The sequence below is a fragment of the Mesoplodon densirostris genome, chromosome 11 (genome assembly GCF_025265405.1).
Source record: "Mesoplodon densirostris isolate mMesDen1 chromosome 11, mMesDen1 primary haplotype, whole genome shotgun sequence".
Taxonomy (NCBI): domain Eukaryota; kingdom Metazoa; phylum Chordata; class Mammalia; order Artiodactyla; family Ziphiidae; genus Mesoplodon; species Mesoplodon densirostris.
In genome coordinates, this window is record NC_082671.1 from 11,428,084 (window position 1) to 11,572,262 (window position 144,179).

Here is a 144,179-nt window from a genome sequence, read left to right on the forward strand (position 1 = left end):
CAGTAATATTCACCTTTACAGCCCATGGGAGAGGGAAGAGAGAAGCAGAAGGGAAGGAGTCATGTGATAGGTTTTATGCACTAGGCCTGAAAGACACATATCACTTTTGCTTACATTCTGTTGGAAAACACCTAGCAGCAGGCCACATCCAACTGTAAAGGAGGCTGGGAAATTCAGAGTAGCTGGGCAGCTGTATGCCCAGTTACAATTTTGATACTGAGGAAGAAGGTGAGAATGGAATTTGGTGGACAACTAGCATTCTCTATTACATCATCTCTCTGTGTTACTTCTCTTAATTAATGGCATTATTCTCTCAAATACCCAAGCGTGAGTCCTTAAAGCCATCCTCCATTTCTCCATCTTTCTCCAGCCCCCGTATCTGTTCTGACTACCTAAGCAAGCACACATTCATTCCTAGTTTTCCATTCCCTCCTCTGCAGTAGTACAGCTTAAGGCCATTGTATCTCTTGCTTGAGCAACTGCAGTCAGCCTGCAAAGTCACCTTCCCGTGTCAGCCCCTCCAGGCTCATCACACCCATCCTCTACTCTGCTGTCAGATGCCACTACCGAACACAAACATCTGATTGTCCAAGACGGCGTGGGCTTCTTAACAGTTGCCTCCGCTTCCCGTCAAGGCTGTGCGCACCACATACAAAGCATGTGCAGCTGTGCCTTCGTAGCTCAGTGGCTCACACAAGACAGCCTCCTATTCTCTGTTCCAAACCCTCTTATTGTGGTCTCATGGCTTGTGCTTCTCCCCTCTTGCCTCACACCCGTACTCTGTCCAACAACCAGCTCCCTTTAGATTAAGACCATAATGGGACAGTCCACCCAGCTTTCATTCGGCTCTGTGCCTAGACACTGTCTCTCAGGGCCCAGGCTTGCTCCGGGTCAGGAGACAAGTTTGGACAGTGATCACGATATTCTTTTCACCAAACGCTCCATTGCTTACTGAATAAAACATTTTTTTTTTAGCATGTCATCCATATACCTGCCACTGTCTGATCCCATCCGCCAATTAACACCCCTGCCAATACATCTTTATAATCTTCTGGACATTTTCTCATTCTTCAAGACCTGACTCATATCACCTCCTTGAAGGCTTCCTCTTTCTCCCTCCTTTGTAGTCTATCTTTGGACCGCATTCTTCCAGGTTTTGCTTTCTGTCTCTGGAGTTTTTGTGCACATGGTGGTCTCCCCATCTAGGAGGTATACTCCCCAAAGGCAGGGACTGTGACTTCGTCATCCTTAGGCTGTTGAGAATACCGCCTAGGGGAATACCTTACCCATGGTAAGAGCGCATCATTCCACTGCTTAGAACCTCCTAATGCTTCAGTGGCTTCCCCTATCACTCAGTCATTGATAAAAACCCTCCAGAGGCCTGCATGGCCTTGTATGAGCAGATGTTCCGGCTGCTACTCTCCCCTTGCTCCTCAAAGTTCCTTGAACACATCACAGAAGACCACACTTCAGAGCTTTTGTGTTTGCTGTTCCCTTTATCGGACACTCTCCCCAGGTGTCTGCATGGCTGCTCTCTCTTGAGTCCTCGGGGCATCTCTCCAAGGCCACTTCCTCAATGAAGCCTTCCCTGACCACCACTCCAGTCCCACTGGGACCTCACGACACTCCTTCCCCCTCCCCTGCTTGTTGTTTCTCCATAGCATGTATCACTTCCTTACACAGTGTATATATTTCACTCATGTATTATTGTGTATCATCTGTCTCCTCTCCCCCTACTAGAGTGTAAACTTCATCCTAGTTTAAATCTGTTTACTTCTGTATCCCCAGGGCCTCGAATATCAAAGGCACTCAACAATTATTTGTTGAAAGAAAGAATAAGCAAATTAATAGAAGATGCTCAATAAATATTTATTAAATTGAATGAAAAGTGTCAGAAACAGACGAATGTGACATTTCCAAACTCTAAAAATATGTCGGTTTAGAAGAAAAGTGAAATTGAGTTAACGTTGCCTCACCATAAACATCCTGGAGGAAGGATTAACATTGTGTGCTTGTGGTGGGAGGGGCAACAGAGCAAAGAAACCTGCGCCTTCGCAGAAATTTGGGGCTGCCTGACTTCCCCCCTGAAAGGACCACACCTGGGAGGCGAGCTTGACCTGCCGCCCCGCCGGGACACTTGGCTACCACACAGGTGTTTTCTTTTAAGTTATTTTGGTCTTCCTCTCTCTCCTCAGCTGGTGAAGGACACGCAATCTTGGGTGGCTTATGGGACACTTCTCAGCTCTAAGGAGAAAACTACCAGGAGTGAAAATGACAGCTAAAACATCACCCAGGACTAGATTCTGGGTCTTGGGCCAGCAGAGCCCTTTTTAGAGCAGTGCCAGTGGAACTTTCTGTCTTCCCCCCAGGCTCCGCCTTTACGCTGTTTATTGGAAATTCTTCTCCCCCGCTCAGTCTTTTAAAGCCGCCGCCTACTTTCCGCAGGAGGATGGCGCTCTGAGCTCCCAGTTCCCTCTTCCCCCGGGGACTCCATAGTATTTTTTCACGCTTCGTCGCTACTACAGCAGACGCCTGCCTTCTCATTATTTGCTGTGCAGATCTCCGGTGCCTTGACTGTAAACAAACCACTTTAGATCATAGCAAGGTCGGAGTAAGCACAGCCTTTCTGCTGGCAGCCAGACGTCTTAAGGTGGCGTGACTGTGACTCGTTTACTTTTCAAGATTAACAAAGCGACAAAATGGTGGTCCTACATATTAGTTGAAGAAATATTCAGGGTGTGGAGGGGATAGAAGTATTCATTTTTAACTTTTCTGTAAGATATTAATTCCACGAATAAAATCAAACATCTGTGGCAAGGTGCAATACTCTAGAATATCTCCATTTACATATATGTGGTAGTTTGTGTATTCACGCATCTGAATTGATGCTTATATATAATATAGAATTCCGGTGTAGTCTAGCAATTGTGTAAAAATTTCAACAACAATGATCTAATTTCAGGAATAGGGTATAAATTATGGTATTGAGACCTACCCTAATTTTCCTGTCCCTCTCCCCCTCTTCTCCAACTCAGCAAACTAAGTGAGGCATTCAATGTAAAAAAATAAAGAAGATGAGACCTTTTACTTTGATCCCAGGTGAAATATTTTCTGTCAGTCAGGTAGGAAGTCCCGACCTTGAAACAACTTTTGGGCACTACCTCCCTCACTGCTCTCTGGGTCTCACCCTGCCCTTTTGGCATCTGCATTTTAGTCAAATTAGTGCCAAGGTCATACCAAAGGCCAGTGACAGCTGTATTAAAATATCAGGGACCACAGGCCACGTCAAGGAAACATCTGCAGGCAGCGCAGGTCATGAGAAGGAGCCATTTTGAATCATTTGTAGGAGAGGGACATAGGCGAATCCGGACGAAAACCCAAACCAGTTGGGGTCATCAGGAGGGAAAGGAACAGAAAATGAACCAGCTTTAGAGTCAGGAGACCTGCCTCTAGTCTGCTACCAACTGGTTATGTGTCCCTATACAGGAATCCTCTCGGTCTCTATTTCCTCAGTGGTAAAAAAAGAGAGGGTTGAACCACAGGGTTCCCAAGGTCCCTCCCAGCTCTTACATTCTGGAGTGTATGAAGCAAGGCAGGGACACAAAGTGGACGAATAATACGTGGTTAAGAAAACAAGTTAAAAGTCAAACTCATTTGTAGCATAGAGGCCCAAGAAAACTGTTGTGTACAATTGCCATTGTGTACTGTTAGAACTGGACATTAGTTTCCAGTAAAATGTGTAACTTTGACCCAGACCAAGATCATATACGGGGCTGGGGGGAGGCAGTTAAAGACTCTGAGCTCTGTTTCAGATATGACATCCCTGTCCATCCTGTTTTAACGTCCATCACCTTGCTCAAGATCATATTGCTTAGGTAAATTTCAAGTTGCAAAGGGGAGCAGAGAAATGCCCAAGTAATCGTATCAGACGTGAGAACACGGTGGTGGTGGTTTTATACATCACTTCACAATCCGGACTTTCCGGTTACTTTCACTCTTCGACGACCTGCAGCCCTCTGAAGGCGTCACTTGCATCTGAATGGTGTTCTGGGTGGGTTCCGAGAAGTGAGTCTGGTGGGAGAGAAAGGTGGAGGAAGGAAGGAACTGTTGTATTTGGCGACGGGACTCAGGGTGAGGAAACTGCTACAACCCGGCAAAGAATTGAAAAATACAAAGAGGAGACGAGTTCCCACACGCAGTCCGTGTCAGTGGCCTTAACTGTGACTGGGAAGCAAGAACCTGGGCCAGGGGTGTAATCTCGCTTTTTTTTAACTAAATGTGTCTGAGACAGTTAACAAAGCTTACTGGGGACTTGGGAGACCAGTCGACTTTTTGATCTGGAAATCCTTTCTTATTTTTTACTGAGGGAGAGCCTGGGTTCAGAATACATTATAAGTGTTGCGTCTCTTCCAGGCTAATTTATAGAAAGCCGTTCGCTGTGGCTTCTCCCCTAAGCCCCATGCCCGCCCCCAGACTAGCACAGACTTCTAGGTTAAGGGTGAGCTAACCACTGCTCACCCCCACCTAAGTAAGGCACCCAGGCCGAGGAGCTCCCCGCCTCCCCCGCTGTGCGAGCGGCTGGGGCCCCGGGGGAGAGCTCAGCTGGGGGCCGAGCTCCCACTGTCCGCCTCCGCCCCCCAGCTGCCCGCCCCCGCCCCCGCCCCCATCCCTCGCTGGGCGAGTGCTGGGAAAACAAGATCGCCGGCGAGGCGCACAACCAGCTGCCGGCAACCTTCGAGCTCCCCAGCTTTCCCGGGCGAGGAGCGGGAGGTCGGGGTTCCGGAGTAGCCGCGCGCCGGCCCGCGCAGCGCCGGGACCAGAACCCGCCGCCCCGCCGGCCCCGCTGCACAGGCCCCTCCCCGGCTCCCCGGCCGTTTGGCGAGCTTGTTTGTCTTATTTTTAATTTCTCCGAGGCCAGCCGGAGCAGGTTTGCTGGCAGCCGTGCGCCTCCAGCAGTCACGCGACCAGCCCATCTCCGGGGCGCGCGCTCGGCGGCGGCGCGCTCGGGAGGCGGGGAGGCGCCGCGGCCGCCCCGGGGCCACCTTAAGGCCGCGCTCGCCAGCCTCGGCGGGGCGGCTCCCGGCGCCGCGACCAATGATCTCCTCCTCTGTTTAAATAGACTTGCGGTGTCAATCATCTTCTTCTTCGTCAGCCTCCCTTCCACCGCCATATTGGGCAACTAAAAAAAGGGGGCTCGTCTTTTCGGGGTGTTTTTCTCCCCCTCCCCTGTCCCCACTCTCTCGCCGCTCCGCGACTCCGACGCCGGCAAGGTTTGGAGAGCCGCTCGGTCGGCGGGACCCGCGGGCTCGCAGCTGCCCGGACTCGGACTGGCTCTGCCCCCTCCTCTCTCCGCGGCGCTCCTCTCCCCTCCCCTCCCCGCCTCCCGCTCGCCAGTCCACTTGATCGGCGGGGACTCGGGGCTGCCTGGCCGGGGCTGCCCCTCGCCCCCTCCCCCAGCCCCGCGCGCTCCTGACGCTCGGGCACTTACTCGTCCGTGTTTGTTTCTCTTGGCTCGGAGGGCAGTCGCAGGGCTTATAAGAGGGGCTCGGGCTGGGTCGGGGCGTTTTGTTTTGTTCGTTTTGTTTTGCGAGAGCGCAAGAGAGGCGGTCGCCGAGCCCGGGGAGGAAGATGTCAAACGTGCGAGTGTCTAACGGGAGCCCGAGCCTGGAGCGGATGGACGCCAGACAGGCGGAGTACCCCAAGCCCTCGGCCTGCAGAAACCTCTTTGGCCCGGTCAATCACGAAGAGTTAACCCGGGACTTGGAGAAGCACTGTAGAGACATGGAAGAGGCCAGCCAGCGCAAGTGGAATTTTGATTTTCAGAATCACAAGCCCTTGGAGGGCAAATACGAGTGGCAAGAGGTGGAAAAGGGCAACTTGCCCGAGTTCTACTACAGACCCCCGCGGCCACCCAAAGGCGCCTGCAAGGTGCCGGCGCAGGAGGGCCAGGATGTCAGCGGGACCCGCCAGGCGGTGCCTTTAATTGGGTCTCAGGCAAACTCAGAGGACACGCATTTGGTAGACCAGAAGACTGATGCACCGGACAGCCAGACGGGGTTAGCGGAGCAGTGCACTGGGATAAGGAAGCGACCTGCCACAGACGGTAATGACCCTTTCAAATGAGTGAAATGTCTTTCTGTGTGTCTGTGTTAGCGGCACTGCTTTGCCTGCCTGAGGGTCTTTAAACTCAGCTTTGTTTTCAGCGCATTCTGATTTAGCTTTGGAGGCGCACACTTTCTTAATCTTAGGTTTTAAATGCTGTTTATTTAGCTGACTGCTTGTCTGTTTATGACTTTTAAGTCAGAAGCCTGAGACTGTGTTATCTGGTAATTTTTCTAACTGAAAACATCGCGGCTCCTCCCCGCTCGCCAGCGGTAGGTATGTGACAACGTTGGGATGTTTATCAGCGGCCTCCCTCTTCGCTTTGGAGAGAGAGCTTTGGGGGCGTAGAATATACTTTCTGTTATGTGAAAACAACCTCATTTTGTGCCCTTAAAGGCCACTGGGAATGACGGATCCAGGATTGTGGGTGTAGATGGTGGGTTTTTCGTCTCCTGATTCTTGGGTCCACTTCTGTCAGCCATTGTTTTTTCTAATAAAGATTGTTTGTGTGTGTTCTTTTTCAAATTCCCTCCTGCCTTTAGATTCCTCTCCTCAAAACAAAAGAGCAAACAGAACAGAAGAAAATGTTTCAGACGGTTCCCCGAACGCGGGTTCAGTGGAGCAGACGCCCAAGAAACCCGGCCTCAGAAGGCGTCAAACGTAAAGTACTCGGTAGGTTGATTACTGCGAGCAAAGAAGTGACCCCCGAATTGGGCTGCAGGAACTCGTGGGCTTTCAAGCCCCGGGATAACCCGATCTCAGTGGTGGCTGGCAGATTAGAGCTTGTGGGTTTTTTTGGTTTATATTTTGGAGGTCAAAAAAAGTGGGAATGGGGAAGACTGAGAATTAGCGTGGAGGTACTGTGATTCTTCCCAGTTTCTACGTCCTGAGATCATTTTCCTTTGAAGTACCAAATGATTAGAGCAAGGGTCCCAGGCAAGTACTTGTAACCAAGGTCCTGTGGGGAGGAAGGTCAGTACTCTGAGAGTTCCATCAGAACATGTTGGGAACAATAGGTTCTTTTTCCATCTGAACAAGAGCGGGGGTCTGCCTCCATCCCACTTCATGAGAATTCATCTTCCGGAAGACCAGGTTGACTCAGATTTTGAGCCATACGTGGAAGAATGATTTAATTCAAATAAATGATTTAATTCAAACTTTGAGGGAAAAGTGAGGCACAAATGGCTCATAGCTGGTTGTTCAAATGGTTAGAAACGTGACAAGAGAGGCATGTGGCTTCCTTTGGTTTTTATCATTTTCACAAACTCTCACTTTCCCTGTCTTCTGATAAGTTTGGGGGATGGAGAAGGAACGTGTGTATTTAAAAAAACCCAAATGGAAGGCTCAAAAATCCTAAGGTTCCGACGGAATTTCTGATAACGCTGAAGTTGCAAAGCAAAAGTTAAAGTAACTGCCAGAGTAAGCAGTCCAGGAACACGTCAGCATGTGTATGCCAGTCGTGCTATAACAGGGGAATTTAGATACTTGTAGGGGAAATGGATAGTAGATATCAGGGCTGACAGGGGTAGGTGTACCCCAAACAAGGGAAGTGGAGATTTTTGCCATCTACTAAAATGTGATCAACATGAAAAGCTAATTTGAATAATTCAGCCCCCAGCTTTACGTGGATTGGTCTCCATAATGATCAAACTACATGTATTAATAGTTTGTAAACTTCTTACAGACAACGACCGTGTCCTCTTTCTTTTTTTCCAAAACACCCTCATAGCCTAGCATATAAAGAGATCCTAAGAGATGTTGATATTAACTTTTAAAATCCTCATCTATAAAAATTAAAAATTAAAAGAAAAAGGGATGAAGGTGTGGGGTTCAAGTTGTTGTATTTTTAAATCAGTGTCATATATAGGGTTTCATTACATACATATTTTTCAGAGCTTATACAAAACGGCGCTATTGAACTTCTCCATCACAGCTTATGTATGAAGTAAATTGGTTGAAAAAATTTTCTGAAGCAACCTTACCACCTGAAGCTCTTGTTGGTTTGTGACTTGTGGCCTAGCTCATCAGATGAGCCACAGCAAATCAGACCTACTGGATTTTCATCTGGCCCCATTCTGACATACAGAGAAGCATTTGTTAGTAAATATTGCCAGTTCAGAGAATACAGGAAATAGTAGTAAGGACCTATTCATAAACATTCGTGTGTATATTCTACATATGACTAAGACTAAAATATTTTGAGAAAAAAAAAGTGAATAGAATTTTCTTTGGATAGTCTTTTTAAGTGTGATTTCCAGTTATTTTTCAAACTTAGAAAATTTGGCTACTCTTAAGTGTTATACTTTCTGAATTTTCCTGTGTCTGTCCTTTCTCACTATCTTTGACCCCCGATTCTCTAGACCAGGGTTTCTCAACCTCTGTACTGTTGACATTTGGGGCCGAATAATTCTTTGTCGTGGGAGGCGGTCCTGCGCATTGTAGAATGTTTTGGCAGCATCCCTGACCCCTCCCAGCAGATGACAGTAGCACCCCCTCCCCACCCAGTGTGACAACCAAAAATGTCTCCAAACATTGCCAAATGTCCCCCGGGGGTGGAGGGGGAGGCAGAATTACCCACTGTTGAGAACCACTGCTCTAGACAAAAGTCCACAGCGCAGGGGAGAGTAAAAATCCAGTGAAGGAAATGTTGGATGGAGATGACTCTCAGCACCAACTTTTAGTACGTTCTTTCTTTGCTATTGCTCAGGTATTTCCCAACAAAGACTGTAACAAAATAATTCCCGTAATATATTGGCAATGTTGTTCTCAGTGCTTTTCTCCTAATTCTTTCTTCTTGTTTCTTTTGCAGAATTGAGAGTATGTTTCCTTGTTTATCCGATACATCACTGCTTGATGAAGCAAGGAAGATATAAATTAAAAATTTTGAATACATATCGCTGACTCCACGGAGTGGACATCCCTTATAAGCACTGAACAGCAACAACCCAATAACACTAAAGTTTTAGGCACTCTTAAATCATCTGCCTCTAAAAGCATTGGATGTAGCATCGTGCAATTAGGTTTTTCCTTATTTGCTTCATTGTACTACCTGTGTATATAGTTTTTACTTTTTATGTAGCACATAAACTTTGGGGAAGGGAGGGCAGGGTGGGGCTGAGGAATTGGCATGGGGGGGTGGTATGAAGAGCTTGCTTTGATTTAGAGCAAGGAGAAAAATATTTGACTTGCACTAAGAGAAGCAGTTTGGGGGAAGGTTTTGTTTTCTTTAAAGATGTAATGTCCCTTTCAGTGAGAACTGATACTTCATTTAAAAAATCATCCAAATTTGAACACTGGCTGCAGATAATTGATACTTATTTTTACATGAAGTTTTTCTCATCTAGGAGCTCTGATGATTCCGTTATGTAGCAGCAAATGGCTTTTTTTTTTTTTTTAAATAAAACTCTACTCAGTGCTCCCTGGCTTCCCCAGTCTCCCTTAAAATTGGAATTTACCAGTTAAAGTATTCAGCTGCTTGGTAATCACTCCAGGTACCTCTGGAAAAAATCATGGCATGTATGGGGGTAGTTCTGAATGCTCAGAATTGACCATTTAATTTTTATCAGACTTGTTGAGAAAATTTCTTAATTTTCTTTTCACTTCAGGGTGTGTAGACACAGTCAAAATAATTCTAAATCCTTGGATATTTATAAAGATCTGTAAGTAACTTGACATAAAAAATAATGAAATAATGTTTAATTTACAGCTTCTCATTGTATTTGTTAATTTGCCCAAAGGAAAGTGGTGTTATTAAAGGAAAGTGCCTATAGAGAAAAGTACCCGTGGATAGGTGAAATGGATACTACATCTTTAAACAGTATTTTTACACGGCCTGTGTATGTGTATGAAACAAAACCATTTGAAGTGTACCTGTGTACATAACTCTGTAAAGACACTGAAAATTATACTAACTTATTTATGTTAAAAAGAGATTTTTTTTTTAATCTAGACAATATACAAGCCAAAGCGGCATGTTTTGTGCATTTGTAAATGCTGTATTGTGTAGACTAGGTTTTCCCCCTTCTTCTTTTAAATAATATGGCTGTGCTTAAAAGGTTGCATACTGAGCCAGGTATAATTTTTTGTAATGTGTGAAAAAGACGGCAATTATTGTTACACATCAAGTAGTCAATAAAGAAAACTTCCATAGCTATTTGTTGACTTGAACTGTATGTAATGTACCTTATTAGTAAGCTTGAGGTATTTGACCTAGCTTTGTAGTCATATTTCCACAAATATAACATGAAGTGGCAAACACCTAGATAATTCAGGCCCACCACTCAGATGATGTTTATGAAGGTCCGAATGTAGTAGTCACTCTTTTCCACTTAGTTCTGTATGGGTGGACAAAGCTTTACAAGTGGAAAGTAGGCAAGCCACATTTTCATATTAATAAGATGGTCAAAGTCTCCATTAGTTCAAATATTTATGTCTCTAGGATATGAATGTGTCAGAACCAAAAATTGTTACATAAGTGTAGACCGATCACACGTTCGCAGGATTGAAAATGAAACTAACATGGTGATTTCTCTAAATTCTGTATTTACACATGCAGTATTGTGAGGAATTAGAGCGATTTTTTCAGACTATCTAATCTACACCTCTCATCCAAAATATTCAGATATATAGGTCCTTTAGAAATGGGTGTGCATTCCACACTAATTTATGTAGAACAGGTATTCAAATTGAACTGGTCATCACACATGAACTCCTCAATTTCTAAATTTCCTGGTTATAATCTACACAACCTAACACTGGTTAATCTGAATACCGGATCTGAGAGTTTGAGGATCCCATATCCACAGAGCAAAGATATTTTTTATTTAAATAAGAAAAAAAATTAAACACGGCATTTTAAAGTCAGATTTATTAGGATAATCCCTGCAATTTGAAATTCTCATAAAATGTGGTTAAGGTGTAAGATTAAATTATTTTTTCTGGGAATCTGCAAATGGTTAAATGCAAAAATCTGGATTTGGGTTGAATTGTTTCTCTCAAATACTTGCATTTAATTTATTGCACCCCAAAAGGGGCTCTAAACAAGATAATTTCAGCTTATTTTGACCCGAAATTGTTTATCAAAAAAAAAAAAAAAAAAAAAACAGGGTTGAGTCTCTTCGACTGCCAGGAAGGGAAAAGTAGGTCCTTTGGTGGCTGGGCCACATCTTCCAAGTTGGTATTATTTTAATTAAAGACTAAAGGTGTTTTTGTGATTCTATTCAAAACACGAAGGCAGGGTGTTTTTCAGGAAGAGACTGAGAAAGCAAGAAAAACAATTCAAAATGGGGAGGAAGGAGTGGAGAATCAGGAAATAATGAAATAAATTCTCACTGAGCCAAAAAGGATACTTTAAAAAGCGTCTCTAACAGATAGGGGGGAAAGTCCTCTTCTAATTGCTGCTTTTATAACCCCTGTTTCTTTCCCAAAGAGCCATCTTTAACGTGAATTTTTAGAGATTGCGTTTTAGGAGTGCTGGGCCAGGAAGAAGTGGATGCTCGCCGCGCCAGGCACGTTCACAGGAACGCAGCCCCTAAAGTCACCGTGTCGGTCCTTCACGCGTTCTATGTCAAGTCTCCAAACGTGTCCCCGGGATTCGGAGCGTCCTCTCCCCGATCCCGGACTGCAAGGTCCGCCGCGGGCGTCCCTCCGAGGGGATGCGGCCGCCGGCGCCAGCCACCCCCTACCCCGCTACCCGGGCCACTGCGCCGTCGTCTCTCCACCCTGCCCCGCAGCCCCGCGCCGGCCCGCCGCGGCAGTTGCGGGGTCAGGCTGGCTGGAGCCAAGGGACGAAAAGGCTATCAAGTCTAGCTCCTCGTCTGCAACTGGCGACTCCCGCACCGCCCGGATCGCTGCGCGCAGTTCCCGCGCCCCGGGCGCCCGCAGGCCATGGAGGGCGGCTGCGCCTCGGCCCCCGCAGCTGGGCTGGGCGGTTTCTCCGAAACTTGCCTCCCTCATCATCTCTCCTCTGGGCTAAGAAAGAAGCGAAAACCCCCATTCCTCTCCACAATCAGACCCTGCACATCAGTACCCCGCCAACTCCAGGGCGCTGGGGAGATTTGAGCGGAGGGGAGAACCTTTCCGAGTTCGTGGACCCTCCAGGGCAGCAGCCCGCTCCCACCCCCACCCCAGGCTCCAATGATCCGCAGCCCCGCGCATTTCGAAAGGCTTTTCGGCTCGCCGGCGGCCCAGGAGGGCCGCAGCCGTGCGCAGGAGGGGCCGCGCGCCACTGCCGCTCGCGGGGGTCGCTTCCTCCCTTACACCCGCTCTGCCAAGTCCCCCGGTTGCATCCCCACTGCCCAGTGCGGGGAGCCAGGGCAGGGAAGAACTAGGAAACTGTGGGTCCAGAGGCATAACTGGGGACAGAGAGGACCGTGGAAATCAACAGGAGGGGAGCGGGGCGGGCGGCCTTTCAGGCCACGGTGTGCCCACCGGCCGCGCGCCGGGACCTTTCCGGGCTGCCGAGGAACGCTGCCTTCGCCATTTCATCTTCACCCTCGTTAGTGTAGACACTTGCTCTTCCGAAGCTTTTTTGAATTGAAAGAAAGGTGTTTTAGAAGCTCGTCTAGGATCTGCGATCTGTTTTTCAGAGTACGGATTTCTTTTTTTTTTTAAGTTTGCCATCTTTCACCTGGGCCACACCCTACGTTCGCTCCCCTCCCTCACGGCCAAAATTAAGGTAAAAATCCTGCGAGCAGAGCTGGGCGGGGGGCTGGGTCAGGGGGTCCACGGTCACGCTAGACCCTCTCCTCCGCCGGGGAAGTGGGGGTTGGTGGCACCCCCTGGATCTCGGCGCGCGGGCGGGGTAGGGCGGGGTGGGTCAGTGCCAGCCAGACCCCGCAGAACCGAAAGTGTAGCATTTACACGTACACTCAAGCCCCCGTGCGGCCATCCGCGTCCCGGGCCTGTCTCGCGTGGGGACACACACAGAGGAGGCAGGAATCCCCAAGTGAAAAATACAAAAAGGAATCGAGGCGTGCTGGGAGCCAAACGTCGACGCGCCTCAAAACGAACGTGAAGAAAAGACAGGGAGAAGGGCGCGCAGCCGGGACGCGGGGCCGGGGGATTGCATCATTGCAGCTCCCCCTCCAGAAAATGGGCTCCGAACCGCGGTCAACATCATGGCGCTCGGGCCGGGCCGCGCTTCCCGTGCGCCTTCCCCGAGCGCTCTGGCCACGGGCACCGAGCCTCGAGCGAGAGTTCTGCAAACATGTCCCCCTTCTCTCTCGAACGCCTGTCCCCCACCCCCTCCTTCCTTTTGTGTGCTTGTGGACGTGTGTGTATGCGTGCGTTCGTGTGAGTGTGTGCGCGGACCAGAGAACTTGAAGATTTCTTTTTTTTTCCTCTCTTTTTTCCCTCCCGTGCTGGTGGTTGTAAACTTGATTGGCATTGGCTGCACCCACTGACCCCTGCGCCGAGTCCACTGAAGATTTAAGGTGGATCCGAGAAGCTGCAGCTTCAGGCGGAGTCTGGAGCTTTAGCTAGTTTTGGAGGAAAAAAAAAAAAAAAAAAAACCCTAAACCATGCGCCCGCCGCGTTTTTACGAATCCCCTGCGGTACCAGCCCCCGCGCCCGCCCAGCCCGTCGCGCGCTGGCTCCGCCCCCTCCCGCTTCTTCCCCATTGGCCCGCGAGAGCAGTTTGAATTTTTTTTTTTTTTTCCTTTGGATGCTTGTTTTCTCGTAAAAAAAGACGGTGCCCCAGCTCGTGTGGCGAAACCTACTTCGGCGGCCCGAGGTGCGGTGTTGTAGCTGGTTTTGTGAAGGCAGGAGGGAGGAGGGTGGGCGGGGCTTCCGTTCCCAAATTTTATCCCGAAGAGCGGTAGACAGTGTGCGGGCTTGTTGGGGGGCCTGGGGCCTCGGTGTACAATCTGGAGAAGCTCCGGCGGGGCCAGAGTGTAGTATAAAACGTTACTGGACGTCCAGGGCGCGTCGCTTCACCGGCTGCTGGCCAGAGGTACTAGGAGTCGCTGGCAGGAGCCCTGGCGAGGATGCACCTTTCCCCTGCCTTGGAAAGGTAGAACTGGGCAGGGCGGGAGGGTGAAGGTAGCCCGGAAAAGAACATTTTCTCATTTCCAAGGGAAAAAAGAAACAGAAGAAATACAATTATAGCAACAATGTATTATTTCAAAGGTCACCCAGTCAGAATCCTTCAAAATTCAGGCAGTCAGTATCATTTTTACTGAATTAAAAAAAAAAGTTTTCTGTCTCTGATTTCCAGGGTGTTTTTGAGTAAGGAGCATGTTAAAATAAAATCGAGATAAGGATTAAGACTTTGAAATTGCCTCTGATTTCTGGGTCTGAAATTAATTCTTTTGGTAAAGTACTTTACCATTTAGGATAATGTTATTTGTAATACAGGTCTTATACAAGTGATAGCCTTCCTTAATTTATAACCCAGTTATGTTTTACTTTACTGTGAAAATTTTTAAAGTTTATGGTAATTCGAATAATTCTCCAAATCACTGAATCTCCAGATTAGTGAAATTAGCATATGTACAGTTGTTTTGGGTCCGTTACTCTTGTTGCAGTGTGGCTGACGATTTTAACCAGATGTCCAGACCCAGCCTTCAGTCTAACGGTTCCTATCCTGTCCAACCTACAGTCAGTTTTTTAGTACTAAACTCCCCCAATACTTCCTAACCCAACTAACCCCTTAAGGTTAGCCCAGACCAACCAGGCTCCTCAGACCACCATAAACCAACCTGCTTGTGCCCTTACCAAGGACTTTTGGGAGTTAAGATTGTCCCCCAATGGACTGGCTAGCTTCAGGAAGCAGTGATCTCCTCATTCCTGGAAATGCCAGTCAAGCACTAGTCTGGATGACCCCTTAATAGGGACATTGTAGAAAAGATTCAAATATCAAGTGAATATTAGGACTAGTGATTTTGAAAGTCTGTTCCAGACCCTTGAGATACTGTATTTCCAAACTTGGAGTTTCTGGATATCTACTAAATCAAGCCATTTGCCTTGCTCATTACCATTTTCTAGAGTTGTGCTATCCAATATGGTAGCCTGAAGCCATATGTGGCTGTCGAGCACTTGAATGGGACTAGTCCAAATTGAGATGTGCTATGTGTGAAATATACTCAGGGTTTCCAAGAATTAGTATGAAAAAGTATTAAATATCTCATTAATAATTTTTATATTGATTACATGTTGAAATAATCATATTTTTGGTTATTGGGTTAAAAATAGTAAATTTAATTTCATCTGTTTCTTTTTAACTTTTTTTTAGTGTGGTTACTAGACAATTAAAAAAAACAAACAAACATGATTTTATTTTTTAAATTTTTTGGCCCTGCCTTCCAGCATGTGAGATCTTAGTTCCCCAAGCAGGGATTGAACCCATGCCCCCTGCAGTGGAAGCTCAGAGTCTTAACCACTGAACCTCCAGGGAAGTCCCTAGACAGTTTTAATTTATAGATGTGACTCGCATTATATATTTCTATTTGGACGTTGCTGTCCTAGACCAACACCCATGGTAACTCGAAGCCCCATCTTTGAGATTGGTGGCTGATAATACTGAGGAGTAGCTGATAACTTCTAGTTGCCGTCTTAAGTTCTCAAGTTAAATCAAGGCCCAAACTCAGCCTCAGGAACCCTTAAAGAATTCTACCAACACCTAACACCTACGGTTTAATCTATAACACACAGTACTTGTTTTGAGCCCAGCCCATGGAAATATGGTACAGCTCTGTCTGATTAAATCAGACTTGATCACAGCTTTCCACATTTATGTAGAGAACCTGGCAGAGTCAATATGTTAGGAATGACTCTGGAAAAAAAATGTAGATCCCAAACAAAGTCTCCATGAGTAACTTTTCACTAGCACTTGTCAGCAGAGAGGTAGGTGGTGGGGGGAGATGGAGCAGTGTTCTCATTCTATGATTGCGCCTCTATCAGAAGATTGGAACGAATGAAACGGTGTGCCATGTTTTTGGATAGGTATACGCAAAATGATAAAAATGGCAATAAATTTATACCTTTTAAGTTAAATTTGTACCTTTGCACTAAATTCTAAGTCTGATCATCCTATTTCGTTCCATTGTTCAATCAGTTTAAACACTGAGGACCATTTACTTTAATTACTGTAAGTTTAGAATAGTCATAATTATTCATAGCACTAATCCTCCACACCCCAACCAGTACCTTTACTCTTCTCTTTTTCAGAATTTTCCTGGCTTCTTTGCTTGCCTCCCCTCCCCCCTCACCCCCCCACCCCCCCACCCCCCGACCCCGATGGATTTAAAATGAATTTTGTCTAGTTGCAAATTCCTGTTGTGTTAAAATAAATAAATAAAGTGGGATCCTTATCTCCCACTTCATACCAGATAAATTCCTCAAGAATTAAAGAGTGAAATTAAAAAAAAAAGGCATAGACATACGAGAAGAGATCTCACTTATTTATAAATTTATTTATTTATTTATTTTGGCTGTGTTGGGTCTTCATTTCTGTGCGAGGACTTTCTCTAGTTGCGGCGAGCGGGGCCACTCTTCATCGCGGTGCGCGGGCCTCTCACTGTTGCGGCCTCTCTTGTTGCGGAGCACAGGCTCCAGATGCGCAGGCTCAGTAACTGTGGCTCACGGGGCCCATTTGCTCTGCGGCATGTGGGATCTTCCCAGACCAGGCTCGAACCCGTGTGCCCTGCATTGGCAGGCAGATTCTCAACCACTGCGCCACCAGGGAAGCCCTCAGAGAAATTTTAAAGATATAATCTCAGAGTGAGGAAGGTCTTTCTAAGTATGACACAACACATAAAATCCATAATCTGAGTCTCTCCAAAATCATTACCTTATTCTGGCTTTCCCGTCATATTCATAAATTCAATGACATAAAAATATTCTGCATGGAAAACCCGCCATAGAAAGTCAAAAGACAGTGACATGGTGGTGAGAGTTGCACAACAATGTGAATGTACTTAATGCCACTGAACTGTACATTTAAAAACGGTTAAAATGGGAAATTTTATGTTATGTTGTAATTAACTATAATAGTAAATAAATAAATATGCAGCTACAGTGGTCCCCCCTTACAGTGGATGTCTGAAACTGAGGATAATACCGAAACCTATATATACCGTGTTTTATCCTAAACTAAGGAGCAGGTAGCATATACAGGATGGATATGCTGGACAAAGGGATGAGTTTTGTCCTGGGCGGGAAGGAGCCAGACTATTGAGAGATTTCATCATGCTACTCAGAAGGTCCTGCAATTTAAAACCTATGAATTGTTTAATTCTGGAATTTTCCTTGTAATATATCTGGATGCCGGTTAACGGCGGGTAACTGAAACAGAAAATCGAAAACTCGGATAAGGAGAAACTACTGTACTGGAAGAATTTTAAAGTTCATCCATGTTCCATCTAAAAGAAACTCACAGGATTCTGGATCCCATCCTTTTTGAGGCTCTGGAATGAGACTGCTTGGGGTAGAGTCCTATTTACCTAACTTATTGCTTGTGAGACCCTTTTGCAAGTTACTTCACCTTTTATAGTTTCTATTTCTTTAGCTATATAATGAGGATGCTTATAGCTCTCTCAGAGGGTTATTAATACTGTTTGGTGGATAATGTGTGTGCAGTACTTAGCACAGTACCTGGTATATAATAAATAATAACCATTATATACATAATTAATAGGGACATCCAGGTTTTTTTTTGGCCATGCCACGCAGCATGCAGGATCTTAGTTCCCTGACCAAGGATCGACCCTGTGCCCCCTGCAGTGGAAGCTCGGAGTCCTAAGCACTGGACCTCCAGGGAATTCCCCGAGACATCCAGTTCTTATTTTGGATTCTCAAGTAACCACAACCAGCACTATACTAACCTTGTAAACATATTTTCTCATTTTTAATTACTGCTATTGTTACCCTTAAGAAGAACAAATAATTTTGGAGGCGGGTGGTAATTTAATAAACAGAATGAATATACTGCAAAAACTGGTCGAAACGGTAAGTTTAATGTATATTTTACCACAATTTTTTTTTATTGTTTTTTTTTTTTTTTTTTTTTTTTTTTTTTTTTTTTTTTTTTTTTTTTTTTGCATTACGGAGGCCTGTCACTGTTGTAGCCCCTCCCGCTGCGGAACACAGGCTCCAGACGCGCAGGCTCAGCGGCCATGGCTCACGGGCCCAGCCGCTCTGCGGCATGTGGGATCTTCCCGAACCGGGGCATGAACCCGTGTCCCCTGCATCGGCAGGCGGACTCTCAACCACTGCGCCACCAGGGAAGCCCCACAATTTTTTTTTAAAGTTTAAAAAATAGGGCATTTGTGGGAGTTCCCTGGTGGCCTAGTGGTTAGAATTCCAAGCTTTCACTGCTGTGGCCTGGGTTCAATCCCTGGTCAAGTAACTGAGATTCCACAAGCCACATGGTGTTGTCAAAAAAAAAAAAAAAAAAAAAAAAAAAAAAAAAAAAAAAAAAAAGCTTTTGTTGACTCTAGGGCCATATCTAATTATCTTAGAAAGGATCTGGTATAGATTTGTTTGTGGTACTAAATCAATAACACTCACACCCATACACAAAGACGATGGCAAACTGGAAAAAATGTTGGCAACACATATATCAAAGGGCTAATTTCCCTGATAAATAAAGAGTTTCTACAAATCAATGAGTAAAAGCAAACAAAACAGTAGAAAAATAAGCAAAGGTTGTGACCACAATTTTCAGAAAAGGAAACACAAAAGGCTCTTAAAATGTGAGAACATGCTCAGTTGTAATGTGAGACTATGGGATAAAAGTTATATACGGAATATATAAGTTTAGGTAGAGTTACAGTTAGCCTCACTCTGATACAAAGTTGGCCATTATCTTTTCTTGATAGTGTAACATTTGCTTCACTCCCTTCTATCCAAAGCTGAGTGATTTTTTCTAGCGTCAATGATGACCAGAGAAGCAAGGAGTTTGCATATGTGGAAGCCATGACCACCTTTCAAGTTCAGTGTGAAATCCCTCTCATCCAAACTGTCTAATTTTTGGCTTATTGGCATCACCTTACTTTGCCCATAGAAACCCCCAGAATCAGCCTCTTAAAACAAGTACAACGACCTTTCTCAATACATCTCATCCATTCCTGCTTTTAATGCCTGTATATCGTTGGATAACCTGAGTTTCTACAAAATCATTGCCTTATTCTGGCTTTCCCTTCAGATTCTCTATTCTTTTAAAAGGCTTCAAGCAGAATTTATTGTATGATAAACATGAAATGTCAAATCAGTAGAGAGAGACAATATTATGGAATAATTGGCGTTAGGTTATAGCTTATCATGTGGGAAAAATGTTAAATCCCTCCTACACACACATATACACACAGATTGTATTTTATGTTATGTACTGTGGGTTTAGTCTTTCATTTAGCAGTTCTACAAATTTCGGAAAATAATCACATATATGACTAAATATATATTTACCAGAATGATCCCTGTTTGTTTAAAAGGAAACAAACAAGTAAATGACCAAACAACCTCCCCTTTGCTATAGGATTTACAGGATTGATTATTTGATTGAACCAACTGTAGAATATACAAGAATGACACAGATCGCAGCTATTAAAACACCCCAGATAGCTTTATATGTATGAATAGGAAAAGTCCATAATATTAAGCCAGGCACAGAACAATATTTATGGTATGATCCCATTTTTGTAAAAAAAAAAATTTTAATTCATATATATGCATGGTCCTGGCCTGAAAGGTTACCTCTCCAATTTCTGAGAGGGGGAGTATGAAGAGACTTTAACTTTATACATTTCATTATTGGTTGTATTTTTTTTAATATATATATATATTTTTTGCGGTACGCGGGCCTCTCACTGCCGTGGCCTCTCCCGTTGCGGAGCACAGGCTCCGGACGCGCAGGCCCAGCGGCCATGGCTCACGGGCCTTGCCGCTCCGTGGCATGTGGGATCTTCCTGGACCGAGGCACGAACCCGTGTCCCCTGCATCGTCAGGCGGACTCTCAACCACTGCGCCACCAGGGAAGCCCCTTTAATATTTATTTTTTTAAATTTATGTATTTTTTTCTTTAATTTTTTGGCTGCATCGGGTCTTAGTTGTGGCACGTGGGCTCTCATTGCGGTGCGTGGGCTTCTCTCTAGTTGTGGTGTGCGGGTTTTTTTTTTCCTCTCTCTAGTTGTGGTGCGTGGGCTCCAGGGCGCATGGGCTCTGTAGTTTGCAGCTCGCGGGCTCTCTAGATGAGGCACGCGAGCTCAGTAGTTGTGGCGCACGGGCTTAGTTGCGCCGCGGCATGTGGAGTCTTAGTTCTGTGACCGGGGATGGAACCCGCATCCCCTGCATTGGAAGGCAGATTCTTTACCACTGGACCACCAGGGAAGTCCTTGTTGTATTTTTTATAATGGATTTTAACAAGAAAAAAACCATAAAGATATTTCAAATTTGAAACATAATTATCCTGATAACTCTTGAACACAGAGTAAGTTTCTCTTTGTGTCTCATACAGTCTCTTTTCAGACATTAGCAAAGAACAAGGCATTTCTAGAATTCATTTCCTCTCCATTTTTCTATTTAGTTTCAGATATCGTTAAATGCATATATGAGTTCTGAGGAGTGTGTGTGTTTGGGTATACAGTTTTGCTTCCAGGGCACATAAGAGAGGTGTAAATATCATCCCCACTAACTCAGGGATATCTTAACAAACCATGGAAAATTGAGCCTGTTCCATCTTTTTTGCCACATGGGATCCCATTGGTAATATTATCCCGAACCTCACATTCCTTGATCTTTGGCATTTGGCATCAACTCCCTGCCATAGTTTAGTTACTTAGGACCTAGCGCTGGGGAGATCGTTTTAAATTTCAAGTTAGTAGGCCAGTCTTGAGCTGTCACGCTCCATGGGACTGACCTGGGGCAAAACTTAGAAACCTCACAGTACCCGGAATGGGAGATCACTGCATCCAGTCTTCATTTGACAGGTGAGAAAATTCGAATCCATGATTTCCTGTAATGTGGATAAGTTAAATAAGATGATTTATAGGTTCCTTCTGGCTTACAATTCTGGGATTCCTGTTTCCTAGTCTAGATCACACATTCCATCCCTGTGGATCAGGTTATTTTCCAGGGAAGCTAGATTGCTGATTTTTGGCCACAAACCACATATTCACAGGAGTCGAAGGAAGATGATAGTACAAGAGTATAGGCTGAACCGTTAACATGTATTATCTTACCAGAAAAAGGCATTTGAAGGTATAACTTCATGGTTGCTCAGCGGTGCCAAACACTGCTTCACTGTTGCCTGAATATCATGGAGCCCCTTCTAGGGGCCAAGCTCTGTGTCTTCAACATGGCAGACAGGAGCACTGCCCTCATGAAGCCACAGGCCATTGGAGGAGACAGACAAGAAATCGTAATTGATTGCTAATGATTGCTAATGAGCGTTCTGAACGATGAGTGCTATGAAGGAACCTCGGAGCTTCTGCTTTGTGCTCCAACAGTTTGGGCCCTACACAAAGGTGTCCAGCTGAGGTATCAGGCAGGGGCTGAAGTCCGAACGGCAACCCCAGGCCAGCCTGTGTTCACCAAAAAGAAACAAGCCTTTAAAAAAATCCATCCCTCAAAAAAAAAATTAAATAAATAAATAATAAAATAAAATAAAAATCCATCCCTCTCTGTGGTGCCTTCTGCAGTCCCCCATGTTGTAGTGGCTGCCCTGCAGGATGCTGCAAGAATTTGGGACACAGGGTCTCACCTAGCGGTGGGGACCAGTTGGAAGAAGAGTGATCGAGGCAGAGCCCTGCCCAAGGCCCCAAGTCTGAGAAGGCCTTTGAGGAAGTGAAAGAAGGTGCTTGTGGCTGGGATGCAGCAAACGGGGCTAAGCAGGGCTGATCAGGGCTCCGACTGGAGCGGCAAGTCCATACAACGATGGGCTTTTAAAACCACGTAAGGAATGTTGGACTCTACGTCAAGGTGCAATGGGAAACCATTGGATAACTGAAGAGAGTGACTTCAATTAAGCTTAAATTAAATTCTCTCATTTCCTCCTTTTGTCTAATTCTTTTCAAAACCCTTAGTCTCATATTGGGATCATTCCAATAGGGTGTGGGAAAGAAAGTCCAGGCACACACCTTTGAGATGCTGCTCAACATACACAATATAAAAAGCATTTTAAAACTCTGGCCTCAGTGAGTGAAGGAGACGTGAGGTCCTTGGACCATCAGAGCAGATGCCAGTCACAGCTGATGTATTTCAGGTTTTGAAGGAGGACCCAAGCAAGTCCCATGGCCTGGTGTTGGTCTGCTGAATCGGCCAACTGATTGACTTCCGCTCCTTCTGCTACGGATTCAGCTTGCATTCTCTTCATTGTCACAATGAGCTGGCTGCTTGTGTCATTTTATGGACCAGTCCACATTTTGTCCTTTGCCGGTACAGTTGGTGTGAAGCTTCTAAGCTAGTGAACAGCTTAGGGGTGAATATGGAATCATTTTCTTCAAAGAAGCTCAGCATTTTAGTCTTTCATCTTGACTGAGCAATTGGATTCAGGGTTCACGAATACTTTGGCCAAATGATTCATTATTTACATGTTTGGTTTTGGAAAGTGACTTCAAAAGAGGAATAATAAAAATGGACAACCCACGGGGATTTTTGTTGCTGTTTGGTTTTTTTCAATTGAAGATTAGTAAAAGAGAGACCTCTGCTGGCTAAACTGTTATAGTGACCTAGCATTGGTCCATGGCCGTTAAGCTTTCACAGGTGGTGTTGGCAAATTGATTGCTCACAGTTTGTTCATTATCTCTGCTATCAACTCAGCTTCTTTTGGAGCTGGTCTAAGTGACCCGTAATTCCCAGCTCCAATCACAGTTGTTTCTGCTTCAGTCTTTGGTGTTAGGCTTTCAAATTTCTAAAAAATAATAGCCCTACCTGTCAGCCGCAGCCAAAACCCAGACCTGAAATACCTCCTGTATCTTATCTTCTCTGTTTCCTTTCACTCTTCTGCCCTCCATCTCCCTTCCTCCTCTCTTGCCAGTAAAATAAAATAAAACACGTCTTCACTCAAAAGAGACAACTGCTGATGGAAAGTGAGAAGGAGGGAACAAAACCCTTATCTCTAGCATATCCTCACCTGGCTCTGGAGGCCTGGGGCCCAGGGTTGGAGTTATATACCTGAGAAGAGCTGTGAGGATGGATTTGTGTGACCGTGGGAATGTGAGATTTGGTGAATGGGAGACCGAGGACACTGCAGAATGTAGAGGGTGGTTACATGCGAGGAGAAAGGGGAATGTCTTCATGAGACCTTTTGTTTGTCAACAATAAAAACAATGATCGGGGGCTTCCCTGGTGGTGCAGTGGTTAAGAATCCACCTGCCAATGCAGGGGACACGGGTTCGAGCCCTGGTCCGGGAAGATCCCCCATGCCGCGGAGCAACTAAGCCCGTGCACCACAAGTGCTGAGCCTGTGCTCTAGAGCCCATGAGCCACAACTACTGGGCCTGTGCTTTAGAGACCGTGCTCTGCAACAAGAGAAGCCACCGCAACGAGAAGCCCGCCCACCGCAATGAAGAGTAACCCCCGCTCGCCGCAACTAGAGAAAGTCCACATGCAGCAACGGAGACCCAATGCAGCCAAAAATAAATGAATAAATTTATATTTTAAAAAAAGATACTATTAGAAAACAAAAGATCTGTGCCTACTGTGTGCGAAGCCCTGAGCCAAGCCTGTGACGCACCTTAATTCTGTTTCTTGCTTTTTCTCTCTATTGACAATCCTAAGAACACTTTTCTATGGAAAAAAAATAGTATTTGGGAAGAACTTCGAACAAGGCCTGCATAGAAATAATAATTATGTGTGTATTTGCTATTTTATCATTATATTTTTACTCTGGAATATGCCACCACCCCTGCACACGAGCAGTGGCCTTTCTGTGCTGCTAGAGTAGGTCCTAAGCTCACGGCTAGAATAGCATCTCCGGCCCTCTGGAGCAGAGATGCCTCTGGTTTGGCACGTTGCTTCCACACAATGGCCTGCATTTCCTGTCTTCCCAGACCTAACCCACTCTCACTCCTTTATTTATTCTCATACATTTTTTTGGCCACGCAGCCTGGCATGCATGCCGACCAGGGATCTAACCCACGCCCCCTGCAGTGCAAGCACCGGAGTCTAACCACTGGACGGCCAGAGAAGTCCCTTCATTCTCATACTTTTCAGCAACCTCTTCCGGATTGACTGACGCATGAGGGTCAGTATCAAGTTATATTATTATCCTGTTATATACTAATGTTAATGTATCAAGTGATAATCATTTTAATGCTCATTAACGCTAAGCTCATCTCGCCCAAACCACTCCTCTGAGAAAACTGAGGTCCAGAGAGGTTGTCAGTGGCTCAAGGTGACCCAACCAGCGGGTGGCTGGGCAGGGCTGGAACCCAGATCTCCCGGATTTGGCCTTCCCTGTATGACACCTGCACTCTCCTTGTTCTGCATTGGGCAAGAGACACTTTTTACTTGTACCTTCTGCTCCCCTTCTCAGGTTGCCTGTCGTCCCGTTTTCTAAGGCCCTCACTCCTCCCTGCTGCACACAGGGCACCCAGGTCTATCAGCACAGCCACTAGGCAGCTTCTCTGACCAGCCCGGGACAGCCCTTCCTCCTTCTCCTCAACTTATTTATTCTGTTCGGGCCTTGGCAGGGCACTGACACATCCCTTGACTCACACATTTACCAAAAGATGTTTGTAGACTTTTATCCTTCTCTGAAATGCCTCCTGATCTTGGCATTTCTATGCTGCTTGATAGTGTTGAGTATTTTTTTCGTGTGGAGGCTATAAGTTTCCATATGTTAGAAGTTGCCTTATACGTATTTGAACTCTCCCTGCTCCCTCAGCATATTTCCTTTTACTGCAAATATAGTCTCTTAACAGAATAACTCTCTATAAATTAGGCATTTGGGATTAACATAGACACGCTACGATATACAAAGATAGGTAAACAACAAGGACCTACTGTTTAGCCAAAGGCACTGTATTCAATACCTTGTAATAACCTATAAGAGAAAAGAATCTGAAAAAGTACATATATATATATATTTATATATATATATATCTGAATCATTTTGCTGTCCACTTGAAACTAACACAACATTGTACATTAACTATACTTCAAATAAAAAAATAAAGAAAACAACCCAGAATAAATCTCTAACTCTGGGAATTTCAGGTACTGTGGCAAGCGAATTATAGAGATATTTTAAAGCAGGGTGTCAGTTTAAGAGTCGCAATTTACACCTTATAGTTTCTAATATGAGGCCCTGGGTGTACTGTTAAAATCTGCTAAAGTTTTGTAAATGATACATCGCCCTGCTTCAGTACTGCTGCCAAATTAATTCATTTGTGGATCTAGCAGTTATTAAAGAGGGTTCATGAAGTATGCTGGACTGTGTTAGGCCCCGAAGGCGTTTGAAACGAAGTTTGACATCTGCCTGTCTGTCTCCTTCTGGCTGCCTAGAAGGTGGATAAGATGGATGCAACTTGAGGAGGTATCCTTTGTTCCTGAGCATAGAAGGTGCATTGTGGAGCAGAAAGATACAGGAACTCTAGGCGATGCCGTACCAGCTCTGCATTGCTTATCTCCAGAATTCCTTTAAAAGAAAAGAAAAATAAACTTTTATCTTGTTTAAGCCACTATTATTTCTGGGCTCTGTTACTAGCTGCCAAATGCAAATCTTAACTGATACAGAAGTCCTTGAGGATTTTTGAGCAAGGGACTATTCTGATTGGTAGCTATGCAAGAGACTTGATTCGGGGAGGGGGGTGTTCCAGGGCATACAAAGAGATAAAGTTGGCTTGGCAGGTGGGACAGATAGTGGGGGGAGACTTTGAATGAGGAGAATACACATCTTGCACAAGGTCATTGATTTTGTTTTTCTTTTCCCCAGAACACCTCTGCTCAGCTCCAATTATACGGTGGTTACTTAAATATGTAGTTACTGAGTAATTTGCATTCTGTTCTTGTCCAGTGGCCTGAAAGCTCTGGAGACTGAGAAGATGGGTACTCTTTGTATCTTAAAAAGAAGCAGGCAAAAGCTGGAACAGGAAAAGAGTATCAGTGTTACAGTAAAGTGAAGTTATTATGTTTTCAGAACTCCTGCAGGCATTTTCAAGGATAGGAACTTTTGTTACATGTGATTGTCTAATCAAGATACATTTGAAATGTATCCACTAGTGCATAGCAACTGTAAATAATACTTTAAAAATATATCTTGGAGTACTTTTCAGAGTAAAGATAATTTTATGTGCTAAAACTTTCTAAAAGGGGAAAATTTTATTTTATTAACTTACTCTAGGACTTCCCTTGCGGTCCAGTGGTTAAGATGCTGTGCTTCCAGTGCAGGGGGCGTGGGTTCGAACCCTGGTGGGGGAACTAAGATCCCCCATGGCGTGTAGCCAAAAAAAGAAAAAAAACTTACTCTAAGCTTCATGTAATCACACTGAGTAGCAGCTGTCTCTTCATAGTAAACTTTTCATCTTGAGGTTGGGTAGGTAATTTCATACCTCTTAGGTTAGAAGACATTTTACTATTATTTAAATGGCTTATAAAAACGTGATGATGTAGCTATAATATAACATAACTTCCCTCTGAACTAGATGTACTAACTTAATATCGCAATCTCTGTTTCCTTAAAAATGGGTTGGCAGTTCCAGAGTTCCTTCTAAATCTGGCTTGAACAGGGAATTAGAAGTCTTAATGCAACTACAAATGTCAAGGTCCCTTAGGGCAGTGGCCTTCAGCCTTTCTCCCCACTCCACACGTGGAAGGGCAGATGTGCCCGGTATTACCTGGAAATTCTTGCTCATTAATTATGTCCTACCACCATTTCCCCTCATTTGGAAAAAATACAACTAGAATGCAAGTAACTGAATAGATATTAGGTTGTAGCCTGGACCATCTGTTGCAAACTTCTATACTTTTTCTACCAACTCAGTTTTAATAGTCACATAGGATTATTTCCAGTTTATAGTGAGAAGAAATATAAAAAATGATTCCAAATGTTAGGTTTTGAGTTACACCTCCCTGAAGTGCCTGGGTTGCATTTCGCTACAGTCTGCACACAGGAAAAAAACCCCAATAGTCTGATAAGCAGATGTTTTCTCTCTACAGTTAAATAAATTATAACAGTGGCCAACATTTATGGAACACACAGTGTGTGCTGAGGCATTTATCTACGTTATTTCTTTTAATCCTGATGAAATTCTGAGAAGTAGCTGTATCGATGAGGAAACGGAGCCTGGGAGCTATTGCTCGAGGTCACGTTAAGCCGCTGCAAAAGGGCTCAAATTTAGGTCCTGCTGACTCTCAGGCCGCCTTTAGAGACTGTCCTGTTATTCTTGTAAATAATCTCAGTGAGAACACAGCCAACTGGCTCAGGGTGACACGCGATCCCCAATCATTCTCTTTCACTTTCTGCCAGATTGGAAGACGGTCTTGTGATTAAATATTTCTGGCCAGCAATGTCTTGCCATCGACGGAAAACTGATATTCCCAAATCTTTAATAATTGTTTCATTAGACATAAAAACAAAGCTCCTCGGAATGACTACAGGAATACCTCTGTATTTCTCTGTTACCTGTCTCTCCTCAGGCAAGATGGAAGAACAGTATCAGTTTCCAAAGTTGCTCTGGGAAGAAGACAAACAGGGGATACTACTTCATTATGATTCGTAGACACTTTTGGGGGCAGGCTACACCAACCACTGGACATTTTAAGGTTTGGAAGCCCCTTAAGGGATGAAGGCCATTTTATGGTAGGAGAACCAGAGAAGGCCCAAGGAAGGCGATTGGTTGACTGCTTGATTGGTTGATTGACTAACTTGAGATAGGAAGGACCTTTACTATGAGCCGGCCTCTGAACCTCTTGTTTTTTAGCTCCAAATAGATTCAGGTGTTTCTCAAAGGCCGCCACCTTCTAAAGTAGGTAAGGAGCCGATCAAAAGCTTTATCTTTGCTAAACTTGTTTGGGTAGGTTTCTTCCCTCCTGCATCATTTGCCTGGGAGGGGGTGTCCAGCTTCCTTTGGGGGAGGTGTCGGTAGATAACAGTAGCCAAGTGATGTTGGCTCATTTGTTTATTTAGTGAGGGGTCTCATTAAAAAGTCATTTCCTCTGGGTGATTAAAGAGCCCCTAGGGAAATTTTCTCATCATCTGCTTTTCAGTTCCTGTTTTGGAGGGGATTCTATAAAGAATAATTAAGCCCTAGGTCTAAATTTCAGCCTGTCATTTGGGCCCCCAGGGTTTAAGCCCTGGAAAGGCCAACTGCTTTTCAGATGGGATATACCCAGCGCTGGGCATGGGGAGTGGGGGCCGGTTGGAGGTGGATCTGATTAGTTGGCAGGCCTTCTCAGTGGCGTGACCAACTTGTAAGCTGGATCATTATTTGTGTGTAGGATGCCTAGCCTACCGTCTCTAAGCTTACGAGGGAAACTAATAACTTCTCTTCATGCGGTGGTTGTCATGATCAACTGAAATAATGCATCTGAAAGTGCTTTGAAAATCTCTTATTATAATGTGTGAAAATGGTGGCTAATGGCTGTGCTACGAAATGTCAGCCAAAGCTACCAGGAAGGCAAGTTAATATTATGCCTATAAGGTTCTGGGACCAACTTGGATGTGTGGTGTGGGGCAGTGGTTCCCACACCTCCAAGTGGTCTGTGACACCAGTTGGGTGTCCTAGAGTTCTACTCAGTTCTGGCTCTGTCTACCCGGAGACGGCATCAGATTCCACGGCTTAAGGGCTCCGTCCCACAAGACTGCTCCGCCACCCCCCATCCTAACTTCAGACGCCAGTCACACTGTTATTACCTGTGCTTCTAACCGACTGGCTACAGATTGGAGGTTCCAGTGACCCCATCTTGGGTTCTACTGATTTGCTAGAGTGGCTCACAGAACTCAGGGAAACCTTTTACTTACTACATTGCCTATTTATTATAAAAAGATATAACTCAGGTGCAGCCAGATGGAAGAGGTGCAGAGGGCAAGGTCTGAGGAAAGGGGGCGGAGCTTCCATGCCCTCTCCCACTGTGCTACTCTCCCCAAATCTCCAGAGGTTCACCAACCTGGAAGCTCTTTGAACCCCATCCTTTTGGCTTTTTTTTTTTTTTTTTTTTTTTCTTTTTGCGGTATGCGGGCCTCTCACTGCTGTGGTCTCTCCCGTTGCGGAGCACAGGCTCCAGACGCGCAGGCCCAGCGGCCACGGCTCACGGGCCCAGCCGCTCCGCGGCATATGGGATCCTCCCAGACCGGGGCACGAACCCGTATCCCCTGCATCGGCAGGCGGACTCTTAACCACTTGCGCCACCAGGGAGGCCCCCTTTTGGCTTTTTATGGAGACTTCATTACCTGGGCATGATTGATTAAATCATTGGCCATTGGCGATTGATTCAGCCTGGGGTGGGGGTGTGTGTGAATAGAGGGGAGCCTCTCCTCTCCCCATAGGATGGGGTGGGACTGAAAGTTCCAACTCTCTCATCACAGGGTTGGTTCCTCTGGCAACCAACCCCACCCCTTAGATGCTTTCCAAGAGTCACCTCATTAACATAAAATAAGACACCTTGATCACTCATTATCTAGGAAATTTTAAGGGTTTTAAGAGTTCTGTGCCAGAAAAGGAGATGAAGACCAAATATATATTTCTTATGATATATCACAATATCACACCCCTAATGGGAGGAAGCTGATTTATTCACACATGTGGCACCTTTTCAAAATACATCCTTCCCTTACCTGTTCACTGATATTCCTCAGCATCTATTCCCATCACTCCTTGCTGTCTCTCAGTTTGCACAGTATATTCATAGAAGTCCATTCTTCCGTTCAGTTTTAGCATCTGGAGCATTGTATTTGTTTTCCTCGGTTGTTCTGTTCTGAGTGGACACTACACATTATTCTTTACTTGGGGAACACTGAGAACAATTCAAAACTAAGGGCATGTTGGAACGCTACTTAATAATCTGATGTAACATGGCCCATGCTTGGGATAATAAGCATGTTTTCTTCGTGGCTGGTGTGCTAGACCTGCTTCCTAGGGCCAGTGCCTCATTCCTCAGCACAATATATCTTAATTAACCAAATGAGAACCAGTCCGTGCTGGTATGATGTAACTGCATTAGTGCTTGGCATAATCTATTCTGTGGTCATCTGGCCGAGTCATTAAAAGAGCTAAAATAACGTATGCCCGTGGTGCTCATACGCACTGCAAGGAGGCCCATTTGCACAAAGTTCAGGCAAATATCTATCAGGGAAGGAATCTGTATCAATCAGTTTTCTTTTTTCCTTTCCTTTTTCCTCCCAATAAAAATGTATTGAGCACCTACTGTATGCTAAGCATTAGGTATAAAAAACATTATTCAAGCCCTCAAGCCCTCAAGGAGCTCCAAGGGGTGTGTGTGTGTAGTGTGTGTATGTGTGTGTGTGTGTGTATGTGTGTGTGTGAAATCATAGTATAATGAGTTAGAAACAATAAAATAGATTTGAACAAACTGCTGGGAGGGTACACATGGACAAAGGCATCTCTGGGAAAGTTTTGCTGAGGAAATGTGATTTTAAGTATTGAAGAATTGGTAGGAATTTGCCTACCGATCAAAAATCAACAAACAAAAAAGTAGAACTGTCCATGAGGCTGAACATAATCTATGAAATCATGTAGGCACATGATTGGGAAATATGATGTATAGGCTGGTGTTACTATGCTTGGGGTATATATTCTAAAGTGAGTAAGAAGAGTTGTTCTGTAAAAGAAGGAGATGCTGACCCTGGAAGAAAGGAGGAGAGTTGGACAAACAAAACAGGCAACATCCACCACAATCCCGCCCCCCCCATGCCTTGTCTAGTCAGTTCCTATAATGGCTGTTTCACAGAGGTCCTATGAATATCCTCTTTTTACAGTTGAGAAAACTGAAGTTAAGAGAAGTTATGTAACTTGCTCAAGATGACATATTTTGAGTGATGGAGATTTTTGGATTAAAAAAATATATTTACCTATTCACCAAAGCTATAGTAATCAAGACAGTGGTGTTTGTTGAAAGGATAGATACAAAGATCAATGGGACAGTATACAGAGTCCAGAAATAGATCCACCCATGTATTGTCAGTCTGTTTTTGACAAAAAAACAAAACCAATTTTATGCAGGAAGGATAGTCTTTGCAATAAATGCTGTTGAACAAATAACAACCATATGCAAAAAAAAAAAAAAGAAAAGAAAACAAAGCAGAGGAAGGGGAAGGAGGAAGAGGAGGAAGAGGAAAAGAATCTCAACCCATACCTTTTGTCTTATGCAAAAATCACCTCAAAATGGATCATATATCTAAATGCAAAATGTAAAACTATAAAGCTTCTGGAAGAAAACACAGGAGAAAATCGTGACCTTGGATTAAGGAAAGGATTCTTAAATATGACGCTGAAAGCATGATCCATGAAAGAAAAAAATTCGTAAATTGGACTTCATCAAAATTAAAAACTTTTCATGTGTGAAATACACCATTAAGAGAAAGAAGAGACAAGTCACAGACTAGGAGAAATATTTTAAAATCACATACCTGACAAAAGACTTACATGCAGAATATATGAGAACTTTCAAGACTTACCAATAAGAGAACAAACAACCCAATTAACATTGGCAAAAGATTTTGAACAGATACTTCATGAATGGGGAATAAGCACATGAAAATATGCTCAACATCATTAGTAATTAGGGAAATTAAAACCACAGTGAGATAATACCACACATATTAGAATGGATAAAAACCCAACCCAACCCAAACCAAACTGAAACAAAACAAAAAACTGACAATACTAAATGCTGGCAAGGATGTAGAGCAACTGGAACTCTCATACATTCCTGGTAGGAGTGCAAAATGGTACAGCCACTTTGGGAGAGAGCTTCGCAGTTTCTTATAAAGATAAACATACATTTACCATATGACCCAGTAATCCTAGATGTTTACCCAAGAGAAATGAACACTTAAGTTCACACCAAAAAATTGTACATGAATGTTTATTGCAGCTTTATTCATAATCACCAAAACTGGAAACCCACATGTCTGTCTACAATTGAATGGATAAACAAACTGTGGCACATCCATACAATGGAATGCTACTCAGCAATAAAAATGGAAGAACTATTGGTACATGCAACAACATGGGTGAATATCAAATGCATTTTGCTCAGTGAAAGGAGCCAGACCCAAAAGACTGCAGATCATATGATTCCATTTATGTAACATTCTCAGAAAGGCAAAAGCAAAGAGATGGAGACTGGATCAGTGATTGCTGCGGGCTTGGGGTGAGAAGGTGTGCTGGATACACAGCGGCAGCACCAGGGGATTATTTGGGCTGATGTAACTCTTTTGTACCTTGGTGGTGATGGAGGCATCACACTGCTGCTTCACTTCTGAGTCAAGAGAAAATATGCACACATTTTTCCAGTCTAGGGAGCTCATAGTGAGAAATCTTAATTTCTGCTTTTTGACGAAATTGAAATATCATACCTACCAGTTAAATTCTCTCCAAAGGCTTTTGACCTTTTTGAGTACAAGTTGGAAATTCAGAGTCATCAACAAGCCTAGACACCTAGAAAATTCCATCATAGGTAAGATGTGGCATGTAGAATAATGGTTCCCCAAATATGTCCACATCCTAATCCCTGGAACCTGTGAATATGTTACCTTAAATGACAAAAGGGTCTTAATGATTAATGTTAAGGACCTTGAGATGGGGAGAAGATCTCGGATTATCCAGGTCGGCTCAATCTAATCAAATGAATCCTTAAGGGCTTCCCTGGTGGCGCAGTGGTTGAGAGTCTGCCTGCCAATGCAGGGGACGCGGGTTTGTGCCCCGGTCCAGGAGGATTCCACATGCCGCGGAGCGGCTGGGCCCGTGAGCCATGGCCACTGAGCCTGCGCGTCCGGAGCCTGTGCTCCGCAATGGGAGAGGCCACAACAGTGAGAGGCCCGTGTACCACAAAACAAAACAAAACAAAACAAAAACAAAAACAAGAATCCTTAAAAACAAAACCAGAGAACCTTTCCAGCTGTGGTCAGAGGGCAGCACAACTATGGAAGAGTGGTCCCTCCCTCTTTCCCATCCTTGCTCTGTTTTTCTCCACAGTACTTATCACCATGTTGTAGGTAGAATAATGGCTCCCCAAAGATGCACACATCCTAATCCCCAGATTCTGTGCTTATGTTTTATCACATGGCAAAGGGGAGTTCAGGTTGCAGACAGAATTAAGTTTGCTAATTTGCTGACCTTCGAGTAGGAAGATTATTTTGTGTAATCCAAGTGGACCCAATGTAATCACATGGATCCTGAAAAGTGGAAGAGGAAGGCAGAAGAGATCAGAGTGAAGTGATGAGAGGACTCAATTTGCCCTCGTTGGCTGTGAAAATGATGGAAGGGCCCACGAGCCAAGGAAGGCAGCAGCCTCTGGAAGATGGAAAAGGCAGGGAAAAGGATTCTCCCCTGTCAACACCTGGATGTCAGCCCAGTGAGACACGTGTCAGACTCCTAGCCCATGGCACTGCAAGAGACTGTTTGTGTTGTTTCAAGCCACCAAGTTTGTGGTAATATTTTTTAAAGATTTCTTTTTTTTTAAATGTGGACCATTTTTAAAGTCTTGATTGAATTTGTTACAATATTGCTTCTGTTTTATGTTTTGGTCTTTTAGCCGTGAGGCATGTGGGATCTTAGCTCCTCAACTAGGGATCGAACCCGCACCCCCTGCACTGGAAGGCGATGTCCTAGCCATTGGACCTCCAGGGAAGTCCCTGTGATAATGTGTTAACAGCATCAATAGAAAATGTGTTATTCTTAAGCATGAGGAGAAAATATTAAGAGTAGGAAACGACTTGGTTTCCTGGTCCTTCAACCCTCGACTCTAGGCAGGAGATCTATTTGTCCACTTTCCGAATCAGTCTCCTTGCCCCGGGAATCTGTTCTGATCCTGGCGGCAAACTTACAGGATGTTTATTGAGTATAAGATTTACTGAGTATTAAACTGAACTATGCCTGTTCCCAGTATGACTGAAAATCCTTTCCCAGCTCCTGGCCTCCCCTTCACAGGTGATGTGGCCTCATTTGAACCCAGTTTTAGGTCATGTCTGCCCCTGCCTCAAGATTCACGTTCCTGATCTGGATCTTTCCCTCCACCAGACATCACTACAAACTTGTACCTACCTAGACCCATGCTTGCTTCACCCTGACATAACTTTTTCTTCCCTCCACTTCTTGCCAGCTTGGAATTTTGCTTTATGCCTGTGTGACATGGGGAACACATATTAAAAGCATGTCCTGGCAATACCTCCCTTCTTGTCTACAAGGAAGAATGAATGCTTTGTGCATTCGGCTCACTAGAGGGCCTTTGTTGAAATAAGCAGGGTGATTGGCAGTGAGGAAAATTAAAATGCTGAGAGGAGACAGAATTATTCTACCCACCACAGAATGAGGAAGAAAATTTTATTAGAATCTTGAAGAGAAGAGGAAGTAGAGTTGGGTGAGCTCTAAGCTGTGGAACTTTTGAGGAAAGAAACTCAAAGATATTTCAAAGGAAGGTTTCCTATGTAATATGTAAAGCAATCTTCTCTTTGCTTCCCTAAGAAATACTGAGTAAGCGCTGGATTTGTGGCAGACAGGATACATGAAGCCCTGAGTTTGGCTTTTGGGCAAGGGCAAGATGACCCTAAATAACCCGAGTGGTTTCAGGTGGTAAGAGTTAGGAAAAAGGGAAGAGAGGGTGCAAAGTAGTCTTTGAATAGCAGGTCTTTCATTAGGTGTATTTGCTCAGGACTCAGGAATTCTTCAGAAAGGTTTCAGGAAGAAGCTACACCTCAGAGGAGTCCAAGAAAAAGAGCAAGAAGAGGGCATCTATCTGCCTGCTTCCTCCTGCTTCCCTTTCCCTTGGCCACAGTTCACCCTGTGCGGAGCTAAGTCCTCTGAACTCCCAGGTGGCATCATCTGGCCACTCTGTGACCATTTGGGAAATTAATTTCACACCTCGTGGTGTGGCAATTTCATTCAAGTCTGGAAGTGAGGAGTGAGTCACATGGTGGGGATGAAAAGAAAGAACAGAAGGGGTAATGGAAGGAAGCTGAGAAGGCCAAAAACATTTGTCTCTGTAATTGAGAAAAACTTGTATATAAATCTTGCTGCAAACTGTAAATGTTTTTAAGTACATCGCTAATAAATGTATGAACTAAAGTGTTTTCATAAAGACATATGGAAAACTATTTGAAAGAGTAGGAAATCATTTCCTAATGCTAATTGATAATGCCGGAGAAATCTAAGCTTTAGACTTTCAGATTATAACCTTGGCACCTCAGTCCCACCAGGTAGCGGCTTCTACCAGCACTTCTTTTTTTTTTTTTTTTTAATCAAGTTATTCCATTGTATACAGAGTGAAGTAAGTCAGAAAAAGAAAAACAAATATCGTATATTAACGCATATATGTGGAATCTAGAAAAACGGTATAGGTGAACCTATTTGCAAAGCAGAAATAGAGACATAGATGTAGAGAACAAACGTATGGATACCAAGAGGGGAAAGGGGGGGTGGGATGAACTGGGAGATTGGGAGTGACATATATACACTATGTCATTGATACTATGTATAAAATAGATAACTAATGAGAACCTACCGTATAGCACAGGGAACTCTACTCAATGCTCTGTGGTGACCTAAATGGGAAGGATATCCAAAAATGAGGGGATACATGTATACGTATAACTGATTCACTTTGCTGTACAGCTGAAACTAACACAACATTGTAAAGCAACTATACTCCAATAAAAAATTTTTTAAAATCCATTTATCTAATTACCCAAGTCATACATACATATATTTTACTAGTAAAAGAAATTCAAACACTGCCTTTCAGGGGAAGGGAGTTGCATTAGTGTGACACCTGGCTTTTTTTGTCCCTTTCTTAACTTTGCCCTGAACTGAAGCAGGGCATGATTTAATTGGCAAATTTGGGGGAAGTAAAGTGGGCTTGCTTAGCTCATTCCTGCCCACTTCCTCTTTGGCACCCAGCTAGCATGAGGTCCGCTCTAGGAGCAGCTGCCGCTCCCACCCTCAGTGAGGCAGGTCTACTTTGGATCAGAGTTGCTGGATCTTATTCTGGGGCCTCGTGTCAGGAAGTTCTTGTCTCATAGTAAACCGAATCCTGCAACCCAGCTTTATTAGGAATTAAGTAATCATTTGGTTTTCTTTTTCCATTCCGTTATCTTATTTCTTAATGTGTTTTGAACTCAGAAAAGGAGGAAGGGTGCCTTCGATTGGATACTCACTTTTGATGCATTGGCCAGAAAATTGGTATGTGAGGAATAAGGAGAACAGTCAGGGAGAAGCAAACGAGTACATGTAGAGTGATCAAGGCTTCTAGAGTGGCAAAGGATTGGCATTGGCCCTGGGGTCTTGTTCTTGAGTGTGTGTGCAGGACATTTTGATCTTTTTTTTTTTTTAATTGAAGTATAGTTGATTTACAGTTTTGTGTTAATTACTGCTGTACAGTGAAGTGATTCAGTTATACATACATATACATTCTTTTGTGAAATATTCATTATGGTTTATTACAGGATGTTGAATATAGTTCCCTGTGCTATATATACACTAGGACCTTGTTGTTTATCCATTCTATATATAAAAGCTTCCATCTGCTAACCTCAGCCTCCCACCTCATCCCTTCCCCAGCCCTCTCCCTCTTGGCAACCACTAGTCTGTTCTCCAAGGACATTTTGACCTTGGCAGTTTGTATAGGCTTATATTGGACCAGGTAGTTTTCTCTGATGGTACAGTTGGCTCTTAAGAGATGTGGCTGGGGAAAAAGACCTTGGAAAAGCCACTCAGAGGTTGTAAGAGGGCCTTGGCGTGAGTACAGGGACCAGGAGAGGAACGTAGCAGGGGCCAGCGGGCTGAAGAGGCCTTAATAAGCAGTTACAGCTGGGGCAAGGATTCAATTATAAGGAGAAAGAAACAGTCTTTTCATATACCGTCCTTTTAGATATTAAAGAAGCAAGAAAATATTTGCTGTGTTTAAACCATGGGGCAGCTGGGTTCTCTCTGGACCACAGAGCATTAGTGAGAGATTAGTTTTCAATGTGCTAGTGCTAAGCCTAGGTAGGTAAGATAAACAAACAGCCCGACTTTAAATTCCGCTTTTATGTTGTTTTGAACCATCTTCAAGGGCAAAAGAGGGCCGGGTAGATGGACTAAGTCTGAATTCATGTGGCTCAAGAATTACTCCCTCTATTTTTGTCCTCAAGGCTGCTAGAAACCGGTTATTCAGATGTGAGGGAGAAATCGTCCCCAGGTGATGGTTTTCTTAGGCCTAAGGAATTCCACAGAAGGAGGCAGTGGAAAGAGCCATTGCAGCACAGGAAGAAAAGTGTTTACTGGTTATTGTGGGAGTTCTGTTAGACAGAATTCACCTTCACGACAACACTGCAGTGCCGGCACCTCAAGTTCAAAAAGGATGTGAAAATGAAAAGGTTTTTCTTTCTTTTTTTTTTTTTTGCTGTACGCGGGCCTCTCACTGTTGTGGCCTCTCCCGTTGCGGAGCACAGGCTCCAGACGCGCAGGCTCAGCAGCCATGGCTCACGGGCCCAGCCGCTCCGCAGCATGTGGGATCCTCCCGGACCGGGGCATGAACCCGTGTCCCCCACACCGGCAGGCGGACTCTCAACCACTGCACCACCAGGGAAGTGTGTACCACACTTCCACACGTAGTTACAAAATTTTTCCTTGGGATGAGAACTTTTAAGATCTATTCTCTTAGCAACTTTCAAATATGCAGTACAGTATTATTAACTATAGTCACCATATTGTACATACATCCCTGAGACTTATTTATTTTATAAGTGGAATTTTGTACCTTTGACCACCTTCACCCATTTCACCACACCACCACCCCTGCCTTTGGCAACTACCGATCTGTTCTCTGTGTCTACGAATTCATTTTTGAAAAATTCCACATATAAGTGAGATCATATGGTATTTGAGTTATTTCACTTAGTATAGTATATAATCTATGTATATCACATTTTCTTTATTCATTCATCCATTGATAGGCATTTAGGTTGCTTCCACGTCTTGGCTATTGGAAGTAATGTTGCAGTGAACATGAAGTGCATGTATCTTTTCAGGTTAGTGTTTCGCTTCCTTCAGATAAATACCCAGGAATGAAATTACTGTATCATATGGTAGTTCTATTTTTAATTTTGGGGGGAACCTCCATACTGTTTCCCATAGTGGTTGCATCAGTTTACATTCCCACCAACAGTGCACAAGGGTTCCCTTTCTTCTGCATCCTCACCAATGCTTGTTATTTCTTGTCTTCTTGATAAAAGCTATGCTAACAGGTGTGAAGTGATATTTCACTGTGGTTTTGATTTGCATTTCCCTGACGATGATTTCCAGGTTTCTCTGTGCATATTATTATTAGACTAGTGTAATTTTGTCAGTTAATCTCATTGCTGATCCTCTGATATGCTACATGGACTATATGGATAGGCGTAATAAAAAAGTAATAGAAAAATGAATGAAATTTTAGCCTTGGATACAGAATGGCACTGAACTATTTAAGTAATACATACTAGGGAACTCTTTTGGAACTTTTCATGAGCAAAATCTCTTTCCTACTAGTGTCCCTGGGGGGGTACAAAGTTGGTTGACACAAGAGGGAAAGGTAGCCTCAAGAAAATAGGGCAGGACTGTTCTGATAGGCTGCCGAGATTCTCTCTTGAAGATGTGAGACACACTTCTGGTTGACATAGGCTTAATGGCTAAACCAATGGTTTAAGGGAACAAGAATCAAGGGAATATCAGTGGGGAATCATTCTTAACCAGCTATTGATACTACCTCTGTCCTAGGCTGAATAATGTTTCCCCAAACATGTCCACATCCTAATCCCCAGAACCTGTGAGTATGTTACCTTGTACAGCAAAAAAGACTTTGCAGACGTGCTTAAGTTAGGGATCCTGAGGTTGTCCCAATGTAATGGAACAGCCTTGGTTGGTATTATTATTTTCTAATTGGGAGGCCCTGTAGGAACTACCCTCATTCTAGTGAGATGTAGCTTAAGTTGCTAAAAGACCCTGGATAACCTGGTTGTCCCAATGTAATCACAAGGGTCCTTATAAGAGGGACACAGGAGGAGTAAGAGTTGGAGAAGAGGGTGATGTGATGACAGAAGCAGAGATGGGAGTGATGAGCTTTGGAGATGGAAGAAGGAGCCACAAGTCAAGAAATACAGGTGGGCATAGAACCTAAAAAAAGCAAGAAAGCAGATTTTCCCCTTAGGGTCTCCAGAAGTAACCAGCCCTACCAACACCTTGATTTTAGCTCAGTGAAATGGATTTTGGACTTCTGACCTCCAGAACTATAAGACAATCAATTTGTGTTGTTTCAAGCAACTGTGTTTGTGGTAATTTGTTACAGTGGCAATAGTACATGAATACATCTTCCATGGGACAAAGTTTAGTACACCTCCTGTGTTTTTTGGAGAGGGTGACTTAATCTGATTGGTGAATTCCGGAATAATAAACAGAGCACAGTTAGCTTCATTCTCCTTCCTCTTTGGGAGCCAGTCAGCCAGAGAAAGCACAGTTCTATTTCTTGCAGGACAGAATGCCATCCATATGATGAGACCTGCCCCAGTCGGTGCTGCTGGGCCAGGCTGGTTAAGTTTATATTATTCTGTGGTTCAGTATTAGTAAGCTCATCTGGCTTTCATGCTAAGCTACGTTCCCCCATAGCTGTATCAGAATAAGGTGATATTTTGGCCTCCACAGACCACTTCTTTGTCTTATTTCTCTCATTATACATAACTTAAGTGTGATGAAAAAGTGAATTTGCAGATAATGGATTGAAAAAAATGATACAATCTTCTCTTCAGCTCCCAGTTTCTATAAGTAATGGAAAAGATAAATGAAGAAAATCACAACTGCATGGGAAATAAGAGAGGAAATTTCTAGGGACCAGACATTTTGACATATCCCTGCATGACACAGAATCTGGTGGAGATAAACCAGAGCTAAAACTAGAGCAGTGGGACTTCCCTGGTGGCGCAGTGGTTAAGAATCCACTTGCCAATGCAGGGGACACAGGTTCAAGCCCTGGTCCAGGAAGATCCCACATGCCGTGGAGCAGCTAAGCCCGTGCACCACAACTACTGGGCCTGTGCGCCACAACTACTGAAGCCTGCGCTCCTAGAGCCCATGCTTTGCAACAAGAGAAGCTGCCGCAATGAGAAGCCTGCACACCACAATGAAAAGTAGCCCCCACTCGCCTCAACTAGAGAAAACCCACGTGCAGTAACGAAGACACAGTACAGCCAAAAAAAAAAAAAAAAAATGAGAACAGTGGCTATTGCTGCAAAATGTAGTAGGGGCACCAAGAATGTTCCTTGCCCTAAAGTGATGGGTGCTAGCAGCAGGAAGAAGTTCAAAGATAACCAATAAATTGATCAATTCAGGTACCACAGCAGGAATATCTAGATAGTTTGATTGCTGTCACCACTACTTTTCTATCCCTTCAGTCAAACAGTGATGGTGGTTTCTATCTTCAATGAAGAAAAATGGGTAGGAGGGTGGCAGCAAGAAAGATAAGGCAGTGCCCCACCCCCAGTGTCTGGCAATACCTGGAGGAGTGGGGAACACCCATACCAGAACATTAGCCTTCAAGGTATACCCAGTGGTAAATTCTGTGCTTCTTTAGAAAAGGCTAAGAAAACAGATGCAGCATGGATCTAACAGGAAATGTCCACTAAAGAGATGAGTGAAAAATCAAGAATGGCCAAACTTTAAAGAATGCCACCATGAAAGAGAGATAAGAAACCCAACAGATGATAAAACTTCTATCTGACAAAACAGAGTTAATAGGGCAAGAAGATTAAGGCTTTGAAATAGTGTGATTTGTGTCACCAAATGGGAAAACTTAATACACATATAAATAAGAATAAACAAGGATTGTGGGAGTCGATTGTTGAGATAATTTAATAGAAAGGCTAAATTAATTTGCTGAGGAACAAATTAATGAACTGGAAGACAGAGCTATAAAATTCTCCCGGAACATAGACCAAATAGGAAAAAGATAAAATATATGAAAGAAAAATCAAGAGATGTTGGAAGATAGATCCAGAATTCTAACTTTCATTTAATAAGAGTTCTAGAAAGAAAGAATATAGAGTAGGGAAGGGAAGCAGAACATTTAAATAAGAGAATTCTGTCCTCAGATTGAAAGCTCCCTACAAAATCCCTACAAATAGTGTGAGATTTGTGATAGAAAAGATAAAAAGATAAATCTTAAAATCTTCCAGAAAAAAAACCCCCAAAGCAGATAGACTGGCTACAAAGGAAGGAGCATCAAATTGACATCAGACTTTTCATCAGAAACACTGAATTAAAAATAAAAGTGCAATATTATCTTCACAGTTTTAAGAGACAGTAACTTAATTTAGGATTCAACTAGGCCCAATCAAACAGAAGAAAAAGATGGAGAAACTTTTCCTACCAGACTTCCACCTTTAATATGAAGCTATGGTTATTAAAACAGTGTGCTATTAGTGCATGAATGGACAATTGGACAATTAGGAACAGAGCAGACCCATCTATCTATGAAAACATGACTTATATAAAACTGACACTCTGGATCTATAGGGAAAAGATGAACTATTATATCCAAGATGCTGGGATAACCCATTATACAAAATTATATCCCTAGCTCAGACCATACACCCAAAATGAATTTCAGATAAGAACCCAAAGTGAAAAGCAATTTTTAGAAGAAAAAACTAGAGAATATTTTTATGGTCTTGCCTTTTAAGGTGAAAGAAAGCCAAAAACCCAAATCACAAAGGAAGAGGTTGATAATTTCAACTACATTAAAATGAAAAAAAAAGTTGTTTATTAAAAGACATCATAAAAATTGATTGTTACAAAAACTTACAATCTGAAAGAAGATACTTGTAATATATATAATGTTACACAAGGATTAGTATCCAGATTACATAAAGAACTCCTACAAATCAACAAAATACAAGTAACCTATTGGGAAAAAAGAGACAAAAGTTAAAAAATTCACAGAAAAGAAAAACCAAATGACAAATCATAGGATGATGAACCTTACTAGGAATTATAAAAATGAAAATAAAAACCAAGTTCAATTTTTAACCAGTTTGGCAAAAATAAATATAAATGTGAAGATACCGATTGCTGGTGAGAGTATGGAGCCATAGGACCTATTATGCACCCCTGGAAGGAATATAAATTGTTATATCCACTTTGGAGAACAATTTGGTAATGTCTAGAAGAGTTATTAATGCACATAATCTAGGGCCTAGGATTTCACTCTGAGGCATGTACTCTAGAGAAACTCTTGCCATAGTAAGTCAGTAGACTTGGACAAGAATGTTCAGAGCAGCATAGTAAAAGTAAAAAAAAAATAGAAACATATATTAGAAATATACATCAATAGGAAAATGAGTAGTTAAATTGGATTCATTAATAAAGATTACTACAATAGAATCTGATTAGATTATGATTAAACTTGAGCTACACATTCAGTATAGGGATGGCTTTTGCAAATATATTGAATGAAAAAAGCAAATTGCTAAAAAAGATATTCAGTAAGATAGTGTTTATATAAAATTTAAAACAGGCAGTTGAATACTATATACTGATTCACATTAAATACATAGTACTTAAAGCATAATAAAATGCATAGAATGATAAGCACCAAATGCAGGATAGTGTTTACCACTAGTGGTAAAAGAGGAGGATGTGATCACCAGGAAAACAGATCAAAAGAAGTAACTATAGAGGATTTGAGTCAGACCATTGAAATCTTAAACATATATGCAAATATATACATATATATGCACATATCAGCAAGAAGAGAAACAGCATTCTTTTCAAATACACATAAAACATTCACAAAAACTGAGCACGTTTTTCAAGTTGTATACCATGGGTGACTGAATGGGATCCAGGATGGGCCAGAGGCTTTTGGGGACTGTGGCCTGACTCCCACTGGCATTTTTTTGTTTTGTTTTGGCTGCACCATGGGACATGTGAGGTCTTAGTTCCCTGACCAGGGATTGAACCCCTGCCCCCTGCAGTGGAAGTGTGGATTCTTAACCACTGGACTGTCAGGAGAGTCCCCCACTAGCATTCTTATCTGAGACTCTCAATTCCTTTTGGTTTACCCCAATTAGATGCACAAATATGGTTTTCCACATGTGTCACAATACCAAAAAATCTGGAAAGCAGGTACTTGACCATAAAGAAAATCTTGACAGATTTCAGGCCACATGCAATGATTACAATGTACTAAAATCAGAAACTGAGGATAAAAAGAACCATCCCCAAAGCTATATACACACTTAACAATTAAAAATAAAAAGAGACATCTAAATAAATCTTGGATTAAAGAGAAAGCAATGATAGAAGTTACAAATTATTTAGAATTGAACAAAAACCCGTGGAATGGGATGAAAGAAGAAAATCTCTGTAGGTTTAAACAGAGTTTTAGAAAATGAGAAAGACTGAAAATAAATGCCTAGGCTTTTAACCCAAGAAGCTAGGAAAAACAAAACAAAACAAAACAAAAAAAAACAACGAAAGGAAAAGAAAAAAAAAGATAAAATGGGAAACTAATGAGGGCACATACTTATATTCTATATTTTTATTAGCTAAATCTGGCAACCCTAAATGAATAAAAATGAAGAACAGGTTTTTTGAGAAGAAAAAGCAATTAGATAAATTTTGTGAAATTTAATCAAGAGAAAGGAAAAGATAAAATTAACGCTGGGATTAAAAAACAGACATAATACTGATATAGAGGAGAATTTAAAGAATGTTATATATAATGTATAACAATATATTTTAAAAAGCGAACAATTATTGAAGACTACCTAAATTTTCAAAACTGAATCCGCAAGAAGTGGAAACCTGACCAGGCCAATAACCACAGAAGAAATGGAATGGTTGTCTAAGAAATACCCACCAAAAAGGCATATGGACCAAATGTTTTACAATGAGTTTTCCCAAGTAGTCAAGGAACAGATAATTCCCATCCTCTCCAAGTCTTTCCAGAGCACAGAATGAAATGGAAAGCTATGTGATTCATTTTATAAGCCCGACTTAACTCTGATACCAGCAAGGACAAAGGCGGCATAAGAAAAGAAACAGGCCCAATCACGTATGGAACACAGAAGAATCAATCACTCAAGAACTAGATTTAATTTAGATGTATTCTGAATGAATAATGCATCGTGACTGATGAGAATTTATCTTAGAATGCAAGAAGAGTCTAAATGAGAATGTGACTAATTCACTATGTTAACAGATTCATTCAACAGATGCTTATTGAGCTCCTGTTACATGCAAGGCACAGTGCTGGGAGCTGGGAAAACAGCAGTAAACCAACAACCTTTTTTTTTCTTTAATTTAAATCAACTTTGTTTACAAAAACACTACTGTAAGAATCACAATTCTATAACTTTTCCATTTGGGTAAAAATATAATCACTTAAGTAACAGCAATTTCCTAAATTAAAAATGAGCCACAGTTCAAAATTAATTTTGAAAAGAGATTTAAAAAAAAAGTCTCTAGTTCAGTAGGAGGTTTGATTGAAAGCTGCATCAGCCCGGAAGGGCACCCACTCTGTCAGGATAAAGAGATAGTGCAGTGATACAGTACATGGGGGAGTAAAAGGAGGCAAACATTTGGTGGACGGGTATGTCTCATCGCTGCTGAAAGATATGGTAGGCCAGGGAAAAGTCCTTTGGTGGGAAGGATTCTGGAGTGGTCCATACATGATTTCTGGAGAAGCAGAAGGAAAAAGAGGTCCCCTTGGACCTGCTGGCAGCAAGGGACCACAAATTAGAGAATGAGGCATGTGATGGTTAGTTTTATGGGTCAACCTGACTAGGCTCTGGTGCCCAGTTGTTTGGTCAAATACCAGTCTAGATGTTGCTGTGAAGGTATGTTTTAGATGTGACTTACATTTAAATCGATAGACTTTGAGTAGAGCAGATTACTCTCCATAATGTGGGTGGGCCTCATCCAATCAGTTGAAGGCCTAAAAAGCAAAGAATGAAGTTTTCCAAAGAAGAGGCAAATCTGCCTCAAGACTGCAGTGTCGGGCTTCCCTGGTGGCGCAGTGGTTGAGAATCTGCCTGCCAATGCAGGGGACACAGGTTCGAGCCCTGGTCTGGGAAGATCCCACATGCCGCGGAGCAACTAAGCCCGTGAGCCACAACTACTGAGCCTGCGCGTCTGGAGCCTGTGCTCCGCAACAGGAGAGGCTGCGATAGTGAGAGGCCCGCGCACCGCGATGAAGAGTGGCCCCCGCTTGCCACGACTAGAGAAAGCCCTCGCACAGAAACGAAGACCCAACACAGCAAAAAATAAATAAATAAAATACTGAATACGTAACTACTTAAAAAAAAAATCCTAGTTAAAAAAAAAAAAAAAAAAAGACTGCAGTGTCTACCCCTGTCTGAGTTTTCTGCTTGCACATTTCACACTGAAAATTGCAACATCAATTCTTCTCTGAATTTCTAGCCTGCCAGCCTCTTCTACAAATTCCAGACTTGCCAGCACCTGGAATCCTGTGAGCCACTTCCTTAAAATTCCTTAACTCTTTCTCTCTATATATATCCTACTGGTTCTGTTTCTCTGGAGAATTGAAACACAAGGCAGAAGAATGAACTCTGAGAGCAAACGGGAGACTCTGAATGGAAAGGCATGAAAATATCTGCTCTCAGACGAAGCTGACCCGGTGGTGAAGACCTATATTGAAGGACACTCTCTGGGAGACTGAAACAGCACAAGCTTTATTCAATGACCATAGAATGAAAAACTGGGAACTTAGTTTGCAAATCAACTTCTCATCAGGGGTGATCAAGGCAAGATTTTTAAAGGTAGGGTTAATGAGGGGGAAGCATAAGCATTGGTTTTCTGGAAATAGGTGGGGTTCTTCCTGGAACTGAGGTGCCACCTCTTTTTCTACCTTCTGTGGTCCACTACTTCCGGTCATGGTGGCAGGTGGGTATGTCATTTAGCATGCTAATGTATGCTAATGGAGCTCAAGGCTTATTGGAGATCAGGTGTTCCACCATCTTGGGTTTAGCGTGTTCTAACCAGTTCTGGTGGCCTCCTGTTTTTCTCTTCTGGTGGTTTCCTGTGAGACAAAGATAACACTTGCCCACAGCTTATATTCCCTCAGGGAAGCGGGGGTTAGAGTCTGAGACTAACATGCATGGTAACATTTCTACTAGGAACAGTTTCCCAAAATTTATTTTGACTATCATTCCTCACTCACTGAGGCTTATTGAAGTGTGTTGAGATGGACAGACCTCATCTTCAGCTCTGTTGCTGCCTTGATTAACTTAAGCCAATCAGCATATCCAGTCACTCAGCCCACAGTGACTAGTTTAGAGATCAGCATGACCAGAGTCTATAAAAGACAAGAAAAGATTCACTCACTGCAGCTTCTGGGAAAGATGTCAGGATAATTAACCTTCCTTTGGGAAGGAGATATTAAATTTCTACTTCTCACTATTCACAAATATTAATTAAGGTCGTATTAAGAACCTAGAAGAGTCTATTATTATTAGAAGACACAGAAAGGCAAAAGCCATACTGATAGGTTGATAATTTGATTACATGATGTCAGGATTACAAAACATCATGAGTAAAATTAAAAGACAAGCAACTTAGGGACTCCCCTGGTGGCGCAGTGGTTATTAAGAATCCACCTGCCAATGCAGGGGACACGGGTTTGATTCCTGGTCTGGAAAGATCCCACATGCCGCAGAGCAACTAAGTCCATAAGCCACAACTACTGAGCCTGCACTCTAGAGCCCGCGAGCCACAACTACGGAAGCCTGTGTGCCTAGAGACCATGCTCTGCAACAAGAGAAGCCACCGCAATGAGAAGCCTGCGCACCACAACGAAGAGTAGCCCCCGTTCGCTGCAACTAGAGAAAGCCTGTGCGCAGCAACAAAGACCAACACAGCCAAAAATAAATAAATAAAAAATAAATTAATTAAAAGAAAAAGACAAGCAACTTAATGGGAGTAAATATTTGCTACATACATAACAAGAATTAGTATCCATGTCATAATAAACCTTCTATATATAGATAAGATAAAAAGGCAACCCAATAGAAATATAGGCAAAGGAGATAATGAACAGATAATTCATATAGAAGGATATCGGGGGGAAAAAGGCAAAACAAAAACTACCCTAAGGGATATAACCCTTGATCTGTGATTTCCATTATTGCTCTTTCACACTATCATTTGTGTTTTGACCTCATTTCTGGTGTCTTTTGTCATATTAACTTATATTTATTTTTCTATGATGAATTACATTTGTCTTTTCCTTTAGGCTCTTAAGTTTTCTATCTTGTTTTCTGCCATGTTTCCTGTTTTCTTTAATATTTCTTTTTAAAATTTTGGTCCATCTGGAATTTGATACACGTTGTGAGGAAGGGATCTAACTTTGTTTTCTTCCACACAGATTGCCGATTAGGACAGCATCTTTATTAAATAAGCTTGGACTGGGTTTTTATTTTAAATGTAAAAAAGGACATACACTACAGGAAAGTTTAAAATTTTGATGCAATTGCTGTTTTTCTCCATAGGAGAATTACTGGCTGATAGATCTAGGTGCTTCTTGAAACTTATTCTACTTACAAAATAAAATTATGTCACAGGCTTAAAGGATGATAATTATCTTTAAGCTTATTATAATCTAAGATACTTAAAGACAGAAATCATACTTTATTCATTCTATAGCCTACTACAATTCATGGATTACTTTTCATATATTAGGTATTCAATAATACTTATTTAAGTTAACAGTATGGAAGTAGAGCATGTATCTAACTTATCCAAGAGAACTGAAACTATTTTGAAAAGAAGCTCAAACACAACTGTATATGTTCCCATAGAAGACTCATTTTGCATGTGTGATAACATGCCTTACAGTTACTTACAGTTGAACACATTGTAACTGCTATACACCATGCAGTGAATAAGAGCACAGATTTTGAATCAAATCCTAGCTTTACCACGTATTACGTTTTATATTGTGATTGAAATAAACTTCTATCTAGTTTCTTCTAACTGGTTTTGTTCTACGTAACTAAAACTAACCCCAGCTGAGCCCGTTAATCAATGAAACAGATAATTACAAGCAAAAAGAAGGATGCATAGATATATTAAATGTTGTATACTTGTTTAGAAATAGAATTGTACAATTTTTCACCAGTCTGTGAAATGAGGACCAAAGGACTTTTCTTTGATTATGGAATCACTTACTGGAGTTCACACCAATATTGTGTGTGACCATATAATTCATCATCCAAACTAGCACTCTTGAGAGTGAAAGAGGTCACTAAAGTAATTAAAGTTGTATAATTTTTGGAATATTTACTTATTGACAAATAGCTTTTTAAAAAAAATTTATTTCTTTCTAAAAAATAATGTATGTATACAAATATTTTAAAAATCTTCATATTAATTATCTGAATATTTAAAAATACAATAAGCAGAATAATTCAGTAGTCTTTTTTTTTTTTGCGGTACGGGGGCCTCTCATCGTTGTGGCCTCTCCCATTGCGGAGCACAGGCTCCGGACGCGCAGGCTCAGCGGCCATGGCTCACGGGCCCAGCCACTCCGCGGCATGTGGGATCTTCCCGGACCGGGGCACGAACCTGTGTCCCTTGCATCGGCAGGCGGACTCGCATCCACTGCGCCACCAGGGAAGCCCAATTCAGTAGTCTTGATATGCATTCGCATGCTTTAATCAGTTTCTTAGCCATATCTTCTAATATTGGGTCACTGGTATTTTTCTAACTGATGTAATTTTTCTAATATGCTTTTACTGATTTGTTTGTTTTCTTGTTTTTTTTCCCCCACAAAATTGCCTACAATCATCTTCAAAATTGCATTTTATAGTCAATAAACTTTAAAATATTCACTTTCAATGAAAAACAAAAACCCACCCTAAGTATATGAAAGGTGCTCAAATTTGCTTATAATCAAGGGAGTACATTTTAAAACTGCAGTATAAAATTCCATAGTATGGATGTACTGAAATTTAACCATTTCCAGACTGGTGGAAATTTAGATTATTTTTAATTTATTACATACAATGCTCAATGAACGTCTCTGTCTTGGTTTCTTTTTTTTTCTTAAAAAAGAAATTTTTTCTTAATTGCTTAATTAAATTTAATTAATTTATTTTTGGTTGGGTTGGGTGTTTGTTGCTGCGCGCGGGTTTCTCTAGGTGTGGCAAGTGGGGGCTACTCTTCGTTTCCGTGCACGGGCTTCTCATTGCGGTGGCCTCTCTTGTTGTGGAGCACGAGCTCTAGGCACACGGGCTTCAGTAGTTGTGGCACGTGGGCTCAGTAGTTGTGGCTCGCGGGCTCTAGAGCGCAGGCTCAGTAGTTGTGGCTCACGGGCTTAGTTGCTCCGCAGCATGTGGGATCTTCCTGGACGTCCCGTGTCCCCTGCAATGACGGGCTGATTCTTAACCACTGGGCCACCAGGGAAGCCCCTGTCTTGGATTCTTGAATCTATCTCTGCTTTTGAGATATTAAATCTTGTAAACTTAAACCTAGAATGTAGCAGCAAACATCTTGGTATCTGGGCCCCAAATGGAAGCTGCATATTATGTGAATGTATGCTGAAACTTACCATCAGAATGTTCTTTGGATTTTATTCTTAATCATGGGCTTAATCTAATGCACTTAGGGACTACAGGAACTTTTTCTGGTCAGATTAGTTCAAACAGTCAGAAATTGTTCTCTTTCCTTGAAATAAAGCTGATTGAAGGATTACATTGTCTGAATAGCTGTAGGATTCAGAAACTCCTTTACAAAGACTTACTTTATTTTTAGGTTTTAAAATATCCATGATTTCTTTTGGATTAATGGTCTAAACATGCATGTTTTACCAGAGCCTTACTTTTTCATTCATCATAGCTATAGCTTGTTTGTTGCTCTTTAAATGTAAGTATGTTTCAGGGAGAGGAAACTGTTGACTCTCTGCCCAGGAGGGAGAGAAAATATTTATCAAATTTAAAATTAGTATGTTTTTGTTTCAGCAATTCCAGTTTTAGGAATCTCTCCTACAAAAATAGTCACCAAGAGTTTGCACACACATACACATACCCACACACAAGGATGGTGGCTGAACCATTGTTTGTAATAAACAATGCAATTGAAAATATGATAAATGTCCATCAATAAAAGAATGGTTAAATAAATCATGACCTGTCCATAGGATGAGCGACAGCTACGTGTATCACCTTAGAAAAATGTTTGTATAAGAGAGGGTCCCAGGAGGAAACAGAACTCACTCCCAGATGGGTCAAAAGAAGAAATTTTAAGTAACGGTTTACTTACAAATGTTGAGCAGTGTTAAGCAAACGAAGAAAGGATGAGGACGTACCTACAGACTAGCAATAGTGGAAAGCTATTACCATTCTAGGGCTTAAGAGAGGCCTTAAAGTACATAAGAGAGGACATAAACACCAGAAACAGATTCATAGACATAGAGAACAAACTTGTGGTTGCCAAGGGGGAGGGAGTGTGGGGGAGGGAAGGATTGGGAGTTTGGGATTAGCAGAGGCAAACTATTATATAGAGAATGGATAAACAACAAGGTCCTACTGTATAGCATAGGGAACTATATTCAGTATCCTGTGATAAACCATAATGGAAAAGAATATTAAAAAAAGAATGTCTAGGGCTTCCCTGTTGGTGCAGTAGTTAAGAATCCGCCTGCCAATGCAGGGGACATGGGTTCGAGCCCTGGTCCAGGAAGATCCCACATGCCGTGGAGGAGCAACTAAGCCCATGTGCCACAGCTACTGAGCCTGTGCTCTAGAGCCCATGAGCCACAACTACTGAGCCCGTGTGCCTAGAGCCCATGCTCCGCAACAAGAGAAGCCACCGCAGTGAGAAGCCCGCACACTGCAACGAAGAGGAGCCCCTGCTCGCCGCAGCTAGAGAAAAGCCCACGCACAGCACTGAAGACCCAACGCAGCCAAACATAAATAAATTAAATAAATAAATTTAAAAAAGAAGAATGTCTCTATGTGTACAACTGAGTCACTTTTCTGTACAGCAGAGATTGCCACAACGTTGTAAATCAACTCTACTTCAATAAAAACATAAAATTAAAAAATAATAGGAGTACAGTGAAATTTGGAGCATAGGGGCAGGGCCACCCAGTGGAACTATAGCCAACGAGGGATTCAGCTACAGTCATCCCTCAGTATCCATGGGAGATTGGTTTCAGGACCCCCAACGGATACCAAAATCTGTGGATGCTCTAGTCCCTTTCAGTTGGTCCTCTGTTTTCACAGGGATATATGTGGAACCTGCGGGTATGGAGGGCCGACTGTATTGCAAAAGACAGAGCTGAAACAAGGGAAAGCAGGGAAGGAATACTCTGACTTCTTTCCTCTTAGGCTCTGATCTGTTGCTGGTATGTCCCATGGGCTGGACCCAGTCAGAAGCGTCTGGCAGTGGAAGCTGACTGCGGCAGTACACAGGAGACAGGCTGCTGGGGCACAGAGCAGGCAGAGGGAAAGGGCAAAACTAATCTGTGCAGATAGAGAATGACGAGCACAATGTTTAGGTCATATTTTCCCAGTGGAAAAAAATCTGCACAGCAATCCATAAACACTATGCTATTTTGTAAAGGAAAATCGCAGCCACATATTTGTATAATTGTAGACATTATGAAGAACACATAGCAAACTATAAACCTTCATATTACTTCTGGAGGGTGAAAACAGATGGAGGGGAAAACTTTCTAACGTTTCGACATTTTTATACTCTATGAATTTATTACAAGAAGTATTTCTATTGTGGTTAGGAAAATAAACTACATTTTCCATGAAAAGAAAGCACTGTTATGCCTCATAGGAAGACAAAGGTAGGAGAAACCCCTAAATGGTTGTTAAACAGTTAATTCACTTAAGGGCGCTGCATGAACACCCCCCAAAATCTGTTATTATTATTTTTTAATGTTAAAGTAAAAGAGTCAATCTTATCCGCTCTGGTGTTGGTTATAGTTCTCTGTTGCAAAGATCAGAAAGCAATCAAGATTATTCAAATAATAAAGGTGGAGTTAAAAAACTAAGGCTATAGGGCTTCCCTGGTGGCACAGTGGTTGAGAGTCTGCCTGTCGATGCAGGGGACGCGAGTTCGTGCCCTGGTCCGGGAAGATCCCACGTGCCACGGAGCGGCTGGGCCCGTGAGCCATGGTTGCTGAGCCTGCGCGTCCGGAGCCTGTACACCGCAACGGGAGAGGCCACGACAGTGAGAGGCCTGCGTACCACAAAATAAATAAATAAATAAATAAATAAATAAATAAATAATAAGGCTATAGGATGGCTCATGGAACAGCGAAATAAAAGTTAAATAAAAGAAATAAAGATTAAGACTTCCTTCTGTTTGCCTTTCAGGTCCTGTCTCCTTATTTTTCTCAGCAAACTATCTCTGCTCTGGGGGCACATAATGGGCAAAATGTAGCTTCCCCACAGATCTTGATATTTCAGTTCCAGCCACTGAGAAGACTAACTTAAGTCTCTCTAGGTCCAAATTTCAAAATCCCACGAGAAAGACTCTGACTGGCCAAGTTTGGTTCTGATGTCCACCCCTCTGGTCTATCTGGCTACAGTCAGTGGAGCAGGACCAGGTAACACAATACAGACACAGATCCTGGAATTCTCTGGATGGAGATAAAGAGATATTGTTAAATCAAGGGTAGGGCATATGTTCCCAAGCTACTTACGACAGTTGCAAAAAGGGTGAGAACATTATAAATTGATAAGCTAAAAATCACTTTTGAATTGCCCCATAGCTGAAATATAAAGATATTTCTGAGGGAGCCACAGAAAGGCAATGGTAACATACTGATAAAAAAATAAAATCAGCTGATAAATCAAATAATATCTTATCAGAATAATAAAGTACAAATGTTGAACTATTTAAAAGGCTAGGACTTCCCTGGTGGCACGGTGGTTAAGAATCTGCCTGCTAATGCAGGGGACATGGGTTCAAGCCCTGATCCAGGAAGATCCCACATGCCACAGAGCAACTAAGCCTGTGAGCCACAACTACTGAGCTTGCGCTCTAGAGCCCTCGAGCTACAACTACTGAGCCCACGTGCCACAACCACTGAAGACCGTGCTTCTAGAGCCCGTGTTCTGCAACAAGAGAAGCCACCGCAATGAGAAGCCTGCGCACCGCAACGAAGAGTAGCCCCTGCTCACCACAGCTAGAGAAAGCCCGCGCGTAGCAACGAAGACCCAATGCAGCCTAAACAAACAAACAAACAAATAAATAAATAAAAATTAAAAGTAAATAAATAAAAGGCTACAAGGTCATCAGAAATCACAAATAGTCACTGGTTTGGGGAAAGGTACCAATAACTTATATTTGCACCCAAATTTCTAGATCTCAAAAGGATTCCACATTCAATTTCTAATTTAAACACAAAAACTCTGTAAAGGCAATTCAGGCTCAGGGAGGTTAAGTGATTTGCCTAAAGTCACACAGGAACCACAGACTCAGGATTCAAGCCCCGTGTTTTCACTGTATACATAGAGGTCTACCTTACAGGAATCTGCTTTCCCTCGTTTTCAAAGGTGGTTTAAACTTTTTTTTTAGCATAGAAAGTAAAGACAGAAATAATTTTTAAAGTGCTAAATTTTTAGGGGAAAAGTAGATTACAAAAAGTTATTTTCTCATCTAACTCAAAAGCAAATAGAGGGCCTCCCTGGTGGCGCAGTGGTTAAGAGTCCGCCTGCCGATGCAGGGGATACGGGTTCGTGCCCCGGTCTGGGAGGATCCCATATGCCGCGGAGCGGCTGGGCCCGTGAGCCATGGCCGCTGGGCCTGCGCATCCGGAGCCTGTGCTCCGCAACGGGAGAGGCCACAACAGTGAGAGGCCCGCATACTGCAAAAAGAAAAAAAAAAAAAAAAAAAAGCAAATAGAGTCGAAAACCCACTATAATAACCATTTATTTTTTAAAAAGCAAAAACTAGAACATGAACAATCACCTTTCAGGGTGTTGAAGTATACACCCTTGCTTCACTATAATGTTTAATGTGGAATGACTGAATTCTTCTTATGAAAAATAGGCTTTAAACAAAGTTAAAAAAGAAAACCAATATCTAACATTCTCTTGTCTATAAGAGACATGCTAAAAATGAAACTATTCAAATATCTGAGATTTGAGGGAGCACTTAAGATTTATTATGCTTCTCTACATACAGAACAAGCAGGTGTTATAATCCAGGTTGCAATGATTGTTGCATATGTCTAACCCAGGAGAAAATGAGTAAACCTGGGAAAGGAAGAGATTTCAAAGGTAATTGTTTCCCGGTGTCCTGGGAGATAAGAGAATCTTTACGGCGATGGAAGGGATGTGGACTCAACTGCAGTCTTTCTGGCACCAGAGGAAAAGGCATGTGGTAAAGATGTTACTATAATAGGGCCCATGGGGCCAACGCGTCTGTATTAATAATGTAATGTATGTTTCACCCACATGATCCCAGGTATTCTGTGCAGGTGTGCACACCTGTGGAAGAGAAAGTGGAACAAACTTAAACTGGCTTCAGTTTATCACATTAGGGAGGCTGGGGCAATTGAAGAGCTCCCAGTGTCAGATTTGTGCAGAACAAGCAAGATTTTCCAGGAAGAGGCGATTATGATAGATTCTCTCTTTAAAAATAAAAATCCTATTATCAAGCAGTGATTTTCAAAATTATATTATATTGAATTAAAAACAGGTAAACTGATCAGTAAAATAGAATAGAGTTTCTAGAAGTAGATATAAACAACAGTAACAAATCAATAAAAGACAAAGACAGCAATAACACGTCTATAGAAAAGCATATTACTATTTTATAAAAGTGATCATTCTGGGCAAGAATAGCTTAACTTCCACCATGTACTATAATAAACTCCAGGTGGGTCAAATTAGATAAAAAACAAAGATGTTTTCTTTTTTTCCTCCAAGCATCAGTTTCCCTTTCCCTAATATACCACCCCAACCATAATTTCCTAGTGTGAATTTTTTTCTGTCTGACTATATGTAGTGTTGGTGGGAGGGTAAAGTTCTGTTACTATTTTCCATTTGGAAGCTGAAGGTGATTTACCCTTTCTCTAACCACCCAGTACAGCCAGGGGATGGGCCTTTGACCTAAGCTCAGCCAATCCAGTGGTCACTCCTCGAACTTTGATTCTGATGCGAGGACAAGAAAGAACAGTGGTTGGTCAGTGACACCCGAACAGGTCATTCCAACTACAGAACAGCTGCTGTTCTCCCAGCTCTGGTACTACAGAGCTCCTTGGTCCTTTCCCAATCTCAAGCATGTTCCCTCAGACTCACAGCAATAGTTTGTTTATACTGGCCAGGGAGAGATTCTTTCCATACCCACGTGGAGACTGCAATTCCAAAGAAATAACAGATGAAGGAAAAGACAACATGAAATGGTTGGTGTCACAGCTCATCTCGGCATATCTCCTTTACAAGGAAAGCACTCTGGTAGATGGTCTGATGGTTTGCATTTCTTCCTCTTGCCTCCTCCTACGGGAGAGGTATACTTCTCTAACCCATTGACCTTGTCTTGGCCATGTGACTTGACTGACCAATAGAATATAAGTGGATATGATGGGTATCATGTCTGAGCAGAAGCTTTAAGAATGATTTGCCAAATTTTGCTTCCAAAATACATATTTTACATTATCCATTCCATTCTTCTACCAACACTGTCCAAACCCATGCTGAACTTGTTCATCTACTTCAACAGCCTTCTAACTACCTGCTGGCTTTTAGCTGTGTGCTTCTGAAATCCACCCCTCACACATCTGTCAGGGATGTCAAATCTAACCTCAGCCACAGATTAAAAGCCTTCGATAGTTTCCTCTCCCCGATATGGCATTTGAGAGCCATCATGACTTGCCTGCTACCTATCCCTTCAGCCTCATCCCTGCACACCCCCAGCTTCCCATGTTATGCTGAGCAATAGGAAACTGCCTAAAGCATCCCGAACACTGCACCATGCCTTTGTCCATTCTGTTCTCTTAGCTTGCCCTCTGCTTCCTCCTAATTTTTGTCCAAATAATCACTTCTGTTCAACTCTCAAGGTTCAGCTCAGTATTAGTGCTGCTAGAAGGTTGTACCCAGTGCTTTGTAGGCATGCACTTTCCCTGTGCTTCCTTGGTGCATACACCCCTGGCACTTTCCACATGGTATTGAAATTATTTGTCCTGTATCCTTCTTTCCAATGGATTGCCTCCATGCTGGATGGCAGACATGATATCTTATTCAGCTCTTTATCCTCAGAATCTAGCATGATGTCTGGCACATGTAGGTACTCAATACATGTTTGTGGAGCTGAAATAAACCAAAAAAATTAACCATGAGTATAAGAAAACTGTGAGTAGTGTCCTAGCAGCTGGGATTCGTACAAAGCTAAAAACATTATAAATTGGTTCTTCTGGAAAGCAGTATGACAACATACAACAAAAACCATGAAAATGTTCATTCTCCTTCACTTGGCATTTTCCTGTTTGTGAATACTCCCCAAAGAAATAATCCAAACAGGGAAAATTTATGCAGATGTTCCCGGCAACTCTAGTTAAAATAGTGAAAAAAACTGGAAGCAATCCAAGTGTCTAACAGGGAAATGACTAAGCAAACAATGGGATTATAACATAGCTATTAAAAATGACAGAGGAGAGGACTATGTCATCATGGAGAAGTGTGTATCTGCAGGAATGTTAAATGAAAAAAAGAACACAGACCAGTGTTTAAACACTAGTGGTTAAGGATGTGTGGGTACATTAACGAAGATCAGAGGCCAATTTGGAGAAATGAAAATGGATGGCGTTCAATATTCACTGGGTCTTTTCTTTCCTGTGCAGCTCCATGAGTTTATGACAATAATAGTTGAGATCTCATGCAACATAGATATCTTGCAGAATACGGGCTCTAGGGACTTCCCTGGTGGCACAGTGGTGAAGAATCTGCCTGCCAGTGCAGGGGACATGGGTTCAAGCTCTGGTCCGTGAAGATCCCACATGCCGCGGAGCAACTAAGCCCGTGCGCCACAACTACTGAGCCTGCGCTCTAGAGCCTGTGAGCCACAACTACTGAGCCCGCATGCCATAACTACTGACGCCGGTGTGCCCAGAGCCCGTGCTCCGCAACAAGAGAAGCCACTGCAATAAGCCTGTGCACCGCAACGAAAAGCAGCCCCCGCTCCAGTGAAGACCCACCCCCACTCCAGCGAAGACCCAATACAGCCATAAATAAATAAATAATTTTTTTAAAAAAAGAATAAGAGCTCTAAATTTCCTACCAGGTTCATCAAATTATTATGAAAATAATGACACTTCTTCAAGGGAACAAAATACTTTAATTCAACAAGCAAATCTGAGTTTAACTATGTGCTAGAGCACTTACATGCTCATGAAATTTACAAAAAACATGGGCAAAGATCCTCAGGTGGATGTGTGTTATTATTTTAACTTATTTTTGTTTATTTGGGACTGAACACATTAGGATCTAGTACAAAAGAAAGTCTGAAAGATCTTTGGCCTAAATCTCACATTCACAAATTGTCTCAATTTTACACTTTTGATATTGTCTCCAAAAAGGGTTCTATGTACAGTCACTGAGATATACTGAGAAAGGTTAAAAGGAAAAAGCCATCATCACATCACTTTAAACTTGTGTCACACTGCCAATGTAGTGCACTGTTTTTATAAATCTGTGATTATCTTGTGAATAGCAAAATATTGACATTGTAAGATATATTACATTGCAATTAAATGAAATAAACTAAAAATGTTTATATCTTGTTTTAAAATTTCTTCTTTTTTATTTTTTATTGAAGTATAGTTGATTTACAATGTTGTGTTAATTTCTGCTATAGCGACCAGGATGGATTGTCATACTAAGTAAGTCAGACAGAGAAACACAAATACCATATGATCTCGCTTATATGTGAAATCTTAAAAAATGGTACAAATGAACTTATTTACAAAACAGAAATAGAGGCTTAAGAGGGAAGGGATATGGGGATATATGTATACATATAGCTGATTCACTTTGTTGTACAGCAGAAACTAACAGCATTGTAAAGCAAGTATACTCCAATAAAGATGTGAAAAAAAACCCCACAGAAATAGTCACAGGTGTAGAAAACAAATTTATGGTTACCAAGGGGGAACTGGGGGAGGAATAAATTGGGAGATTGGGATTGACATGTACACACTCCTATATATAAAATAGATAACTAATAAGGACCTACTATATAGCACAGGGAACTCTACTCAATACTCTGTAATGACCTATATGGGAAAAGAATCTAAAAAAGAGCGGATATATGTATATGTATAACTGATTCACTTTGCTGTACAGCAGAAACTAACACAACATTGGAAATCAACTATACTCCAATAAAAATTAAGTTAAAAAATTTCTGCTGTACAGCAAAGTGATTCAGTTATACATATATACATTCTTTTCTTTAATATTCTTTTCCATTATGGTTTATCATAGGATACTGAATATAGTTCTCTGTCCTATACAGTAGGACCTTGTTGTTAATAAAATTTCTTCTTTTTTAAAAAAATTCACTGAGACCCTTAAAAAGTGGAGGTGGCCCAGGCCTCTCTAGATCTCTGGGAGGCCCAGAATGTAATTATCACTTTATCTTTAAAATGTGATGGTTTTAACTAGGGGCCCCAAACTAATGGGTTGTTAATAACTTAGCTATGTAAACACCTAACTTACAAACTGCTATCTACTAGCTGTACATACTGTTTCTGCTGCCATGTAACCAGTGGTCAGAAAAGTCACAGCTTTTACAGAGGTGGTTCACAGCCCTGGCGGCAGGTCAGAATGACCTATATTTTTTCAGACCCCACTCCAGGACCTAGGTTCTCCAGGGCTGAAGTCTAGAGATTCCTATGCTTAAAAAGCTTTCTTCCTTTTTTCTTTCCTGCACTGTATTTCCTTACAGTTCCAGGACTCAGAATTCAAGCTAGTACTGTTAATTGTATGGTTTAGCTGCATCATAGGTTTAACAGATCTGAAGGCTAATCTGAAGGTCAATCACCATTTTCAATGGAACCTCTCTGGGGTGATGTGTTATAAGGGCCCAAAAAACAATTTAGAAAAGAAGTTTGAGGGTGCGGTCCACAGATTTTGGGAGGAACTGCCTACATAACATTTTTAATCAAAATACCTTCAATTATTCCTCAAATTTCTTATTGTGCTTAAATATATGAAAGTAAATAAATACTGAATCTAAGTGTTATGTTCAAGTGTCCATTCTTAGAAATGAAGTGAAGTAGCAGGTTTTTATAAGCAGTAAAACCGCAACAAGCCCAAACTGTCAAATGACTGAATTCTTTTTGCTTCATAAAAACACAAACCTGGGGCTTCCCTGGTGGCGCAGTGCTTGAGAATCTGCCTGCCGATGCAGGGGACACGGGTTCGTGCCCCGGTGCAGGAAGATCCCACATGCCGCAGAGCGGCTGGGCCCGTGAGCCATGGCCACTGAGCCTGCGCGTCCGGAGCCTGTGCTCCGCAATGGGAGAGGCCACAACAGTGAGAGGCCCGCGTACTGCAAAACAAAAACAAAAACAAAAACAAAAAACACAAACCTGAAGAATATGGGTTTATAACACAGAGAAAAACAAATTCGAGGATGTGGGCTGAGGTCAGTACACGTGCTGTCCATTCTCCTGTACCTTCTCCTCTTCTTCCTGGCTCTGTACTATGGTTACTGATGCTCTGGAGATGATGACCCTCTCTGTGTCCCAGCAACATTCACCATCCATGAAATAAAGATTTATTTGTGCTCATCGAAACCCAAAAGACACAAGAAAATGTCCAGGGCAGTTAGAGGAGCACATGGGAACTGAGAATCAGGGTTACATTGTCTCACTTCCTGCCTACCCCATTCACCCTACCTTACATTCCCTTTGGAGTGATTATGTCTATGGGGTCAGAGGAAGACATTTTCCTACTTCTTACCTCAAAAGCGCAGACAGACACTGAAGGCATCTGACTAAGGGTTATGTTTATCCTTTGAGGAGCTGTTACCAGAATATTTGGACTTGGATCAAATTCAGAAAAATCAAGTTCAAAAAGACCATGATTGTGAGAGCGGCAAATGGCATGGTGTTGATCAATACAATGTCTAGTTATAATGGTGGCGGATTTAATCGTGTTCCAGAAAGATATGGCTGTTAAGGTTTTCCAGATGAACCAGAGAGCTGAGACAATAATTATTTAAGTTTAAATCCACTTTGGCCTTCCTTATTTGAAGGTAAGAGTGTTAGAAGAAGGATGATATATCTGGGACCCCGTGGTAGGAAGCTTCCAGGCTGAACTGCCACCACCTATGTGATTGCCCCAGAAAGCATCCACAGATGCTATACACGTTTTCCTCTCCCGAATGATCCAGAAAATTGCCCTTCAGCCCGTGCTTCATTACGTGGGGTAGAATGCATTCATATAACTATTGCTTGGGCTAGAATTGCTGCTTCAGATGAAAACCCAGGAAGCCGAATCCCTGCTGCTGTTGGAAGTGTATAATTAGCTCCTTGTGCACCCTGACCCCACTGATTCTTCTGACGCATTTGGCTTGAGGTGTGCCCTTTCTGGGACCTCCAATATCTTCACAGCTGGAGATGCCCCAAACTGCACGCAGCACTTCCTGTGGGCGTGGCTTTGTATACTGAGGGCTGCGCGCAGAGTGAATCACGTGTTTCAAACGCTCACAGATTCACGGTGCTTCTTTTAAAACACAGGAGTGGGTTGTGAGTGGCTCTGTTAGACATAAGAGAATCCCCTCCTTCCTTTTTCTTTTAAAAAAGTGATTTTGTAATGGTAGCCTCTCAAGAAACACTGTAATTGGTCAGCCAGGGGTGCGTTAGATGTCCTACCAGATAACGTCATTAGCTATTCTCAGGAGAGGAAAGGCAGGGTATGCCCCCTGGGACAATGACAACACTTGTTTCAAGTTGGGGAAGAGCCTGTGGCTCTTTTCCTGCGTTTGGGGGAAAGCGAACACACAATGTTCATTTCCTAACTACGGGATGTGCTGCGAGGCTGGTGTGTCATTTTCCACCATGTCACATCCTTCTGGATGAAGGCAGCGGGGGCCAGGACAGGAAATGGCAAATTCTCAGAATGAGACAAGGCTTTCCCAGTGCAGTCATTGGCTCTCTGGAACTATAAAGCATGCTCACCCAGAAACAGCCTCAGATTTTTCTTTCCCGGAGATAGCCCGAAGTGAATGGTAAGTGGGGAGGCCAGAGGGATGCTGTCTGAAAAATAGCCATTGGACTTGTAATACTGGGGTTATATCCTTGGTCTATTATATATTTTGAGTAACTTTGTCTCATTTTGCTCAGAGGTGTCTTTTATCTGTAAATTTGTCAGTGGTGGGTGGAATTATGGAGGCATGCAAGTAAAGTTAAGACTTAGGAGTCAGGAGACCAAGATTCTAGACTGGGCTCTGAAGAATCAGCTGCATCTAGAATGTGTCTGTGTTTCGATTTCCTTATCTTCCAGTTGAGAACAATGATTTCTGCCCTGATATCTCACAGTAGTGAAATCTTCCATTTCTGTGGCTTCTGTGCCTCTTCCAAGAAGTTCCTGATGATAAGGAATACAGTGCATATGAAGGGAGGGATTTTTGGCAACTAGGAAGGATGTACTTTTACCCAGGATGTACAGTTCTCTCTGTCAGTCATCTTCAAGTGGCTTCATTTCAACTTGGTACAGGTAGCCCTCAGTGAGTTGTTAAAATTTTTTTGGCCACTTTTAAAATCGTTCCTCACTTTTAAAGGAAGCTTTCATAATAAAGGGACATAGTGGTGTTAATTTAATGTAATGTATTTTTAATGAAGCACACATCAAAAAATGAAATTTCTGAAGACCCGATGAGCTCTAATTAGAAGAAGTGGTGCAAACCACATCTTCGGCTTGCTTCTAAGATAAGAGGCGGGGGGAAAAAAACAAGCAGAAGAGTTGCTTCAGGCGAGCATCGAACTTAGAAAGATTAGTTTCCTTACACTTGATAGACGGTGTGATTTTTGAGTTTTTGGTGGCTTGTGTTTTTCACTCATGAGAGAGAGAAAGAAAAAAACAACCCTTTTGCAATAAGAGTATTGCAAAACTCTTAGGATCCCAGTCTTCATGTAAGGAAAGGGCCTTGTAAAGGGGTACAACACACGGCTTGCAAGGTGTCACCGTTCAGAGAAGAGGCCTCAATATTGCAGTAGACTTCTAATACCACCACTCCCTTATTTAACAGATAAGAAAATCCATCCTTGGGAGAAAAAGCGGACAAGAGCATTATTCCTATTGACTTACTTGGATTTAAGGTCCTGAGAACTGGAGGACTTGTCCCAGATTATAGAACGGGTCTTTGAGAACTTGACACATGACTCACTGGAAAATGACCTGTTTCCCCTTGGGTGGAAGCAGCTGTTGTGCTTGACGCCGGGCTAATCGCGTGTCGTGTCCCCGCAGGGCATGGAGGTGCCGGAGGCCCGGGAGCTGCAGGGCGCGGATGCGCTGCGCCGCTTCCAAGGCCTGTTGCTGGACCGCCGCGGCATGCTGCACGGGCAGCTGCTGCGCCTGCGCGAGGTGGCCAGGCGCCTCGAGCGCCTCCGCCGGCGTTCCCTGGCGGCCAACGTGGCGGGCAGCTCGCTGAGCGCGGCGGGCGCGGTCGCAGCCATCGTGGGACTCTCGCTCAGCCCCGTCACCCTGGGGGTCTCTCTGATGGCGTCGGCCGTGGGGCTGGGGGTGGCCACCGCCGGAGGGGCCGTCACCATCACGTCCGACCTCTCCCTGATCTTCTGCAACTCCCGGGAGCTGCGGCGGGTGCAGGAGATCGCGGCCACCTGCCAGGACCAGATGCGCGAGCTCCTGAGCTGCCTCGACTTCTTCCTTCGCGGGCAGGGCCGCGGGGACCACCAGCTGCTGCAGAGCGGGAGGAACGCCTCCATCGCGCTGTACAACTCGGTCTACTTCATCGTCTTCTTTGGCTCCCGCGGTTTCCTCATCCCCAGGCGGGCCGAGGGTGCCACCAGGATTAGCCAGGCCGTGCTGAAGGCCAAGATCCAGAAACTGGCCGAGAGCCTGGAGTCCTGCACCAGGGCTCTGGACAAGCTCAGTGAGCAACTGGAGTCCAGAGTCCAGCTCTACACGAAGAGCAGCCGTGGCCACGACTTCAAGATTTCTGCTAACCAGTCCGCTGGGCTGTTTTTCTGAGAATATCTTTTCCCCCCTAATGACCGAGGCCAGAAACCATCCCCATGGGATGCTCCAGATCTGTAGCCCCTCAGGAAAATACCAAGTTGGGTTAGGAGCTGAATGCAAAGGATGAGAAAACCTGTTCTTCAACAGTTTGAGAACAGTGGTTTGAGCCGAGGCTGGAGAGGGTTGCAGACATCGCCACCCTTTGGGTCTTCCCCAAGCCCCACTAGGCTTTGAAGTCCTCAAAATACCTCTAAGAGGAGACACTAGCTTTAAAACCTCTCTGCCAGAGTTCCTGAGTACAAAGAAATCCAGAATCCAGAGCAAATCAGACCCTCTCAGAGCTGTGTAGGAGGGCTCAGAACCCAAGAGAGGCACCTCCCGCTAACACGTGTCCTCTCCCCTCTCAGCGTGCCCACTCAGAGATCCAGCCTGGGGATGGAGTGGACCTTCCTGGGTGTCTTCATATCCAGACCTCCAAGGTACTCTGAGAGCGGAAACCAACTAAACGGTCACCTAAGTCCCGCCCCCTTGCAGAAGACACTGAGGCCAAGGAAGAGGAAATGACTAACAGTTTCGTTTACTGACATCATAGCATAGAGAAGGGAGCAATGGCTTTTGAGTTAGTCCTGGGTTTACTGTCTAAGACTTGGCTTACTGGTCTGTAAAATGGATGCTAAAACCTCACCCTGTTGGGAGGTATTAAGTGAGATAAAGTGCCAAGCACAGTGTCTGGGTCACAAAGTGTGGCCCCTGGGCTGGCAGCAATCACCTGGGGACTTGCTAGAAAGGCAAATTCTTGGCCTCAACTCTAGACTTAAGGAGTCAGAAATTCTGGAGGTGGGGCGCAGCAACCTGTGTTTAAACAAGCTCTTGGGGTGATTTGATGCCTGATAAGGTTTGAAAACCGCTGCAAGGGATGTTGGTTTCTGATCCTCTGATGAGCTTTCACGAAGTCTGTAGCCTCTCTGGGCTCCGTGGTCTTCAGAGTCATTCACAAAAGGTCAAGAACAGTGTCCCAGAAGTAAAAGAAAGAAGGTGCGTGGGGACGGCTGTGTCAATGCTTCCTGGGGCAATTTCCTGCCAGGTGAACTGAGGGATGTAACAGAATCAGCCCTTTAGAGGGCAGTGTTACCCACTCGTAAAAACTGGTACAGAAAAGAATGTGAATTTAATGGAAATTGACCTTTATTACCTTCTCTGAAAATCTCCAGGCCATTTTTAAATTATTTATTTTAAGTTTCTTATTTAATTACTGTTTATTATTAACATTTAATTTTATTTAACCACAACATTAGAAAATAATAGGAATATCGAGTTGCTGAATGGGAGACTACTGAGCTTCTTTCTGGGAGATGAAGTTGAGTTTGCCTTTCTAAGCTGGGCCATGAGCTGAAAATAGCATTGCTTTCCTTGAATAAGTCTCTCTCCTTCAGAGGGGAATTTTTTCCCCCAGTGTTTTAAATGATCCTTTTAAGTAAATGTGGGAAGTTCTGAATAGAGAGACCAGGAGCTGAATTTAAGCTTACAAATGGAGGCTTGACTTGTCAATATACAGATGATGCAAGCATATCTATCCTGAAGGTACAAGAATTTGCCAGCAGATAACACTTGACCTGAAAAGCCTTCCCTATTTACTTCAGGGGGGAAAAAAACCAATTAGAGGCATATGAAGGAAGCCCTTGGAAGCCTGATGTCCTGTGAAGTTGGATTTTATGGGTGATAGACAAATTAGCTTGTGTTATGATGGTGATGTGTTTTATATGTTCACTTGGGGAGCTGTAAGAAATCTGTAAACTGTCTCTTAGAAAATACTTCCAATTTCTTCAATTTCCATTCCTACAAACGTATTGTTGAAAAGTCTTTGGGACCACATACACAATAAAACTTGGCTGTATTATTTAATTATCTAATATGCTTCAAATTGACCCAGTTGACCCCCCATGCTTCCCAATGATGGCAGGGTGTCTGAGGAAGTGTAATTTCAGTGCTGGGGAGAGGGGTTGATGTTTCTATATTTTTACTTTTCCTATAAATGGCAATGGATCTTTATCCTGGTTTAGTTTGAAGTTGGTACCAGTTGTGTTTTTTTAAACTGGTGTCGTTTCCTAGATTGCCTTGCACAGATGCTAGCATTTTAGATGACCAGAATGTACTTCACAGGGTTGTGTTATGTTATAAAGGTACAATCACTGCCTAACCTCATCTTTTATTAATGCTTAAGTTTAAATTATATTCTTCCAGTGTCTGAGCTGTTTCCTAGAAATAAACTGGGCACTTTTGGAAGCCCCAGCCTCAGCAGCAGCAACAGCAACCATTTCATATTATTAGGGTATTTTGCGTGTATCAAAGTCTTAAACTCTTGAAGTTATAATTTCAGTGACCCACTGTACATCTAAGGCAGGGTGTCTACTTTGGAACAATACTTTGCACGTTATAGGAGCTCACTAAATGCATTTGAATGATTTAATGAACTGCTTAACCATATTAAGAGGAATTTGTTGATAATGAAAGAGCATCTATCCTCTTATGTGTCTGTTATGGAAGCCTCTACCAGGATTTAAGTCAAGTTCAGTTAAATGGATCCTAGAGACAAGCATTTTCTTTATTTCTTTTGTGGGAATGTGAATAAGGCTTTTCCTTAAGGCCTTCATTCTATAAAACAGATTGAAATGGTATGCTGTAAAGGGAAGAAGAGAAAGGGGTATTTAGATTACAAGTGTACTTCAGAAAAATATCCGAGTTCGAAAAATAAATATGTTAGGGCCTCCCTGGTGGCGCAGTGGTTGAGAGTCCGCCTGCCGATGCAGGGGATACGGGTTCGTGCCCCGGTCTGGGAGGATCCCATATGCCGCGGAGCGGCTGGGCCCGTGAGCCATGGCCGCTGGGCCTGCGCATCCGGAGCCTGCGCATCCGGAGCCTGTGCTCCGCAACGGGGGAGGCCACAGCAGTGAGAGGCCCGCATACCACAAAAAAAAAAAAAAGAAAAATAAATATGTTCATATTGAAGGTTTAAGTGCTTCTGTTGGTTTCTGGGGTTTACCATCATTTGGATTGTTTTCTTTCACAATAAAGGAGATTCATTTGGTTCTGCATTGCAAGGATTCAATAAAGCTACATTCTACTCTATTAAAAAGATAATCCTTAGCAGACATTTCTGATTCTAATCACTATGATGCATTTGTCCTCAGGCACCTGTCATTTCCAATGTGGTAAATGTCAAAGTCAAAAGTATTTACTGGGAGAAAAAAGAGAGAGAAGCGTGGTGTAGAAGGCACTCTAGATCAGATATGTCAAACAATTTGTCAACTTGATATATTTCTCACTCAAAGCCTTGGCGTGAAAAGAAAGTAGAAGGAATGGAGATGTTGAGAGAAAGACATTGTGCAGAGATAAATGGGGATACCATTAAATGCAGCAAATTTTGAATTCCACATTTTTTTCCCACTGTAGCAAAATCAGTCCTTCCCTTTATTGAAATAAATTGCCCAGTCCTCAAACATCTTCTTCTTCTTTTTTTTTGGCACTGCTATGCTGGCTTGTGAGATCTTATTTCCCCGACCAGGGATCAAACCTGGGCCCGGCAGTGAAAGCACCGAGTCCTAACCCGTGGACCACCAGGGAATTCCCAACTTCTTTTTTTAAAAAAAAATATTTTCTGATTCTTTAAAATTAAAAAAAAAAATTTATTAAAGTATTGATTTACTCAAACTTCTCAGTCTTCTTGGAGTTAATTACCTAACCTCATGTTTGCCTGTGTATAAATTAGTAACTTTGAAAAAGGGCAGAGGTTTAATTATTTTTACTTAGAATATTCAGCATCAAACTGTATAGATCAATTTTTAAAGAGTTATCAACTTATGTATAGGAATTCTCTTATTATCTAGAAATCAGACTTCCAGCAGTTTCAAACCTTTGAATATAATTACAACCTGAGAAGTAATTGAAAAGAATCCCAGAATCAGCCAAATTAGGCTTCACAAAACCCAAACACTAGAGAGAGGCAGAGAGGGGAGGCAAGGGGCAGCATCTATATTAGGAAGGCAGAACTTTCCCAGGAGTCTCCAGGGGACTTCACCTGGCAAGTCACTGATCTTAACCGTGCAAAGCAAGCTGGGAAATGTAGTTTTAGCTAAATGTACTTTTAGCTAAGAACTAGCTGTTCCCCAAATACCTAGGATTCTGTTTGTAAGGACAAAAAGGAGGATGGACATTGGGTCGAGGGGCCAGCAGTCCAAACAGAGAGCCTACAGTGGTTGCTGCAGTGAGTTGAGAACTTCTGCTGAAGGTAATCTGGAGGTAATCTCGTTATCTGAGTGCCAGCCTGAGTCCGCATCTTGGAAACATCCCTGGATGTTGCACTGTTAATGACTGTGCAACCGAAAAAAGAAAAAAAAAGGCTGTGCTGGCAGGATCCTGGCTGTTTGCAAAGGCCAGCCACAAGCTGGGACCATATCTTTGCTAAAGCATATGGTGTTCCTGTCATAAGAAGTAACCTTTTAGTTAATTGCAATAAATCTCTCCTTGTTGAGTTGACAGGAGGTTGGAAAATTGTTACTTTTTGCTCCTGGCAAACTCATAAGAGGAAAGTAAACCCTGCTGTGGTCTGGACTAGGACAAAGACTGAGCCCTAAGATCTGGAAATAATCCCTTAGCAACCAGAGAGTTGTTAGAAGAGGGGAAATTGTGCTGTTGAAGCGAGACCCCTAAGGGGCAGGAATGAACCTTAGGGACCCTCAGCATCCCCCCAGTTCTGACTGGCATTAGCACTGGGTTGTGGAGAGAAGCCCCTCCAATGTGGTCTTGCCTATACAGGTAAAGCTTGTCCGTACGAAGCTACGCCTGTAGAGAATGATGTTTAATCCCATTCTGTATTTCCAGTGTAACCCCAGGGATGGGAGTGCAGGCAGGTCTGCAACCTGATTTGCCCCAGAACTTTAGCAATGAGTCATGGCCAACGTCTCTCACTCTCAAGAGCACAGGGCAGCCACAGCAGGACTTGTTCCAGCATTTGTGCACAGCCAGTTGCTAAATTAATAAAACAGTTGAAATTGGGAGAAGCTTTTTGTGTAAAGGGACTTGGGGAAAGGCAGTGATATCTAAAATCTTTCTTTTAGGCTCCAAATTTCTTGTGCCAGTTTCCCTGGTTGACATGGGGACATTTATTAAAACTGATCTTGTTATTCAAACTGCACCGAACTTATTTACAAAACAGAAACAGACTTACAGATATCAAAAACAAACTTATGGTTACCAAAGGGGAAACGTGGGTGGTGGAGGAGGGATGAATCAGGAGATTGGCATGAACACACACACACACTATATATAAGATAGATAACCAACGAGGACCTACTGTGTAGCACAGGGAACTCTACTCAATATTCTGGGATAACCTATATGAGAAAAGATTCTAAAAAAGAATGAATATATGTATATGTATAACTGAATCACTATGCTGTACACTTGAAACTAACACAACATTGTAAATCAACTATCCTCCAATAAAATTAAAATTAAAAAAACTTCACTGTCAAAATTTCATTACAGAACAATACTTTTCTAAATGCTTAAATAAAATGACATTTAGATAATAAAGTTAGAAAATAAATGTGGATATTTAAAGATGATAATGATAGTTAACATTTATGGAAAACTTACTAGGTATTGTTCTAAGTACAATTTGACGTGTTATCACACTTACAAACATCTTATGAGGTAGACACTATAATTACCGCATATTATTAGATAAAGAAAGTAAAGAACTGAAAGGTTGTACAGCTAGCAAGAGCTGTCCCAGGATTTGAATCCTGGTATCCTGACTCCAGAGTTATGCCCTTAGTTCTTCTGAGACCAAGTATATTCCTAATGTAAAATAATGGCCCACAAGAGTGACAACAGATTCATTCATCCAGAAAACATTTGTTGAGTGCTCACCTTGCATCACCTACTGTCATTTGTGAGCAATGCAGACAAGGTTCTAGATCTTATGGCCCCAACAATCTAGTCATTCAGGTAGGGTATACTCTGATACCAGTAGGTTAATTGATAAGAAATTAGAATGCAGTTTTGCAAATGGCTAGTATGTGCAAACAGCAATATAGGTGCAATTTGAGAATGATGAAACTTCAGTTTGGATTGTAAAAACTTGTGCATAGGTATTTTGTAATGCTGCCCCAGACGTCCCAAACGTGGCAACATTCTTGTGAACAAAACACGTGAAATGGAAGGATGTGATTAATAAGAGAGTTTTGCTAACTGTTGATGTGTTGGGACAAAGGTATGGAAAAAACCCACACAGACATGAATAAAGGAATTACTGGTTCAACTGGCCTTTCCAGATCTTGCATAAAGACCTCTGAAAATGAAACTTCTTGGGGTCATTCCATCGAAACTACCACTGAACCTGCTTGTCAGTTTTCTTCCTGTTAGGGGTGTGTATTCAATTTCAGTATGGGAGCTATGAACTAAATCTGCTGGACACTTGTGGGTGAGTAGACAGGTGTGAATAGGAATAAGATTCTAATAATCATAAAATTATTCAAAATAATAATGCTTTGTCTCTGGATGATTTGTTTTTAACATTGCTCCCTGAGCTTTTGCATGGCGAACACTATTAATTGTTGGACTTTCATTCTTTTTTTTTTGTTTTACCATCAACAAGTTATTAATTTTCAAGACCTCAAGGAAAGCATTTCTGTTGATTTCTCTGTTACTCAAAGGACCTTTCTTTGATGTTTGAGCACCTCTGGCAATTCACACTCTACCACCATCTAATTATCACTGGAGGGAATTCCCTGGCAGTCCCGTGGTTAGGACTCCGTGCTTCCACTGCCAGGGGCCCAGGTTCGATCCCTGGTCAGGGAACTAAGATCCTATAAGCCGTGTGGCATGGCCAGAAAAAAAAAAATCACTGGAGCAAGATTGGGCATGAAATCTTGGAAAATCTGAAGCAGATATGTTAAGATTGATGTAGCTATATGAAAACAAATTACTAACCTTTTAAACTACAATTTAATTTATGTTTAAGACTTTCTTCCCCTAAGTAGAGTTTTAGAGTATATTGAATATTTTGGGTGACATTGTAAAAAGGTGAAATAGTATAAACAATGATTTTATCTTTCATTTGTTTCACATTTATTTATATATTATGAAAGGATTCAGTCTTCTCTAAAATTGTGTACCCGAAAAGGATAACAAACAAAGACATTAGCAGACAATATAAAAAAAGAAAAACATGTGCAGATGGTCAATAAATAGGACTTTCATTCTTTCTAACTTTTCTGCAGTTTTGACATTGTTGACTACCCAGTTCTTAGAAGACTCTTCTGTCTTGAATTCTGTAACACCTTTCTTGTGTTTCTCTCTGTTTAGCTTCTTTTATTGTTTTCTTTCTCTTCTATTCCTAAACTTCATACCAGCCTGCTACCCTCCCTCTTCCATCATGTAGTCTGAGTCTTCCACATCCAGTGTTTCACTAGTCCTAGTTTGGATGTTGGTATGAGTGAAAGCAGTGCTAAAGGATTCTCCTGTGTCAGTTTGAATTTGTTGGGTATCAGATGAGATCAAAACAAAGGTGAAGATCCCTGACTGAGTAAAGCAGGTGCAGGGAGCATGTATGAAAAAGACAGTCCAAGCTGTTTCCTCCTACCCTGTTCTCCTCATTGGAGTGCTACACTTTGATTTCAGCCAGATGTGGTCTTGTACTTATCTGGATATCTAAGAGCAATCTGTTTCTGTCTCAAACAGACTTGTCACATGGTACCTTTTATTAGAGATATCTGTGCCTACTCGAAGGCTCTTTAGGACAGAAACAATATCTCAGATATCATTAAGCATCCCCACAGTGTCTCTCCAGCTTGTGCACCAGGAGATGCTCCATAATCATTTGTCGACTGAATGAACCAATGAACAAGCACTCTGCATCCACATGGGTATATGGGCATTGCTTCTCAGCACATCTAAAGCTAAACACATCCTCCTTCTCCTCTGCAAAACGGGCCCAGTTTCACAACCCTTCTACTTCTGTCAAAGGCAACATCAGGGCTTCCCTGGTGGCGCAGTGGTTGGGAGTACACCTGCCGATGCAGGGGACGCGGGTTCGTGCCCCGGTCCGGGAGGATCCCACATGCCGCGGAGCAGCTGGGCCCGAGAGCCATGGCCGCTGAGCCTGCGCGTCCGGAGCCTGTGCTCCGCAATGGGAGAGGCCACAACAGTGAGAGGCCCGCGTACCGCAAAAAAAAAAAAAAAGGCAACATCAGTATCCCAGCTGCCTACCTTGAAATCTCATTCTTATCTCCCAGTCTTCCCCTCCCTTATTTCTCTGATGTACCTTTGCCAAGGTGTATCCTTCCCCTTAAATGTCTCTCTAGTGCACTCTGATCCATTCCACTGCTACCCTAACCCATGTAGGCTTTTACCTCCTAACGCTTCCAACAACCTTCAAACTGGTTTTCCCGATTCCAGGTTCTTTCCGCTCAAATTCATGTGATACTCCAATCCTTGATTCATTGACATAAATCATGGATTTCCTCATATTACAATTTAATGGAACATCACCTTACCTAAAACTTGACTCTGAACTTGAATACACACCCCAGAGAGGGTTCCTGCAATGTTTGTTATATTTTCACAATATAAATTGTTAAATGGATTTATGGATTATGATGGGTGATGTTGAGAAGGGCTAAGATGAACTTAATCCTGTGGGGTTTTTTTCATTTTATTTATTTATTTTGGTTGCCCCAGGTCTTAGTTGTGGCATGCGGACTTCTTAGTTGCAGCATGCACGTGGGACCTAGCTCCCTGACCAGGGATCGAACCCGGGCCCCCTGCATTGGGAGTGCAGAGTCTTACCCCCGGACCACCAGGGAAGTCCCAATCCTATGGTTTTAATGGAAAAAACAATAAAGTACTTTATGGACTTTGCAAAAAGGGCCGAATCTGGAAGAACAAGTCCAAGGGGGGAGGAGCCTTAGGAGGGGATGAAGATGGAAAGCAGAGGGCAAGCAGCTGGTAGAGGCAGGGTTGGGCCATCCCTAGGGGAATATCCTCCATGAAGCTGCAGGTATCCTGGTTTTGAGTGACCTGGAGGGAAGAATCAGACCACCACATACCAACAAAACAAACTGTTTGCAGGACCTTCGATGGTGAGAAACAGGAGCAGAGAGGAAAGGTAGTTGAAATTGATGTCTCACCTCCACGGGCTCTTAAACCTGTGCAGTTGGCATAAAAAGAAACTACACGCCCAGCTCTAGGTCAGCACTATTTTGTAGCTGAATCATCAATCTATGGAGCTGACAATGAGCTTCCTGACCTCTGAAACCTTCCCTCCCCAGAGAGGCCTCCTTTTAAAGGCATGTTATCCAAAGAAGAGAAGACTTCAGAGTGACCTGGGGGTCCATGTCCCTCCTCTGCAATGTGACCAGTTCTGTAAGCTCTGTCTTGAAGTTGCTAATCCACATTTGCCGCTCAGAACAGGAGAGGGGGACACCGGTGTGCAGGAGCTGCTAAGTGAGATTTTTCCTCTGTGTACCACCATCAGATTGGACCTTGTCCCCATACCACTGCCTTACACATGGAAAGCTGTTGGGTTTCTGCCCTCACCAGGAATGACCAGTCTTGGCTCAGGGCAATAACCTGCCTCCAGAAGCTCAACTTAGTTCACAACATCTTTTCCACACAAGGATATGGCCTTTCCACATCACAATGGCTGCTTCGTCTCTCCTTCCTCATCCCCTCCCATATACACTACACACCTGCAGACACTCGGATATTCATTCACTCAACAAAATAGTTATTGAGTGCCTACTATTTGCTTGGTATATTTCTAGGCACTGAGCATAGAGTAGTGAACAAAAACAGTCAAATGTCTTGACCATCATGGACTTTGATTCTAGTGATGACAGGGAGCACAGACATAAAGAAATAAACGTCTGGTTTGCAAGATGGTGTGTATTTGTTTGCGATTGCCGCTGTAACAAGTTATTGCAAACTTAGTGGCTTAAAATAACACAAACTAATTTTCTTACAGGCAGAAGTCTGATGTGGGTCTCACTGAGCTAACATAAAGTAGTTGACAGGGCTATGATCCTATCTGGAGGATCTCAGGGAGAATCTGTTTTCTTGCCTTTTCCACCTTCTAGAGGCTGCTGCTTTCCTCAGCTTATGACCCTCTTCCACCCTCTTCAAAGCCTGCAATGATGGATTGAGTCCTTCCCCACTGTGCCACTCTGAACTTCTGCATTTTTTCCACTTCCAGGGCCCTTTGATTACATTGGGGCCACCTGGACAATCCAAGATTATCTCCCTATTTTAAGGTCAGCTGATTAGTGACCTTTATTCCATCTGTAACCTAATTCCCCTTTGCCATGTAACATAACATGTTCACAGATTCTAGGATTGGGGTGTGTGCATCTTTGGGGTCATTATTCTGCTTACCATTGGTGACAAGTGCCACGAAGAAAAACAAAACAGGGAGGGAGAGAGAGTATGGGGAGGGGGTGGTTTGCAAGACCTTGATGACAAGGTGACACTTGAGTGAAGACCTGAAGTTGGTGGGGGAGAGAGCCAAGAGGGTATCTGAGGACAGAGCATGCCAGGTGAAGGGGACAGAAAGGACAAAGACTCTGAGGCAGATGCATGCCCGATGTGTTTAAGGAACAGTGAGAGTGGAGTAGGGGAGGGGACGTGTAGTGAGGGAATGAGTTCAGAGGAATGTCGGCTGGAACATGTAGGGCTTTATGGACAGTTGTGAGGACTTTGACTTTTCCTCTGAGATGGGAAACCTTTGGAAAGTTTTGAGCAGAGCAGTGATCCGATCAGACTTATGTTTTAAAAAGATGCCCTTGCTGCTATGTTGAGAATTCACAGTTGAGGGAATGTGAGTAGTGGCAAGCGAACTAGTTAGGAGGTTGGTTAGCAGACTAGATAGGAGGCAAGTGTACTAGTTAGGAGGCAAGCAGACTAGTTAGGAGGCTATTACAGTAATCCAGGTGAGAGCTGTTGGTGGCTGGGAGTGGAGAAAAGTAGTCAGATTCCAGATATAGGATGAAGGTGGGCCAACAGGACTTGTTGACGGATTGGATGTGGGAGGGGGGAGAGAGAGAAGCGTTTGAGCCTGAGTCATTTAGAAGGGTGATGCTATTACCCCCCACGGAGAGGACTGGGAGATGCGAGTCATGGGGAAGTGGAATCAGGAGTTCAGGTTTGGAGTCAAGTTTGAGCTACCTGATGTATCCAGGAGGACAGATGATGAGACAGTTGAATAGATGAGTCTGCAGTTCAAGGAGGAGGTAGGGGGAGCTATGAACTTGAGGATTCTTAGCAAACAGATGACATTTCAAGCCATGAGATCACATCCATGGGACCACTATGGGAATAAGTGCAACTAGAGAATAGAGAGACTAGGTTCGGGCCCCAGCTGGTCCTCCACCGTTGAGTGAGGAGCCAGTGGAGATGAAGGGGGCTAACTGGGAAGACCGAGAAGGAGTAGCCGGCAAGGCAGGAGACAAATCAGGCGTCTCTGGTATCTTGGAAGCCAAGTGAAAAGGATTTTTCACGGCGGACAGAGCCAAATGCTGCTGACGGGTCAAGTCAAATGACGGATGAGAATCGGCCATTGGGTTTAGCAGCAGTGAGGTCACTCCTGACCTGCCAAGTGGGAGAACAGAGGTGAAAGTGGTTTTTTTTTTTTTTTTTTTTTTTTGCGGTATGCGGGCCTCTCACTGTTGTGGCCTCTCCCGTTGCGGAGCACAGGCTCCGGACGCGCAGGCTCAGCGGCCATGGCTCACGGGCCCAGCCGCTCCGCGGCATGTGGGATCTTCCCAGACCGGGGCATGAACCCGTGTCCCCAGCATCGGCAGGCGGACTCTCAACCACTGCGCCACCAGGGAAGCCCCATTGCTCTTTTCTGAACTAAGCTCTGGAGGGGTGTGTCTGCTTGGTAGAGGGCACGTGTCTGTGCCCTGGGTGCAAGGGAGAGTGGGAGAGTGAATTTCTGGTTTCTACTGGAGAAGGACTTGTACGGGGAGAACTTTGCACGTCATTGGAAAATTGTTCAAAAGATTTGGGGCTATGACCAAGCATGAGAAATTGTCCAGGACAGCAGTTAATGTTTTATTTTATCTGTTTATTTCAAACACTTAGACATTAACTTCTACTTAAATTCATATGCTTCCATTTGAAAGTGTGGCTGGAAGCTGCTGTGTATTATACTTACTATTTCATTGTGGCAATGGTATCTGCATTGCCAAGGAATTTTTTAACTACCTCCATTTCTAGCAAGTTGTTTTCTAAAAAATTGTGTCCTCGTTTAAAATAATACTCGTATGAAAGGAATACGAAACAACCAGGAAATCAGGAAATGAGTCAAAGCTGCCTTTCCTTTATTAGCTACCCCATAGTATGAAGTGACCTTGAAACTCTAGCCTCTGTGGTTTATAAAATAACATTTGAGCTTCCTGCTTGCTGTTGACTTCAGGTTAAACCCATTCCTTTCATATTTTATTTACATCTCAGAGTATCTTTGATCTCTTCATTGTAATTCTCAGTCTGAGACATCAGGTTTTTTCAGGTACTGGACATAAAAATCTTTCATCCTAAAAATCCAAGGATGGTAGTAGACAAGGGTTTCTGACCACTGTTCCAGGGCCCAAGGGGCAAGTTTGGTAGAGAAGTGCTTTACTGCCATGCTGAGCTGCTTCTGGCCACTGCCATGGGAGTGGCTGCAACCTGCCTTGTTAAATGACCACACTCCAAGGTCAGTGTCTCCATTTTTTTCCCGAGATTCAGAAATTCCCTGTTCATATAGTTAGCAAATAAATAGGCTCTGGGGATTTATTCGTGCCAAGCACGCTCACAGGAGACTAATTTACAAACCATTCTCATATTCATTGAACAAAAATTTGCTGAATGCCTGCTTTGTGCAAGGTACCGGGAATGGAGTGCTTATAGTCTGCTAGGAAATCAGACAATAGTGAAGTTCATTCTGGACTAGGTGGTAGTGATGGAAAGGGAGGGGAACGGGAGGAACTCAAGATAAATTTAGGCAGCTGAGCCTACAGGACTTGCTGATGTGGAGGCTGGAGGAAAGGAAGAGGTGAGACGAAGAGATGCAGAGAGAAACAAGCGCAGGGGAGAAATCCAGATGCTCGTGTCTTAATGTTCATTGGAAGACAAGGCCAAGTTGAGACTCAAAGCTATCCACAGAAGAGATACCCTTTGGGGTGTGTAACTACACAGGACACAATAATTTGGCTTAAGCTAACTGAAAAATTTAAGGGCATATTACTTATATTTCCATCTCCCTTTGCCACACTAGGGAAAACACAGTGACAATACACTATGGTGGTAAGAGTGTGGGATCTCAAGCCAGTCTGCTTGGGTGCAAGTCTTTGTTTCTACAGTAACCATTACCTTCTGAACATGACCTTGTTTCCCTATCCTCCCACGTAGTTGCCCCTCTTCTGGTGTTTTCTAGCTTTGTAAAGTTTCCACCAAGTCTCTACTTGCTCAAGCCAGAAACCTAGAAAACACAGACACATCCCTGACCTTCATCCTCCGTGTTAAATCAGTCATGAGAATTTATCTACCTCTACACACCCTTGAACTTTGTCCAGTTCTCCCCAACCCCACTGCCCCTATCTGGTCCAAAATGCCATCATCGGACTTCCCTGGTGGCGCAGTGGTTAAGAATCTGCCTGCCAAGGCAGGCTCGCTCTAGAGCCCGTGAGCCACAACTACTGAGCCCTCGTGCCACAACTACTGAAGCCCGCGCGCCTAGAGCCTGTGCTCCGCAACTAGAGAAGCCACCACAATGAGAAGCCCGCGCACTGCAATGAACAATAGTCCCCGCTCACTGCAACTAAAGAAAGCCCACTTGCAGCAACAGAGACCCAAAGTAGCCAAAAATAAATATAATTAATTAATTAATTTTAAAAAACGCCATCATCTTTTGCTTAAACAACTGCTAACTGATCTTCCTGCATCCCTCTCCCTGACCGAATCCATTCTTCACTGTAACCAAGTGTCCTTTTCAAATGCATCTCTGATGAAATCTCTTCAAGTTTCCCATTGACCTTGGAATAAAGTCCCAAATCCCCAGGTCATTTACATGACCTATAAGGTCCTAAATATCCAGGTCCCTAACTATATGTCCAGCTTCATCATAAATCACCATTTTATAATCTTTAAAAGCTTCATTTGATTTTCCCCACTGCAAGGCTTAACTGGGAATGTTCTTTCCGTCTGTAAATCGCTCCCTACTCCCTACACAGCCAGTAAGTGGTGCTCATATTCCAGGTCTCGGTTTAAAAGTTCCTTCCATGGGGAAAATGTCCCCGATGTGCAGAGAAAGGCCAGGTCACCCCATCATACATTGCTCTAGCATCTTGCTTTTTTCCTTTTTACCATGCATCTCACTTGTGATTACTTTTTTGTGTCCCACTTGATTGTGAGGATTTATTTATTTATTGTTATTTAAAACATAGGCTGCCCCCCCACCGCAACTGGAGCATAAATTCCATGCTTACTTCTTGTTCCTAATGTGTAGTCCATGGCCTGCCATAGTGTTTGAGAATGTTTGTTGAATAAAAAAAGAAACATACAGATTTTCTGTATTTTAAAAAACTTTCCAAACTAAAGACAAAAAAAAAAAAAAAAAAGAAAGAAATCAACAAGTAACCAGAGCTAGTTATCTTCTTTTCCCTAGTCACAAATCGGTTCAATAATGAAGTATTTTGTACATCATTTCTCTTTTTCTAGATTCCTTGGAGCCTGTCCTCTTCTCTCTCTGCCCTCATTATTACATCATCTACCTCCTTTCTCCCCTTGGACATACCTACTCATAATAGATTAGAATTCATAAATTATGGGGAATTCCCTGGCAGTCCAGTGGTTAGGACTCCATGTTTCCACTGCAGGGGGCACAGGTTCGATCCTGGTTGGGGAACTAAGAGGCTGTGCGGGGCAGCCAAAGGGAATAAAAAAGAATTCATAAGTTAAAGATAATTTTTGGATGGATTAAATTTTGCATTGCTTCCTTCATGATGAGTATTGAGCACTTTGTTAGAGGGAGCTTTCTCCAAAACCGACTACAGGGTACACAGCTTCTGGGAGGATCTTGAGCAGAAACTGATTAAGAATTGGTTCTTATCTGAATCAGTTCCACAGAACCCTTGTCCATAATTTTGGGCTCATGTTACTTTTGGTCCAGGAGCCACCTCTATCCTCACATGCTCTCACCCCACAGCAGCCTGTGTCACTGGCTTGTTGAAGGCTTCCCTGTGGTCCTCACGCCCTTCCCTCAACCACTAGGGCCGGGAGCCACGGTGCCTGAGAGACCACCACACTTTCAGAGGCCCACATTAAGGTTTAATTTCTTTTTTTAAAATTTATTATTTATTTTTGGCTGCATTGGGTCTTTGTTGCAGTGCACGGGCTTCTCATTGTGGTGGCCTCTCCTGTTGTGGAGCACGTGCTCTAGGCGCGCAGGCTTCAGCGGTTGTGGCTTGCAGGCTTAGCTGCTCCACGGCATGTGGGATCCTTCCGGACCAGGGCTCAAACCCGTGTCCCCTGCATTGGCAGGGGATCTCCCAACCACTGCGCCACCAGGGAAGCCCCAAGGTTTAATTTCTTTTAAAAAATCAAAAGAAAAAGATAAACTTTTAAGTCCAAGAAAATATTTTAATATATATTAATATATTTATCTTTATATTAAGGCAGTCATAAACTATAATTTTTACTAGATATTTTTGTGCGTTTGGAGGAAGGGGCACATGAAGGCCTATGAAAACCTTTCGCAGGGAGAGGGATAAACCAAGACTTTGGGATTAATGGATACACACTACTATATATAAGATAGACAAACAAGGACCTACTGTATAGCACAGGGAACTATATTCAGTATCTTGTAATAACCTATAATGGAAAAGAATCTGAAAAGGAATATGATATGTATAAATGAATCACTTTGTTGTACACCTGAAACTAATACAACATTGTAAATCAACTGTACTTCAATAAAAAAATTGAAATTAAAAAAAAAAAACCTTGGGGGCCTCCCTGGTGGCGCAGTGGTTGAGAGTCCGCCTGCTGATGCAGGGGACGCGGGTTTGTGCCCCGGTCTGGGAGGATCCCACATGCCGCGGAGCGGCTGGGCCCGTGAGCCATGGCCGCTGAGCCTGCGCGTCCGGAGCCTGTGCTCCGCAACGGGAGAGGCCACAACAGTGAGAGGCCCGTGTACCGCAAAAACAAAACAAACAAACAAAAAAAACCAAACCTTGCAGAGGGAGATGGGGTCAGTCACTTTGACCCCTCCTTCTGGGGCCCGTGTATTGTTTCAGGCCTGCTTTGCCCCTTATTTTGAGTGTTCATTTGGATTTCCTCTTTAACCTTTCTCATTGTTCTGCAAGTACAGGATATGACATGGTTCAGTTACTAGAATGGACCTCTATTATTTCCACGACCAGAACGTAAATATCCAAACTACTCCAGACTTGGTAGGAATAGTCAAAAGCAGACAGTCCTCTCGGCTGGAATCCGCCTGTGCTTACCCTGCTGGTCTGACGCGAATCCTGTCATCGAGGTGGGCACTGGTACCAGAGGAAGTTTGAAAAAGAGCCCATGTCCGATTATCCAAGAACACACAGAAGAACTTTTTCCTGGCTAAAATGAGCAGAGTTTGCTATTATAATAGCAGTTTGGTGGTTTAAATCAGTTTCCCTTTAGAGCAGCCCCAGAGCCCCAGAAATCTTAGGCCTAATTTTTTTTCGTTCCTGTAACTCATTTGACCAAAACTTAGGTAACTTTAGACCCGGTATTATACACAGTTTTATAGTCCTCCCAATTGTTTCCATCTGGGTCCCCTTTTCCAGGCCTCTTCACTCTGCTTCCCTCAGTTTTACGATTGAGTCTTTCACCTTTTCCCAGCACTTTTCATTCCCATTCCACTCTCCTACATGAAATCAGAGTGTGAGCCTAAGGGAAGCAAAGTAAGTCCTTCTCTTTGTTTTTTTTTTTTTTTTTTTTTTTAACGCGGGCCTCTCACTGCTGTGGCCTCTCCCGTTGCGGAGCACAGGCTCTGGATGCGCAGGCTCAGCGGCCATGGCTCACGGGCCCAGCCGCTCCGCGGCATGTGGGATCTTCCCGGACCGGGGCACGAACCCGTGTCCCCTGCATCGGCAGGCGGACTCTCAACCACTGCGCCACCAGGGAAGCCCTCTCAAGATATTATTGAATAAATGAATGAAATAATATTTATAATAAATAAATAGTACTGTAATATGAACATGTTCAAAACTCTATGGTTAGAAGAGGGAGGAACACAGCGGTTGTGAAAGGTGGGGAAAACTTTCTAAAGGGACCTAAAGGGCAGATTAGTGGTCCTGGTCATCAGGCCCTTCTGCACTTGGCTCAGCTCCACAACTCCAAACGCTTATACCCATACCTAATTTTTTTTTTTACTGCTTTTCCGCGAAACCCCGCCAAGCCCGCAGGGGGCGCCCACAACACGCCACCCGGGAGAACGAGAACTACATTTCCCAGCATCCCGCGCGCCGCCGACCCACCTCCGGAGCCCGCGGATAACATGGCGGCGTCCGAGCAGTGCGGTTCACCGGCTGAGGTGCCTCAGATGGCGGTGGAGGAGGCGGAAACGAAGACATTTAAAGACCTGGTAAGAGTGATGACGCCGGTTTCCCTTTTTCCTGCTGGCGCCAGGCGCGGGCAGGGTCCGGTTGCCTTCGATACCGGCCGCTGGTGTGCAAAAAACAGCCGGGGCCTAGCTCAGGTTCACCCCGGGATGTCCAAAGCTCGGGTTCCGGACGAGCTCCCTCTGCACTGAGTTTGGGTGGTGGGAGGGCGGCCGGTGCCCGGGAGCCCCCATTTGCCCTTTTGAACTCCACCTTGGTGTGGCAGTGTTGTGTCTGTGCAGGATGTTGTCCATGCGGCGAATCCGATTTTTGTGCATCTTGGGTTTCGGATTCAGATGAACCGGTATTGAATTCTGACCCAGTCACTGACTAGAGGCAAGTTATTTCGGTGCCTCACTTTCCACATCTGTAAATTGGGGATTATGATAAGTACCGCATAGAGTTGTGAAGATTAAATGAAGTGACACAGGCAAAGAACTTGGTTTTTGTCCCGGGCGAGTGGAGAGTGATTGCTAAGTCTTAAGTTCCTGTCCCAGTTCTCAGAGTTAAGGAGAAGACTGAGTAGACTCACAATAAAAACCTCTTGAATCAAAGCGTAGGGGACGCACATGTCACCAGCAAGGCGGCCCTAACAGTCATTTAATTGTGTGGGAGGTGAGTGTGTGTTTTTCTTTGCTAAACTGTGTTTTTCTGAATTCTAAGGGTGTGACAGATGTGTTGTGTGAAGCTTGTGACCAGTTGGGATGGACAAAGCCAACAAAGATCCAGATTGAAGCTATTCCTTTGGCCTTACAGGGTAGGTTGAAATTAAGTATGTGGCCTGTTTCAGATTCAGTATGAAGTTACACATATTCAATTAAATACCACTTTTGAGAGCTATTGCTTTGCATACGTCAAGTGAAATAAAATTCGGTCCCTAAAGATAAAAAAGTTGTGGCTTATTGGTTTTTGAAACAGTAATTCTCCAGTTTTACGGAGCTTACTTTCTACGAGGGGGTTTGTTGTCTTCTCCTGTTTTTCTAGCTTTTTCTTTCTCAGTTTCTTTTGGCTCTTTTCCCTTTGCCTTGCGGTGTTAATTCTGTCTTTATCCTTTTTTCTCACTCTAAAATGTTAACTAAGATTTCTCATCCAGTTCTGAAGCTTTAATACTGTCTGCATCAGTGAGTTTCAGCCAGTGCTCATTAGAATCACCTGTGGAACTTTTAAAACACTAGCGATTTCTGGGCTCCAACGTAGACCTTCTGAATTGGAATTTCCAGGCATGGGACCTAGGCATATATAGATAGTTTTGTACAGATACAAAACTTAATAGTTCTGGGACTTCCCTGGTGGTCCAGTGGTTAAGAATCCTCCTGCCAATGCAGGGGGCATGGGTTTGAGCCCTGGTCCAGGAAGATCCCACATGCCGTGGAGCAACTAAGCCCGTGCACCACAACTACTGAGCCTGCATTCTAGAGCCCACGTGCCACAACTACTGAAGCCTGCGTGCCTAGAGCCTGCAGCAAGAGAAGCCTGTGCACTGCAACAAAGGGTAGCCCCTGCTTGCCGTAACTAGAGAAAGCCTGTGCACAGCAATGAAGGCCCAGTGCAGCCAAAAGTTAAAAAAAAAAAAAAATAATAATAATAATTTTTAAAAAACTTAATTGTTTATTCTAATTGGTCTGCCCCTGGGGGAGCACACATGAGCACTGGTCAGATGCTCATGGCTCCCATGTCTATATTTCTAGCCCACACTTCTTCACTGAGCTCCAAACAAGTATGTCCAACTGGTTTTTAGATACTTTTCTCTAAGCTTAATGCAGGAATCTCAAGTTCCCTATGTCCAAAACAGAGTCCTTATTTTTCTCACCAGAACTAATTTCTCTGTAGCCTTTATCTCAGTTTATGGCTTTTGAGTTTCCTAAGCTAGAAACTTCTGTGTCAATCACATTTTCTTTTGTTACTTTCTTTTATTTCTTTATTTTCTTGAAGTATAGTTGATTTACAATGTTGTGTTAATTTCTCTTTCCTTTTTTTTTGGGAAGTCTCATGAAGAAAGAAAATGTATTCAATATATTTTTAACAATTTTGAGAATACATGAACTTTACGTTTATATTTGCAAAAATGTACATGGAAAATATGATGAGAATAAATAACAGGTCAACAGTACTAACACCAGCACAAACAATACATTGTGTACATCACACCTATGAACTTTCTCCATAAGAATGATTCCAAAGGTCTACAGAAACAAAATAACACTCACAAGAGAGGTTATTTTGTTAATAATCATATATGTGTTGATTCAAATAAATTAGAATTTCATGTTGTAATGCTTTGTCTGTAATGTTCCAATTCTCATACAACTTGAGTTTATTATCCAACACTGCTTAGTTCTTTGGAGTCTCAGCAACAACACAGACTTTTACAGCTTGATGATTTTTCAAGTCTCTAACCAGCCATGTAACATTTAACGTCAGGCCTAGTGTTACGGAAGCAGCTCTTGGAAAACCACCTAAAGAGGGCTTGAGATCCCCAGGCAGAGCCTGGTGTTTAAGGTTGAAAGGCAGTCTGTGATAAAGTAGCAAAGTTGAGCCTTTGATTTATTTCTTTATTTTAAATTAATTAATTAGCTAATCTATTTATTCATTTATTTTGGTTGGGCATTGGGTTGTCTGCCTGACAGAGAGCATCCTTCCTCAGGAAATTCTGCTCTTGCCCACTAAGGGAGAACAGAATAGTCAGGAAAGGCATGGGTGACCTTTTTAATTTTTCTAATATGATACAGTATAACATGTCTCCTCAGAACTCTGATTACAAAGGAAAATCCCCCACTGCAGTCTGGTGTGCCATCCCATTATTCAGTTTTAGAAGCATAAAATGAGCCTCAAGGCAAGACATCAGAGAGCTCACTTAACGCATATTCTCCAACATAAAGACAAAAAAAATAAATGGAAGAATGGAAGGAAGGAAGGGAGGGAGGGAGGGAGGGAGGGACGGGGGAAGGTCTTACTGTTCCACATTGTTTTGGCTATTATCAACTTTTGTTAGATGTTTCCTTCTTTCTCTCCAGGGTGTATGATACCTAGGAAGCTGTATGTGCCAAACATTTGTCAGGCAATGTGGTCCTAATTATATAGCTATTATTTGAACAAAATTCCAATCACTAATGTTAACAGCAGGTTATCTGCCTATGGCCTAGAGATTTGAATCTATACTGTACTATTAACTTTTATTGTATATAAATGAAAATTTGAAATTCATAATTATTCTGTTATTTGAAATCCCATCACAGTTTACATATCTGTATCTATACATGTGATCTCATATAATCTTTATCGTATCAGTTTTACAGTAAACAATGTGATCTTTCTGCCTCAAGCTTTATTGCCAACTTAATGGGAAATGCACTTATTTTGATGACCAAAAATTACCCCCCAAAATTGGATGCAAATTTGTCCAGTGGAGTATCATATTCTGACTCTGTAGTTGACTCAACTTAAGGATTTCAATTTATTTTATTCCTACTTACTTCAACTTGATGTGCTCGATAGCCCATTTTTATGCCAACTATCTGCAGGAAAACAAAAAGAATAGTAAAAATCATTAATCACGGCATCTTGTTCATGTTCTAAACTGAGAGCAAAAGTTATGCAAATCGAGTATCCTATTTCTCTGAATATAATCAACAGTAACAATTTTAAATGCCTGTTTAAAGAATTGTAAGAAATAATTTCAATAAGTTTTATCTATGACTTTTTTTTAACATCTTTATTGGAGTATAATTGCTTTATATTGTTGTGTTAGTTTCTGCTGTATAACAAAGTTAATCAGCTATACATATACATATATCCCCATATCCCCTCCCTCTTGTGCCTCCCTCCCACCCTCCCTATCCCACCCCTCTAGGTGGTAACAAAGCATGGCCTGATCTCCCTGTGCTATGCAGCTGCTTCCCACTAGCTATCTGTGTTACATTTGGTAGTGTATATATGTCAATGCCACTCTCCCACTTCATCTCAGCTTACCCTTCCCCCTCCCTGTGTCCTCAAGTCCATTTTGTATGTCTGCGTCTTTATTCCTGTCCTGTTCCTAGATTCTTCAGAACCGTTTTTTTTTTTTTTTTTTTTTTTTTTTTTTTTTTTAGATTCCACATATATGTGTTAGCATATGGTATTTGTTTTTCTCTTTCTGACTTACTTCACTCTGAAGGACAGATTCTAGGTCCATCCACCTCACTACAAATAACTCAATTTCGTTTCTTTTTATGGCTGAGTAATATTACATTGTATATATGAGCCACATCTTCTTTAGCCATTCATCTGTCAGTGGACACTTAGGTTGCTTCCATGTCCTGGCTATTGTAAATAGTGATTCAGTGAACATTGTGGTACATGACTCTTTTTGAATTATGGTTTTCTCAGAGTATATGCCCAGTAGTGGGATTGCTGGGTCGTATGGTAGTTCTATTTTTAGTTTTTTAAGGAACCTCCATACTGTTCTCCATAGTGGCTGTATCAATTTACATTCCCACCAACAGTGCAAGAGGGTTCCCTTTTCTCCACACCCTCTCCAGCATTTATTTTTTGTAGATGTTCTGATGATGGCCATTCTGACCGGTGTGAGGTGATACCTCATTGTAGTTTTGATTTGCATTTCTCTAATGATTAGTGATGTTGAGCATCTTTTCATGTGTTTGTTGGCAATCTGTATATCTTATTTGGAGAAATGTCTATTTAGGTCTTCTGCCCATCTTTGGATTGGGTTGTTTGTTTTTTTGATATTGAGCTGCATGAGCTGCTTGTATATTTTGGAGATTAATCCTTTGTCAATGCTTCATTTGCAAATATTTTCTCCCATTCTGAGGGGTGTCTTTTCATCTTGTTTATGGTTTCCTTTGATGTGCAAAAGCTTTGAAGTTTCATTAGGTCCCATGTGTTTATTTTTGTCTTTATTTCCATTTCTCTAGGAGGTGGGTCAAAAAATATCTTGCTGTGATTTATGTCATAGAGTGTTCTGCCTATGTTTTCCTGTAAGAGTTTTATAGTGTCTGGGCTTACATTTAGGTCTTTAATCCATTTTGTGTTTATTTTTATATATGGTGTTAGGGAGTGTTCTAATTTCATTCTTTTACATGTAGCTGTCCAGTTTGCCCAGCACCACTTATTAAAGAGGCTGTCTTTTCTCCATTGTACATTCTTGCCTCCTTTATCAAAGATAAGGTAACCATATGTACATGGGTTTATCTCTGGGCTTTCTACCTTTTTCCATTGAGCTATACTTATTTTTATGCCAGTACCATACTGTCTTGATTACTGTAGCTTTGTAGTATAGTCTAAAGTCCGGGAACCTGATTCCTCCAGCTCCGTTTTTCTTTCTCAAGATTGCTTTGGCTATTCGGGGTCTTTTGTGTTCCCATACAAATTGTGAATTTTTTGTTCTAGTTCTGTGAAAAATGCCATTGGTAGTTTGATAGGGATTGCACTGAATCTGTAGATTGCTTTGGGTAATATAGTCATTTTCAGAACGTTGATTCTTCCAGTCCAAGAACATGATATATCTCTCCATCTGTTTGTATCACCTCTAATTTCTTTCATCAGTGTCTTATAGTTTTCTGCATACAGGTCTTTTGTCTCCTTAGGTAGGTTTATTCCTAGGTATTTTATTCTTTTTGTTGCAGTAGTGAATGGGAGTGTTTCCTTAATTTCTCTTTCACATTTTTCATCATTAGTCTGTAGGAATGCAAGAGATTTCTGTGCATTAATTTTGTATCCTGCTACTTTACCAAATTCATTAATTAGCTCTAGTAGTTTTCTGTTAGTATTTTTAGGAATCTCTATGTATAGTATCATGTCACCTGCAAACAGTGACAGTTTTACTTCTTCTTTTCCGATTTGGATTCCTTTTATTTCTTTTTCTTCTCTATTTGGTCTGGCTAAAACTCCCAAAACTATGTTGAATAATAGTGGTGAGAGTGGGCAACCTTGTCTTGTTCCTGATCTTAGTGGAAATGGTTTCAGTTTTTCACCATTGAGAATGATGTTGGCTTTGGATTTGTCATATATGGCCTTTATTAAAGGGTAAGGTCCCTCTATGCCTACTTTCTGGAGAGTTTTTTATCATAAATGGGTGTTGAATTTTGTCAAAAGCTTTCTCTGCATCTATTGAGATGATCATATGGTTTTTATCCTTCAATTTGTTAATATGGTTTATCACATTGATTGCTTTGCATATATTGAAGAATCCTTGCATTCCTGGGATAAACCCCACTTCATCATGGTGTATGATCCTTTAAATGTTTTGCTGGATTCTGTTTGCTAGTATTTTGTTGACGATTTTTGCATCTATGTTTATCAGTGACGTTGGCCTGTAGTTTTCTTTTTTTGTAACATCTTTGTCTGGTTTTGGTATCAGGGTGATGGTGGCCTCATAGAATGAGTTTGGGAGTGTTCCTCCCTCTGCTATATTTTGGAAGAGTTTGAGAAGGATAGGTGTTAGCTCTTCTCTAAATGTTTGATAGAATTCGCCTGTGAAGCCATCTGGTCCTGGTCTTTTGTTTGTTGGAAGATTTTTAATCACAGTTTCAATTTCAGTGCTTGTGATTGACCTGTTTATATTTTCTCTTTCTTCCTGGTTCAGTCTCAGAAAGTTGTGCTTTTCTAAGAATTTGTCCATTTCTTCCAGGTTGTCCATTTTATTGGCATATAGTTGCTTGCAGTAATCTGTCATGATCTTTTACATTTCTGCAGTGTCAGTTATTACTTCTCCTTTTTCATTTCTAATTCTGTGGATTTGAGTCTTCTCCCTTTTTTTCTTGATGAGTCTGGCTACTGGTTTATAAATTTTGTTTATCTTCTCAAAGAACCAGCTTTTAGTTTTTTTGATCTTTGCTCTCATTTCCTTCACTTCTTTTTCATTTATTTCTGATCTGATCTTTATGATTTCTTTCCTGCTGCTAACTTTGGGGTTTTTTTTTTTTTGTTCTTCTTTCTCTAATTGCTCTAGGTGTAAGGTTAGGTTGTTTATTTGAGATTTTTCTTGTTTCTTGAGGTAGGATTGTATTGCTATAAACTTCCCTCTTAGAACTGCTTTTGCTGCATCCCATAGGTTTTGGTTCATCGTGTTTTCATTGTCATTTGTTTCTAGGTATTTTTTGATTTCCTCTTTGATTTCTTCAGTGATCTCTTGGTTATTTAGTAGCATATTTTTTAGCCTCTATGTGTTTATATTTTTTACAGGTTTTTTCCTGTAATTGATATCTAGTCTCATAGCGTTGTGGTCAGAAAAGATACTTGATACGATTTCAATTTTCTTAAATTTACCAAGGCTTGATTTGTGACTCAAGATATGATCTTTCCTGGAGAATGTTCCATGAGCACTTGAGAAGAAAGTGTATTCTGTTGATTTTGGATGGAATGTCATAAGTATCAGTTAAGTCCCTCTTGTTTAGTGTATCATTTAAAGCTTGTGTTTCCTTATTTATTTTCATTTTGGTTGATCTGTCCATTGGTGAAAGTGGGGTGTTAAAGTCCCCTACTATGAGTGTGTTACTGTCGATTTCCCCTTTTATGGCTGTTAGCATTAGCCTTATGTATTGAGGTGCTCCTATGTTGGCTACATAAATATTTACAGTTGTTATATCTTCTTGGATTGATCCCTTGATCATTATGTAGTGTCCTTGTTTGTCTCTTGTAATAGTCTTTATTTTAAAGACGATTTTGTCTGATATGAGAATTGCTACTCCAGCTTTCCTTTGATTTCCATTTGCATGGAATATCTTTTTCCATCCCCTCACTTTCAGTCTGTATGTGTCCCTAAGTCTGAAGTGAGTCTCTTATAGACAGCATATATACGGGTCTTGTTTTTGTATCCATTCAGTCAGTCTATGTCTTTTGGATGGAGCATTTAATCCATTTACATTTAAGGTAATTATCAGTATGTATGTTCCTGTTACCATTTTCTTAATTGTTTTGGGTTTGTTATTGTAGGTCTTTTCCTTCTCTTGTTTCCTGCCTAGAGAAGTTCCTTTAGCATTTGCTGTAAAGCTGGTTTCTTGGTGCTCAGTTCTCTTAACTTTTGCTTGAATATAAAGCTTTTGATTTCTCCATCGAATCTGAATGAGATCCTTGCTGGGTAGAGTAACGTTGGTTGTAGGTTTTTCCCTTTCATCACTTTAAATATGTCCTGCCACTCCCTTCTGGCTTGCAGAGTTTCTGCTGAAAGATCAGCTGTTAACCTTATGGGGATTCCCTTGTATGTTATTTGTTGCTTTTCCCTTGCTGCTTTTAATATTTTTCTTTGTATTTAATTTTTGATAGTTTGATTAATATGTGTCTTGTTGAATTTCTCCTTGTATTTATGCTGTATGGGACTGTCTGCTTCCTGGACTTGATTGACTATTGCCTTTCCCATGTTTAGGAAGTTGTCAACTATAATCTCTTCAAATATTTTCCCCATCCCTTCCTTTTTCTCTTCTTCCATGGGACCCCTATTATTTGATTGTTGGTGCGTTTAATGTTGTTCCAGAGGTCTCTGAGACTGTCCTCAATTCTTTTCTTTCTTTATTCTGCTCTGTGGTAGTTATTTCCACTATTTTATCTTCCAAGTCACTTATCCATTCTTCTGCCTCAGTTATTCTGCTATTGATTCCTTCTAGAGAATTTTTAATTTCATTTATTGTGTTGTTCATCATTGTTTGTTTTCTCTTTAGTTTTTCTACATCTTTGTTAAATGTTTCTTTTATTTTCCCCATTCTATTTCCAAGATTTTGGATCATTTTTACTATCATTACTCTGAATTCTTTTTCAGGTAGACTGCCTATTTCCTCTTCATGTGTTTGGTCTTGTGGGTTTTTACCTTGCTCCTTCATCTGCTGTGTGTTTCTCTGTCTTCTCATTTTGCTTAACTTACTGTGTTTGGGGTCTCCTTTTCGCAGGCTGTAGGTTCGTGGTTCCTGTTGTTTTTGGTGTCTAACCCCAGTGGGTGAGGTTGGTTCACTGGGTTGTGTAGGCTTCCTGGTAGAGGGGACTGGTGCCTGTGTTCTGGTGGATGAGGTTGGATCTTATCTTTCTGGTGGGCAGGTCCGCATCCGGTGGTGTGTTTTGGGGTGTCTGTGAACTTATTATGATTTTAGGCAGCCTCTCTGCTAATGGGTGGGGTTGTGTTCCTGTCTTGCTAGTTGTTTGGCATGGGGTATCCAGCACTGGAGCTTGCTGGTCATTGAGTGGAGCTGCGTCTTAACATTGAGATGGAGATCTCTGGGAGAGCTCTCACCGATTGATATTACGTGGAGCTGGGAGGTCTCTGGTGGACCAATGTCCTGAACTCAGCTCTCCCACCTCAGAGGCTCCGGCCTGACATCTGGCCGGAGCGCCAAGACCCTGTTAGCCACATGGCTCAACTTGGTACGAGGGATGCTTGCCAGTGAACTAAGATGCGAAAAAGACACAACGCATAAATACCAAAGGTGTTGCTTGTGGTGCCAACTCTCTGGTTCCACGGACCTCTTTCCTTACTTTGTAATTCTCACTTCGGCTGGCCTCCATTTCAGGCCACCATCATAGCTCCCCTGGTACCCTAACTGAGCTCTCATTTTCCTGTGTGTTCCCCATTCTGCCCTTTAGTTCATTTTAAGTTGTAGGGAAGAGAGTCATATTCAGGTTACCTCAGGGAAAGGGGGTTATTGTAGGGTTATTCTCTAGGTGAGGAAGCCTCAGCAGTCAACTGTGGAAGTCATTACTCGACAGGAAGGCTTCCCACTGGGTGCTGTCCTAGTGCTCAGCTACTTTGGGGGCTGCAGCCAGCATAGAGGTGGTGGTCTTGGCTTGGAAATTGATTGCCAAATCTTCTCAGTTTTGTCTTGATTGGTGATAACAAACCATGGGGACCCATTCTTAAGGTATTACTTCTGGCATTCTTCCCTCAGAAGGAGCAGTGTAAATGGCTGTACTGTTAAGCTCCTTGGGTCCTTCTTATGCCATCAGGCCTGGGGTTTATCTTCTTAACGAATAACATTGGTCATGATATTCCCTGCTTAACATCCTTCAGTTCCTCTCTCTTATAGGAAGATGTCAAGACTCCTTAGCATGGCTGTGGGTTTCCTTATTCGTCTCCCTTTCCCCCTTGACTTCTGTGTCCTGGCCACGTTGTACTTCTCCCTCTCTGAACTCATGCTGTGTTCTTTTTTTTTTTTTTAATTTATGTATTTTTGGCTGCATTGGGTCTTCGTTGCATGCGTGGGCTTTCTGTAGTTGTGGAGAGCGGGGGCTACTCTTTGTTGCAGTGCACAGGCTTCACATTGTGGTGGCTTCTTGTTGTGGAGCATGGGCTCTAGAGCGCAGGCTCAGTAGTTGTGGCACACAGGCTCAGTAGTTGTGGCTCATGGGCTCTAGAGCACAAGCTCAGTAGTTGTGGCGCACGGGCTTAGTTGCTCTACGGCATTTGGGGTCTTCCCGGACCAGGGCTCGAACCCGTGTCCCCTGCATCGGCAGGCGGATTCTTAATCACTGCGCCACCAGGGAAGCCCCATGCTGTGTTCTTTAAAGCGTCTTTCCTCATACGGGACTGCCCTTCCTTTCCTTCTCTGCTTCCTTCCAGATTTAATTTACTCATCACCTCTGTTAACCTTTCCTGACTCCTCCTGGCAGTAGGTTGCTCGTTCCTTTTTGTTCTCACTGTATCCTGTAGGGACCTATCGTATTAGAACATATTTGCGTATTTCACCCCTGGATTTTGAGCTAATTTAAGACAGAGACCGTGTCTTCTGTCTCATCAACCTCCCCCTCCCCTGAATTCATCCAGTATTTATTCATGGTCTACTTTGTGCCAGCATTGGGTCCTTGTGGAATAATGTGGAAATGGTGCGGAGAGCATTTCTTTGCTCTTAGGTGTTTTCTTTGTCTTCTAGGTCGTGATATTATTGGGCTGGCGGAAACCGGCTCTGGGAAGACAGGGGCCTTTGCTCTGCCCATCCTGAATGTGCTGCTGGAGACGCCCCAGCGTTTGTTTGCCTTAGTTCTCACCCCCACTCGGGAGCTAGCCTTTCAGATCTCAGAGCAGTTTGAAGCCCTGGGGTCTTCTATTGGGGTGCAATGTGGTAAGTGTGGAGAGGAAAGGGATCTTCAGAATTTCTTCACAGTTTGAGAATGAGTGTGGGGGCTTCCCTGGTGGCACAGTGGTTGAGAGTCCGTCTGCCGATGCAGGGCACACGGGTTCGTGCCCCGGTCTGGAAAGATCCCACATGCCGCGGAGCGGCTGGGCCTGTGAGCCATGGCCACTGAGCCTGCGTGTCCAGAGCCTGTGCTCTGCAACGGGAGGGGCCACAGCAGTGAGAGGCCCGTGTACCGCCAAAAAAAAAAAAAGAGAGAGAGAGAGAATGAGTGTGAAAGGAGAATGGAAGGAAGTGTCATTAACATAAGTTCATTGACCTAGCTTCGGGGAAAGTTGTAATTGTAAGGGAAGAAAAATGAAAGTGGAAATGTGTCATTGGCTTTACAGTAAACTATGGAAAAAAATTAAGGATCTCTTTTCAATATACTTTTTCTTTCTGTAGCTGTGATTGTAGGTGGAATTGATTCAATGTCTCAATCTCTGGCCCTGGCCAAAAAGCCACATATAGTAATAGGTGAGTAATGACAACGGTAAAAGACACTGGTGATGATGAATTGGAGAAAATCTACTGATACTGGGTGTAACTTCTTTGTGTGGGAAGAGTTCAAAGAATGGATTTAATTTTTTGTTTAATTTTTTTTAATTTCTGAAATTCTGGTTGGGAGGGGGTGGTCACTTTCTTTCTGTCCTTTTTCTTAAACATTGCCCTCTCTCCTCAACTTTTCTTGTTAGCAACTCCTGGTCGGCTGATTGACCACTTGGAAAATACAAAAGGTTTCAACTTAAGAGCTCTCAAGTATTTGGTCATGGATGAAGCAGACCGAATATTAAATATGGATTTTGAGACAGAGGTGAGCTCTCAACATCTTTCCTCTTCCTAGAGCATCTCAAAATCTGTTCAAAATCTGGTTCATCACATACCTGCTTTTGTGGGGCACTTACCATTGTTGGTTAATTTAACATCTCTCTGCTTTTTTCATTCTTGATGCTCTTTACACTGTCACTGCCTCAGCATCCTCTTTATTTTTATTTTTTCTTTCATTTTTATTGAAGGATAGTTGATTTATAATATATTATTTTTAGGTGTGCAACGTAGTGATTCAATATTTCTGTAGATTATACTCCATTTAAAATTATTACAAGATAATGGCTATATTTCCCTGTGCTGTACAATATATCCTTGTTGCTTTTAAATTAAATTAAATTTAATTAGTTTTTTACTGAAGTATAGTTAATTTACAATGTTGTGTTTCTGGTGTACAGCAAAGTGATTCAGTTATACATACATATATAAATATGTGTATATATATACATATATATATGTGTGTGTGTATGTGTGTATATACATATACCTACACAAACTCCTAATTTATCCTTCCCTCTTTTCCCCTTTGGTAACCATAAGTTTGTTTTCTATGTCTGTGAATGTGTTTCTGTTTTGTAAATAAGTTCATTTGTATCATATTTTAGATTCCACATATAAGTGATATGTGATATTTGTCTTTGTCTGACTTCCCTTAGTATGATAATCTCTAGGTCCATCCATGTGGCTGCAAATGGCATTATTTCATACTTTTTTATGGCTGAGTAGTATTCCATTCTGTATATATACCACATCTTCTTTATCCATTCATCTGTCGATGGACATTTAGGTTGCTTCCATCTCTTGGATATTGTAAATAGTCTCAGCATCCTCTTTCAAATATAGTCTGACTTGGGGGGCGAGGGTTAAGTTAGGAATATGGAATTAACATACACACACTCCTATATATAAAATAGATAAACAACAAGGACCTACTGTATAGCACAGGGAGCTATATTCAATATCTTGTAATGACCTATAATGGAAAAGAATCTGAAAACGTGTAAATATGTATGTATGTGTAACTGAATCACTTTGCTGTACACCTGAAACACTGTAAATCAACTATACGTCAATTAAAAAAGACCGTTGGGAAAAAAACATATATATATATGCATACATACATACATGCATACATACATACACACATACATACATATAGACTGACTTTGATTTCACAGATGAGAAATACCAAAACCAGATTTTCTTTTTCCATTTCATTTGATTTCAGCCTCTTGCATCTTTTCTTTGATGACCCATTCACCATAGCCTATTTAGTTGATTCATGCTTATTCTTGACTTTTCTCTCAGATTAGCTCTACTCTGCGGATTTAAGCTGCTCTTTTCTCTGACCGGCGTTGTTTTTTGATAGCATCTGGTATGGTATCAAATAGTAACTATTCAGTCAGTTTTCGCTGAACTGAATCAACGTTCTGAGTCCCCACATCCCCACAGTGATGTATGTAGTTTGGTACCCGTCGTCTCCTTCACAAGCAGCATTTGCAGGTGTCCCGTCTAAACGTCATGTTGGTTTCCTTTGCTCTTTCTGCCTTAGGTTGACAAGATCCTGAAAGTGATTCCCCGAGATCGGAAAACATTTCTCTTTTCTGCTACGATGACCAAGAAGGTGAACTTTTCTAGGACTTCTCTTTTCTTCTTTATAAGAATTGATAAAGGGCCTCCCTGGTGGCGCAAGTGGTTGAGAGTCCGCCTGCCGATGCAGGGGATACGGGTTCGTGCCCCGGTCTGGGAGGATCCCATATGCCACGGAGCGGCTGGGCCCGTGAGCCATGGCCGCTGAGCCTGCGCGTCCAGAGCCTGTGCTCCGCAACGGGGGAGGCCACAACAGTGAGAGGCCCGCATACCGCAAAAAAAAAAAAAAAAAAAAAAAAGAATTGATAAATAGAAACAGTCACAGTGACAATAATAAAAATAGAGTATTTAGGAATCAGTGTACTATTGTAGGTATTCTTTCTTCAGGTGCAAAAACTTCAGCGAGCAGCGCTGAAGAATCCTGTGAAATGTGCCGTTTCCTCTAAATACCAGACGGTTGAGAAGTTACAGCAATATTATCTTTTTATTCCTTCTAAGTTCAAGGTAAAGTGTTTGCTTTGATCATTCCTGCCTCTCCCTCTCCTTCTTCACCAAGACATCTGAAAATGTGTCAACTCTTGATTAGCTAAGAGCTGTGCTACAGATTGGAGTCCTTTCTGTTTGTTTTAGAGCTCATGCCACGCTTATATTTATCACTGATAAAGTCAAACATTCCGGGAATTCACAACATATTAAACCACAGTAATGAAGTCATGATACAATCCCTTCCTAACCCCATCCTTGAGGTAGTTTTTCTTTTGCCTGCTTATTATGTGGCTTTTTATGGACAAGGGACCCTAGTTTTGTGCTTTGATGTCAGGGCTTTGCATGCTTGCTGAGTACAGATCTCCTTGTGCTTGGCTTCAGGCTGTGTGTGAAACTCATGGTTCACAGAGATGATAATGATAATGCCAGTTAAGGAGTGCAAAGCTGGCGGCTGGGGGTCTGGATAACTGAGAAGCAGCTATGGGCTTAGTCTTTTACATAACTTATATGCCCAGGACGCCAACCTTCTTCCAGGTTCAGTTACATATATTTGGCTTTGTGACTTAGGATACCTACCTGGTTTATATTCTAAATGAATTGGCTGGAAACTCCTTTATGATATTCTGCAGCACTTGTAACAATACTCAGAGGACAGCTTTGCTACTCCGAAATCTTGGATTCACTGCCATTCCCCTCAATGGACAGATGAGTCAGGTAACTATTCTTTGGAATCATTAGTGGTGAACTGGGGGCATGAGAAAGCTAAACCTTGTAGCAGGAGATTTCTGCAATAGCAACACATGACACTAATGCATCTTCCCATAGTTGTCCTGATTTAATGGGCATTAAAGTTGCTTTGGATGCTACTTCCTCCTTTCAGGATAGCAAGAGGCTCAAATTAGAATATTCCACAGGTAGTTGTCTGGGATGGAAGCTACTGAGTTGATTTATTCAGCCCTCATGGTAATAGTGACTCTCTCGTCTCTAAAGACTTTCAATAAATTATTTCCCAATTATCTTTCTGTCATGTTTAACAAACTCTGTTTCATGTTAGTATTTTCTAGCTTTAGTCTTAAATATCTTTTTATTGCTTCCATGTTTCCTCTGGACCTGTGAAGCCTAGTTCAGACTAAGGGGGAAACATCCTTTTAAAAATTTCTCTCTTGGTTCTTGTATTTATTTAGTGTGTCTAGTTTGTGTGTCTTGGATTCCAAGTTTTTCAAGATTAAAATTCTTTCCATTTCTTCTTTTCATCGTCTCAGAGCAAGCGCCTAGGATCGCTTAATAAATTTAAGGCAAAGGCTCGTTCCATTCTTTTGGCAACTGATGTTGCAAGCCGTGGTTTGGACATACCTCATGTGGATGTAGTTGTTAACTTTGACATCCCTACCCATTCCAAGGTGAGTCCTGTTGCTGACCTGACTTTCTAGCCCCAAAGTGTTTTTCTTTTCTCTTTTCTTTTCTTTTCCCCTTCCCTTTCCTTCCCTTTCTTTCTTTTCCTGTCCTTTCCTCCCTCCCTCCCTCCCTCCCTTCCTCTTTCTCTCTCTCTCGCCCACCTCCTTCTTCCTCCTTTTCTTTTCTTTTTTTTAAAATTGAGATGTAATTGACATATAACATTATATTAGGTGTAAAATGTAATGATTTAATATTCGTATATATTGCAGATTGGTCATAGTAAGTCTAGTTAACATCTGTCACCATTCATAATTACGCATTTCTTTTCTTATGATGAGAATTTTCCCTTAGCAACTTTCAAATATGCAGTGCAGTATTATTAACTCTAGTCAGCATGTTGTACATTACATCCCCATGACTTACTTATTTTATAACTGAAATTTGTACCTTTTGCCCCCTTCACCCATTTCATACACACCCATCCCTGCCTCTGGCAACCACCAAATCTGTTCTCTGTATCTGTGAGCTCAGTTTTTTTTGTTTTTGTTTTAGATTCCACATATAAGTGAGCTCTCAGTATTTGTCTCTGTCTAACTTATTTCACTTAGCTGAATACCCTCAAGGTCTATCCACGTTGTCACAAATAGAAAGATGTCATTCTTTTTTATGGCTGAATACTATTCCATTGTATCCAAAGTGTATTTCTTAATGGAATGTTTTCTGTCTTTCCTTAGTTACAGTATTGGAGTTTTTTTTGGTGTGTGTGTGTCCTTGATTAGTTAAGTGTCAAAAACAGGGAAAGCTCTAGATCTTTTCATTCTCCTCATCTTGCACATGCCTGTGGATGTGATATTAATGAATGTGAATGAAGGAGCCCAGGAGAGGGGTTAGAGGCTCACCGTCGGAGGCACAGTCGCACCACGTGCTCACCTCTGTCGGTCTAGCTGATGAGAAATGGCAGCCTGTGGTCCTCAGTGTATCCCAGGGTTTCTCAGCCTCGGCACTGTTAACATCTTGGTCTGGGAATTCTTCGTTGCAGGGCTGTCCTTTGCATTGTAGGATGCTTAGCAGAATTCCTGGCTTCTACTCACAGGTGACATTGTGACAACCATATATGTTTCCAGACATTTCCAAATGCCCGCTGGGGAGGATGAAACTGACCCCAGTTGAGAACAACTAGTGTGTCTCGACTTCGTATTAAACTGCTGTAGGCAGGGTCCTGTCTCATGATTTTCACAGTAACTCTGTGTGAGTTTGGCCATGTATTTGTGTCCCTGTTTTATAGATACAAACCAGGGTTCAGAGAAGTTCTGGACTTGGAGACAGTTGTGTCGCTGGTCAGTGGGAAAAGCAGATCTGTGACCCAGGTCTGCCTCTAGATCTAGTGCCATTTTCCTCTGCCTGTGCTATGTCCATGGAGATTTGCTTTGTAGATTTGTCTTTCTATAAAAGAAAGGAAAAAGGGGGTCAGCTTTGTGCTGTGAAGAGAATAAGAAAAGTGAAGTCGATTTATCTGTAACAGATCGCCAGTTCATCTCTCCATGTTCCAACACAAATCTGTTTTCTTTCAAAGGTTTGCAGGAAGATTTTACAGACAGCTTTTAATTTATATTCCAGCCAACTCAAAGTTACTTACCGTTTTCGTTTCAGGATTACATCCATCGAGTAGGTCGAACCGCTCGAGCAGGGCGCTCTGGAAAGGCTATTACTTTTGTCACACAGTAAGTGACCCGGCTTTGGGGCAGAGCATTGTAGAGAAGAGAGCAGAACTGTGGGGCAGAGAGACTTGCAACCCGACTCCACCACTTACCGTAACCGTCACTGAGCCTCCCTCATCCCGCCTCCATTGTTTGTAAAATAGAAATAATAATACCGACCTAGCAGGGTTTTAATGAAGACTGGAGATGTATATGTAACGAGCATATAGTCTGCTACATATGTGTCGTAGAGTACTTGGCATATAGTCTGCTACATATGTGTTGTAGAGTACTTGGCATATAGACGCACACACACAGAAAACCCTGGTATTTCTTGTAAATGCTGGAGCCGGAGAACAGTGACCATTCCCTCAACTCACAGTATTACAATAACTATTTCTGATTTTGTTCTCCAGGGAACAAATTGTTACGTGCCCAGGGCTTTTCTGGGAGTAAGGGATATGTTGGGTGGCTTTCTTCTGGGCTGTGCACAGAAGATTGCATGTAGTTATTATTCTGAAAAGGAACACTAGGTTCGATATTGTTGAAAACTGTGGCCCCTGTTGCATCGTAGTTTTGGAATGGACAGACACGTGCACTGTCAGCCAGCCAGAGCCGTGGCAGTCTTCCTTTTTCAGATACGACGTGGAACTCTTCCAGCGCATAGAACACTTAATTGGGAAGAAACTGCCTGTCTTTCCAACCCAGGATGACGAGGTTATGATGCTGACAGAACGTGTGACTGAGGCCCAAAGATTTGCCCGAATGGTAAGCAACGCATTTTCTCACCAGCAAGGGAAGTTAACTTACATGCAAGACACTTTATTGTGTTAATCCTCAACTTGGAATATTTTATTCCAAATTTAAGATGAGCATACTAAAGTGCAGATGTAGGTAATTTGCTTTCGACTGTACAACTAGAAACGGTTGAATCAGGGTTTGGACTCAGTCTGACCACAGTGACCACATTCCCAGCCACTGTTCATGTTTCACATGAGGCAAAAAAAAAAACCTTTGGACTTGAGATCAGGAGGTGCAGCTGTGAACTGTGAGCTTGGACAAGGCGTCTAACCTCTCAGAATCCGTTCCTCATTTATAGATTAGGAATAATAGTTACCTTGAATACAGGGTTTTATGAGCATCAGTCAAGCTGATGTAAACGGCGTAGGTACTGATAGTAGCGGTGGCGGTAGGAGTGGCGATGAGAAGGTTCTAAAGGAGCCCCTTCCAGGTGCTGTCTCCTCCCCGGGGTGCTGGTCTGAGGGGTGAAGAAACTTCACCCATGGGGTGCTTTCTGAGTAGCTCAGGTGTGGGCTTGTTTTTGTTTTTCTGCCCACATGGAATTCTTTGCTTGGTATTTTTGTTCATAAAAATATTACATGTGCATTGGGAAACATTTTTAGAAAATACACAAAGGATTAAAATAGTAAGTGAAACACATAAGCCACCCCCCACAGAAAACCATTGATAACAGTTGGCTATTTTTCTTTCTTTAGCCATAATTAGACTTTATCTAATTGTATATGACTTTATCTAAATGCATATCATTTTTCTATTTGAACTAGCAGAGATTCATGCGATCACTTTTCTTTTTTTCACATTTAAGCTTTATTCAAAAAGTGTCATCTAGGCTGTGTCTTAGCCCTGAATCGATTCAGTTACCAAACTTTCCTAAACACCAGTGGCAGGCGTAAGCTCTTGGAGTTGTTGCAAGGTCCTTAACAGCCTTCTGACTCGTCAAGGGAAACCAAATCGGGTCTTCTAGACTTTGCATTAGGCATATTTTATTACTTTCCAGTGTTTTGAAAATTGGTAATCTGAGGAGAGAGAATGCAGTTTGTTAAAAATAGCACTGCTTGCAAGTTTAGAAACTGATATCTTAGACGCTAGCACTTAGAATTCTCATGGGATCATTTCTTAATGGCTGCAGAGAATTCTGTCATGAATATATAATGTGATTTACATTGATGTGTGTTTATGCTTTTCCCAGTTTTTTGTATTTTAATTAGGACTCTGTTGAACATCCTGATATGTACAGCTTGCACACTTGTCTTGTTTCCTTAGAATAAATTCCTAGAAGTAGAATCAATTGTTGGGTGGAGGAGAATACACAGTTAAAATTCGAATTCATACGTAATGTCAAACTGCCCCCCTAGGAAAGCTAAAGCACTTTTACATGATGAGCGACAGTGTATGTGACTGTCCCCACACCTGACCAGGTCTAGGTATTACCATTCTCTTAAATCTTTGCCAGAATAATAATAATAGCTTATTGTTTTAATCTTCCTGTCTTTGATTACTAGTAAGATTAACATTTTTGTATCTTGGGATTTTGGTCTTACTCCTTTGCTGATGTGAGGTGTTAAGGAGTTACTTAGTGTTTGATTTTAAGGAGCAGAGACCAGGATGTGTCACTCTCAGTGACAGTCCTTCGTTTTCAATCCCATCCTTTGCGTCTCTTGCAGGAGTTAAGGGAGCATGGAGAGAAGAAGAAGCGCTCGTGGGGGGTTGCTGGGGACAATGATGACACGGAGGGTGCAATCGGTGTCAGGAACAAGGTGGCTGGAGGAAAAATGAAGAAACGGAAAGGCCATTAGTCTCTTTTATAAAGACTTGATTTCTGCTTTCTGTTCTGTAAAGAGGATTGAAGGAGAGAATGAGACCTCTCCCTCCAGAGTTCTGCAGGCCGAAATCCATCAGAATTGTGTCCAGAATCTGCCCCGCTCACTCAGTGCTCATCCCCCTTTCCGTGTGTTAGAACATCGTTGCCTGCAGAATATTTTTGAAGTGCTGATGTCAAGACTCGTACTGTTCTTCAGCTTTTGGTTCCTTGCTCCTGACACTAGTAAGATGTGCTCTCCTATCCCTTCCCACAGACCTGTGCTTTTCTCAGCTGCACGTCGAGGACTGGGCTAATGAAGCCCTTGACCTGTAATTGTAAAGGAAAGGAGCTTCTAGATCTAAAAACAGTGGTACTTCCGCAGTCTCAGCTCGTGTTTCATGAGACCAAATGGGAAATAATAAATTTAAATATTATTTTTTAAAAGTTCAAACTCCTTGAGGACCTCTTTGGGTTACAGACTTTACAGATTTAGTAAGATCTTTCTAATAGGTAAGAAACTGACAGTGGTGATTCCATGGCAGATTCATTGGTTGTCCTTAATTTGAGGTAAACATTATTTATGACTTTAAAAAAATCAACAAAGAAACAAGAGGACGGATGGCTTTGAAAGGGAAGTCCTGCTGAAAGGAGGTTGTGTTTTTCTTGGGGATGGAGCAGGGTCTCTTAGATCCCTGAATAGATTCACATCCCTGGCTCCTTGGATTAAAATCCTCTGTGGGGGGCGTCCCTGGTGGCACAGTGGTTAAGAATCCGCCTGCCAGTGCAGGGGATACGGGTTCGAGCCCTGGCCAGGAAGATCCCACGTGCCGCGGAGCAACTAAGCCCGTGCGCCACAACTACTGAGCCTGTGCTCTAGAGCCCGCGAGCCACAACTACTGAGCCCACGTGCCACAACTACTGAAGCCCATGTGCCTAGAGCCCGTGCTCTGCAACGAGAGAAGCCACCACAGTGAGAAGCCCACGCGCCGCAACAAAGAGTAGCCCCTGCTTGCCGCAGCTAGAGAAAGCCCACGCACAGTAATGAAGACCCAACGCAGCCAAAAATAAATAAATTAAAAAAAATAAATTCTCTGTGGGAGTCAAGTGTGGATGTTGATTGCAGGAAGATCTTTATAAAAATAGGGGGTGGGGTGCCTACCTCTGGGGGGCTAATTCTCCATTATCTTGTTCCCTGATGGGACTCTCCAGAGTGGCTTAGCTAATAGCAACTCTCTCTCCCTCTGGGCCGGTGGGTAAAAGCCAGTGGATGGTTGCTGTTTCAGCTCAGTGGAAGACTTCAGAAGCAAGCTGAATTTGAATCGGGTTATGGGTGGTGGGTAAGAAGGGATTGGAGTTATTCTGAAGGAGTCTGAACTTTCTAAAAGGGCAGGATCTCTAACTTAGGGTCTCTGGACCCCTGAGGTCTATGCATATTTCTGGGGAGACTAAAAAGGTTAAAAACCCCTTCTAAAGCTTATCTGTTGTTTCTGAAGTATATACGTATTATGCTTTGCTAGGATGGGAAGACAGGACTCTAGGGGAAGAAAGGTGGATGATGTGTCTTCAGGCATATTAATAGGCCCAGACCATAAACTAGAGTCCCAGGCAGAACAGGAAAAGGTGTCATTGTGAAGGGCAGGAGGCACAGAAATAAACGAACGCGACCTAGTAGTAAAGGAGGGCAGAGCTGCTGAACGGTTCTTCCTGCTCCCTGTCTGCAAAGGCAAGACTGCAGGAGTCTTGAGGCTGAAACCCTCATCGAGGTGTGTATGAGTTTCCTGGGGCTGCTGAAACAAAGTACCAGAAACCGGGGGGCTTAAGACAGCAATTTGTTGGATCACAGTTCTGGAGTCTAGATGTCCAAGACCGAGTCAGCAGCAGGTTCCGTCCGAAGCGTCTCGGGAAGGGTGTGTCCTTTCTGCCCCCTAGCATCTGGTGGTGGCCAGCGGTCCTTGGCTTGTGGCAACGTAGCTCCAGTCTCTGCCTCCACGTCTTCACGTAACCTTCTTCCCTGTGTGTCTGCCTTCACATGGCCTTCTTACAAGGATGCGATCATTGGATTAGGGCACACCCTAATGCAGTATGACCTCGTCTTGACTCCTTATCTCCACAAAGGCCCCATTTCCAAATAAGGTCACATTGTGGGGCTCCACGTAGACATGAATTTTGGGGGGGACACCATTTAGCCCAGTACAAACCGTCTTTCTGGACTGTTGTGTTTTGGGGGGTTTAAGATTGTGTTGTGGAATACAAGTGGTAGAGTTAATTACAAAGAAAGTAGAGAAAAGACAGGAGCTAGGTCTTCAGAAGCAGGATGGGTAGAAGTAGAGAAATTGACAGTGACATCCTCTGAAATGAAATGTAAATCATTTTGTAGTCAGCGTCCCAAAGGGTCTCGTTTTAGAAGTGGAGAAGGAGGTCTCCGGCCTTTCTTCTAGTCCCATCTTAGTGTAATTCCTTAGTTCTGCTTTCCTGATTTAAGAAACTGAGGGCTGGGCTTCCCTGGTGGTGCAGTGGTTGAGAATCTGCCTGCCAATGCAGGGGACACGGGTTCGAGCCCTGGTCTGGGACGATCCCACATGCCGCGGAGCAACTAGGCCCGTGAGCCACAACTACTGAGCCTGCGCGTCTGGAACTTGTGCTCCGCAACAAGAAAGGCCACGATAGTGAGAGGCCTGCGCACCGTGATGAAGAGTGGTCCCCACTTGCCACAACTAGGGGAAGCCCTCGCACAGAAACGAAGACCCAACACAGCAAAAATAAATAAAAAATTAATTAATAAACTCCTACCCCCAAGATCTTCTTTAAAAAAAAAAAAAAAGAAACTGAGGGCTTCACAACAACCAACCAACCTCTCCCCCTCCTCCAATTGCAAACAATTCCCACGCCTAACTTTTCTGACTTAAAGGGAGTACCTTGCAATAGTCATTAGTAATGCTGGCCCAGAGAAAATTCTCCGTTATATCTCATCTGAATCATAAAACCACTTTATACAGTATTCATTGTATCATGGCTTCATGATACTAGCTAGCGTGGTTTTACTTCCTCTGTACAGAGCGAAAGTGAGATGAGGAAAATATCTCTACCTTATGAAGGGGTCTTAGGATCCCAGTGATGGGATTTCAGCTGAGCAGGCTATTCTAGGCTTAAAAGCAGCCCAGAATTCCAGGCTCTCTGGAATTTAAGGGCACTCGGGACTCTAGGAGTCGCCTGGAGGGGTCTAGACTCAACTAGATCTTGATTATTCTTTTCTTAGTCCCTCAGAAATGTGATGAATATCCTAGAACTTGGCTGACTCTATAAAGACATCTGGCTTACAGCCAGAATGTTTTCCAGGTAGCTTCCTACCTGCAGATATATCCAAACGTCCAAATCAAAGACTCTCTCTACCCCAGGTCCCTCAAAGCCCTGGGAAATGAGACCAGAAAGAACCACAGGCTGTGGTATTGGTTACAGAAAATGAAGGCGTCCAAGTTATCAAAAGCAGGTAACAAAATAACAACAAGCACGTATGCTCCAAAGACTTGAATGCAGAATTAGAGAGTATACAAGAAGTTTTAATCCACATAGTTCTCAAGGTGAAATCTAGCCTCAGGGCTGATAATAAATCAGGGTGTGAGTCACCCCTCTTTAGTAGGAATGACGAGACACCCAGACCCTGGCACTAGAGACTCAAAGGCTACCCACACCCACATTCTTTTTCATGCCTCACCTGTCCCAGGTATGCACTAAAAATAACTGCAGAAACTTGAACTCTGGGAAATCACACTGAACAGTCTCACCTAGAAGAAAGAGTTGATTTGTGCCCAGTGGAAGAGAGACGGGGAAAAATGGGCTCGTGTAGAGACTATGTAATCTCTAGTTGGTGGGCCCTGATGTCTTCATATTCTTGAAGTTTTTATCTGTTTGTAGTCCACCCAATACCTTCCAAAACTATAATTCTTCATTAACCTGTGGATGCCATCTAGGGACTGGAAGAAACTGGAGGGATGCGGAGCACAGCGAAGTGTGGGGCAAGTGTTAGTCTTGCTCACGCTGTAGCTCTGTGACCTCGTGAGAGTTACTGAACTTCGATTTCTCTCACTTGTTAATACGGAAATAAGAGCATCTTGCCAATCTGCCTCAGAGTCTTGAAGCTGGTTTCATTTATTTTTAAATTCTGTTCCCTCCCTCTCTCCCTTCCAGTGTCTGCTCTCTCCCAGCCACTGTGCCAGGTACCAGGAAGACCATACTGAAGAGAAAAGTCAGACGCTGTCTTGGACGAACTCAGTCTTAGCGTGGTATTGTGGTCGTGCTTGCCCAGGGGGCAGGGCCCATGGCCTATTCGTGGGTGTGACTCTAACATCTTGCAGGGCCCATCACACAGTGAAGGTTCAATATCTGTCTTTTTCTGAAACATAACTGTGTATTGGCATCTTCACACGTGTCTTTAGTTCCCTTCAATCCTGAAAGGTGAATGTTATTGTTCCCATTATAAGCTAAGGAGCTGGACTATCCAATCTGCTTCTTACCAGCTGTGAGGCCTTGGGCAAAGTATTCAACCTTTTCTTGTTTCAATCTCCTTATCTGAAGAAACACAGATAGTAATAAACCTACCTTGTGAGGTTTAAATGAACTCTACTGTGGCTGTCCTCATAATGATCAATAAGTGTTAGCCATTGTGATTGTCATTATTATTGCTATTATTACAGATGAAGAGTGGCTAAGTAGCTTGTCCGTACAGCTTGTCATACAGCGGGTAATGGACCACATTTGATTTCAAGCCTCTACCCTTTATGTTAAGTACGCTACGTGTGAAGTGTGTGTGTATAATTCCATATTATTCATTCAGCAAGTGCTTATTGCATGAAGATTGAGCCATCATTTGTCATTTCTTCCTTTGGAAAAATGCATTCCACATAACAAACAAGTAGGACACAAATGAGCTTTCCGACTCCAGCCTGTTCAATATTTGCAGATTGGAACGGCCAGGTGGGAGAATATGACATTTTCATTTCCACCAGTAGATGGCAGAAGGGAGAAAAGATGCCCCTAAATGGGAGGAGTTTTCACAGCGGCTGATTAAAAGGGCTCTTTGTCTAATGTTTTGGCCCACAGTGGCTGAGGGCCCGGGGGTCAGGGTGGGTATGAGAACTACCTTCAGGTATTTGAAGGTGTCAGCCTTCAAGAAGGTCTACCAGGTTGACCCAGAAGATGGGGACTGGGGATAGAAGTAAACTGAGGCTCAGAGGTAGTAAGAAGAAGTTTCATTCCACTGTTATCTCTGCCTCACATTCCCAGCCTGCATTCCCTACTGTTCAGCCCGCAAGCAGCTTTGTTCTTTTGAAAAATCTGCCCTTCCCTCCTGGGATTTTAAGTCCCTTGTCCTCCGTCTATGCCCCCTCCAACTCCCACCCCAGTCTGTGACCTCAGAGTACTGTTATTCTCCCCCCAACATCACTGCCTACTCCCACTACATGTTCGTGTTTCTGAGTGTAAATTTGCCGAGCCATGAATCCCCCTCCTGTTGTACCTTCTCTTTGACTGCATCTCCGTCTAGTAAGCTTTGTCCATAGCCCTCACTCCTCTGTCAAATAAGCCTGGTGTTGGTTAGCTGGAGAGCCACTTGATTCTGCCCTAAAGACATATCTTTCAGCTCCAAGTGATGGGGCATTGTCCCTCTGGTTCCAAAAGAATGGTAGCAGCCTTCAGGTGTGGTGGTCAGAAATGACGGAGCGAACTCCACCGTCACTGATTCCTGTGCCGGCTCATTCTTCACACATTCCTTTTGGGGGAGGAGTCCACCGGTGACTCCTGCCCAATACCTGACCTCTTAGAAACTCTCCAACCCAAGCCGTTCCATCCCGTGCCGACTTCACACCAACATCCTTATTGTGTTTTCTGGGTGGGTCAAAACAGTAGGGACCAGGAGAAGGGGTCTTATTTGACATATTTCTACTTGTATATTTGTAATGGCTTGTTTGTTGCTCTTTACATAAGGATGTGTGGAGAACCTGCTGTGTGCTAGGCATTTGCTAGGTGCTTGGCATATGCTGTTTCATTTACTGGAGATAATGAGTCATTTCTTGAGGAAACAGAAAAGCTTGTTCGTGATATTTTAAAATCACAACCTGGTCACTCCTTATTCTTTATCTTCCATGATTTCTTAAATTCATCCAAAGCGGTTCAGGAAATTAGCATGGTGAGCTGATGCTGACAAAATGAAATAGAGATTTGATCACATCATAGATAATCTGTGACTTCTGTGTCCATTTCGTTGATCTGGGTAGAATCCAAAGGCCTGAGGGTGAGTGGGGGAGTGGAAGAGATGCCTCTCTTCACCATAGTTTTATATTTTCACCAAGTCTCTATAAAATTAATACATTTGATGTTTGGACTCTGTCATAATATTCATGTGAAACCTCACCCCAAACCAGAATTTTAGGGTTGAGAGGACCTTGGTGATCAACCAGATTGTTCATTTTTCCTTTGAGGATACTTAAAGGCAGTATGTGTATCTTTGTAAGTTTGTATATGTTTTACAATGTGTAAGTTTGTGTTTGTTTTATAACATGCTCACAAGGTTATAGCAATTTAAAGAGAGACACTATTCTTCAAAAAAGTTCTACTCACTGCTGAGGTCCTGGGTTTGACCCCCAGTTTCGGGAACTAAGATCCCACCAGCCATGCAGCCCAGCCAAAAAAAAAAAAAAAAAAAAGCTCTGATGGAATTTTGTTCATAATACCTGACTAAAGGGGAAAAAATGCTTGCTTTTCAGGATAATAGCTTAAGACTGAAGTCTCCTTTTTGAGAAACGTGGTGGAAGGTGTTGAGGCACAAATATGGCTCTGGTCAGCCTAATTTTCCTCACAAATGCCAGCGTTGTCCCCAACCAGGTTCCAGGTGCTTTCTTGGGAGGAGTACCGGTAAGTCCTATTTCATAGCTCACCTCTTTTTTTTTTTTTTTTTTGCGGTACGCAGGCCTCTCACTGTTGTGGCCTCTCCCGTTGCGGAGCACAGGCTCCGGACGCACAGGCTCAGCGGCCATGGCTCACGGGCCCAGCCGCTCCACGGCATGTGGGATCCTCCCGGACCGGGGCACGAACCCGTGTCCCCTGCATCGGCAGGTGGACTCTCAACCACTGCGCCACCAGGGAATCCCCATAGCTCACCTCTTTAACATCTTTGCCCAGGTGACCTCCAATTGATGTGATCACCAAGGGCGGCCTGGAAGGAGGCCAAAAGCCCCAAAAGGACAAGGTTCAGGCCAGCAGTTTACGTGGGAAAGAGAGAAGAGCCACCTCTGGGCTGATTACCTGGTTTGGGGAGGGAGAGGAAAGAAGGAGACAGCGTGTCTCCTGAGATCGATAGCCTGACGTAGGCTGCAGAGTTTATGATACCGGGCAGGAGTACCGTCATTTCCTGCCTCTTCTCCTCCACTCTGCAGACTCCCTGAGTCACTCACTGGTCAGTGGCCCGTGGCCAGGACTCGTTTCTTTTTCCTCTGACCTCGAGGAGCCGTGGCCACATTGGGGCACAGACATCCAGGGGAGTGTATGACAGTTTATCGGAGTATGAGAAGAAGATACTAGAATTTTTACTTATATTTATTTTTAACTCATCCTTTTTGAATTTCTATTCTTGTATATTTTTTATAATGCACATAAAGTATTATTTTAATGACAACTTCTACATAAGTATGGAAGTATCTTAAAAATGTTAAATAGGGGTGCACTATTGGGAAAGTTGGAGACTAAAGCCCTAGGAAATTGTTCTGACAACAGTCCTTTAGAAGAATTACGTTTCATTCTGAAATTAATTTTCAAACAAAACTCTGATATATCCTTATAGTTTAAAAAATTGTTTTTTAGAGAGAAGTTTTAGGTTCACAGCAACATTGAGAGGAAGGTACAGAGATTTCCCATATACCCTTGCTGTCCCCATGCTTGTATAGCCTCCCCCATTATCAACATCCCCTACCAGAGTGGTACATTAATTAACAACCACTGAACCCACATTGACCCATCATAATCACCTGAAGTCCTTAGTTTACCTTAGGGTTCACTCTTGGTGTTGTACCTTCTGTGGGTTTGGACAAATGTATAATGATGTGTATCTACCATTGTAGTATCAGAGAGTATTTCAGAGTAAATCCTCTGTGCTCCACCTGTTTGTCCCTCCCTGTGCCCTGAAACCCTGGCAACCACTGATATTTTTACGGTCTCCATAGTTTTGTCTTTTCCAGGATGTCCTATGGTTGGAATCATACAGTATATATATAGCCTTTCCGATTAGCTTCCATCGCATTATAGCTCATTTCTTTTAAGCGCTGAACAATATTCCATTACCTGGATGTATCATAGTTTATCCATTCACCTACTGAAGGACATCTTGGTTGCTTTCAAGTTTTGGCAATGATGAATAAAGTTGCTATAAACATTCCTGTGCAGGTTTTTCTTCCCCCCACTTCTCTTTTAATGTGGTAAAATACACATAACATAAAATTTACCATCTTGACCATTTTAAAGTGTACAGTTCAGTGGTATTAAATACATACACATTGTTGTGCAACCACTACCGCCATCCATCCCCATGGCTCTTTTCATCTTGCAGAATTGAAACTCTACCCATTAAACAATAACCCCCCTTTCTCCCCTCCCCTCAACCCCTGGCAACCACCATTATACTATCCATCCTTATGATTTTGACTAAGTACCTCATGTAAGTAGAATCATACCGTGTTTATCTTTTTGTGACTGGTTTATTTCACTCAGCATAATGTCCTCAAGGTTCATCCATGTTATAGCATATTGCAGAATTGCTTTCCATTAAAGAAGGCAATAAAGAGTTGTATGTATAGACCACTTGTATGTATAGCCACATTTTGCTTATGCATTCATCTGTTAAGTGCGCACTTGGATTGCTTTCATGTTTTAGCTATTGTGAAGAAGGCTGCTATGAACGTGGGTGAACAAATATCTCTTTGAGACCCTGCTTGCAATTCTTCTGGGTATATATACCCAGAAGGGAAATTGTTGGGTCATAGGTAATTCTATTTTTAATTTTTTGAGGAAGCACCAAACTATTTTCCACAGAAGCTGTACCATTTTACATTTCCACAAACAGTGCACAAGCGTTCCAATTTCTACATCCTCACCAAAAGCTGTTTTTTTCTGTTTTTGTTTGTTTCTTGTTAGCTGCCATCCTAATTTGTGTGAGGTGGAATCTCATTGTAGTTTTGATTTGAATTTCCCTAGGTGATGTTGAATATCTTTTCATGTGCTTACTGGCCACTCGTATATCTTCTTTGGAGAAAAGTATTCAAGTCCTTTGCTCAGTCTTGAATCAGCTGCAAACAGGGATAATGTATTCCTTTCCAATTTGGGTGCCTTTTACTTCTTTTTTCTTGCCTAATTGTTCCGGCTAGCACTTCTAGTACTATGTTAAATAGACAGGGTGAAAGTGGACATCTTTACCTTGTTCCCAGTCTTAGAGGAAAAGCTTTCAGTCTTTTATCATTGCATATGAGGTTTGCTATGGCTTTTTAATATATGGCTTTTATTATGTTGAAGTAGTTTCCTCTACTCCTAGTTTACTGAATGTTTTTATCGTGAAAGGGTATCAGATTCTTTTTCTACATTAATTATATGATCACGTGTCTTTTCCCCTTCATTCTGTTGATGTTGCACATTATATCAATCAATTTTCCAATGTTGAACCATTCCTGCGTTCCAGGAGTAAATCCTAGTTGGTCACTTGTAATCCTTTTAATATGCTGCTGAATTCTGTTTCCTACTATTTTGTTGAGGATTTTTGCATAAATGTTCATGGGGAATATTGTTTTGTGGTTTTCTTGTAGTGTTTTTGTCTAGTTTTGGTATCAGGGTAATCCAGGCCTCAGATAATCACTTAGAAAGTATTCCTTCCTGGGAATTCCCTGGCAGTCCAGTGGTTAGGACTTGGTGCTTTCACTGCTGTGGCCCAGGTTCAATACCTGGTTGGGGAACTAAGATCCCACAAGCTGCACAGCATGGCAAAAAAAAAAAAAAAGTATTCCTTCCTTTTCAGTTTTTTGAAAAAGTTTGAGAAGGATTGGTATCAGTTCTTTAAAGAGGTTTAAAGTCACTTAAAGAATATTTGGTAGAATTCATAAGTGAAACCATCAGGTCCAGGGCTTTTCTTTGTTGAGAGATTTTTATTACTGGTTTACTTTCCTTGCTAGTTATAGATCTGTTTAGATTTTCTATTTCTTCATGATTTAATCTTGGTAAGGTCTTGTGTTTCTAGGAATTTGTCCCTTTCATTGAGGTTATCCAATTTGTTGACATACAGTTGTTCATAGTACCTCTTACAACCCTTCTTATCTCTGAAGAATCAGGAGTAATGTTTCCACTTTCATTTCTTTTTATTTTATTTTATTTTTTAATTTTTGGCTGCGTTGGGTGTTCATTGCTGCATGCAGGCTCTCTGTAGTTGCAGTGAGCAGGGGCTACTCTTTGTCACTGTGTGCGGGCTTCTCATTGCGGTGGCTTCTCTTGTTGCAGAGCACAGGCTCTAGGTGCACAGGCTTCAGTAATTGCAGCATGCAGGCTCAGTAGTTGCAGCATGCAGGCCCTAGAGCTTGTGGGCTTCAGTAGTTGTGGCGTGTAGGCTCAGAAGTTGTGGTTCTTGGGCTCTAGAGCACAGGCTCAGTAGTTGTGGTGCAATGGCTTAGTTGCTCCGCAGCATGTGGGATCTTCCTGGACCAGGGATCGAACTTGTGTTCCCTGCATTGGCAGGCGGATTCTTAACCACTGTGCCATCAGGGAAGTCCTTCTACTTTTATTTCTGATTTTAGTAATTTGAGCCTTCTTTTTTCTTAGTCCATCTAGCTAAAAGTTTGTCAATTTTGTTGATCTTTTTAAAGCAACAATTTTTGGTTTCATTGATTTTCTCTATTGTTTTCTATATTTGTTTCTCTCTGCTCTAATCTTTATTATTTCCTTCCTCCTGCTAGCTTTGAGTTTAGTTTCTCCTTTTTCTAGTTTCTTAAGTTGTAAAATTATGTTGTTGATTTGAGGTCTTTGTTGGTTTTATTTTTATTTTTCCTTTCTTTATCACTTTTCTTTTAATCTACCTGTGTCTTTATATTTAAAGTGGATTTCTTGTAGACAACATATTACTAGGTCTTGTTTTTTGGTCCACTCTGGCATTCTCTGTCTTTAAATTGGTATGTTTAGACCATTCACATTTAAAGTGATTATTAATATAGCTAGATGAACATTTACCATGTGTAACTATTTTATCATTGCGCTTGTTTTTTGATCCTATTTTTATCTTCCTCTTTCCTCCCTTTTTGTTTTTGTTTTTTAATGTGTTTATAGCTGTACATTTTCCCCATAGCACCACTTTTGCCACATTCCATAAGTTTTGGTAAGTTGTATTTTCATTTTCACTACCCTGTATTTTCTAATTTTCCTTGTGACTTCTTCCTTGATCCATTGGTTGTTTAAAACTGTGTTGTTTAGTTTCTCCACAATTTTGTCAATTTCCAGCTTTCCTTTTGTTATTGATTTGTAACTTCATCTGGTTATGATCAGAGATCATACTTTGTATGACATCTGTTTTTAAAGGTCTACTGAGACTTAATTTGTGGACTATCCTGGACAATGTCCCACATGCACTTGAGCAGAATGTGTATGTTGCTGTTGTTGGGTAGGATGTTCTGTGTTTGTCTGCTAGAGCTCGTTGGATTCGTTTGCTGCTTAAGTCCTCTATTTCCTTACTTGTGTTTCATTGTTCTATCCATTACTGTGAGTGGGGTATTGAAGTCTCCAACTATTATTGTACAAGTTTTTCTCCCTTCAATTCTGCCAGGTTTTGCTTAATATATTTTGATGGCCTATCATTAGGTACGTGAATGTTTATAGTTGTTACATCATCTTGCTGTACTGAACATTTTATAATATATAACACTTTTCTTTGTCTCTTGTAAACTTATTTGTTTTAAAGTTGGAACTTCCCGGGTGGTCCAGTGGGTAAGACTCCACATTCCCAATGCAGTGGGCCCGGGTTCAATCCCTGTTCGGGGAACTAGATCCCACATGCATGCTGCAACTAAAAGTTCACATGTCACAATGAAGAAGCCCACATGCCACAACTAAGAAGCCCACATGCTGCAACTAAGAGTCCACCTGCCGCAACTAAAGATCCCACATGCTGCAACGGAGATCCTGCATGACGCAACTAAGACCTGGTTCAGCCTAAAGAAAGAAAGAAAGAAAGAAAGAAAGAAAGTCTATTTTATCTGATATTAGTATAGCATCTCTGCTCTCTTTTGGTTACTATTTGCATGGAATATCTTTTCCATCCTTTTACTTTCAATCTGTTTGTATCTCTGGAGCTGAAGTGTGTCTCTTGTAGACATTGGATTAGATTGATTGGATCATGTGTTTTTATCCATTCTGCCAATCTCTGTCATGTGATTGGAGGGTTTAACTCATTTACATTTAAAGTAATTACTGATAAGGAGGGACTTCTGTCATTTTGTTATTTGTTTTCTATATGCCTTATGGCTTTTTCTGGTCCCTCATTTCTGCATTGCTGTCTTCTTTTGTGTTTAGTTGATTTTTTGTAATGAAGTGTTTACCTTTCCTTTTTCATTTCCTTTTAGCTGTTGTCTTTGTGGTTACCATGGGGATTACATTTAAAATCCTAAAGTTATAACACTCTAATTTGAATTTATGCCAGCTTAATTTCAATAACATACAAAAAATCTGCTTCTTTACAGTTCTGTCCCCAGTCATTTCTGCTGTTGATGCCACAAAACTGGACTTTTATACATTGTGTGCCCCAAAACATGAGCTAATAATTCTTTTAAATGCATTTGTTTCTTAAGTTATGTAGAAAGCAAGATTTGGAGTTGCAAACCAAAGTTATAGTAATAATAGCTTTTACACAAATAATTTTTTTCTTTAAATGTATTAGTCTCTTAAATCATGTAGAAAACAAAAAGTACAGTTACAAAACATTGTTATAATAATACTAGCTTTTATAATTGCCCATGTATTTACCTTTATTGAGGTCCTTATTTCTTCATATGGCTTCTAGCTAATATCTAGTGTCCTTTCATTTCACCTTGAAGGAATCTGTTGAGCATTTCTTGCAGGACAGGTCTAGTGGCCACAATGTCCCTTAACTTTTGTTTATCTGGGAATGTCTTAATTTATCCCTCACTTTTGAAGGACAGTTGCCACTTAGGATTCATAGTTGACAGGTTTTCTGTTGTTGTCCTTTTAGCATTTTGAGTATATCTATCAGCCCACTGGCTTCTGGCCTCCAAGTTTCTGATGAGAACTATGCTGATAATCTTATTTTATTGAGGTTCAATAATATTAATACTCTTATTGTATGTGATGATTCACTTCTCTCTTGCTGCTTTCAATATTCTCTCTTTGTCTATGCCTTTTGAAAGTTTGGTTATAATGTGTCTCAGTGAGGATCTCTTTGAGTTTATCTTACTTGGAGTTCATTAAGCTTCTTAGATGTTTATACTCATGTCTTTCATCAAATTTGGGAAGTTTTTCAGCTGTTATTTCTTCAACTATTCTCTCTGCCCTCTTTTCTCTCTCTTCTCCTTCTGGGACTCCTCCTATGTGTATGCAGGTCTTCTTGATGGTATCTCACAGGTCCCTTAGGCTCTGTTTACTTTTCATCGATCTTTTTTCTTTCTTTTCCTCAGATTTGATAATTTCCATTGTCCTTCCTTCAAATTCACTAACTCTTCTGCCTGCTCAAATCTGCCTTTGAATTCCTCTAGTGAATTTTTTCATTTCAGTTATTGAACTTTTCAGTTCTAGAATTTGTTTTTGGTTTCTTTTTAGGTTTTCTCTCTTTATTAATATTTTCCCCAAATTAATGTCAGACACCAAACCACAGATGCAAGAAGTTCAGAAAACACCAAGCAGATAAATGCCAAAAATCATACACCTAGGCATATCATATTCAAATTATAGAAGTTCAAAGATAAAGAAAAAATCCTGAAAGAAGCTAGAGGAAAAAAATACCTCACCTATAGAGGAACAAAGATAAGAATTTCATCCAACTTTTCTTCAGAAACCATGTAAGCAAGAAGAAAATGGAGAGAAATATTTAAAACGTTAAGAGAAAAAAAATCCCACCAACCTAGAATTCTGTGAGATTATCCTTCAAAAATGAAGGAGAAACAAAGACTTTCTCAGACAACATGGAGGAAATTTGTTGCCAGTAGATCAGGGGTTGCTGAGGAAGGCAAAATCATCATATATGCCCTTAAGTAACTTGAGTTTTGAACCATGTGAATACCTATCAAAAACAAATAAAAATAAGTAACATGTAAATATAACGTATTGAATGAATATCCTCAATTAGCTGGGCACTGTGGAGTTCATAAACAGTTAATCCCAGTGCCTACACTTACGGGGATTATAACCTAGTGGGAGTGAAAAGATAAGTATGCAAATTACTGTAACATAATTGATGCAGTGATAATTGCTATATCAAAGGGAGATGAAAATCTATAGAAGGCAATGTCTCACGGTTTCTCGTTAGTTATATGACCCATTTCCTAATGGTTTGGGACATTTAACTTTTGTTGATTAGCAGGTTCAGGATCCTAGGCTGAGCCTGGCTCTGCTCCAGACACCCCTTCCCTCCCCCCTACCCACCATCCTACCTCACCCTTACCCTTTCTGGTCTGGTGATGTGTGCAATCATCACCATAATTCAGTTTTAGAACACTTAGAACCCCCGAAGATTTCCTAATACTCATTTGTTTTCTGTTCCTATTGTTTTGCCGTTCCTTGTATATTTTTTTCAGGAGGAAAAAATTATGAATTTGTACTGTTATTTTCAACTCAGGTTGCCCTGTAGGCAGCATCTTCTTTTGCCACACCTTGTGAATCAGAGACAGGTTTGGTTGGTGTTGAACCTAAACCTAGGATCGCCGCCATGTTAAATGGTGCATGACTCTCCCACTTTCCTTTGGAAGAGCTACCTAAGTGGGTGATAAAAATACTCATTCATCTCTGCCTTCAGCTCTCTGTCAATTCAACTTGGAGTGGCTTGGCTCATTTGCCCCTTCATCACCTGATTTTGGAAAAATAAAATGAGGGTCTCTTCTGCAAGTTAGAAGCCAAAATAGGGTTTCTCTGGTGGCGCAGTGGTTAAGAATCCACCTGCCAAGGCAGGGGACACAGGCTCAAGCCCTGGTCCAGGAAGATCCCACATGCCGTGGAGCAACTAACCACAACTACTGAGCCTGCGCTCTAGAGCCCACGAGCCACAACTTCTGAGCCTACACGCCACAACTACTGAAGCCCACAAGCTCTAGGGCCTGCGTGCTGCAACTACTGAGCCTGTGTGCAGCAACTACTGAAGCCTGCGCGCTGCAACTACTGAAGCCTGCGCGCCTAGAACCTGTGCTCTGCAACAAGAGAAGCCACTGCAATGAGAAGCCCGCGCACCACAACGAAGGCTAGCCCCCACTCGCCACAATTAGAGAGAGCCCGCGTGCAGCAACGACCAAATCCAGCCAAAAATAAATTAAATAAACTTTAAAAAATAAATAATTTTTTAAAAAAGCCAAAATAAATGCAGTGATGCCACATAAGGTTTTCTAATTTAACTTTTATCAGTTGCCAAAATGCACAAAGTACTGTACAAAGCACAGCATTAAACCAAGTCCCTAGCTACAGGGGGTGCAGTGGGATTACGGAGGCCAGGAAAACTCAGGAAAATGTATGGCACAGAAGCGTGTCTGACCTTATCCCAACGGCTGAGAGGTTAATGTGGAGAACAGCTACAGCTCACATCTACACTGTGGAAGTGTGGATTTCTGATGAGAGGCCCTTCTTTTCACCTCTTGCTTTTCAAATTAGGAAACGGCAAATGGAGAATTCAGGTGATTTGCCTTAAACCTCTAACTAGGCGGAGCAGCACACAACCAGGATTGGCCTGGGTAGCACCCTGCTGCCTGCAGTGCAGGCCCGATGCAGGAGGGACTGTGAAGGAATAGGGACGGCAAAGGGAGGCCTGCACCGACCCAGGGTGGTGGCAGAAACCTCGAGTCCTCGGTACTTCCGTGACATGGCTGTGCTACGTGTGGGCTGTAACACACGGGGTGTGTAAGCTCTCTGCACTGCTGTACCTTCCTTCTTGTAGAATGGGGGTAGCAGTTACGATACCACCCTCACAGGGTTACTGTGAGGATTAAAAGAATTAATTCATGTACTAATCGTAGACACTCAGTAAATATTAATGATGACGGTAATCATCATGACGATGATGATTTCTGTTTCTGGGTCCTGAGCAGTGTCTGAGTGCACCCTGGCATGTGCACTTTGGACCACTCAACTCTGAAGATCAATGTTCATAATCAGAACCTAATTCCCTTCTCCGACCTCTTTTCACCTGCCCACATCATTCTTCCACTTTCCTATGCTGCGTCCATCATTCAAAATAAATGGGAGTGGCTATTCGGGGTCGTTTGTGTTTCCATACAAATTGTGAAATTTTTGGTTGTAGTTCTGTGAAAAATGTCATTGGTAGTTTGATAGGGATTGCATTGAACCTGTAGATGGCTTTGGGTAGTAGAGTCATTTTCACAATATTGATTCTTCCAAACCAAGAACGTTGCAGTGAGGTGGATGGACCTGGAGACTGTCATACAGAGTGAAGTAAGTCAGAAAGAGAAAAACAAATCCCGTATGCTAACGTATATGTATGGTATCTAAAAACAAAAAGATGGTTCTGAAGAACCTAGGGGCAGGACAGGAATAAAGACGTAAAGGTAGAGAATGGACTTGAGGACACGGGGAGGGGAAGGGTAAGCTGGGACGATGTGAGAGAGTGGCATTGACATATACACGCTACCAAAATGTAAAATAGCTAGTGGGAAGCAGCTGCATAGCACACGGAGATCAGCTCGGTGTTTTGTGATCACCTAGAGGGGTGGGATAGGGAGGGTGGGGGGGAGACGCAAGAGTGGGGAGAAATGGGGATAAATGTATATGTATAACTGATTCACTTTATTATACAGCAGAAACTAACACACCATTGTAAAGCAATTATACTCCAATAAAGATGTTAAATAAAATAAATAAATAAATGGGAGTAGATGCAGATCAAACTGAAAAACTAATCAATCAACAAATATTTAGGTCAGCAGCATGTCAGATGATGAGAGAGCTAATAGCTTTTACCTCTAAGGAGCTTTCAGTCTTAAATTGTATACTTAAAATTAAGTATACAGTTAAAGGATGATCCAATAAAATTAAAATGGAGTGCTGGTTATATGGCATATAATTAAAGAATGGATCAAGAAATAATATAATGCTTACATTGTAATAGTAAAATAACAACAGCTAATATTTCTGAGCCCATGCTATTACCAGATGCTTTTCTAAGTGCTTTATATGCATGATTTAATTTAATCTAATTTAATTTACACAAAAATTCTCAAAGGTAGCTACTGTCAGTATCTTTCTTTTCAGAAGAGGAAGCTAAAGCTCAAACAAATAACTTGCTCAAGGTTGCACAGGGAAGGGGGCACAAAAACAACACAGAGTAAATGAGTCCAGAGGAGGCAGACAATGTCAGCCCAAGTAGAGGTTTGTCAATAATTCTGGTATTTTCCCAGAGTTCTTTGCTAGGTGAAGCAATACTTGTCAAACCTCAAAAAGACAAACCAACAACTAACCCACCCACCCATCTACCCTTCATTGTCTTTCCATTGCTCTTTGGAGAAAGAATAAATACAAAGCCACTTAGCATGGCCTACAAGGCTCTACATGGCCCCACTGACCTCTCCAGCAACTCTTTCACTTGTCCTTCCTCCCCCATGGGCCTTTTTTCAGTCCCAAAGCTCTTGCCTGCCACAGGGCCTTTGCACATGCTGTTTTCTCTACCTGCTCTCCTCTTCTGCTCTCTTCACCTATGCAACTTCTACTCATCCTTCAGATCCCAGCTCAAGCATACCCTTCCTCAGGAAAGTCTTGCTTGACAACACTGACTAGGTTAAATCCTCCTAGTATCATCTCTTGGTAACTTGGTAACTAACACTTGTCATGTATTATATTTGCCTGGTTATTTGATTGGTATCTGTTTCTCTCACTACTTTATAAGCACAATGAGAGGTAAGACGGAATATGTTTTTACCCATCATTGTACTTTCAGCACCAAGTAACATGCCTAGCACATAATGGGCACTCAATGAATATTTGTGGAATGAGTTGAAGGATAAGTTAAGGAAGACTCCACATTGCAGCTAGAACACGGAGGGGCCTAATGATAGAAAAGAGTTGCAGAGGTGAGAGGAAGCATTTCAAGGCAGAGGACAAGTAGCTCCCAAGAATACATACACTGAGAAAACTCTGTGTAAAAATATAACTAATATTTACTGAGTGCTTATTGTATGCCAAATCTTTTGCATGTATTATCTAATCAAATCATTTTTTTGATAATCCTCGTGACAGAGACAGCTAATTGTACTCCAATATTTGTTCCATCCATTCTTTCTTGGTAATAAATCCTCTAATTTTTAGCTGGACAAATAAAAACTACGTTTCCTTTTTTTTTTTTTTTTTGGTCATGCCATGTGGCATGCGGGATCTTAGTTCCCCAACCAGGAATCGAACCCGGGCCCTTGGCAGTAAGAGCACAGAGTCCTAACCACTGGTCTGCCAGGGAATTCCCTAAAGTACCCTTTAGAGTTCTCTTTACATCTTATAGTTACGCTCCTATCTTAGCCTCATAATTCTTTATGTTAAACTTTCCCTGTTAAATTACTGTGTAGTTTTTGCCTCCTGATTGGACCCAGACTGATATAGGTACATCCCCTCTTTGACAGGAAGCTAAAATGCAGAGCCTTCTGTTTTACTAGAGAGGTTCTTTGTCTCCTGATGCCTTGTTTGATCTCCCAGCCTGAGATTCCTTTCATCCATGAATTGCAAATATTCAGTTATGATTCTGAGGGTATCTACATGCCTGGCCCTCATTCTGCTCCAGTTATTGGACAGTTATCTCAGCTAGATTGCCTTCACCAAGTTACCTTACCTTTCAAAGGTTATTTACATATTCATGTAATGATTTGAAGATAAACTCTGTGTGGCAGTGAAAGTCCTCTCTAGCTAGTTAAGTCAAGCCACACTTTTCCTTTCTGAAAAAGATCATCCCTGGGGACTTCCCTGGCAGCCCAGTGGTTGACTCTGCGCTTCCAATGTAGGGGTTGAGGCTTTGATCCCTGGTTGGGGAACTAAGATCCCACATGCCACATGGCGCAGCCAAAACAAATAGATGAAAAAGATCATCCCTGAGTCCATGGTACAAGTAATATAAAGCAAGGTGTTGAATGCTGGAGAGTGGTTTCAATCAGAAGTAGCTATATAACCTATATCATAGGGTGGTTATGAGAAGTAGGTGAGATATTCTAGGTAAAATTCTCAGCCTAGATCTTGCACTTCATATTGTGAGTTCTCCTTCTCCTTTATTCATTCGTTCATTCATTCACTCATTCATTCATTCAACTTACCCTTAGTAAGCAGCTACCATGTACCAGATGCCGTTATCAGCATCAGAGAAACGAGGATGAACAAGATTCAGTTCTCGCCCTGAAACAGTGACCAGTCCAGTCTCCTGTTTAGTATGCACCAAAGTCTAAGGAATAATCCCCCTCTTCATGCTCTCCCAAAGATATGGGTTTTCCAGTAAATGGAATAGAATGAATGATTTAGTCATAAAATGTACAGCCTGGAGATATGGTCACATGTCTAGAGGGAATTTTCCGCTGTGTTAGTTTGATGTGAACTTTGACAAGCCTGGCTTAGTGTTGGACCATATTCTTTTTCTGTAATTAACTTTAACTATATTTAAGCACAAGTGATATATATGTAATACAGTCACTCCAAAAGCAAGTACAGGGCCAGGATTCAAAGACCTCCTTTTGCCTCAAAAGCCCATGCTTTTTATCACCCACACCATTCTGCTTTCTTCTGTTGGTTCTCAGCTTGGTGGTGCTGAGGACTGGACAGTCATCCCCTTGCTCTCACCCCACCACTCGAACTCATCACATTGTGCTGTACTTGCCTGTTTGCTTGACTTTGCCATTAGACTAAGACTTCCTTGAGGATAGACACAATCTATTGTTCACCACTGTATCCCCATCATTCTGATTATCTATTACTGTTTAACAAAACCACCTCAAAGATCATTGGCTTAAAATAACAAATCACAGTTCAGTGGGTTGACTGGACTTGCTCTGTGGCTCCCTCTTGGGGTCTTTTATACAGTTGTAGTCAGTTGGTGGCTGGCTGAGGATGGTGTCATCTGAAGGCTCAACCAAGCTGGACGTCCAAGACACTTGCTTTATCACCCATCTGGTGCATGGCCTTGGATGGCTGGAACAGCTGAGGATTGGCTGGGTATCTCTCTATCTCCATGTGGCTACCTTGGCTTCCCCAGAGCATGAGGTACGTCTTACATAGTGTCTGATTTATCTCACAGTGAGTGATTCAGAAGATTTGGGTGGAAGCTGCCAGGCTTCTTACGACCTAGGCCCAGAAGTTAGCATCACGTCTACCATATTCTGTTGTGAGTCACAGGGCCAGCTGAGATTGAATACATGAGAGGACTACATCAGGGCATGAGTGTCAGGAGACATCATTTGTGGGGGGCCTTCTTTGGGGAGAGGGCAGTCTGGGGAGGGAAAGCTCAGAGGAGGAGATACATACATGGGGAATCTCAGATGAAGAGTAGGAGTTAGCCAAGTGGTGAAAGGCTGGGGAAGAGAAAGGGTAGGAAGAGAAGTCTTCCAGGTGGAAGGGATCCCGTGTACAAAGACTTGGAGATAAGAAGAGGGGACGAGGGGACGGTAAGCATGGTGCACTCACGTTCTACCACTTACTTGCCGGGTGACTTTGGATAATTATCTAACCTTTCTGCATCCCGGTTTCCTCATCTGTGAAATGGAGATGATCACAGCATTATCCAGTAGTGTTCTAAAGATTAAGTTAGTTCATGCATGAAGAGTTGTTTAGAGCAATATCTCGTACATAGAAAACACTCAATACATTGGTTATTGTTAGTACCATAAAGGGGAACGTGGGAGGTTAAACACAGCTGGAACATAGGACTCCAAAAGGGGAAGGGGGAGACAAGAGTCTGGAATGATAAGCAGGGGCCAGAGCAGGGCTTTGTAAGTTGTGCAGAGGTGTGTGAATTTTGTCCAAGAGTCAATGAAGAGATTTTAAGGAGGGGGGAGTTGATGAGATTTGGGATTTAGGAAGATCTTTATACTAAAGATCTCCAGAGTGGGAAAGACTAGGGGGAGGAGAAAAACTAGAGACAGAGATCAGTAGGAAGCTGTGTGGTCCAGGAGAGGGACAAAGTGGCCTGGCCTAAGGTGATGATTACAGGGCTGGAGAGAGGTGGCCCTGCTAAAGGTCACCGTGCTGGTTAATGACACAGCAGGAACTGGAGCTGTTGACTAATTACACAGGAATTTCCTGCCAGGACATTAACATTTTTCCCTTGTTTATTTAGGCACCAGTTTAATGTGTATAATTTGATGGAGACAGATAAGTAGCTACAAGTAAATGGGCAGCGATGGTTTAGCTGGGAGGTATGGGTCCCATTTCCATGGCTTACACCTGCAATTGCTAATAATATATAGATTGCGTCAGGTGCCACTGCCCTCAAGGGAGACTGAGCAAGGTGAGTGAATCTCTTTGAAGGAGACGCTTTTTCCCAGCTGTACTGGAAGGGTCACACCCCATCTTTCATAACTGCCTCACCTGTTCTCCTTTGGGTCAGACTGACAGTGTTTATTTGCTTTTTCTGGTTTATTTGGTGTGTAAAACACTAGGAAGGTCTGATTGGCTACTCTGCTGGGGCCTCCTTGGCCTTTCAAGCTGTGATTCTCAAATATTCTTTGTAGACACAAAAGTTGGCTGTAGAGCCCACAGTTCTTAGAAGGTCTGAGAACAGCTGGGAACAGGGGTCCCCAGCAAAGGGGACCTCGGGCAAAGAATGAGCCCCATGGTGTCTCATCCACTGAACTAGGGGACCCTGAAGGTCTAAGATTATGTTTCAAATAACCTCTGACAGGGACTTCCCTGGCGGTCCAGTGGTTAAGACGCGACGCTTCCACTGCAGGGGGCACGTGTTCAATCTCTGGCTGGGAAACTAAGATCCCGCATGCTGCGTGGTGTGGCAAAATAAAATAAAATAAAATGGCTAGGTGTCTATTTAAAAAATAAATAAATAAAATAAATAAATAGCCTCTGACAGGAGCCACTCTAACCTCTTGCCCAAGAACACCCCATGCTTGCTCCTGATTCTACGTGGGGCCTTGATCGATAGGGTCTTACACATCCTTCAAGGCACAGCTCAGCTCCCAGGTCTGTGGGAACCTCTCTTTGCTCTTGTAGCCCCTGTGGGTCACTGCCCCACACCTATGTCCGCCCCCGCAACTTTTAAAGAACCCCAGAGGAAGTGTAGGCGCCATATAACTCCGCCCTTACTCACGTGCTGTGTATGTCCTTCCCCCAACAGGACGCTACTCCGAGCATCTCCCAGCTTTACTGGAAGCCCTCTGAGGGTTGATGGTTTTCCCTCCATTGTGGCCACAACACGTCTCAGAGTTTTCAGTCAGCCTCTGTTGAGGGACAGATCTAGAAGTTTGGAGGATGTGTTAGCCGTAACTTACAGGTTGGGAAGCTGTGGGGGAAAGGGTTAAGTCCCCTGCCCAAGTTTGTGAAGGCTGGCATTTGTTCAGGAGCCAAGTGGGAACGGTCCTCAGTTAAACAGTTCCCTTACATTTGTCTTTAGCCTTTCCGACAACCCTAAGAGGTAGGTCCTCGTATCCACATTTTACCGCCAGGGAAACAGAAACGCACAGGTGTTCAAAAAGGCCCACCGCACTCGTGTACCGAACACACCCAGAACTCAAACCCAGCTGATCTGGCTCCCAGCTGCTTCCTGGGTCATCACTTCCTGCCTCGTAGCACCTGTGTACCCATCTGTCCCCTCTACAGGTGACACCATGACCTTTTCTGAGGGCAGGGCCTATGCTTTGGTTTTCATTTAAATCTCGGTGACCCCAGGGCCTAGCACAGAACGTGAGACCTAGTTGATGTCCAGTAAGATATTGTTCAGTAAATGCTGAGTAAGAGCCGATGCGAAAGCTTTCTCTGTCCGCCCCCTTCAGAGGAGGACCTCACGGGAGCCTGTACTCCCCTCCAGGTGGCGCCATCAGAAACCTCTTTCTTCCTGGTTTCCTCTGAAGGCCCCGTGGGGGGAGGCTGGGACTGAGGTGCACAGGAAGCTCCCCTGGGGACAGCAGGAGCCTTCAGACCTGCTGGGCTGGGCCTCCCTTCCGGGGTTAGAGGTCTAGTTTCAATCCACAGAAATGCTTGCAGAGAGTGACCACTCACCTCAACGGTGGGGAAGAAAAGCCCCGTCTCTGGTCAGGGCGACTTGGGGTGGGTCCTGGTTCTCCTCCTGGCCGGGTTTGTGGTCACTGAACCTTAGGAAGCCTCCATTTTGTCCCTGTAAAGTGGGGAGACACGTAACGCCTGCCTCCTGGGGCTGTGGTGAGGATTAAATGAGAAAACGTGTGCTGGGGACTTCCCCGGGCCGTGCAAGTGGTTAGGACTCCACGCTCTCCCCGCCGAGGGTGCGGGTTCAGTGAAAACGTGTGCATATGGGCCTCCTCCTGGCATGCGGTGGACGGCAGCCATGGTTGTGGGCTGTTTAAAGGCCTGAGACAGGAACGTGAATGAGGACCAGTAACAACGCTGGTGGACTTCCCCGGTGGCCTAGTGATTAGGATCCAGAGCTTTCACTGCCACGGCCCGGGTTCAATCCCTGGTCAGGGAAGATCCCGCAAGCTGCGTGGAGTGACAAAAAATTTTTTTAATTAATATCAAGTAAATAAATAAAACAACGAAACTCAAAAAGCTGAAAGAAAAAAGGTGAATTAAAATATACAGGGCAAACAAAAAGAAAAGTTTAAAAAAACAAAACAACATGGGGCCCTGGGATACTTTGCCCATCCCTTTTTTTTTTTTTTTTTTTGGCTGCACAGCACGGCTGGCAGGATCTTAGTTCCCCCGCCGGGAATTGAACCTGCGCCCTCATCAGTGAAAGTGCAGAGCCCTAACCACTGGACCGCCAGGGAAGTCCCTGCCCATGACTCTCCACAGACTGTGTCTCAGTCCCCCGTGTTCCCTCCCAGAGGGCCTCCCCGGGAAACACTGTCAACAGCGGGAATGTATTGTCCAGGCCTCTCCCTCTTCCCTCTTCAGCTCCTGGTGCAGCTACCTGAGGTCAGGATCCCTAAGGAAGTGCTCTCAGGGGGGATGGGGGACAGCCGCACGGGGCAAAGGAAGGCTCCAGGCAAGGTGGGGCCCTGCCAGTCTGCCTGGGAGTGAGGGCTGAGGAGACTGGACCGACCCGGACTTTCAAACTGCTGTTCCAGCAGACAGCCAGGCCTGGGTTCAGGGCCGTGGAGAGGCATCAGTGCCCAGATTCTGCCGTCTCTTCACAGGTGCAGGCAGAGTGGGCTCCAAAGGGGGATGATATCTAGCAACTATGAGGAGAGGAGAGGATTCCCCTGGCGGTCCAGTGGTTAAGACTCTGTCCTTCCAATGCAGGGGGCATGGGTTCCATCCCTGGTTGGGGAACTAAGATCCCACGTGCCACGCCGTGAGGCCAAAAATTAAAAAAAAAGGAGAGGAGAATTGAATTATAATTTACACACAAGGTATGAATAATCATCATCTAATGACCAGATTAATATACTGATGTTTCATCAGATGCAGAGAACGGACTTGAGGACACAGAGGGGGAAGGGGAAGCTAGGAAGAAGTGAGAAAGTAGCGTTGGCATGTATACACAGCTAACTGTACTATGGACGGCTAGTGGGAAGCTGTTGCATAGCACAGGGAGATCAGCTTAATGCTTTGTGATGACATAGGAGGGTGGGATAGGGAGCGTGGGAGGGAGGCTCGAGAAGGAGGGGATATGGGGACATATGTACATATAGGTGATTCACTTTGTTGTATAACAGAAGCTAACACAACATTGTAAAGCAATTATACTCCAATAAAGACATACAAAAATAAAAAAATTTTTTTAAATAAAAAAAAAATACTGGTGTTTCATGGCACCCTGGCATCTCAAAATAAGACTCTTGAGAACAAATGTATGGACACCAAGGTGGGGGAAAGCGGCAGGGGGATGGGGGTGGTGGTGTGATGAATTGGGCGATTGGGATGGACATGTATACACTGATGTGTATAAAATTAATGACTAATAAGAACCTGCTGTATAAAAAATAAGTAAAATAAAATTCAAAAATTAAAAAAAAAAAACCGAAAACCGAAGTAAGACTCTTACTAATGTTCATGGTCCACCTTTAGGCAGATGACAAGATTCTTTCTGGCAGGAGATTTGGGGGTTAGATGGGCCTTCCTGACACAGCTTATGTCAAAGTCTGGCTTTCACTTAGTCAGAAATGGGAGTAGGCTTGAATTGGACTTATAAAGTGCCTGGGCTCACCAACCCCTGCTGTAAAGTGTCTGCCACCCCAGCCAAGATGTTTGCAATGCAAATAGTTTTTTTCACTCCGTGGGGAAAGGGGAAAGGGGAAGAGGCCATGGGTGCTTTGACTGTGTGTTATTGCCATCGCAGAGTTGAAGGCTGTATGGTTAGTGCTTAGCATGCTTGGGTGTTGGATTAGTGTGTGTTGGGTGAGTGCTTTACAGGAATGAGGTGGCCCCCTGGGGGGGGCAGCATGCACTGTGTCTTGTTTATTAGTCTGGTCTTCACTTATTCTTCAGCTCATAAGTCACTTTTCCTGTGAAACCTTTCCTGCCTTCTTTATCCTTCCAGGAGAAATTGCCCTCTTTCTTTCGAATTTCCAATTATTTACTTCTTGGCATTTAACTCACTGTCTTGTAATCAAGTGCTTAGATGTCTGTCTCTCATTAGACTGTGAGAGCCTTAAGTATGGAACCTACTTTACTCTATCCTTAACTCCAGAGCCTGGTTCCAGGTAGGACGATAAAGGTTGATTATTTAATGAATGAATGAATGAACCGGTTGGCGAAGCAGGGTGTCTGTTGACCTAAATTACAATATAAATATGTACATGGGTGTCTGTGTGTGTGTTTGTGTGCATGAACTTAAAAAATTGCTTTTCTTGGGCTTCCCTGGTGGCGCAGTGGTTGAGAGTCCGCCTGCCGATGCAGGGGACACGGGTTCGTGCCCTGGTCCGGGAAGATCCCACATGCCGCGGAGCGGCTGGGCCCGTGAGCCATGGCCACTGAGCCTGCGCATCCGGAGCCTGTGCTCCACAATGGGAGAGGCCACACAGTGGCCCGTGTACAGCAAAAAAAAAAAAAAAATTGCTTTTCTTTTTTATTTTTTTTTTAATTTTTTAAAAATATTTTTAGTTTTTGCTTTATAACAAATTTAATCAGTTATACATATACATATGTTCCCATATCCCCTCCCTTTTGCGTATCCCTCCCACCCTCCCTATCCCACCCCTCCAGGCGGTCACAAAGCACCGAGCTGATCTCCCTGTGCTATGCGGCTGCTTCCCACTAGCTATCTACCTTACGTTTGGTAGTGTATATATGTCCATGCCGCTCTTTCACTTTGTCACAGCTTACCCTTCCCCCTCCCCATATCCTCCAGTCCATTCTCTAGTAGGTCTGTGTCTTTATTCCTGTCTTACCCCTATGTTCTTCATGACATTTTTTTTCTTAAATTCCATATATATGTGTCAGCATACAGTATTTGTCTTTCTCTTTCTGACTTACTTCACTCTGTATGACAGACTCTAGGTCCATCCACCTCATTACAAATAGCTCAATTTCGTTTCTTTTATGGCTGAGTAATATTCCATTGTATATATGTGCCACATCTTCTTTACCCATTCATCCGATGATGGACACTTAGGTTGTTTCCATCTCCGGGCTATTGTAAATAGGGCTGCTATGAACATTTTGGTACATGTCTCTTTTTGAATTATGGTTTTCTCAGGGTATATGCCCAGTAGTGGGATTGCTGGGTCATATGGTAGTTCTATTTGTAGTTTTTTAAGGAACCTCCATACCGTTCTCCATAGTGGCTGTACCAATTCACATTCCCACCAGCAGTGCAAGAGGGTTCCCTTTTTTCCACACCCTCTCCAGCATTTATTGTTTCTAGATTTTTTGATGATGGCCATTCTGACTGGTGTGAGATGATATCTCATTGTAGTTTTGATTTGCATTTCTCTAATGAGTAAAGATGTTGAGCATCCTTTCATGTGTTTGTTGGCAGTCTGTATATCTTCTGTGGAGAAATGTCTATTTAGGTCTTCTGCCCATTTTTGGATTGGGTTGTTTGTTTTTTTGTTATTGAGCTGCCTGAGCTGCTTATAAATTTTGGAGATTAATCCTTTGTCAGTTGCTTCATTTGCAAATATTTTCTCCCATTCTGAGGGTTGTCTTTTGGTCTTGTTTATGGTTTCCTTTGCTGTGCAAAAGGTTTGAAGTTTCATTAGGTCCCATGTGTTTATTTTTGTCTATATTTCCATTTCTCTAGGAGGTGGGTCAAAAAGGATCTTGCTGTGATTTATGTCATAGAGTGTTCTGCCTATGTTTTCCTCTAAGAGTTTGATAGTGTCTGGCCTTACATTTAGGTCTTTAATCCATTTTGAGCTTATTTTTGTGTATGGCGTTAGGGAGTGATCTAATCTCATACTTTTACATGTCCCTATCCAGTTTTCCCAGCACCACTTATTGAAGAGACTGTCCTTTCTCCACCGTACATTCCTGCCTCCTTTATCAAAGGTAAGGTGACCATATGTCCATGGGTTTATCTCTGGGCTTTCTATCCTGTTCCATTGATCTATCTTTCTGTTTTTGTGCCAGTACCATACTGTCTTGATTCCTGTAGCTTTGTAGTATAGTCTGAAGTCAGGGAGCCTGATTCCTCCAGCTCCATTTTTCGTTCTCAAGATTGCTTTGGCTATTCGGGGTCTTTTGTGTTTCCATACAAATTGTGAAATTTTTTGCTCTAGTTCTGTGAAAAATGCCAGTGGTAGTTTGATAGGGATTGCATTGAATCTGTAGATTGCTTTGGGTAGTAGAGTCATTTTCACAATGTTGATTCTTCCAATCCAAGAACATGGTACATCTCTCCATCTATTTGTATCATCTTTAATTTCTTTCATCAGTGTCTTATAATTTTCTGCATACAGGTCTTTTGTCTCCTTAGGTAGGTTTATTCCTAGATATTTTATTGTTTTTGTTGCAATGGTAAATGGGAGTGTTTTCTTGATTTCACTTTCAGATTTTTCATCATTAGTATATAGGAATGCCAGAGATTTCTGTGCATTAATTTTGTATCCTGCAACTTTACCAAATTCATTGATTAACTCTAGTAGTTTTCTGGTAGCATCTTTAGGATTCTCTATGTATAGTATCATGTCATCTGCAAACAGTGACAGCTTTACTTCTTCTTTTCCGATTTGGATTCCTTTTATTTCCTTTTCTTCTCTGATTGCTGTGGCTAAAACTTCCAAAACTATGTTGAATAAGAGTGGTGAGAGTGGGCAACCTTGTCTTGTTCCTGATCTTAGTGGAAATGGTTTCAGTTTTTCACCATTGAGGACGATGCTGGCTGTGGGTTTATCATATATGGCCTTTATTATGTTGAGGAAAGTTCCCTCTATGCCTACTTTCTGCAGGGTTTTTATCATAAATGGGTGTTGAATTTTGTCGAAAGCTTTCTCTGCATCTATTGAGATGATCATATGATTTTTCTCCTTCAATTTGTTAATATGGTGTATCACGTTGATTGATTTGCGTATATTGAAGAATCCTTGCATTCCTGGAATAAACCCCACTTGATCATGGTGTAAAAATTGCTTTTCTTGATGACTCCCTTCACTCAGGGCAAATCTAGCCAAGAAAACACACTAAACAGTAGATGTATAAGGAGTAACAGTACCACATGGATGAGGTTAAAGAAGAGATTGGTCAGTTCATGGGCCTTTCCGACTCAGTCAAGTGTCTTAGATGGAGTAGCTTGGATAATTGCTCCTTTTGTTTGAGTCCAGATGGATGCTCCATGAGCAGAGGAGAGAGTGCAAGTGAGGAGAGGGTCCTTCTGTTCCCCAAGGTCACAGCATGCCTCCATGACAGATGGTAACAGAGAGAGGGGACTTCATTTTCTATGTGTTTACGTATTAGTTCTGCTTCCACGTTCATTCTTTTTACAAAGTATCTTAACACCTGGGGGCTTATAACTGAAATCTGTAAAGCAGTCATTCTGAACAACAAGTGACTTGAAGGTCCTTGAAAATCTCAGAAAGATATGACACTTCTCCCCTGAGAGGTGTAGAGACAGTCATGAACTTTCTGTAGTTTCAAGAGTTTGGCAAGGGGGCACAGTGGTTAAGAATCTGCCTGCCAACGCAGGGGACACGGGTTCGATCCCTGGTCTGGGAAGATCCCACATGCCATGGAGCAACGAAGCCCGTGTGCCACAACTACTGAGCCTGTCCTCTACAGCCCGCGAGCCACAACTACTGAGCCCACGCGCCTGGAGCCCGCGCTCTGCAACAAGAGAAGCCACCGCCGTGAGAAGCCCGCGCACCACAACGAAGAGGAGCCCCCGCTCGCTGCAACTAGAGAAAGCCTGAGCGCAGCAATGAAGACCCCACGCAGCCAACAATAAAATTAAGTAAAAGAAAAAGAGTTCAGCAGCCTCCTTTGTGTCACCAGAGTAATATAATCCCCTCACACAGCAGGTGCTTAATAAGTACCATTGTGTTGAATCTACTGAGTAATGATACATGCCAAGGAAACAGCCTTGCAAAAAAGGCCACAAGTGACTGAGCACCTGATAACATGACTCAAGCTCTTAAAGGAAGGTACCTCCTGTCTATCAAACTAAATCAAAGCATGCACTGCCTTCCTTAACTGTAAATACTTTTGTATTTACAGCGACAGACAGCTTTGGTGGAAGTTCTGTTTTTCTGCTAAAATGTCCCAGGGTTAACCCATTAAAACTTACCTGTCCTATATTCCTTGCCGTACATGTGTTTATCCGCTTCTTCCTGGGAGTGGGGAAAGGATTGAGGTAATGGATGTGAAGGACTGAGATAATGCTGTGTCTGGCATAAGAAGGTTCCCAAGAGATGTAAGCTGAAAACAGAAAACAAACAAAACAAAAGAGCAGGTTAGACAGGGAAGGTGCTGGCACACAGAGAGCTATGGGGAAGGACGTGGAGTGAGTGGGGGTGGGGTGGGGTGGGGCGGGGGCAGGAGACCCAGGACAGGGAGCCTCTCCTTCCTAGCTTGTTTTGGAAGCCCCTAAGATTCCAGGTGAGCTGCAACCAGGAAATGAGGTAAAGTCCCTGACTAATGCCCAGTGATGTATCTCAGAATGTGTAGAACGACGGCAGCGGCACCAAATATCCGAGTCACGGAAAACAAGCGGTGACCGGAGGTGTTTGCTCAGAGATGTCAGCCTGGCCCCAGCGAGGTCAGTTTGTCAGCTCTTTTCACTTGGGAAAGAGAAGGGAGGAGCCGCAGTTCCTGCCAAACCTAAACTGTGGAAAAGCAGGCTGTTGAAGGCCGCAGGGCTGCACCAGCTGCAAATGAGCTCAGCAGGGCGAGACCAGCAGGGAGGCCGCCAGAGCTCTAGGGAAAACACGGTAGAGACACAGCCCTGAGGTCCCCGCAGAGTCAGCCGCAGGGGGACGAGGAGGCCAAGGGCAAAGGGAGGCCCCAAAGACGGCCTGACTCTGGAGTGAGGAGGGCCCAGCTGTGTGGACGGGGCATCACATTCTGAAGGTTGAACCATGGGCAGGCCGCTTGCCTCTCTGAGCCTCGATTTCCTCATCTGTAAATTGAGGATGATAACACCCGCGTTGAAGAGTTTCTGGAAAGATAGAACATGAGACAGAAAACACAAGTGCTGCGGAAACGGAAAACTCTGGAGAGCAAGGTGTCCTGATCGTGAAAAAGAAAGTAAACTGGTTGTCTTTTTTTTTTTTTTTTTTTTTTTTAAGATGTGGGGGGTAGGAGTTTATTAATTTATTTATTTACTTTTGCTGTGTTGGGTCTTCGTTTCTGTGCGAGGGCTTTCTCTAGTTGCGGCGAGCGGGGGCCACTCCTCATCGCGGTGCGTGGGTTTCTCACTATCGCGGTGCGTGGGTTTCTCACTATCGCGGCCTCTCTTGTTGCGGAGCACAGGCTCCAGACGCGCAGGCTCAGTAGTTGTGGCTCACGGGCCTAGTTGCTCCGCGGCATGTGGGATTCTCCCAGACCAGGGCTCGAACCCGTGTCCCCTGCATTAGCAGGCAGACTCTCAACCACTGCGCCACCAGGGAAGCCCCTAAACTGGTTGTCTGAGTCTGCTCAGGTGGCCTTAACAAAATACCATACCCAGGGAGACTTAAACAACAGAGATTTATTTTCTCATGCTTCTGGAGGCTGCAAGTCCAAGATCAAGGTGCCGGCATGGTCATTTCATCCCGAGGCTGCTTCTCTTGGACCGCAGGTGACTACCATCTCGTTGTGTGCTCACATGACCTCAGTTTTGTTTTTTTTTTTGGTTGCACCGTGTGGCATGCGGGATCTTAGTATCTTAGTTCCCTGACCAGGGATGGAACCCCCCATGCCCCCTGTAGTGGAAGTGCGGAGTCCTAGCCCCTGGACCTCCAGGGAAGTCCCTCTGGTGTCTCTTTTTATAAGGGCACTATTCCCACCATGATGGCCCCACTCTCATGACCCTAACCCTAATTACTCCTCAAAGGCTCCACCTCCAAACACCATCATTGAGTGTTACGGCTTCAACATAGGGATCTGGAGGGGACACAAACATCAAGTCCATTACACTGGTTAAAAAGAAACCATTCCTTCTTATGTATATTCCGTGATGTTGTGTATTTTAGTGAAAAGATCCTGGGTAGTAAACAGGCTTTAAATAAAATCCCCAAATAGGGAAAATGCTTATCCCCTGGGCTGATCCTACATTTCCTAGCCCGACCCTTGTTGGTATATCACTACCGTACTCTTTTTTTTTTTTTTTTTTTTTAATTTTTGGCCCTGCTGCTCGGCATGCCCGGGATCTTAGTTCCCTGACCAGGAATCGAACCCGTGCCACCTGCAGTGGAAGCATGGAGTCTTAATCTTAGTTCCCGGACCAGGGATCAAACCCGCACCCTAGGCAGTGAAAGCACGAAGTCTTAACCACTGGACCACCAGGGAATTCCCTATGGCACTTTCTCAAGGAAAATGCACATGTATTTCTGACAGTGGAGAGGGGTTCTCAGCTTGAAATCCATCTTTGGATCCCTGGTGTGTGTCTGTGTGTATACAGTCCATGGACCATGAACCCCTGCACTACTGAAAATAGGAAATGTTGGTGGTCCTTGAGAATATCAAGGAACTTCTTCCACTTTTTTGGTGGATGGGAGTAAAAATGCAAGATTTTTAAAAATGCAAGATGCAAAAGAGTTTGCTATCTAAGTTGTTCTCCTTAAATAAGTCATGAGATGGGAATTAGGGTGATACAACAGCTGGATGCCTGGAACAGGAGTCTGGTGACCTAGGTTCTAGTTGTGACTCTCCAGTTCACTAGATTTGGGACTTAAGATATGTCTCTCATTCTCTGAACTTCAGTCCTATTATTGGTTAAGCTTATTCCCACCTAGAGCTGCTAATTACTGATGCTATATCATGGGCCAGACACATTATGCTAAGTGTTCTCCTCACCCCCAAATATTATTAACTAACAGTTCAACATTGCAAAGCATGTGTATATATATGTATATCACATGCACACAGTATGGTTATTATTCTGTTGGAGGAGAGCCAAATTTCTTTACAATGGGAAAATAAAATTTCCTTAGGTCTCAATTCAGAAGTTCTTTCTCAAGGGATCCAAGACAAGCCTTGGTTCTGGGAAACTGAGTAGTCATACCCAGAAATACCTGGGGCCTTCATCTTTACCAAGATGAAGGCAGCTTGGTCTTCTCCCACTTTCTGTTAAAATCGTCTTCTTTTCTCAATACTCACCTTTGTAGGTACCTATTTACACGGTTCCCTCCCAGGGTCACACCCATCATTTTCTTGAAAAGACGTTTCAAGCAGTCGTGGTTTGGCATAGCACCAGAGAAATGAGGAAGTGGCTGGCAGGTAGGTGGCAGGCCCAATAGCACCCTTATTTTGCTCTGCACCTGACGTGGGCCAGGGTGGTTTAGAGGTGCCATGGCAGTGTGTCTCTGCTGGTGGGGGCCCCGGGGTGTTGCCCAAGTACCAGCCCAGAATCTTTCCACAGGAGTTTCACTCTGGTTTGGGTTTGTGTTGTCCTGGGAATTAGCCATTGCCCATCTCTGGGATGAGGCCAGAACCAGACAGGGATGTGGCCTGGGGGCTGGAAAGCAGACTGGGGACCCCTCTCATTCCAGCCTCCTGGGACATTAGCCCTTTGGGCCATATTCCTTGCAGTCCCCCTCCAACACACTGAATACACTTAGCAAACAAAGGACAGGCAACACAAGGTGATAATCTGCTAATTTTCCAACCCATAAGGACATTTTTTTTTTTTGGCGTTATGCGGGCCTCTCACTGTTGTGGGCTCTCCCGTTGCGGAGCACAGGCTCCGGACGCGCAGGCCCATCGGCCATGGCTCACGGGCCTAGCCGCTCCGCTGCATGTGGGATCTTCCCAGACCGGGGCACGAACCCGTATCCCCTGCATCGGCAGGCGGACTCCCAACCACTGTGCCACCAGGGAAGCCCCATAAGGACATTTTGATGTAGAGGTGATTCATTGATCTGGGTGAAGCCCTCTTACTCATTGATTCCATTTCATCTGAAACACTATACATACCCGGCACATAGTAGGTGTTTTGTACAAGTTTATAGAGGATACATGGATAGTTCTCCTTAGTCCTTTTGCACTGAAAAAAGAGCTGGCACAAAATAGGGCTTCGATCAATAGCTGGTTCTTACCTCTTTCTCCCCTCAGGTACTTCATTCTTCTCTTGATAACTCAGGAAATCGTGATGGGGGCTGCAGCAAAGAACATATGTATATTTAAACACTTCAGGCCAGTCTGTATTGGAAAGCCAAATAGCGCCTCTGCACTCAAGGGAGAACGAACTTCATTTACTGACCTTCTTATCTTGCTAGGGATAGTGTTCCCGTGTTCCATTGTCTCATCAAGTAAATTTTGGACAAGTCACTTTTCTTCTATGGGTCTTAGCCAAGCCTTTAGGGACAAAGGTAAATCTGGGCATTTGGGGAGTTACTTTATTTGAAAACAGTTTTAGAAGTGAAGGCCTTCTGTGTCTGTCCAGGTAGAAACTCTGGGGTGCCTCAATCGATGTCAGTAGAAATGTTTTCATTCTTCTCATCTTATTTACTTTGCTGGGAGATAAATGTTATGGATTGAAGACAGAGGAAGAAATTTGTGGTTCCATGAGAATCTAAATGAATCAACACTGTGCACAATTGTGAAAAAAACCCTAAGACGGTAAACGTTTGGAAGATGGTACCAAAGAGGATAAAAACAAGATGGAAAAGTTATCATTTATGCTCCTCTGATATTTTCACCCTTTGGCTAAATGATGCATGACTTATTTTAAACCACTCTAGGGACTGACAAAGTTTATGTTAATTTCTAAATCTTGGGACTTCCCTGGTGGTCCAGTGGGTAAAACTCCACGCTCCCAATGCAGGGAGCCCAGGTTTGATCCCTGGTCGGGGAACTAGATCCTGCATGCCACAACCTAAGAGTTCGCATGCCTCAGCTAAGAAGTCCGCATGCCACAACTACAGATCTCCCATGCCACAATGAAGATCCTGCATGCCACAACTAAGACCTGGAGCAGCCAAAATAAATAAATTAACTAACTGATTAATTTTAAAAAAATCCTAAATCTTACGTCTGATTATGTTACCAAACTCCTGCTTCACCATGAAAATGTTCCAATCCATCCAACTCAGCTGCATTGGTGCAAGTGACTTGACCATGAAATAACTTCTAATTTCATGATTCTTTTGAGAATCAGTGAGAAAGCATTTGAGAAAGCATCATTCTGTTGGGGAAAGTTGGCGGTTATAAGGTTTTATAGGATCATCCCAGTTTCAAATATTCATCCCACAACTGACCCCATAAACCATTAAACTATCTTAGAAGTTTCAATATTTAGATCTTTATATTTTTGAAACTGCCTCTTGCACTTTGTGTGTGGCATCAAAACCATTTGGTAGGGGGTGGAGTCAAGATAGCATACTAGGAGGATGCAGAATTTGCATCTCCTCACAACTATGTCACCTATCAGGCACCGGTGGGGGACCAGAGACACCTAAGAGGACGGGAGGAACTCCAGCGACCAGTTGTTTCAATTATAGTTTTATTTTTCCTAACATATTTTTTATCTTTCTAATTTTATTTAGTTTTTTAGTCTTTGATATTGTACTGCTCCTTTCTTTTTTTCTTTCTTTCTTCCTTTTGTTTTTTTTTTTACCACACCGTGAAGCTTGCGGGATCTTGGTTCCCAGGCCGGAGGTCAGGCCCGAGCTCCTGTGGTGGGAGCTCCGAGTCCAAACTGCTGGACTAACAGAGAACCTCAGACCCCAGGGAATATCAGTCAGAGTGAGGGCTCCTGGAGGTCCTCATCTCAGCACCAAGACCCAGCTCTATCCAACTGCCTGCAAACTCCAGTGCTGGATGTCTCTTGTCAAACAACCAGTAAGACAGGAATACAGCACCACCCATCAAAAAAAAAAAAAAAAAAATGAAATGACAAAAAAAAATGTTACAGATGAAGGAGCAAGGTAAAAACCACAAGACAGAATAAATGAAGATGAAATAGGCAACCTACCTGAAAAAGAATTCAGAGTAAAGATAGTAAAGATGATCCAAAATCTCGGAAACAGAATGGAGAAAATATAAAAAACATTTAACAAGGAACTAGAAGAACTAAAGAGCAAACAAACAGTGATGAACAACACAATTACTGAAATTAAAAATACACTAGAAGGAATCAATAACAGAATAACTGAGGCAGAAGAATGGATAAGTGAGCTGGAAGATAAAATTGTGGAAATAATTGTCAGGGAACAGAATAAAGAAAAAAGAATGAAAAGAATTGAGGACAGTCTCAGAGACTTCTGGGAAAACATTAAATGCACCAGCATTAAATGCACCAACATTCGAATAATAGGGGTACCAAAAGAAGAAGAGAAAAAGAAAGGGTCTGAGAAATATTTGAAGAGATTATAGTCGAAAACTTCCCTAACATGGGAAAGGAAATAGTTAATCAAGGCCAGGAAGCACAGAGAGTCCCATACAGGATAAACCCAAAGAGAAACACGCTGAAACACATATTAATCAACCTATCAAAAATTAAAAACAAAGAAAAAATATTAAAAGCAGCAAGGCAAAAGCAACAAATAACATACAAGGGAATCCCCATAAGGTTAACAGCTGATCTTTCAGCAGAAACTCTGCAAGCCAGAGGGAGTGGCAGGACATATTTAAAGTGATGAAAGGCAAAAACCTACAACCAAGTTTACTCCACTCAGCAAGGATCTCATTCAGATTTGATGGAGAAATGGAAACCTTCACAGATAAGCAAAAGTTAAGAGAATTCAGCACCACCAAACCACCTTTACAACAAATGATAAAGGAACTTCTCTAGGCAGGAAACACAAGAGAAGGAAAAGACCTACAAATGTAAACCCAAAACAATTAAGAAAATGGTAAGAGGAACATACATATCGATAATTACCTTAAATGTAAATGGATTAAATGCTCCATCCAAAAGACATAGACTGACTGAATGGATACAAAAACAAGACCCATACGTATGCTGTCTACAAGAGACCCACTTCAGACCTAGAGACACATACAGTCTGAAAGTGAGGGGATAGAAAAAGATATTCCATGCAAATGGAAATCAAAAGAAAGCTGGAGGAGCAATTCTCACATCAGACAAAATAGACTTTAAAATAAAAACTATTACAAGAGACAAAGAAGGCCACTACATAATGGTCAAGGGATCAATCCAAGAAGAAGATATAACAATTGTAAATCTTTATGCATCCAACATAGGAGCACCTCAATACATAAGGCAAATGCTAACAGCCATAAAAGGGGAAATTGACAGTAACACAATAATAGTAGGGGACTTTAACACCCCACTTTCACCAATGGACAGATCATCCAAATTGAAAATAAATAAGGAAACACAAGCTTTAAATGACACACTAAACAAGATGGACTTAATTGATATTTATAGAATATTCCATCAAAAAACAACAGAATACACTTTCTTCTCAAGTGCTCATGGAACATTCACCAGGATAGACCATATCTGGGTCACAAATCAAGCCTTGGTAAATATAAGAAAATTGAAATCGCAACAAGTATCTTTTCTGACCACAGCGCTATGAGACTAGATATCAATTACAGGAAATAACTGTAAAAAATACAAACACATGGAGGCTAAACAATACGCTACTAAAAAACCATGAGATCACTGAAGAAATCAAAGAGGAAATCAAAAAATACCTAGAAACAAATGACAATGAAAACATGATGACCAAAAACCTATGGGAGGGCTTCCCTGGTGGTGCAGTTGTTGAGGGTCCGCCTGCCGATGCGGGGGACACGGGTTCGTGCCCTGGTCCAGGAAGATCCCACATGCCTTGGAGCGGCTAGGCCCATGAGCCATGACCACTGGGCCTGCGCGTCCAGAGCCTGTGCTCCACAATGGGAGAGGACACAACAGTGAGAGGCCCGCATACCACAAAAAAAAAAAAAAAAAAAAAGAAGAAGAGTCATGTACCACAGTGTTCATTGCAGCTCTATTTAAAATAGCCGGGACATGGAAGCAACCTAAGTGTCCACTGACAGATGAATGGCTAAAGAAGATGTGGCATGTATATACAATGGAATATTACTCAGCCATAAAAAGAAACAAAATTGAGTTTTTTGTAGTGAGGTGGATGGACATAGACTCTGTCATAGAGAGTGAAATAAGTCAGAAAGAAAAAAAAATATCGTATGCTAACACATATATATGGAATAAAAAAAAATGGTTCTGATGAACCTAGGGGCAGGACAGGAATAAAGACGCAGATGTAGAGAATGGACTTGAGGATATGGGGAGGAGGAAGGGTAAGCTGGGGTGAAGTGAGAGAGTGACATGGACATATACACACTACCAAATGTAAAATAGATAGCTAGTGGGAAACAGCTTCATAGCACAGAGAGATCAGCTCAGTGCTTTGAGACCACCTAGAGGGGTGGGATAGGGAGAGTGGGAGGGAGGGAGACGCAAGAGGGAGGAGATATGGGGATATACGTATGCATATAGCTGATTCACTTTGTTTTACAGCAGCAACTAACACAACACTGTAAAGCAATTATACTCCAATAAAGATGTTTAAAAAGATAGAAGAGAAATGAGAAAAAACCCCACAAAACATTCGGTTGTCTGCATTGTTCCATTTCTTATTTTGAAAAGATGGTCCTTTAAAGAAGAATTTAGTAATAAGGGTCCTAGTTGTTTCTTTTTTTTTTTTTTTTCCCCTTCTGCTTTCCACCCCTCAGAATCAGCAGCTCTGAAACCTTTATACCACTTGACAATGATGCCAAGTGCCCTCAGAGAAGGAAGTCAGAAGGAATGGGGGTAGACAGGACCAGGGAGAAGGGCTGGGTCATTCTGGTCCAGGCCCAGCTCTTTCCCTGGCTCAGAGGAAAAGGTCCTAGGACTCTAGTTGTTTCCTGATAACACATAGAACAAAAGGAATTTCTTTTCAATTATATCCAAAGCTTCAAACCTTGGAATCATGCTTGATTCCTTTCCTTTCTTTCACATCCCACATTCAGTTCACTAGCAAGGCCTGTTGGCTTTATCCTCAGAATGTCCAGGATCTGGCCACTTCTTACTAATCCCACTGCTACGCCTGCTCCAAGCAGCCTCCTTGCCTAGCAGTGGCCTCGCACTGTCCAGCCCTGCCCCCAGCCCCCCACCCCCACCACGCACATTCTCAGCACAGAGAGGGTGACCCTCCTAAAATGTCCCTCCTCACCGCCACCGGCTTCCCGTCTCATTCAGAGTGAAAGCCAGAGACCTCACAGTGATTCCAAGGCTGGACTTGATCTGCCTTCTTCCTGCCCCACTCTCTCCCTTGCACCTTTCTCCAGCCTCCCTACTGTTCCATGAAAGTGCCAAGCTCAGGGCCCTGCCTAGCTGTTCCCTCTGCCTGGGATGCTTTCCTAGAGATCCTCAAGGCTCACTCCCTGACTGCATTCAGGTCTCTGCCTAAATGTTGCCTTCTCCCAGAGGGCTGTCCTGGCCCCCTGTGTATAACAGCATCTATCCCCTCCTTCCAACCCTACCTCCCAACTCTACTGAACATAACCTATTCACTTGCTTATTGTTTTCTTCCCTCTGCTAAAATGTCAGCTCCATGAGCACAGAGACTTCGTCTTGTTCAGGATGGAATCCCCACCTTCTGGAACGGTTCCTGGCACGTAGAGTTATTCAATACATATTTTTTGAATGATGCAATAGCCTAGCCTCAAGCCAGGGAGGGAAAAACGAACAGGTAGGAGTCTGGGTGATCACTGCATCGTAAATATTCAGTGTCTTAACCACATTCCCCAAAATAGCTTCTTTTGCCTGGAAGGGACACCAAATAATTTGGTCTCACCAGAACGTTCTCCTGAAATGCCCTCTTCGGCCTGGCTCCGTCATCCTTCACTTTCCTTAAAATTCTATTCTGAGAGATTCCTTTTTTTTAGTGTTAAGATCAACCTCTCAACTAAGGAGCCCGCCTGCTGCAGCTAAGACCTGGTGCAACCAAAGAAAGAAAGAAAGAAAGATTAAAAAAAAAAAAATCAACCTCTTTAACAGACTCCTTTTTTCTTTTAAAATCATTTTCATACCTGTACAATTTACATATATGCATCCATGTTTAAGGTGTGGTTTGTTGAGTTTTGACAAATGCATACTGCTGTGTAACAACCATTACAGTGAAGATCTAGAACATTTCCATCACCCCAGAAAAGGGGGCAGGAAATCCTCAGCCCTCACCCCTGGCCCTGGACAATCACTGATCTGCTTTCTGTCATCATAGATAAATTCTGCCTGTTCTAGAATTCTATAGAACTGGAAGCATACAGTCTGTATTCTTTCCTCCTCTTCCCTGGTATGTTGTTCTTGAGATTCATCCGTGTTGCGGTATGTACCAGTGGTTCGTTTCTCTTTACTGCTGAATGGAGTTGGTAAAGCCTTTCTTTTAATAGAAAATACTCCCAGAAGGGGCAAAAGGCAATCCTTTCAGTCCTTGGACACTGTGGTTCGAATGAGATTTTTTGATTGAGCAGCTGATGGAAAATATAAGGGCGTTCGGGTAACTGGACATGAGGGAGAGGACTGACAAGGGCAAGATACTGAAGGACAATTTTGCCAGCTTCACCGTTTTACTTGTCTTTCATGTACAGACTCAGGAAGCTGCCTTCCTGCCTTCAGTGCCGGAAATCCATGAGCGAGTGGATGCATATTACTGAATGTCTCCTACGCGCCTTGCGTAACTCTAAATGTTGCTTGTGAACGTTGTGAATTCAATGTAATGAACTTCCTTCTTTCGGATGAGGAAATAGACCTTGGAGCTGTTTGTAGGATTCAGAGCAGATCTTCCTGACCCCAAGGGTCGCCATTCAAATTCATTGCACTGCGAACCCCCCTGGTCACTGCCTCCCTGCCCTGGGCTGAGTACAACCAGAGAGAGAGAGAGAGAGAGAGAGAGAGAGAGAGGTCAGGGCAGATCCACTGGGCAGGTGCGAGGGAGCTGAAAGAGGAGACTGCCAGCTGCATTGGGTTTCTCAGTCACCGAACCCGTCTGGGCACTGAATGGGATTCTCTACTCCAGCCTTGGGGTCACTGGTGGTACCTCTTGGGTGCGCATGGCAGCTTTAGCTCATAACTCTCCTTGGAATCAAGACCCTGAGTATGAGCACAGTCTTAAAGTCAGTCCCAGAACAGGTGGGCAAGTGTGAGCTGTAACCCCGGCATTTTTAATGGCCCGACCACACGAGGCAGAGGACAGGCAGGGACAGGCAGGGCTGGTGTTCGGCCAGAGTGCTGACTGCAAGCTCAGGTTCCCCACAGGCTGCATGCCAGGGCCTCAAGTGTTGTGTCTCCCGTGCTACAAGTGTTTACCCTCTGTGTGTTCCACTTCTTTGCTTCCATCTCCTGGAGGTGGGAGGATGCAACCAAGGCCACGTCAAGATGAAGGCCTGGGACTCCTGCTGCACTAGGTGGGCTCTTCTTAGCAGCTCACAGGACCTGCTGGCTGATGCAAAATCATCTCCATTTCAGCATGTTTTACTTTCCTAGGGCTGTGTAATGAAGTCTGTCAGACCAGAACAACAGAAGTTTACTCGCTCAGGGTTCTGGAAGCTGGAACTCTGAAGCCCAGGTGTGGGCAGGGCTGGTTCCTTCTGGAGCTCTGAGGGAGAAGCTTCTGGTGGCTGTCGTCCATCCTTGGTGCTCCTTGGCTGGTGGCAGCATAACTCCAATCTCTGCCTCTGCCTTCCTGGGGCCTCCTCGTCTGTGTCTCTACCTCATCTGTGCCTGTGCATCTCTCCGTGTCCTCTTCTTATAAGGAAACCGGTTGCTGGGACTTCCCTGGCGGTCCGTTGGATAAGAATCCTCGCTTCCATTGCAGAGGGTGCAGGTTCGATCCCTGGTCGGGGAACTAAGCTCCCACATGCCGCATGCCATGCAGAGCGGCCAAGAAATAAAAAAAGACACCGGTCGCCGGAGGGGCTGCCCATCTCACACATTCTCAAAGGTCAGGTGGGCCACCTGCTTCCTGCTGCAGTGCCCTTCTGCTTCCAGGATGAGTCAGGGACTCCACACTCCAGCTGGCCACTGTCTACTTGTCCGGTTTCATCTCCCGCTGTCCACACTCGGTGTCCACGCTGTACTGACGGCAGGGCTGTCACAAACTCTGTGCCTTTGCAAAGTCTGTCCTCTCAGCCTGGAAGGCCCTCCAGGCTGTCACTCGCCCTCCTGCTGTTCCAGCTGAAAAACTTACTCTTCCTTGAAGCCTCACCCCCCGGGGGAGGGCTACCCTGAACGCTGTGGCCTTTCATGCCCAGCTGTGGCCCCGTGTGCTCCTTCCTTCAGCATAACATGTAACACAATGCATACATTTGTTTCGTTACATCCATCTCTCCTCCAGACTGAGCTCCTTCAAGGCAGTTTTCTTATGAGTCCCTAGCATGTTATATAGAAGTTCATCCCCAGCTGCTAAAGGGCTGTAAAAAACATTGAGACTCCTTTCAGGCATAGAGACGGAGTAGCATCTTTCTCACATGTGTGTTACGTTCCCTGCAATGCTTGGTGTGTAGTTGGCGCTCAGCTGCTTCCTGTTTGGTTTAGTGATTGGGTGGAGAAGCCACGAGTAGCAGGAAGCTGGCCGGAGCTGAGCTTCAGTGGTCCCCTCCACTCCATGAGTGTAATGACCTGAGGACAGAAAATGACCCTGTGTTTTTCTCCTCCAACTCAGATGCTTCTTTTTTTTTGGCTGTGCCTCGCGGCATGGCATGTGGGATTCCCTGACCAGGGATCAGCCTGTGCCCTCTGCAGTGGAAAATCGGAGTCCTAGCTGCTGGACCGCCAGGGAATTCCTCAGATGCTTCTTTTTTTTTTGTTTTAAAAGGCCACTTTTGGGCTTCCCTGGTGGTGCAGTGGTTGAGAGTCCGCCTGCCGATGCAGGGGACACGGGTTCGTGCCCCGGTCCGGGAAGATCCCACGTGCCGCGGAGCGGCTGGGCCCGTGAGCCATGGCCGCTGAGCCTGCGCGTCCAGAGCCTGTGCTCCGCAACGGGAGAGGCCGCGGCAGTGAGAGGCCCGCATACCGCAAAAAATAATAATAATAAAATAAAAGGCCACTTCAACCTCACCTGGCGTTTCCACAAGGGTCTACTCGCTTACAGGTTTCCCAAGGGAGCAGGCTTATGTTTTTTTAAAAAAAATATTTATTTATTTATTTGATTGCACTGGGTCTTAGTTGCAGCTTGCCCACTCCTTAGTTGTAGCACATGGGCTCCTTAGTTGTGGCATGAGGACTCTCAGTTGCGGCATGCATGTGGGATCTAGTTCCCTGACCAGGGATCGAACCTGGGCCCCCTGCATTGGGAGCTCAGAGACTTATCCACTGCACCACCAGGGAAGTCCACCGCACTTCTTAAATGGGATTTCATGGAGGTCGGGGGGCGGGGGGCGGGCAGGTGGCACCTTCCATCTTGCTGGTGAGGAAGTGTGGGGAGAGAAATGGGCAGCCCCTGCCTAGAGGTTCTA

General features: G+C 43.0%; 3 protein-coding genes across 8 annotated transcripts; all 3 read left to right on the forward strand.

Annotated features, from left to right (window-relative positions):
* The first annotated feature begins 5,039 nt into the window (after positions 1-5,039).
* CDKN1B (cyclin dependent kinase inhibitor 1B) lies at positions 5,040-9,201 on the forward strand. Its single transcript, XM_060112408.1, has 3 exons — positions 5,040-6,103; positions 6,645-6,774; positions 8,912-9,201. Exons 1-2 carry the CDS (start codon positions 5,629-5,631, stop codon positions 6,764-6,766), a joined length of 597 nt encoding a protein of 198 aa, XP_059968391.1. The 5' UTR covers positions 5,040-5,628; the 3' UTR covers positions 6,767-6,774; positions 8,912-9,201.
* Positions 9,202-12,722: 3,521 nt separating this feature from the next.
* Positions 12,723-66,199, forward strand: APOLD1 (apolipoprotein L domain containing 1). 6 transcript variants are annotated; one of them, XM_060112760.1, is made up of 3 exons: positions 12,723-12,778; positions 24,145-24,283; positions 62,684-66,199. In XM_060112760.1, the coding sequence occupies exons 2-3, from the start codon at positions 24,278-24,280 to the stop codon at positions 63,425-63,427; spliced, it is 750 nt and encodes a 249-aa protein (XP_059968743.1). In that variant the 5' UTR covers positions 12,723-12,778; positions 24,145-24,277; the 3' UTR covers positions 63,428-66,199. The 6 variants fall into 6 exon arrangements, 4 of the variants coding, with proteins under 4 accessions (XP_059968743.1, XP_059968744.1, XP_059968742.1 ...); XM_060112761.1 differs by lacking the exon at positions 12,723-12,778 and adding an exon at positions 13,768-13,834; XR_009533792.1 differs by lacking the exons at positions 12,723-12,778; positions 62,684-66,199 and adding exons at positions 13,925-14,113; positions 52,309-52,357.
* A 14,780-nt stretch (positions 66,200-80,979) lies between these two features.
* Positions 80,980-101,228, forward strand: DDX47 (DEAD-box helicase 47). The gene is made up of 12 exons (XM_060113620.1): positions 80,980-81,083; positions 81,763-81,856; positions 91,947-92,135; positions 92,592-92,663; positions 92,882-93,000; positions 94,567-94,638; positions 94,992-95,108; positions 95,658-95,804; positions 96,353-96,490; positions 98,136-98,206; positions 98,821-98,950; positions 100,648-101,228. Exons 1-12 carry the CDS (start codon positions 80,997-80,999, stop codon positions 100,777-100,779), a joined length of 1,368 nt encoding a protein of 455 aa, XP_059969603.1. The 5' UTR covers positions 80,980-80,996; the 3' UTR covers positions 100,780-101,228.
* Positions 101,229-144,179: the final 42,951 nt, after the last annotated feature.

Bases quoted from the DNA above. Each gene is read 5' to 3' on its own strand.
- CDKN1B (XM_060112408.1), top strand. From the start codon at position 5,629: ATGTCAAACGTGCGAGTGTCTAACGGGAGCCCGAGCCTGGAGCGGATG. The intron at 6,104-6,644 runs GTAATGACCCTT...TCCTGCCTTTAG, and splicing joins GAAGCGACCTGCCACAGACG to ATTCCTCTCCTCAAAACAAA.
- DDX47 (XM_060113620.1), top strand. From the start codon at position 80,997: ATGGCGGCGTCCGAGCAGTGCGGTTCACCGGCTGAGGTGCCTCAGATG. The intron at 93,001-94,566 runs GTGAGCTCTCAA...TTTCTGCCTTAG, and splicing joins ATATGGATTTTGAGACAGAG to GTTGACAAGATCCTGAAAGT. The intron at 95,109-95,657 runs GTAAAGTGTTTG...TTTGTGACTTAG, and splicing joins TTATTCCTTCTAAGTTCAAG to GATACCTACCTGGTTTATAT.